General features: G+C 39.5%; 2 protein-coding genes and 2 long non-coding RNA genes across 8 annotated transcripts; 1 reads left to right on the top strand and 3 right to left on the bottom strand.

The window, feature by feature from the left end:
• Positions 1-20,894: 20,894 nt before the first annotated feature.
• LOC110678852 lies at positions 20,895-21,706 on the bottom strand. The gene is made up of 2 exons (XR_002501985.1): positions 21,135-21,706; positions 20,895-21,077 (listed from the first exon to the last, which is right to left on the bottom strand). It is a non-coding gene; the product is annotated as an uncharacterized LOC110678852 (long non-coding RNA).
• Positions 21,707-23,398: 1,692 nt separating this feature from the next.
• On the bottom strand, positions 23,399-82,594 carry LOC5568690 (ADP-ribosylation factor 1). 4 transcript variants are annotated; one of them, XM_021851931.1, is made up of 6 exons: positions 71,060-71,237; positions 70,849-70,991; positions 40,950-41,364; positions 40,777-40,886; positions 40,593-40,718; positions 23,399-25,174 (listed from the first exon to the last, which is right to left on the bottom strand). In XM_021851931.1, exons 3-6 carry the CDS (start codon positions 41,095-41,097, stop codon positions 25,010-25,012), a joined length of 549 nt encoding a protein of 182 aa, XP_021707623.1. In that variant the 5' UTR covers positions 41,098-41,364; positions 70,849-70,991; positions 71,060-71,237; the 3' UTR covers positions 23,399-25,009. The 4 variants fall into 4 exon arrangements, with proteins under 4 accessions (XP_021707623.1, XP_021707624.1, XP_021707625.1 ...); XM_021851932.1 differs by lacking the exons at positions 70,849-70,991; positions 71,060-71,237 and adding an exon at positions 82,117-82,594; XM_021851933.1 differs by lacking the exons at positions 70,849-70,991; positions 71,060-71,237 and adding an exon at positions 71,819-71,846.
• Positions 34,432-35,093, top strand: LOC110678713. The gene is made up of 2 exons (XR_002501873.1): positions 34,432-34,861; positions 34,917-35,093. It is a non-coding gene; the product is annotated as an uncharacterized LOC110678713 (long non-coding RNA).
• A 10,791-nt stretch (positions 82,595-93,385) lies between the features above and the next one.
• LOC5567298 (mucin-5B) lies at positions 93,386-119,609 on the bottom strand. 2 transcript variants are annotated; one of them, XM_021848539.1, is made up of 8 exons: positions 119,274-119,609; positions 108,556-108,557; positions 106,122-106,509; positions 105,963-106,038; positions 105,707-105,902; positions 101,247-103,197; positions 101,036-101,180; positions 93,386-93,931 (listed from the first exon to the last, which is right to left on the bottom strand). In XM_021848539.1, exons 3-8 carry the CDS (start codon positions 106,491-106,493, stop codon positions 93,834-93,836), a joined length of 2,838 nt encoding a protein of 945 aa, XP_021704231.1. In that variant the 5' UTR covers positions 106,494-106,509; positions 108,556-108,557; positions 119,274-119,609; the 3' UTR covers positions 93,386-93,833. The 2 variants fall into 2 exon arrangements, with proteins under 2 accessions (XP_021704231.1, XP_021704230.1); XM_021848538.1 differs by lacking the exon at positions 108,556-108,557.
• Positions 119,610-119,900: the final 291 nt, after the last annotated feature.

Genomic DNA, 119,900 nt, shown 5'->3' with positions numbered 1-119,900 from the left:
TATAAAAACGCAGTCCGCATAGTTCATATTGATCTTAAACTGTAGAATAAATAAGGTGGGGCAAAAGTCATCAAAGTTTCCAAACAAACAATAGCAGTTGAAACAAAATAAATACCATACAGTGAACCTACAACATAGCGTCTATAATTTGGCCGAACAAACTTGTGTAAAAATATTTACCCACTTTTAGTTATAACAGTTTCAAAACTGATTGTCCTAAATGAACTTTTGCTCCACCGATGGGGCAAGAGTTCAAATCTAGTGTGGGGCAAAAATTTGCTGGCAAAAACACAAAATATTGATACTTTCATGACAGACATACTTTATACCAGCCATAAACTTATGTTTGCCCAAAAATTCATACTAAATTTTCATCAAAAAAATTGCCCAAAACAGGGTTAATTGTAGTATAGTAGTTATTCGCACAACTAAGTAAAAATGTAAAATTTTGGTGACATATTTCGCACAATCAGGAAAATTTCACCTAATTTGAAGATAATATGTGGATTTTAGGCAATTCGCAAATTTTTCCGTGAGTTCATACATGGATCGAACTTTTGTCCTACTATGAGCCAAAAATTGTTTCCAAGCTTTTATGCAAAAACTAATACACCTGAAAGCATCTTAATGATAGGCCTAGTAACGCCCTTAAATAAAATATTAAAAAATATTTTATCTTTATTTGGTTCCATGCAACGAAAGTTTGACCATTATTTCGTCACCATATTTACGTCAAAAAACAATATATACCCATAACTTTTTCAAATGTCAATCGATTTCAATAATATTTTGAATGAAAGTCTCTTAGTGGAATAGCATTCGAACCACCATAACATTTATAAGTTCTGAATTGTATTAGAAATCATGAAAATAAACTCTTGTCCCATTCGAACTTTTGCCCTACTTTACTCTATCACTATATGCGATGACATGCAAAAGGTAGATGATTCAGTGCAATGCCAACTGATTTTCATTGGTTCATGACATGATTTAGCAACAATCGTCAACAACACATACAAATTTTAATGACGGCCAACTCACCTGGGAAACAGTGTATTTGATTCAGATGAAACTGAAGCAGCTTCAGATATTTTGTTAATGTGAATCAGAGGCGTACCTAAACAATCACTCAGAGGGGATAACAGTTGTAAGAAATTCACCATCTCATTTGTATTAAAAAACTAAGATTTTATTTTGTAACATCATTCTGTATTTCTACTTTTCGCTCACATACACATTTATATGATAAGGATAGCGCTACAATCATAGCGCGTCAAATGACTTTTGAGTACACACTAAATTCATGATAATCAAATATTAATAATTCTGTACACTGATATAAATTCATTTGTCTATTTCGAATGTGTCCAATTAAGACACAAAACTCAACATTTCCGTTCTATGGCTTTTATTATTATGGCTGATATTATAATTATGGCTGATCAAAATTACAAAATAAAAACATTCACACATTTCATAACGCAAATTCTAGAGTCGAGTCTAGTACACGACACTGAAGACGGCCTTACAGTTTAGGTCGAAATACGCGTATCTGTCAAAGAATACAAACTCCAGTGGAATTAAATGGTATAGTACTAAATTCTGTTTTTCATTTATTTACAGGTATTCCAGTAAATAGCTAGAAGATTGATTATCATAGAAATCGTAAACAAAATATTTTTAACATGTTTTCGACTTACTTATTGTGATATATTCTGTAGAACAGAATCTACTTATTTGGAAAATATGAGACTTGAAATGTTCATATAAACAATAAAATATTTTAGAAGAATAAAAAATCTTAGCAGTGTTTCCACGAATAAGAAAAAGATCTGACATTTTAACTATGCTTTTGAAACAATTCATGATAAATTGGCTTAATTGATAATTCGTTATATGGTTTAAACATGTGCATCAAACCTGATCGATTGTATAGGCACGGCACTTTGACTCTATATTGTCATTTTTTGTTGATATATGCGCAAAATAAAAAAAACGAGGTTTCGTTATGGTCTTAAGCAAATAGTACACGCTCAAAAAAGAGTTCTGGAAAACGTGAACTGTCAAAAATACACCATGAACTACCACCAACGGTCACATAAACATGATCTAGTTCACGGTGTATTTTTGCTTGTTGACGAGTTCACTTCTGCTGTTCACGGATACGAGAACGGATTTTTTTCTGTGTAATCATTCCAGAAATAGTTATTTAAATTTCTAATGCAATTCTACTCATTCTGGAGTTCCCAAGCTTTATCTTTTTAGAATAATCAAACTTTTTAATTCAAAACTGTCAACATTGTTCATTAGAACGATAACTAATCATAAAAAGAGATTCATTTGATCAAATAATTAGAACTTTGTGAAGATATTCTAGCAAAAAAAGTTTTCATGTTCCATTTTTTTTTTTCAAATTGATCTAATAGATGGAAAATTTATCAAATTTTAAAGAATTTAAATCATTGTTTCGAAAACTTGCAGGCATAGTTTTAAGTTCTGATTGATAAGTATTTGAAACAATTGTTGTATCCAAATCAACATAACAACAGTATTTTCTTCAGTTAAAACTTGTCTCGTGCTTGAAAAGCAGTCTACTTTTAACAGGCCAATTTCTAAGCTGAATGATAAAAAGTTTGCTATAATCATAATCTAAAAATGTCAGTCTGAGTATACCTTCAACTTAAAAAAATGAATCCACAGATTCAACAGATTGCCTCGAACTTAACAATTTTTATTTTTTATTAATGATGATATTCAGAATCTTCTAAAATTCATTTATCCACGATCATATTTTAGATATCCGCCAAAAATTTGTCTACAATCATTCTATTTTCTGACGTTACGTCCCAACTGCGACAAAGCATGTGCTTATGAGCAGTGATGGAAATTGCGAACATGTCTGCAGAACCGGAACAAAACAAAAATGCTCGCGAGCATTAGAGTGCTGATTTACTAGCATGTGTCGTGCTCAGGAGTAAACGAAGCTAAAGTGATTCGTGAACGTGTTCGGTGCTGTTCAGAGCCAGTTGCGTTTTTTGGGAAATATACCGCTCAGAGATTTATGGTTTCCAAGGTTTTTTTTATAGTTTAAACCAGGGAATCAAATTGTCATCAAAATAGACGAAAAACAAACAACAAAGCAAGCTCGCTCATAATCGTTTGTTGCAACTGTTGCGGATAAGGATACAATCCAAAGCAAAATTGTCATGACAATCACAGGGCGCAACATTTTTGCAACCTTTCCTACTCGCGATTAATCAGTTATTTTAAACACAAAACCGAATTTCTTTTATGGATGTTGTTCGATAGTGAGTCAATGTTTACAAACATGAAGAAAGTTCTTGAAAATTGCAATGCGAAGCCCAGAAAATCGCTGCGCACGTGGTGATCGATCTTTGTCATATTCTGTTCAAGTGATGATAAACTGATGTTGCGGAATAAAATTGGTGCAACAAGAATAGGAGATGACAATGTCTTTGTTGCTGCGTGTTGGGTGACAATTGATTCACTGGTTTAAACTGGTAGTTTACTGTCAATTTGATGGTTATCCGGGTTCGTTTTTAATTTGAACTTCTAGTTACCCTATGAACAACAGAAAATCGTACTTCTGGTTACCTTTTTGATCGTTTTGCTTTGATTCTGCGTTTCGTTTTACAATGTTCTATTTCACTTCACTCTGTTCCAAAAGCTGAACGACGTTTGAAGAATTTTTAATTTGAACGATGTGCAAATTAGCGGGGTACAAAGTGTTCAGATTAAATGCGGTCAAACCAACCGGGGTACCCGGTACAATTAGTTTGTCTGTCAAAACCATAATACATCACACCTTGTTCGGTTACTTGTGGGCGTCGTGTCCGTGCGGTAGCCTAGCATTTTTTTTTATTTATTTCTTCAAGCATAAGTAGACTACATACAATAATTACAAAAAAAAACTTACATGCTACTATCCTTGAAGCTAAGTATGCTCTTTCGCTCAAGAAAAGTAAAGAAATTCCTTGACTGAATGGGTCAAGAAATTTCCTACAGAGAACCTCCTTTTAAATGACATTTCTTTTCAACTGCGTACTGCGATCAGAAATATGTGATTTTCTGGATCATTTCTGGGAAGAAATTTTCCACGCATCGAGATAGGCGATTCCTTTTTTGTCAGTAGCAAACCAGCCTTAAGTCGTATTTTAAGCTGCTCTTCAGACATAATAATTCCAATGAACTCGTAATGAATACTGACGCATCATACGGTTAATTGATCCGTTTTAAGCATAATTCGTTCTGCATGATTTTTCTGAAATTTTTTTTTGTTCTTAAATGCTGAGAGGGTGTGTAGAAATTTAATTGAGAGAGAAGTGCAGCTGAGTCTACACGGTTCGAAATAATGTTGTTGATGAAGAGAAACATTGTGTATTCCCTGCGTTGCTTAAGTGTTTCCAAGTCGATGAGCATGCAGCGTGCTTCATATGACGGAAGTGGCAGTACAGTCCACTTCAAATTCCGAAGGGCATATAAAAGGAATTGCTTCTGTACTGATTCTATGAGCTCTTCGTGTACAACATGGTACGGGTTCGATACTAGGTGACAGTAAACTATAATTGGTCTTACAAATGCAATATACAATAATTTAATAGTATAAGGATCGTAAAAATTGTTGACGAATCTCTTAATGAAGCCAAGCATACTGTTTGCTTTGTTTATTATGGAATTGTAATGTTCTACAAAAGTAAGTTTTGAGTCTAGGATTACTCCCAAATCCCTTACAATTTAACACATCTGCACTAATTGTCCTAAAAATACTTCAATTTGAGGTGTGACCAGATAATGATCAGCATTGGCGTAGGAACAGGGGGGCCAGGGGGGCCTGGCCCCCTCCAGGATCATCCAGGCCCCCCCAGAATTTTTGATAATAATAAAAATTGAAATTAAAAAAATAACAATATAAGACGAACCAAAAACTTTTAAATCAATGTACATGGCTCTTGTTATTGACAAAAAACTCTTCAGTAAGTAGTTACGTTATTTTAGAGAAAACCTCGCTTGTCTTACACAACATCAGCGTGGCGGTTCTGACTTCGGTGAATCGCGCGACAACCAAAAGCTTAATCGTCCGGCTGTCGATCGATTAGTTACTGTTGGAAGTAGCTTCTTATTGTATGCGATTAGCGCAAAATACCGTGGTACAAAAAAGCGTCAATATCCTGGAAATTTGATTTCTAAAATTATTTTTTTTTCTGAATAATCCAAATAATGCTGTTTAAGCTTTAAGGGGGCAGGATCCGTCATTGATTTCGGAATTTTCAAAAGCAGTTTTTTCGTTCAAAATCAAGAAAATTTACAGGAAAATGTGTTCACTGTATTCTGTTCTCCAACCGACACACAATGAACACATTTTCATCGAAAATTTTTTAGTTTTGAACAGAAAAACTGCTTTTGTAGTTTCGATGATGACGATGATTACGATGACGGAGCGTTGGTTGTTAAGTAGCATATTCACTACATTGTGTTTTCTCATGTGTTCGGTGATGATGATTTCCCCTATGAGAATTCACTGAAGAATCTATAATACTAAGATTACAAATACAAGAACATTAACTTCAACTCGTAAAATGTCCGAAAAAATAGACTAAACTACTGAAACTACTTTTTTAGACAATACTACTTTTTTAGACAATACTGAACTACTTTTTTAGACAATACATAGCGGGAATTTTTGTCGAAAAATGAGGCTTAACCTTCAAGGAATTTCGACATGGCCAAGTTTTCTTCAGATAAATGGCAGTAATTTAACCTGGTGCGAAAAAATGTAACAAAATCGACCATAAATGGTGGTCCGTAGCCTTGAGGTTACGCTTTCGCTTCATAAGCGAAAGGTCATGAGTTAAATTCCCAGCCCCTCCACAAAAAAAAACCAGTCCAGCCACCAGAAGACGCCGCACGGAGGACCGTGCTTTGGGGAGCACATCCATCCTCCGTCAGTATCAGATGGTGACTGAGACAAACTGACCCTCTTTGTAGGCAGGTAGCCTCAAAACGACTTAGGAACACGGCAAAACCACCGCAAGAGCAAAGGACTATGGCTTATGGAAATCGATTGGACTGAACAGCAGAGCTCTCTCCTACCTGCTCGGTGTGAGAGTAAAAGAGTAGAAGAGAGTGAAAGCAGATGTAAATATAGATTAGTTAAAAATAGATCTGTATCGGTATAGTAGATTCAGATGAACTGATTCCGGCACAGTAGTGGCCACAAGCACGGAGTGCCTTAAAAAAAAGAGAAAAAAAAACAAAATCGACCATAGTGTTTTATTCTAACGATAAATTCTTTTCGATTCAATGTTTGAAGTATTTTCGCAAGAATAAATTTATTGCTCAACTCAATTAAAAAAAAAACTTATTTTTTCATTGATTATTTGAATGATTTTCAGCAGATTTGTAGCAAAATTTTGTCATAAAACTTTTCGATACTCTCAATAGAATTTAAGTATATTCAAAATCCTCAAGGAATATTGAAAAGTGGCTTCAGAAGTTTTGCAAATCTCTTGGAACTTAGTCAAATAATATTGTGGGACATGTTCATACTTTCAAAGCTCCAATTCCTCCTGGTGGACATCCATTCCAACTATGTCTATTTTTTTTTGCTTTTTTCAGGTTTATTCAAAAATTTTAAAGAAAAATGTTTTTGAAATGTATCTTGCCTTCGAATCGTCAGAGGAAATTTGTTGAAAACCCCCAGGAAAACTTTTGCTTCCGAAATTAGCATAGCGGTAAAGGAATCTGTAGAGAAACGTGTACCGAAATAACTGGGAAGAGGGAAACGATTTATTAAGATATTCATAAAGAAATTTATATTGATCTTCCTTAAAACACTTCTCTAGAAATAATGTTACCAATGATTGTCAGAATCCAAATTCTTGGTTTGAATTTTTGTGCGATACGAGGGCAGAATTTCTAGAGGCTTTCTGGCAGGATTATTGAAAACCAGCGGTCAAGGTAGGATAGATTTCAAGGATAAATTCTCAAAAAAGATTCTGATGGAACTTCTTGAGGAAATTATTTTATTTGTAAATTACATTACAGAGGTTTAACAGTCATGTAATTTACCTCTAGAGAAAATATTATAAATTATTTTTCATTGTTATCCTATGTGGGGTCATGCACAAATTACGTCACGCTCCAAGGGCGGGGAGGGGGTCGAGCCAAGCGTGACAAACCTTACAAAATTTACGGAGGACTCATACAAAAAGTGTGACAAAGGGGGGGAGGGGGTCAAAAAAGTTGAAATTTAGCGTGACATAATTTGTGTACCATCCCTGTTCTCCCAGCTTCAACATTTCGTTGCTTCTCCTTCCTTCGCATGACGCTTTGAGGAACCTTGTACAAAAAGCTTTCCATATTTCAAAAAGCATCATTTTAAAGAATTTAAAAATAAGCTAAATTATAACAGTTTTGAAAAATTACCGAATTCTAATAGTATGGTTCCCGTTTTTTGAAAGTCCATCAGGAATTCCTCAACAATTTTGCAAAGTAATGCAAAAGTTTCTCCTAAGATTTAAATTCATTAACATCTTACACTACAAATATAATCTCAACACATCTTTGGTAATGTTCTTAAAAAACCGGCAATATTTTCGCGTTGAACTTCTACAGTACTACAAAATAATCGATAATAGACACTTTGAAAAAGTTTGTTTGAAAATTCTAAAGGTATGGTGCTTTCTACATCAATATGTTCATGAAACTTCAACATATTTACCAACAAAATTCTTTTGATTTTTTTTACATGTGTTTCCCTGGAAATATGGTATGCAGTGATTCGTAGAGGAATTTGTAAAGCAATCCCTAAAAATATTGATAATTTCCTGGAATAGTTTTTGAACCAAAAAATAAAGAGTGTATACATTTTTAAAAAATATTTATGGAAGAATCCTGAGATTACCATTGGGCTTATATACAGAACCTGATAGAATTCCCGACGAAAGTTCTGGAAATTTTTTTTAAATAGTTCAAGAATGAATTGCGAAATCTTAGTGAATTTGATGGAAAATTTCTTCAAAAATTCCCAAAAGAATCGTTAGTGTGATTTAAAATTCACTGGAATATACTTAGATAAATCTCTGGTAAATTTTTAGGGAGAATATTAGGAAACAATAGTGTAGTTTTCTAAGAAATCCCTGAACAAATTACTCCGGAAATCTTCGAGTATTTTCACAGAGGAGTTTTCGAAAGAACTGTTGAACGTTTTCAGCTAGAAATTTTATAGGAAAGTTAGAATTCTATAAATATTTCTTAGTCAGGGTTTTCGAGAGGGTTTTGAAAGAATGCGGGATGTTGCTCATTGATGTTAGAGATATCTAAAAAAATAAATATCTGTGAAAAAACGCTGATAGATCTGCGGACTTCTTTGAGAAACATGTTCCCAATCGAATTCCTTTTAATTACTCATGAAATACTTGTGGAATTTTACAAGGAATCCTTGGATTAACACCTAGAAGAATCTTTTTTTTTTGCAGGAAGTCTGGATTTTTCTGCGATTTTTTCAAACACTCCTGTAGAGGAACTTTAGCATGAAAAAAAAAATCTATCTTTATTAACGAGATTTTTAGCCCTAGGCTAGTTCATCTCGGGCTTAGCATGAAGTTCAAAACCAAAGTTGGAAAAACTTTTGGCAAACTCTTTGAAGAATTCGTGGAATGAATCCTTGCTTGGTGATATTGATGACATTTTTGGTGAGACTTCTAGAATTTAGTATACTATTTTGTTTGGAGAAATCCTCAGTAATTCCTGAAAATCATTAACAAATTAATAAGGAGGATACTTTGAAGTAACAATTGATAAAAAGTAGATTGTGACAAGTACGTAGAGGACCTTCCAGTCGAAAATATTAAAAGAATTTCTAACGAATTTCTGGTGGAATTTTTCAACAGATTTTTAGCAATTCGATAGAGATTCTTCGACAAATTTTATCCCAGGCGAACTCAGTGAAAACTGGTAAAAGAGTCATGGAGAAAGCACTGAAAAGTACGAAAATAATTCATGAAGAAATTCCCGCAGGAATTAACAGAGGAATCTTATCAAAGCACATGGTTGAATACCTGAAAAAATCGTGGAAGCATCACAAAGGACATTCCTTGAGAGTTTTTTTGTTAAAATTCCTAAAGGATTACAGCAATAATGAATGTTTTCCGTAGCGAAAATTGAAATTTACAAATATAAATGATAAACGATACAAATCTGTTAAAATTACGAAATTTGTGAAAATCTTGATGATTGCGACCGACATTACTTCTGTAAAACAAGTATTTGCTAGGCCCCCCCTGGGCCCCCTCCAGAAAAAAATCCTAGCTACGCCAATGATGATCAGAGTCGACCAACACGATAGATTCTGACGTCGATAATACCGGAAAAATGCCGTTTATTGATCAGAGCGTGTTCGATTCTGAATTCTGTATGCTGTGGTATTCTCCAAATGACGAATGGTAGTCGGAGAACTGTCAAAACGTATGGAAAATGATGAAAATCGTGAATTGCTTGCAATTAGGAAACTGAGTCAAAAAAGTAGTGATTAGAAATCAAGTGTAAAATGAATACATAACTTTTTGTGTTTAGTTCATCTTACGTGGTGCCTTCTTTGCTTCAGGATTTCGTTTTTACTACCATTGAAAAAGAGCCATCTATTGCCTTTTCAGTTTTGAATATCGCCCTGTTACAGAAACGTTCATAAACTGTCTTTGACCTAGCTGTAGCTTATAAATATATTTAACAATATCAGCTACGTAACACAGTAACACTACTACGGAAGAACTATAACCGATTGAATGAATTACTTGCATTTCCCATAGTAACTCCCATACAAACTTAGAAAAGCTTGAGTAGTCTCAGTTTTCTCCAAATGTGTTAACATTTTGGAAGGGCACTTAGGACTTGATCTGGAATCGAATGAACAGTGTGGAGCAAGAACGACATTTTGAACCACCATAATGTGGCATACTATCACTATACAGTGAAACCTCCATGAGTCGATGTTCCAAAACTCGATATCGACTCATGGAGCTATGTATACTGAAAACAAAATTCCATGGTTACTATGATGGTCCCCTCAAACAGCATTCTAAGGCATTTGTTTCCACGACTAGATATTTCCATGAGTCGATGGTCCCTTCAGATATCGACTCATAGAGGTTTGTATTTATATTTGTTTGTATTCAACAAATATTGTCGGTTAAATAATTTCAATTTTTCTAATTTAAAATTATAGCCATGGATTTGTTCAAGTAACTCCTCTGTACGATAACACAGCGTCGATTTTTGGGGCGTCGCGTCGGATCCGATTCTTATCATTCGTCGTTTTGTTTTGATGAATCGCTACCACACGACGCCGGCCGTTCGGAGAACAAGTGCAGAGTTCGTCGTTGCGTCGTTCTGCACTCTGTCCAGTCCAGGACAATCATGCTTTGCTATTCGAACGCGCTCGCGCAATCGAAATCGATAGGCGTGAAGCGAGTCGACCGTTGCGCGACGGACGCTTGCTTGGTACTTACTTGGAGAGAGATGAGGTTGAGGTTGACTGCTTCTAGGTTGTGGGCTCGTTGTTATTATCACAAATACCTAATCACTTTCAGTGAGAATCTATTGAATGCGAATGAACTTCGTTCCGTCCAATAGATTTATTGACAGTTCAAATGCGTTTTATTAGCGCTGCAATGTATTGTGGTCAAAATAGAAAGGATCTTGCGCGGCTCTTGGCAACATGGCATGGTTGGATGGAATGAAGTCTTGATTTTAAATTTAGTGCCATTCAAGTCCAACTTGTATTATTTGGCAAAACTATATTGAAAAAATATTCTAGTTTCCTTAAACGATTTCCTTCAAAAATACTAAGGCTGTGAACAATTTCACCAATTCGTTTAACTATTAGTTAAAATTTGACATTGCGATAGTTATTTTACTCTCAAATGGTTAAATTGAACTTCGCGGTCGAACCATTTGAGCTTTAACAGTCGAGTAGTTCTTTCAGAACAAAGTTGACAGATGGTAAGTTATTCTCAAATTTACGGGAGCAGAAAATAACTTTCGAACTGTCAAGTTTAACCATGCTCCAGAGCAGGGTTATTTTCAGCCGGAGGGGAAACAACTATCGAGCTGTCAAATTTTAACTAAAAGTTAAACGAATCGGTGAAACGGTTCACACCCTAAAGAGCAATTTTCTTTATGTCTAATAATTTTGAAGATATAAAACAAAGAATGTTGACAATATCACGAGTTTTTGTCAACTTTAAAATTACGGGGGTTGGTCCCATGAGTCGAGGGGTGGTTCGACAGGTATAAAATATACATAGTAAATGAATTTTTGACCAAATTGTTATTGAAATCGGTGATGGTCGATTAAATGTTTTTTTGTGGACACTAGGTATGGAATTACCCATATGTATTAAACGGGACCTTGCGATAGTGTGGAATTTTCAAGCTACGCTACTTATCGGTTCTGCATCAAATATATTCAAATTAACATGAATAATTCAATTAGCTTTGGGCAATTTGATTTAGAGCGAATTAGAGCGCAAAATGAGAAGAAAAACACTGCAGGCTGCACTCACATGTATACAAAGGCAATGGCACGTGTTTGTAAAATAGATAGGAAAATCCTAATTTGAAATGTTTGAAAACTGTCGGTTCATGATACTGTTACAGCAAGTGGCCAAAATCCGGAATGTGATTTGTTTCGCTTTGTTTTTATTGTTGATCATGTCAATGGTTTTTCTAAAATTTAAATGTATCAAAGTTTTACTGATGCTCTTAAAAGCGATCCTCTTACTGAAAAGGAAAAAAAACAGATAATGTTACATTGAAATTGTATTTTGAACCCACAGTAATTTTCAGTATAATAGTATAATAAAAATGGTTTAATATGTTCAAGTCAGTACCAAACCGTGTACAAACGATGCGATGGAAAATACCCTGCAACAATGCAAATTAGTCTTCAATCCGATTGAAAACGGAAAGTTACCAAACTAGCAAGGGCACACTAAAATGGATAGCCGGGTAGAAGCACTGCACGAGAAAACAAAGTGAGATGAACAATGCGTTGAAGGGTGGCAGTTGAAATCCCTTAGAGAGGTAAGTATGTTACGGAATGGAAAGTTTTTCTGTTGCTTGCAGAATTGGAACCGAAGAGTTCCAACTAGTGCTGATGCATACGTACAGGTATCAACGAAAAAGGATTGACAAACGGTGAAAAATTTCCATCCTCTATTTATGCCCTCCACCAGGGTCATGCGGAAAGTACACTATCTTTGCATAGAAGAAGTGCAAATCAAAATCAAAAGATATCAAACTGAAGGTTGATAAATTGCCAGAAGGGCAATCTCTCCCTCTAATACAGTGTCTTCCCGATTTGACAACACCCGCTTTCGTTCATAATCGGTTTTAGCAACATCAAATCAGTAAAAAAAAACCTCTAGCAAGAAAAATCTCTTTCTTACATCAATTCCGTTTCAGGGTAAGTTTAGAGATTACAATTTAAAATAGCATTCTATCAAAGGCTGATTCTTAGCTCATTTTTCATTTAGCATTTACATAGCTAGAATAAGGCTAAGCCAAAGTTCGACCTTAGTTTAATAATCAATATTTCCAGAGAAGCTATAACAATTAAAATAACAAATAACTCACAGTGGAACTTTCACGTATGGGCTATAATTTTGCTGAACTATTTATGACAAAATATTTATTCCTTTTTATTCATAACAGTTTTAAAATTTATTGTCTTAAATGAACTGTTGCCCTACCGTCAACGCCATTTGGCCGAACGGGTCATTTGGCCGAACAACGAACAAAAATATCTATTTTTTTCAACACTGATGTGCAGCATTCATAAATGCCCAAACGCAATGATAGCGGAACGCCAACGGAGAGCGGAACCGGTTCGCCAGCATGAACTATTACTTGCTTGTGGATTGAGTGTTGGCTCACTTTCATTCCTTGACAGCTGAGTCGAGGTAGTGTGTTTCATGCTGGTGGACCGATTCCGCTTTCCGTTGCTGTTCCGCTATCATTGCGTTTGGGCCTTAAGTGTGGCCCATTAACTGATCAACTAATTAATTTGTTGATCTTTACGATGAGGCGGGATGTCATTTTTGGTGATATGTAAGTGCTCCAAGAGCATAATTAATACGATCCGTTCATTCAGGACGAAGTTGTGAGCTCGCGTCAAGGCTCTAAGCTCTAGATTACCAACGATGTGCTAGGGTTTAATTTTTTTTTAATATTTTCATCAGTATTTTTTCCTTCTTTCTTTCGATTTGTACTGGTTTCATTATTATTGGCAAAAATTTAGCTTATATTTTCAAAGGGAATTTTACCTTCTTTAAATCATTGGCAGTTCTTTGTAGTTATACTGATATAACAATTATTTGCGTTAAACTTGCTTAAAATTTATAAGAGATTTTTCCTTCTTTTGGCCATATGCTGTTCTTTCATATTTGAATATATTTTCATAGTAATTGGAATTCAGTCTTATAACGTTCTTAAAGAGTTATTACATATTAAAAACATATAATTTTTAACACAAGGGATGATACTCCACCAAGATTTATATTACAAAGTGTTAACTGAACTCTGCGCCATTGATTGCGTATATCGATAAACCGGGCGAGTCGGAAAATACTTATGTCAAATAAGCTCACTGTTTCACAGTTGTGGAGAAGAAACCAAACTTGTGGTTGCTAAAAATTAATTAATTTATTAGGGTAAGTGTTCCTATAGTTGCGGTAGTGCCGTTTTCACTGATTTTATTACATTAACCACTGAACCGACACTGTCAATCGACGTATTGGCTTGTTGATACGCGGAATAGTTGAAAAGAGCTTTCAAATTGCTTTAAGAGTGATGAAAAAAATAGTTGAGGTAAAGTGTTCCTATAGTGGATACCGCAACTATAGGAACATAAATTGAAAATATACCGCAACTAAAGGAACAGTGTACCAATAGTGGAGGTATTGTTAATCACTGACATTCCTTGGATTACTGCGATGAAATGATTTTTCTCATTAGGTTAATGGTCGTTACCTGGGAGGGAGGCACCGATACTACACACGAAATATGACACAAAGTTATTCCGAACTGCAAGAAAACTCCAGCTTGCCAACGACAATCAAGGCAGACTTGATGAAAATCGCTAGTTTTCTTTTATTGTGTTCCTTCGATCGTTCTGTGGACAAACGTGGAAAAGGGCTTAAGTTTTCTATGCATTTCATTTTCGTTTTTATTGGAAAAAGTAAAATGATGCGTATTTGAATTCTTTATATTCAATCAGAATAAAAGGTGCTATTGTGACATTACTTTCGGAATAAGCATGAGTAGCTTTCCAATGGATTTTTTGTCACATTTGATAAAATGCAAAAATATGTTTTAATCGATTACGCGCTTTTATCATGTTTGTCCATTGTTTAAGATTTGGGCTCACAGTGACAGTTCGTGACAGCAGAATCTCGGCTCACCTTGACGTACATAAATTTCGTATCGGTTTCTCCCTCCCAGGTAGTTACTTCTCGTTACAACATTAACATGTTCATTAATTGCGCAACTTGAATTTGGGTATTTAAATGAAGTTCAATCGTGCTTAGTACCTCCACTATTGGTACTACAGAAGGACGAATAAGTCGTAAACCGTTTTAGTAGCTGTCAAAAGCTAACTGACTACAAATGCAATGCGAAAACCTATGCTGGCAGCTATTTCCGCTAGCAAAGAAGTGAATAGTTGCTTACATCTAGGATGTTCCCCTAAACTGTTCTTTGAAATTCAGCTTTGAAATTAATTACAAAATTCATGGTAATTGTGGTTCACTATTTGTTTTTTCAAATTCGGCCAAACGGCATTCGGCCAGATGGCATTCGGTCAAATAACCCTTTCGGCCAAATGGCGTTCGGCCAAACGGCATTCGGCCAAACGGCGTTCGGCAAAATGACCCGAAACCATCGGCTGATACAGATGTGGTCAATTTGATTTTCGGTAAAGCCGTCACGGGAGACCCACGTGACCTTGTGAACCGGACGATGGGGGAAGATCGATCCCCCGATCACCATGTCGTTATTGCCACAAAACTCTGCCAACAGTTCTCCGTTTTCGCTCATTTCTCCGAGATGTAGATCTTGATATCACCCTTCGGAATCTTATCCACGACAGCATTGAGTTGACTGTAAAAGTTCTCTTTGTCCTGCAATTCGGCAGCATCGGTTGGCGCATAACATTGGACTATGGTAAGGTTTCGGACCCGTGTTCTAAATCTGGCGACGATTATTCTCTCATTTATAGGCTCCCACTTCATAAGCGCGGCGTAAGCTTGGGCGCTGAGCAAAAAGCCAACTCCACGGTGCCGAGGAGCGTGTTCACCTCGCAGGCCGGAATATAGCAGAATCTGTCCCGATGGTATTCTGTGATCTCCAAAGTTTGGCCAACGGACTTCGCTCAGTCCTAGGATCTCCAGCTTCATGCGACACGCCTCGTTGGCGAGTTGTGCCAGTTTACCCTGCTGGGCTAGGGTTAGTACGTTCCATGTTCCAATTCGTGTCCTTTGTTTCGCGCTAAAAGTCGTTGCCGTTAAATCAGTTCGTAATCTTTCTCTATCGGTTTCTTGCACATTTTTTGATGTTTCGGGGACAGTAGGTTGTTAGCCTAAGGTTCCCTATCCGCCGTGATGGGGCTTCCATCTTAGGTGTAGCTTCCGGGGAAGAGCATTTCTTATTCAGCCGCTGGATGCCAGACAGACGCTGTTTGAGCCGCACCTCCTTGGTGAACAGACGCTCGGTGGACGTACCTCCTCAATCTCGCTGAAGTCAGAAGGACTACAGGACCCAGGCTGCACTACCAGCTAAGCACGCAACTCTTAGCTGGCGGTCATTTGTCATCCGTCGACCCGTGGAAGCATGAGGTAGGAACTTGTGAGGACTCCGTCGACTCACCATTTTGCAGCCCAACATTTCTGAGAACGGCATCAAATTCAGCGACCCAAAATCTAATAGAGACACATAATTTGATCCTTGAGACACGCAAAAATGTCATTTTTGTTACGCTGTGTAATCATCTCAGAATGATTTAGACTTTGTTATCACTAATAAAAAAATATCCTTACATCCCATCAAAATGTGGTCTTCGGCAAAGTTGTAGCTGGAAAGATTTCACATGAGTAGAGTTTGTTCACTTTTCCATGAATTATTAGTACGAGCAGTTAAAAGGACTGAACACAAAAGCTTTGTCTTTTCCATAGTAATTTCATTATAAACTTCAAATGGCCTGTGCACAACCAAATCTTTTCCAAATCACTTCAAATTTTGGGAGAATGATTCTCATCATAATTGACACCGTTTAAGCATAGGAGAGCAATTTCAAAATTTGCCTCAGTCTAATGGTCATCGTTTAACATCAAGGTTGTACAGATGGCGATTGAAATTAATACATGATGTCTCAAATCAACTCTTGAATTAAAGCGGTTGATTTGAGCATGGCTAACGAACAGGTTCTACACTACATATGTGTAGTAGTGCCCATGCATGTTCTGAAACTTATGGAGAGTTCAATGATAAACATATTATCTATTTTAAATACTCGAATCATCCCAGATTTGGCTACTGTACATTTAAGATTTTTGTATAATGGTGGTATCTCATGCTTTCGTTGATCATCAAAATTCACTCAACTGTTTTAACCTTGATAGCGTCGCTCTTTTCAATGTCATATGATCTGAATTTCCTCCTATCATAAGACTTCCCACAACAACTGAACAATATTGAATCAAAATCAATTCAAATGCAATTCAAAACAGGCGATCAGCCACCGCCGTTTCTTTCATCGAAGACTCCGTGTTTCCAATGAATCACAAAAATCATCCGATAACATTGACCAACTCAATTTATCGCCTTTTCGCGAATCAGCTTCTTCGGTCAATAAACATATTTTTGCGCACATCAACGACGACGATGATGGCGAGACCACGCATATTGTTGCTGGCCGATGTTGCCAATTTCATCTACCTACAGACAAACCTTCATGAGTCGATATAGATATTCTTTGGAAAGCTGTTTGAGGTGACCACCAGAGTGACTTTTCGTTTTTACGTATGGTTCCATTAGTCGGCATCAACTCATGGAAGTTTGACTGTACGAGCAGTGGATGCCACCGGCCTGCATATAATATGACCCAGAAGATTGTTGTCAAGGGTGAATTTACGGTTGAGCTCATCATCATCATATCGCTCCGTGAGCCAGAGATCACTCACCGAAGGTGTGAAACAAACATCATGTTATGGATGGATCAATATTTAGAGGCGATAATTGGGAACATACATAACACAAACCAGATTGTTAATTGTAACATTTGCGTATCACCGGCAGTTGAATCGAATCGTCAATTCAAATTCCTTCGTCTGCCCAATATAGGCTTATCAACCGCTGCTGAGAGCGATAAATCAGTGACAAACAGCTCCCACGTCTATTTGCTATCTATTCGTTCGCGTTTGAGGATTTATAACTCCGTATGTACACGGTTATCTACTGCTGCAATTGTCCATCAATTAACGGTCATCTTATCTGTGAAGATTGACTGTGGGAATTTCAAAATAAGCGCGAATCGAAAACACCCGAATTGTTACCATCAGCCGATAGGAGGCAGTTATTTATCGGAGTTGTCGTCGATTTTTTGCTTGTCTGGTCGTTTCTTCCACGCAGTAGGCGTGCAATCGAGGAAGCGAGCGCGCGCGTTGGCGGCAATGGCGTGCCCTGTTGAAAATCACGACATTCGACGCTGATTGGTTCGTTTAGAGGACACACCTTCTTCGTGAAGAACTTTGTTGGCGCTATCGCGCTATTTTCTGACTGATGGCGATGGACTTTCACCTATCCTATCAACGACTACCACCGAATGCTCGTTCGGTTTTCAATCAATTCGAGTCCAAGATAGACGCATATTGTTTATGGCTGAGAGGCGATGCGCTCAAATGGCAATCAGGTCGTGACTCGTGAGGTCTCTCAAACATCAATTACAAATATGGTCTGACCAATGTGACATTCAATGGACAGGCTAATCAATTCATATTTGGCTCTTGAGATGAGAGCTTTATAGAATGTTGTCTTATCTTTTCAGGTCCCGAATTGATGGTGGTAGAATCTGAGAATAAACAAAACGTGATGTTTTCGCATAACTGCTGATTGCTTTTTTTGTACGATACCTACGGTTGGTAGACTGTAACGAACGACTAATGGGGTTGGTAATCTAATGGTTACCGCTTCTGCTTCATAACCAGAAGGTCATGAGTTCAATCCCAGGCCCGTTCGCTCGTACTTTGTAGTTTTATCTTTCACTAGCTTCTATCTTCCACTCTTAATATATCACAAATGATCTATTCGATCATAGCATTTGCTAGAACCAGAGACGGACAAAAAAACGTTCTGCTAACCAAACAGCAGCAAATCTCCCTGCCATAAAGTACCTTCCCGCATGAACTGGCGTAGATGCAGGGGATATATCCTGCCTACTGTGGGCCAGTTTCAAATTAGGCTGTGTACTTTGCTATAATTCTGCATCGAAATTCAAATTTGCTAATTGAATTTTTGTTAGGTATCTGGAAATTCCTTTGGAAATTGCCTACATTTAGGCGTTTTCAGCGGTATTTTTGAAATTTGAATTCAGGGAGTCTAAATTAAGTATGTAGAGTTTGTATCCTTTGACAGATACGCGTATTTCGACCTCAACTGTAAGGCACATATGCGGCTACTTGAAGCATAGCATAGCATAGCATAGACTGACTGTACATGTCAATGGTTGCTACTCCGTGATTGATCGGAACTGGTAAGAATTGCACTACGATCCAAATGAATAAGGGATGGGAGTTTCTGCTTATTCTCGAAGTGCAATTTTAGCAGATCTTATATTATTGATCAATAACGGCGCCGGCCAAATCCTAACAGTCAGTTGGGATGGGGAAGGAATGTTAGGGTGTTATGATTGTTCCTCCTAGAGACCGAGAATACCTCTGCATCTCCACAATCACCACGGGAAGGGTTTCTATTAGTGAGAGAGGAAAAGATCTGGGAGTCACCTTTGGTCGGTGATGCGATCCATGGACATGGAAAAATACGACTTATACTTAGAGCTAGTTTTGTATTTTTGTCTCGAGAAGCTTTTGGTAGATAATTTTGGTAGAAGGTAGAAGTTTTAAAAAAAAACACGTCAACATTCATAATGTCGAACAATTCAAAAGATATTTGTAGTAATGTCAAAATAAGAAAAAATATATGTAATTTGATGCCGACACTTGTAATGACGAACCATACAAAGTTAGTTTAAATATTACATAAAAGTAATGCTTTCTTGGAAAAAATGTGTTACCATAAGCATGAAACGTGCTATCGAGTTTGTAATCCGTCCTCGATTGAACACGAATATATTTTCGCACTCACACAACGCGAACTGCAAAACTTCCCGGCGACCTAAAAACGAACACGCTTGCTTGGGTTTCCAAACACTGCTCGAGAGAAAAAAAAATCATTCCGGCGACGCACAAACTGAACTCGCTTGCTTGGGCTTTCAGAACACACTCTTTCATGATTCACTTTGGCATGATGGGTTTTTCTCGGCCGAATGGATCATTGAAGGTAGTTTTTGTCAGTGCTCAACGCATCAAAACAAAGGCGCCACTGTATATGGGATTTAACATTGTGACAGCATTGCTGTTCTGTCAAACACACAAGGCTACGGTGGCGCTATCTATGCTTTCCATAGCGGCCGTTTTGGCTATTTTAATGATCCATTGTCTGAAACTTTGCACAAAAAAGCACTTTAGTACGACGCATAGTGTGACCAAATATGAACTCTGTAGCTTTCAGAAAAAAAAATCCACTACAGAAGGGAATCAAAAGTGCCAAGAATAGGATCCGGCTCCCTACGATGAAACATTGCAAAAAAACCGACGGCCTATAATAATTACTATTATCCGCAGCTACAAAGCAAAGCCATACTGGAGGTGTCTGGGGTCGATTCCCGGTCGGTCCAAGATCTTTCCGTAATGGAAATTTCCTTGACTTCTCTGCACTCAAAACAATTCAGACGTCAAGGCTACGTGATAACATACGTAGATTTTTTCCATCGTACTTTTCGCGTAGCACTTACGTGAACCGAAGGTGAAGATGAATGAACGTATGAATTGGGTCCTAAAATTTTTAATGAAATCTTGTTTTTATTTAATAACACGAAAAAGCATGTTATTGTAACTACTTTAGCATTTTTTCCCGCTCAAATAATGGCTATAACATGTTTAAACTTTAATTTAAAAATTTGGTTCATAAATGAACCTTGACACTTTTGATCATGTTTGACGTTTGCTTAGTCGACAAAAACACCACAGGGGTTTTAGTTCGACCACTGGGGTTGTTCCTATCTGACATTTCGTAAGGGACACGGAAACAAAATACACCCAAAATCTGAGTTTAAGCCAAAGGATGTGACCAAATCTAAAAAATGTTTTTGGGCTTGAACCAACGGAAAACATTAGAAAATTGAGTAAACATGTGTTTTTGGCCTAAACTTAAGCGTTTGGCACTAAAATTGGGACAGGGCTTTAGGACCCTATTGATGAACTTCATTCATTCCATCGACGTGGCCGGTAGTTGCTACCTACACGCTTAAAAATATGTATACTAGATTGCTTAAATACCATTCTAAAACCATATTCGGTCTATTCACTCATTCATATGCATTTTAACGATTTAAGCATTGCTTAGTATAAACGAATTTTATATCAGTAAATGATTTTTCGAGAATTATGCATATAATGCTTAAAGTTTTAAAATCATTTACAATGAATAAAATAAGCCATTTTTCTTCAATTTCTGTAAACAAACGCAATGAAAATGTAAGAAAGTTGATTTTTTAAAGCAACGCATTTATTTCCATTTCATTAATATGTGGTGTATGTGTCTGCTACTCATGGTTAAGGTTTCTTCCAATCTGTCCAGCGTTGATCACAATAATCTTCCTACATACTTGAAGCAGTTGTTTACGAATCGCTCACGATGACCGGATTGATAATCTCCCACAAAATAATCTGGAAAAGTTTGAATGATGATGAAATACCGATATGATTATGATGAAATGAACTAACCTTATCGTAATTATTGAATCCAATTTCACCAAATCCGTAACTTCTAATCTCCTCCTGCGGTAAGCTCTCTGAGACAAATGTCCCTTGATGATGGCGTCCTCTGATGAGGGCTGAGCACGCCACAACTGCTAAAAACTATTTTTATGGATTCGGACATTTTCTTCTCCATATATTAGTTATTCTTTTTAGGCATCACTTCAAGACACAGAAAACTGTATTTAAATAAAAATTGGATTGCAAAATATATTGCTATAACGCGTACTATTCGAAAAAAAAGCTTCATAACACAATGTGATTTCGATACCGAACCGAACAAAATGAAATTATATTTTTAAAAGTCCCAAGATAAGCGTATTTCACTATATAAGCACGACGAAAAATAAATCACGGATAAGCTTGGCAAGGTATAAAATAATAAGCTTCTCAAAGATTAAAAACGGATAATATTGAGAAAATAATATAACGTACACTAACTAGTATATTCGTTTTTCTCCGTGTACGTGTGTTTTGATATATTTGATAGAATGCATTTGTAGAACGTATATGAAAATCCAGTGCGTTGTACGAAGTTTTATATCCTGTAAATAAAGAATAAAATAATATATTAATTAGTCCACAGTCCGGGAAGTCTCCTCTCTGCGCCAACTGCAGCCAGTAGGGTAGATGTACCAGTTATGGTCATAGCGGTTCCCTATTTCGCCATAAGTGTTAACTTGAATTTCTTCACATTTTGAAAAGTTTTGTGTGTTTTAGCAGTAAGATAAAGAATGTATCTAGATGTTGAAACATTCAAAAATATAAATAAAAGGTGAAAGTTATCAAAATTTTGCATATGGCCAAATAGGGAACCACTATGGCCATAACTGGTACACTTTCCCTACTTATAGATCAGAAATATCGTAGGTACAAACGCATAAAAGGTACCAAGTCAAAAGGTAGAATAATTAATATCACTTGAGATAGGTAGACATGACACCAAGTAATGAGATATGTATTACGTTGTTTCGAGTTGATTTCCATCATATGTGAACACTTATTTATGTTCAAATAATTCAAATTAATCATTGCTGAACCTTTTTTATTGCATATATAGTTGATTCTTTTAATTGTTGCTTACGAGTTGTTTTGAGGATCGCAAGTTGGTTTTGTTTGGCCATGAACGTTTCTGTAGTCCAGACCGGCACATTTGCCATTATAATTTATGATTCCAGATACCTGCGGATCCATATCGGAGACAAAATATGTATTAATTGCATTATTACAATATAAATATTTACTTACATCGCGCCTTCGAGTAAAAAAAATGGTGTTTTGGCTCCGTTTATTCCATTGATAAGCGGATTTGACTCGTTTCATGGATCATAAACTTTCCTATTCAAAAGATAAAACACAATTATACAGTAGTTCAGTTCACTTTCGTTCCTTTTTATCTCAAAATATTACCAAAATGAGTCCCAATATTGAAATTGTCTAGCGGTTGTTAAAAGTTTTTTTTTCTATAGGCACCATCTTGTTTCACAGGTATGATAGAGAATGAACACAACATACAGCTGTCAAAATGAACATGCCTTGGTATATGAATTTCACGTAAGCTTGATAGGACACGACAGTAAATACAATAGACAGTTTATGTCATTTCTATCGATGTTCCGGTGATTGTTACATATGTCAGGCAACTTCTAGAAAAATTCATTTCTAAGGGGTCTACGTAGCCTTGACGTGTGGATTTTTTTGAGTGTGGGCATAGAGTATCATCGTACCTGCCACACGATATAAGAATGCAAAAATGGTAACTTTGGCAAAGAAATCTCTCAGTTAATGACCGCTATTCTTGTATACGGCGGATACAACAGTCGATCGAATCCTATTCGTTCGAAATCACGGCTCACTTGATTTTGCTGACGTAAAAGGGAATGCAAAAGGCGGCATCCACAAATTACGTAACGCTCGAAGGGGGGGGGGGGGGTAGGCTCAAGCGTTACGATTCATATAAAATTTTAAAAATTTCCATACAAAAAGCGTTACGGATGGGGGAGGTGTCGAAAATTTCCAATTTTAGCGTTACGTAATAAATGGATGCCGCCAAACGGTTTTCGATCGAAAGAGCATTCGAACGTAAACCAGAATAGGGGTGAATAATCGTGGAAGTGCTAATTGAACACTAAGCTGAGAAGCAGGCTCTGTAGTGAGGACGTAATGCCAAGAAGAAAATTTCAAAACCGAGGATTATCATTTCTTTCATAAAAGATTTTATCACTCCAATCTTCGTCTATATATAGTGTTTTTATTCATCTTAATTAAACGTAACTGTTACACTTGTAGCTGTTCTTTTTTGTTTTTGTTTCTTCTTAAACTGATCTGAATGAATGTTTTCGGATGTCACTTCCGGATATCTTTTATTTCCTTCCCATTCCTCTTCTATTCAGCCGTTACGGTTAATCCATTATTAAACTTCTTTGCGTTTCTCAATCTGGTAGCGTCTTTTATTGGTTTCAGTTTTTTTTTCTTCCTTCGTATTTAGCAGTTTATTTCTGTGTCAACTCAGCAGCTGTGTTATTGCAGTCTAAATTCCTCGTTCGCTCCGTTTTTCCCTGTTTAGGGAAAAGAAACGTGTCACTATCTGCCTTCACAAACACACACAATCTGATGACAGTGATATTTTGTTTTATTGATGAGCCTTACTCTCCTGGTCAATGTTGTTCTCTGGTTGGTTGCACTTGCGTGTGTGGTGTGTGAATTGTTATGTTAGTGTGAATTTTTAATCGTTACCCCAAAAAGCCATCCAGACGCATCCACAGCATGGGTTTCGCCCACAATCCAATTTGGAAACTCAAATTCATATCTTTTACTAAGAACCTTATTCATATGCGAATGTTTAATTTCCTCTTAATAACTGTATCCTAGCCATATCGAGTACTAAAATAAGAAGGAGCGATAATAAATAAAAAAAAAACTAGCATACTTCATTTTCTCGTTATAATCCTGAATCAATAAGTGAAACAAAAAAACATATCCTTTGCACAATGAAATAAATTTCTCGCTAAACAATAGTTAATTAAGGCAGCCCCTAAACATTATCTCTGAAAGGTAGCAGCAGCAGTAGTAGTATCAGCAGCAGCAAAAGCAGAAGCGACCGAGGAGACAGGAGATGCAATAAAAAACGGAATAATTTGGGAGGAATACTGGCGATCGGTCGGTACGACCAAGCTATGGGAAAACCCAAGTAATGTTTCTAACTTCACTTCGCCATGCTTAGGTTGTGGTTTTTTTCCGGTAGCACACTCAATAATAAGCACATGTTTTTGTTTGTTTTCAGTTTTCAGATAACGCCCACTTTATTTCAGCTCTCACTTGTATTCCATAATTCTTGCACAGCTTAGCGTATTGTTTTATCCTTTCATGCTAAATTATTTAATACGTTTCTCAGCTTCTGTTTGTTTTCAGTGTGTTTTACTTTATTTTTTATCATTATATTACTTTATATTATTTTCTTCAGTTTTCCAATATAATCATCCACACACACGTTACCTGGCTGGTTTCTGCTTATTACTGTGTTTTGTTTGTTTCTTTGTTTTAAAGAGGGAGTTGGTTTTCGGTTTTCCTTATTTTTGCTACTTTTATTTGTTGGTTTCTTTTTCCTATCTCAATTATCAACGGAGCTCTTCTGTTCTTTATTTTTTTTATCGCTTTCGCTCTCTATTTTCTTGTCTCGATCTCGCTCGCTCGCAATTGCTCGTCCATCTATTATTTCCTTTCCCCCACCATCACCATCTCATCATCAACATCATGCTGCTTCTTCGGCGTGCTGAGGCTGCTTTTTCCTTCTCTATCATCTTCCTCTGTGACCCCCGCCTGCCTGCGCACACATACACAACTTAACGGTTAGCGTTCTTCAGCTGGTTGGATAGCCAGTCGAGACCCTCGTACAAACCGTCGCCACTTGTTGCACAGGTCGCCTGAATGTACCAGTTGCGGTTTCTCAGCGAATGCAGACCCAGCTTGTCGGTGATTTCTGCGGCGTTCATCGCGTTTGGTAGATCCTAAATACGGGATACAGGGAAGATAAAACAAAAAAAAACTTTAAAAGATTTGTTCCAAAATACAATCTAAAAACAATTCTGAAATAAGTTTAATCCTTTTATCTGGTTTGGGTCAACGTCGAATTTTATATCTTTCGATTATTACCGAAAAATAAAAATCGAAAGATGTAAAGCTAATAGAATTATAAAAACACATCTCAGACGAAATAGAGCAGTAGTTCCAAACCTTTTCTGATTTCAGGGTGGCCAGTGAAAAGTCAATTTCAAATTCCCGGTTTTCTCTCGGTTTTTCCTGGTATTTCAAATATATTCCCGGTTTGATGATATGCTAAGAAACATTATTGCGATTTTTTTACCATTTAAAAATACTTTTAAGTACGAGTTTTTTGGTCATGATTCTGATTAATTCCAGTTTGATATAATAGATCCGGCAGAAATATGGACAAACCTTTTTTTAATTATTATTTTGTCAATCTTCAAGCGTCGCGACTAATATTTCAATAGCGCGCTGTGTTCATAAACATCGTAAGAATGCAGCGCCAAATTTAAAAACTGATTTTGAAAAACGGCGACTTGAGGTGCGTCGCGAGTCTCACTGGCGCGATCCGGATGGGTGGTGACGCGACAATATATGAAACGATATTTTACGACGATCACTTTAAGTAATCGTGGAATTTGTAATTGTAATTGCTCAATCCACACCCTGGCAGACAATTATCCGCCCATCTAGACACGGGCTGGGTGAGGACCTACCAAGCCTCCCCCGTTAACATGTCCTATACCGTTTAGCACACCGGGATCTTCCACAAGCAGGCGCCGGAATTAAAGCGGTCCCACAAGCTTCAGATACATTAAATAGATATAGTCCCTCTGGCACTAAACCGAATGGCGCCCTCCGCTTCATCACTAGTACTGCTTCCCCACACGCCAAGCACAATATCGAAAGTAGCGCGTTGTATAGCAAATACAGTACACCACCTCCGACACTATGCCAAATGTACAGGAAAAACAGCACCAGTAAGAAAGCGGAAGGCGCACCACTCGGTTCAGTGCCAGAAGGACTATAAGTATAACGAAGAAGAAATGAAAAGATAGTAGAGTTGGTTCGGTTATTTGATTGCTGAAACGAAAAAAACAGAAAAAACAGAAACAAAGTGTTAACATTAAAACGGGGTTTTATAATTGATAAATGTATCGATAGTTTCTCATCTGTTACGTTTCCTTATCGTAGCGCTGTCGATTTTTTCCATCTCCAGGGTGTTCGTCTCCGCTCGAGCAATGAGGACCATGATGAAATGAGAATATAAAAATGTGAGCATTAGTGTTGATCTAGTAATAGATTAATTTAAACTGCTTTTCATGTGCTAAGTAACTTGTAAACTCCCACTCAATTATGTTTTGTTGGCCTACACGTTTTATTTAGACACAATTTTTATTTAGAAAACTATTTGGATCCGAGATTTTAGGTGCAGATTGAGCATGTTTGATAAAACAAGCATCCTGTTTTCAGTTAAAGAATGTTTATTTATACTGGCTACATACAAGAATTCACTATTGATGTAATATATGGATATTGAAAGTTCCAACGCGCGATTATAATACTTCAGTTTTCGTGCTGTTGTATTGGTGTAAGTAGTGGGAAACCAATCAGTTTGGTGATTCTAACGGTAACAAATAGCAAGACGAAAGGAAAGTTGATAATCTATCATCATTATGATTTCAGTCCTAATTTCATGATCCGTTTAATAAATTCCGCGTATGATTCGGCAATTTTAACAATTTATACATGTGTATTCGAAGAAAACAGACTACGAGCATTTATTACCTGTTGCAAGGTTCCTAAGTGATCAGATATTTATCATTTTCTACAGCCTAATTTAATAATACCTACATTGGGTTGTAACAAAAATTTGATCTTGGGATGTTGATTTGCCTCCTAATCATAGTTTCGACAATAGTCACATGCTTACTATCCCTTATGGCAGTGTTGTTGATTCTATTGTCTATCGCTCATCAGTTTCGCGCCACCCGGCAGGGACTTGGTCCTATGTACCCAATACTCTGCTGTGTCTTAACTTCACGCAATACATTCTGTAGATGTGTGATACAGTTTGCGGAATATTATGATTTATCACTTCGTTCAGATGGAAAATTCTGTTATGGTACCATATTCACATATCAGATAACTCCCACCTGGAACGATGTAATACATCGGAGACATGTAGATTCAGATGTATGTATACGATCTATGCCTAGTTCGGCTCTGATCGACAGGCAATCAGTGTATTCAGTTTTTCAACTAGCTTGAAGCAATGAACGTTTCAAGACAAGCTCTCCACTATATCTGCTAGCAATCACCGGTCGTCGATAGACATTTCGGTTCTTTTCTGCTAAAGATAGATCCGATTGTATGCCAAAGACTATGGCTCATGCTTTTCAATACAGCTGGAAAAACAAGAACTACACCCAGCACCAAATAGTACGTAACTATGAGGCGGACCGGAAGGTTTGATGAGCAATCCCCACCACTTTAAGTAATCGTGGAATTTGTTATAAAAAAGGTCAGTGTTAAAAAAGTTTGACCCTTTTTTATATGATGGGATCGAGTCAATCTTTGAATGAATTATAGTTTAAATTTCAAACGGTCACAGATTTGGTAGACATAAAAATGAATTTATCAATTGTTCAACATTTCGTTCCATGGTCATCAGCATAGAATTTATTGTTATGTTTGATCCCCACAAATCTGGAACATTTTCTCAGGGCAATTATTTCTGATAAAGATTAGATAAAAATCTGAAATGAATTAGAATTTTACCAAGTTGAGCAAGCCATTTTAAAGTCAGTAAGCATCGAAGCGTCCTGTATTTTGCCTAGCTTCGCTACTCTACCCTTTTCCAGTAGAGAAGCTAGGCAAAATACAGGACGCTTTGATGCTTAGTGACTTTAAAATGGCTTGCTCAACTTTCACCACCTAATTAAATTTAAATCTTGTCGCTCCCTTGCGACGCCTATCCACCTATTCATTTCCATCATTTGCTCCTATAGACTCCCTTTAGCTTTGAGTCGCATGACCGCTACAGCCATGAAACAAAATAATATATAAAGAATATGTTCCTGACTTTATTGATTTATTCGATTTATTTATGATTTATTCAGAAGCTTTTGTAAATACAGGGCTGTTACAAAAATCTTAAAATCGTATCCGCGAAAATCGCGACTGGAGAAATTCGATCCGCGCCTAGAAACACCAATCCGCGCCGAAAAATAATCTATTACATTGACATCTTTACTATTCATTATAAAAAAAAATGCGAAAACGTGCATGATCAAAAACTAGTTTTTAATGGTACTTAAAGTGAATATTTTCGCCTTATCTTAAAGTATCTACCATTGAGCAAAACAAGTTGTAGAAAAATCCAATAATTCGAGTTTTACATCAGAAAAATCGTATTCAACAATATCACTCGAAATGTATTTATCATCAACATTTCAATATATTTTTTTGTGAAAATTGTGCAATTCAATAAATGGTAGCGTCACTACAAGCAGAGAGGAGGCCTAGTTTGCAACTATATTTAACACAATTCGATATGATCTTTGCATACAATAGGAGATGCAAAATGAAGTTATTAATGATAACTTAAGAAGAAAAACGTACACATTTAATTTTACAATTTTCTCTCATCTAAGTTCACACTATGTTTTAAGTGGTTATGTTATCGAGAGCCAAACGATTGCCATTAATAAAATTAGATCGTCAATAGTGTATTTTTTTCATGCAATATATGGATAGGCAAACACCATCATATTGTTTAAGAAAATAATGTTGCAAAAATATTGTTTTATTTATGAGATGTGGACTGTTCTTATTTTTATAAAACTTCAAGTCTTAATATTCAATCAGCTTGAGGTAAAAATACTTAAGATTGTTGTGATAATTTAAAAATTTTAACAATTTTTTTTAATGAAAATTGTCATTTCTGTGTGCGTTTGAAATGCAAATATTAAATGCGGAAACATCAAACGCGGTAAGATTATTCATAAGAAATGCGATGTCAAAGATAGATTTTTCTTGCTAGCACTGATGCCACATACACAGATTTATCTGTAACTACACATATTATTACTTGTTCTTGCCTACAAATCTCTGTGATCAAAGATCACAGGTTTTTTAGATACAGATTTTAGGATATTACACAAGTTTGGGACATGGATGTGGAAGATATTGAGAAAAAAATGCCATTACTCTGATTATTTTTTTCTTGAATTCTTTAGAATTTTAAATTTTTAGGAACAATTACGCATTTCCTTCTAAGTTTTAGTAGAATAACTTCAAATCAAAAATTGTTGACATGCCAAGAACAGCCATAATTAGTTTGTAAAGGTTCTTTTTGAAATAAAAAGTTAAATTTCAATTTTTTGCGCAACACAGATTTTTACCAAGATTTTTGGAGGTTGATTTAAGATAAAAAAGATTTTTTCAACCTAAAACACGGATGAAATTCGAAAATAATGTGTCAACACTGCTTGCTAGGGCGGCGGTGATTTATGTAATCGTTGCTAAGTGTCCTTTGATTACTTTGTGTTACCGCATTTAGAGGACGTTTACTTAACATTTGCATCTCAAATGCAAACAACAATACATTTTTTTTCAGTAATATTCATTAGTCATTGGTAGTACATTGGACTATACATACCCGTTCACCTTAAAATGCACTTTGAAGCACAAAACCATATCACGCACAATGTATGGAACCTTAAATGTCCCTCACAGCTTCAGAAAATCTTTCTGCTTTTAAATTTGTTTTCAATCCGCCATGAAACAATTTTCCTTTCGCATTCACTTTTCAGCTCTTCTGAGTTCAATTTTTTGAACTGATCAATGTTCAAGCCCACTTGATCTCTCCTTCAAAAAAATGAACTGGAACGCAAACTGAACACGTTCAAATGCAACACTGTTGCTTTCTATTAACTTCAAGTAATTTTTATCTTCTAGATTTACAATGCTCTTCACTGACAAAACTCCTAATTTGACTGCGGAGCTATATATTGTTTTAAACTTTCCTATTGATGATAAGATTTCATAGGGTAACCAACTATGACTGCAGCCCCAGACAACCAGAAGTCGCATGAAAGTTCACGTAATAACTCGTTTATTCATACAAATTACATCAAACCCGCAACACACGGTGGGTAAAATCGTCTGATTGATGAGTTTCCTCGCATAAAACGCTGTTTTTCTGAGTTCATTTGTACATTTTGTTTCGTCTCGTACACTCGTACAAAGTAAGACGAATCAATCCGTAGCAGCTGTCAAATCAACATTTGTTATCATAAGTTAAGTCGCTTAAGATCACAGGTTAGTTCGGAAGAAAATTTATACACTCGCATTGTATGTTATTGTTCATCACATAATATATGCACGTATATCGCCTCCACTTTTGTACGTAGAAGGCCTTTTCGCCACATCTCATAAGTGAAATTTTGCACATACAAAGCCTCCAGGTGATTTCATTATACGTACATTTTGGTTGTCTGGGGCGCCAAAACTCAGCCAGAGTGTCCGCATATTATCCCCACAAATTCCTACATGGTTTAATGTCTTGACATATTATATTCATTCATGTCTGATTTCAGATATTTGAAAAACCAAGCCAAATGAGCGCCATTTTCTAAGATTTTTTACGAGAAAGAAATGAAATTTTCTATTTCCAGTTTAACCTATTTAACCAAAAACCTACCGATCGCCGTAAACACAAATAAAAAATTTAGATTAGTGTCATTAAGAATTTAGGGAAGAACGATCTCTTGATTGCCTAGCGACCCTCGAGAAATATGACTTCAAATAAAATGAGAATGGTTTACAAATAAAATGTTACTGTTTTTTATATTTCCCTGAACAACATTTTCGATATCAGTGACTATACTAACTAAACTTTAGTGCTCTCAAAAAATTCATGTCTCAATTTTTTGTTTTAAATAGAATTTTTCTAATTATGAAATCACGACTGTATGTATATAACTGCAATTTTTGTTGCATGATTTGGGAAATCCGCGATTTTCGCGACAGAATTTTATCCACCCGCGATTTTCGCGCTTGGCTGGCCAAATCCGCTACAAATCCGCGAAAATCGCGAAATCCGCGAGAATCGCGAAATTCGCGCCTGTTGTAACAGCCCTGTAAATATCCACTAAAGTTTAGATCGTGCTGGTTAAAACATTACTTGGTATGCACAATTTTCCCGGTGCTAATTGAAATTCCCGTATATTTCCCGGTTTTCTCCCGGTGATTCGAAATTCCCGGCTTTTTCCCGGTTTTCCCGATTTCCCGGTGCGCTGGTCACCCTGTGATTTGCAACCCCCTTTGAGATTCCATAAATGTTTTGCTGCCCTAAAATAGGTAGTCCTAAAAAATCAAAAGGATTTTCCATATTGACAAGAGTCTGCCAAGGGATTTTACAGAAAGAATCTTAACAGAAGTCTAGTAAGAAACCCTACCATAATGATAATGAGAGTATTTAACTAGAAAATCATGCAGAAATTTGATGAAATGTACATAGCATTTTAGTTAAGGTTTCCTACAAAATATCTAAATCATTCTTTGTCTCTCACAATAAATCACGGGAAACTGGAATCCGAATTGAAAATAGCCGGGAGACGCCGAATATCTAGTGAGAAATACGCCTCAAAAATTCGGATTGCCATAGGTATCCACCAAAAATTTTACCGAGACATCTCCAACGACGCTAGGAACCAACAAAGTCTAAGATGGGGTCAATTATCTACCAGAGAATTTACAAATCTTCTAATAGTCAAGTTGTAGATGGCTGACTAAAATCGAAGTAGCGACTTCGACAAGGGCGAAAAGCCACGTCAATCAGTACTTCAAAGTTACAGCAAATAATATTTCTCCAGTTCGAATGAAATCTCGTATCTTCTTGATGGAGCCCATCAGCGCCTGCACAGTGGAAACGGACACGGAATCAGCGCATTCTTTTATTTCATACGCTTCAGCGAAGTCGCTGCTATGGAATTGTACAATATTGTTCGATTGGTCGAAACACCGGCCAATCGGAGGATTCATTAGCTAGAGATAAAAATCTATTTTGTTGGTAGAATACCAACAGTCACTTTATTCACAGTCTGGAGAATAGAAAATCCCAAGAACTGGCAACGTGATAATCTCACTAATGTCATTTTTTTCTTCATTTGCACCGCCTGCACCTTTTTCCAACCGGTGTAGCAAAATTTGCACGCAAGCCGTTTTTTTTTATTCCACAGGTTGCGAGCTGGGAGTTGCCCAGGATGTGATGGAGTTCACAGAGGGCTCTGATGAACCTTCATAAAAAAAACACTAAACATCGAATGCAACTCTGTCAAAACGACCGGTGCCGCTTAAAGTACCAAAGCACCCTAGACAAAACTAACAGGAGTGCCAACTGACATATCAGGATTGATGCCAGTAAGATCCTGATTATGTCATACTGGTCGCGATACAAACGGACAAGGCATGGAACCAGGGCTGTTAAGAATCATGAAGCCGGTCATTTGACATTGACGAAACCAGTCTTCTCACTGTCACCAGGCGAAGCTATATTTCATGGGCTCCGTCAGGTCGCAATTACGGGGCTCTCAAGAGAGCAATTGTAATGTTGTTTTGCTTTAAAAAATTTCTAACTTATTTCGGAGAATTTCAGAAAGCGAATGTGTTTTACAGGTAAAGTGGGTATGCTTTCATGATTTGAGCTATATAAATAACAATCATACCAGATAACGAGCTAAAAATTGTTTAGTTTAGAATTCCGTCACAAGCCATAGCGACGGAAATATGGAAGAGAATTGAGTTTGTTTGAGTTTGATTGGCCGCCCGTGGATGCTACTCCAGTATCGCCAGATCAGCTGCACTTACACAAGGAACCGACCGAATGACTGCTTGGGACTAACAGGCATCCTCAGTGTATAAGTGCTGGTGATCTTCTATTTTTAGGCAACAATGGTGCCTGCCACGTCAGAATGCACACCAATGTTGGGAAGTGGAAGGAAATGATGTTGCGCTTAGGGATCATCCAAAAATGACGTCCATCATTAGGGGGAGGGGGGCGGGGGTCTACAAAGTGTGACAGTACATGTAGAAGGTATTGGAAAAAGCGTGACAGAGGGGAGAAATTTTCTCGATTCCCCGGGCATAGAGTATCTTCGTACCTGCCACACGATATACACATGCAAATATGGTCAATCGGCAAAGAAAGCTCTCAGTTAATAACTGTAGAAGTGCTCATAAGAACACTAATCTGAGATGCAGGCTTTGTTCCAGTTGGGACGTAACGCCAGAAAGAAGAAGAATAGAAAGCAAGTGAGAGATATACAACTACAAAGTACGAGAAAAGGGACGAGCCTGGGATTGAACCCATGACCTTCTGCTTATGAAGCAGAAGCGGTAGTCATCAGACCACCAACCCCGTCAACGGAAATATTAAAGAGAATTTGAAGAAAACTTCTGTCATTCAATGTCTCGCCGTCCGATGACAGAGAGAGAAGCTTCTATGTAAAAGTCGCGTGACACCTTCTATTTACATAGAGCTTAGTGTCATTTGAACGCACGAAGACTAGCATACGTTCGTCATACCCAGTTTGTTTTTGTTTTCCTCAAAGAAACTTGCACACGCTTTCCTGACTCATCAAAATGCATATGGAAATATTACCCAATTTGAAAAATTTACTTCCGGATTCTGGGTGTTTTTCGAGACAGAGTGCATATTGTTTTCCTTCAAGATTCACAACCACATCTACACTAGGGCACCCATACCATTGGGCGTGATAACCAATATTGACGCATTCGTGCACTGCATGGAACTACGAGTAGGAGTGCTTTGAGCACATTAGGACCAACACAACTAAGGGTAAGTAACGGTAATGCACTGGATAATATGCGTTGAGGCTGGCCGGCAACATTCTGCTCTCTTAGTAGGGTCGGGTGACACTGACCCGAAACGACGAGTGGGCTAATGGCGAAGGCTGCCCCCGTTTCGTAAAACCATGGCAGGCCTTAGACTGCCCATACTCGCAATACAGTCCCATTAGGAAAATCATCATGTCAAGAAAAACGCATCTGAACCTTATTGCAAAATTTTTCGTAACGCCGCTGGTGGCAACATAAAATTCTGGTGGAATTACTCAACACATTATCATTACAGTATAAGAAAATACTCAACAAATAAAATATTGTTAATGCAGTTGATTTTACTGTACAAATCCAAGATAATAGCAGGTGGGACTCGTTATCCAAGCATTTTTCTCATCAAATGCAAATATACCCGCATACACACTTAGTTTTTCTTTCGTTGTTCGGTAAATTTTGTTACCGAAAGCGTACTGTAAATAAATATTCAACTGATGTTTCGGTATTTCAAACGAGCTTTACCGAAAAAACGTTCACAATTAGGCGAATTCAAAGAATATTTGTTTGTTTTCACCGAAGTCGTCATTTTATTTACCGAAAAACATGTAAACCATTTAGATTCACCGTAGCCAGTAAAAGTTTACCGTACTTCGGTACCTAGTGCTACGGTGCTTTACCGAACAATTGGTAACTTGTGTTTTTAACCGCCATGTTTATTTTTGTAAGCAAAAATATAGGTACCGTGAGAAAAAAGAACAGTGTCAGGCATCGTAGAATAGATCAAGGTAAATAAATCAAATTAGATTTACTACAGAATACTAAAAATAGTTATTTTTGTAGATGGAAGTTGACCCATCGAAGACAGAATCGGCGGCACCAGTTTTGTTCGCTAAAAGGAGCGAATAGCTGCAAACGTCCCGCAGGACTGTTGCATATAGTGGGTAATCAATGGATTATTCAATTGCAGCAGAATTTGCAACTTACTTTTGATGGTAGAATCGCTAACAGTGAAATATTTATAAAAAAATAAACATGTCGAAACGATCTTGAAATGACTTCGATCATTTCTTCATACATCACAATACATCGCCATTATTTTTTTTTTTTGTTTTTTCATTTTTGATTATCCTATCCAATTCTGACTGCCTGCAAATATGAACAATGCGTTCGGTAATTGAATGAACGTTACAAATCGTTCGTGAATAGTTACCGAACGAATTGTAATGTTTTGACAGCTGTGTTTTGATTTGAATTACGGATTGTTCGGTTATTATTAAGTTTACCGGAAGCATTACCGAACGCTCAGCGGTTTATATTTCGGTAAAAAAATTACCGGAGTTGGTGATATTTTCTAAGTGTGTACCAGTCCCATTAGTTGGGACTCGCTTACTTTGTTATCACGCACCTTGACACATTTGTTGGCAAGTTTACTACATCTTCCAAAGCACTTTTCCTTTTGCTAAAATTAGTGCTATTATCTTTTAATTGCAATAGTTTCATTAAAATAATCAACTATACGGTGGTGATAGTGACAGTGTTCAAGACATTCCTGGGCAAGATGATAGTGTTGCGGCCAACCAATATGAATAGTTCCCATCAATTCATCAGCAGTACGTCTATGCTCGGTTGGAAACATAGGTAATAGCTATCAAGGCATATAATCGGGCAAGCTTTGGTAAGCCTGATTTCTACAATACTGTTAAAAATTTCTAAGATATGCCTTCTTATTTCTCAGCATTAGTTATCGCTAAAAAACAGTTTGACCAGTCGACGATACCAGTGGTGATGTGCGTATGCCCATGTTGACCCAAAAAGCTTTCCCCTCCATGTCGTTGGAAAATGAACCTACCGGAAGCGGAGACTTTGTTACTAATTGGCCACAAGACGAGAGATGTGACAAGTATAGCTTTGACTTGGAGGAAAGCTATTTATATTATTTTTTGTTTAGACTTTCGCAATATGTTTCAACCATTAATATCACCAGAAGCATTCTGGAAACAATGAAGTCATGTCCAGCAAAAACTACATTCTTCTGGAATAAAAGTGACTTAAAATACTTAAATTAGTAGTATTTCTTTTTCTTTTGAAATGAAAACTAAGATGCAAGATTACAGGAATCATAACAGGAAAGGGTTTGCTTGAATTTCATCGTAGTCTACTAGTGGGACTGTTATGCGGGTACATTCAATATGGGACGCGCATAGTTTGATATTTTTTTCTCATTTTGTCCATACAAAGATACCATTTTAGGTATGCTACCAAGAAGTATTCTAATAATAAGTACGATTCATGAAGAAAACTAAAAAATGATGAAAATTCAAATGGGACTGTTATGCGAGTATGGGCAAGAGTATGTTCCAAATCCGTCGCCTTGTTGGGGTTTATTCATAAATTTCATAACGCCAAAAATGGCTATTTTCGACACCCACCCGACCCCTCGTAACGCTTTTTTATGAATATTTTACAAATTTTGTTTGTATTCCATCATAAGGGTGGAAGAAGGCTCAGATGCCATTACCGGACTTGCGCCGATCCGGCTCAGAACATAGGGGAACGCGGGGCAGTATGGTCATACGGGGTAAAATGGGCCACCTTTCATTTGAGCTTAAAACACAGATTTTGATCTCGATAACCTTAGGACCTTATAAAGTATGCTTCAATTAGTCACCACCGTGAAAACTACGCAAAAATATGATTTTGAATTTCATATATCGATAAAAATCTGAAACCTTGATGCTACTATGAAAATCATAAGATTTTGGATGTAAAAGTAAGCTTTGCATAAAGTTTTGTTTATGGACTTCAATTTTTTTCACCGCAGTTCGTTCTTCCATTATTCATAGGCATTATGTGCACGAAATTGTATTGATTCTAGAATAAATTTTCAATAAAACATAATTTATATGAAACATCTAGGAACAGGGCAATATGGTCATAGCCGGTCAAGGCTATATTATCACAAAAATAACATGTCATTTTAGCAGTTTCATTGTAATATTGTTATCGCACGTGATTTCAACTAAAACCAAAATTTTTAACTGGTTAAACTTATTTGAACGACTATGTTTGAAAACTGAAGCTCTTAGAACCAAGATTTATTGAACTGTCAGCAAAACATACCTTTTCATGATTCAAATAAGACTTCAACCCAGTTTTTGTACTAAACTCTATCATACATTATTGTCTTCTTCTAAATTAAGCCTTGCAAACGGTTTTCCAATTAAAATAATAAGATTTAGTATGGTGGCTCATATTACCATTTCGCCCCGTATAGTGTAGAGTCACACACAAAATAGTGTTTTTCAAAAATGTTCCCAAAAAAAAAATCTAAGTAATCTTTTTACCAAAATACAACTGTGTTATAAAAGGAGATACTTCAAACTACAAATTAAGCTTATGGATCGATTAAATTGTATTGTGTTTCTATGCTTTTCAAGAACTTTTGCTTAGGTGGACCATACTGCCCCTATTGACCCTAGTACCCAATAAAGGATTATGACTATGTCAACCCTAGCATGACCTCCCTGCTTGCATAGATAACCATGGGATCAAAAAGGCAACCATTCCAGCGGAGATAGATAGCGGCTCTTAGGGGGACCCATAAGAGATGATCAACCAAGACAAACAACTAGCGGAATGTGAAGGAGAGGCTTCTGAACCCATCTGTAACCGGCTAAGGTTCCCGTCAATAAAGGAGGCGACCAATATCAACTTAAATGAGAACAGTGTGAGTGAAAACCTAGATACCGTGACGATTACAGGCACTGGCCGCTTCAGTGCAACATGTGAGATGAGCGATGGCCCAGGACTATTTGAGGCCATGGATCTAAAATGCAGGTATCTGCTGAGCAACTCGATGTCATCATCGAGTTTGTTAAGAACAAAAGCTATATCAACAAAGACTTGAAAACAAGTCTGCTGAAATTGCGACAATCAGTCCTAGCTGCAAAGCAGGACTATGAGAAAGCCAAGGCACAACTTGACAAGATAGAAGGCAAAAAGGACACTTAGTCGTGCCAGACTGAAAAGTTTTCTTTACAGGCAACGCGAATATATCAGATGATATTATTCGATAGAGAGGATCCGAGGATGAATATGTGGCGAAAACACGCATGGTTGCTAAGGGAAAAATGACCTACGCACCCGTCCTCCAGAGCGAAAAAGCTGTCACGAGTCGAGCTCCGCGATCAAGAGGACATGACAACAGTGGAGAGGGCAACACCAAGCCTAAGGCGCCAAGAAAAAGGTGCCACAAGATCGCCTGAACCAGGCAGGGCTTCCGAGGGCTAGACGAAAAATGCAACGCGCACGCACAGAAGCACAAAGAGAAGAACGCGGTGAAACAATGGCTAAGACCCCCAGCGCCGTATGCGGCAGATTTAGGTGGCGAGAATGACGAACGAAGAACTGGGAGAAGTCGTTAGAACATTCGTGTCAAACAAGGCACCGGAACCCGAGGGTATACCGAATGTTGGTTTGAAAGCGGCAGAGAATTCGGATCCGGACATGTTCAGAACCACGATGCAACGCTGCATAGATCTAAAAATCTTCCAAGCGACAGAAATTGGAGCTACTACCAAAGGCGACTGAGACCGCTCGAGGAGTCCTTCGGTGAATTGCAAGCTGGTTTCCGTGAGGACCGTTCGACAACGGACCAGATGTTTAGCTTGCGAATGATCCTAGATAAATTCCGGGAGTATAACTTGCAGACTCACGATCTGTTTATTGATTTCAAGGCGGCGTATGACTCAGTGAAAAAAAAAATGAACTGTGGCAGATAATATTTGAACATGGTTTTCCGGCTAACAAATTAGGCTGATACGTGCTACGCTGGTTGGTTCGAAATCAAGTGTTCGAATCGCAGACGAAGTGTCACCCTCGTTCGTGATAATTCGAATAATTGCAAAAATAATATTCAGCAGGGAACCAGGTAGAGGTAGGCGACTTTTTTTTTCGTGGAAGATGACGAATACGCTGGCTGTACGCAGTAGAAGAGGACCTGGCGTCCCTAAACGTTCGGGGCAACCCGAGAAGTATCGCCCAAGATCGATGAAGATGGAGCACTACAATACACCCGGCAATGACGTGACGCTACGCTGTAGCCATCAAGGTACAAAATAGGTAAATTGATGGCGAGATTGTTGCAGGATTTCTTGGACTAAATTGAAAAATAGATGGTTAGAGACTCTCGGTAGATTCTCAAAGGATTCCTGTTGGTAGATTCCTGATAAGATACTTGACATTTTTTTAAGCGACATGGCAAAGACAATTCCTACTGCGATTGTTGGCAGACTTCAAACAATAATTTCGAGAAAATATTTGTCATATACCAGAAAAATCAAAACAACCTAGTCTTCGTAAAAGTAGATTGTTGTCTTAGCATAAGGTCAGTTATATTTAACAATTTATAATTGTGCTCATACCCGCCAATTATAAGTTTCTTGAGATCGTACATTACGAGTCCTCAACATTAAAAAAAATCTTTGTACTTAATCGTTCTTATTCGGAATGACTCATGTTCAGAATTTGAGACAAGATGGAATTTTCACACGAAACCTGTGAAAATTGCAAAATGTCTTAATTTTGAATATCCAGTAGAACGTCATCCTACGCAATGATGTGACGCTACGCTGTAGCCAGCAAAGGGATCACCACGTTTTTGCGCTCTGCATTTTCCTCTCTCGGCTACACAAAGATCGTACAAGAGACGAAGAAAACTAACAAGTAGCACATGTTTGTCTCATTTCGTCTCAGGGTGTCATGAATATTCAGAGGAATGAATTTATAGATGCGCTACAGAATATATTGCAAAAGAGGCGTAATTTCCACAAAACATGTGCATAGATTCGTCTGTAATGATCGAGGATGTAAAAAGTTCAACACATTGCGTAACTGGAAAAGTTATCCTGAACAAAGCAACGACAGTTTAAGACAAAAACACTAAACATTTCACACATGGACTTGAATTATCGTTTAAGTAAAACAATTTCAGCATGTGCCAATGATAGTCCCATAGTTCATTACTCATCGTTCGTTGTTATCGCGAGCAACACAGACACGTGAACTATTTTGTCTATCTTTTGCAGTCGCGTAAAGCTCCGCAAAATATAGGTACTAGGGTAGGAGCTCTACGCGACTACATATAACTTAAATTGATAACATTTTGCCTTACACATTGCGCAACCTCAAAACGCCCAATTGAAGATGATAAGAAAGCACGCAGCAATATGGTAAAAGTTTCATGTGTGTTGTTTTGTGTACCTAATAGCTAGCAGGCACGTCATCAATGGGCGCATGTATAGAAATCAATCATTTCCCTGGCGTATCGCCGCTTGATTGTGATTTCTCCCATCTCTTATCGCCCGCACGGAACGTGTTCATCCTCTACATTTTATTGCGCTCACAGAACGGCTGCCTCCCATGACTAACAAAGACCGTCCGCCGGACAGTGCTGATAGCTACTGTGCGCAAATTGTGCCTAGATATTGATTCCCTGACCCCCGTTGAGCCACTTACCTGTTTGTTGGCGAATATAAGTAGAACGGCATCTCTGAGTTCATCTTCTGCCAGCATTCGCATCAGTTCTTCGCGGGCTTCGCCGATACGTTCCCGATCGTTACTGTCCACGACGAAGATAAGTCCCTACAAAGCACAATCAGTGAGGATGTGATTCAAGAGGAACAACGCTCGTTCAACTTACTTGTGTGTTCTGGAAGTAATGCCTCCACAGTGGTCGGATCTTGTCCTGACCGCCTACGTCCCATACGGTAAAACTAATGTTTTTGTATTCTACAGTCTCCACGTTGAAACCTGGAAGATTGCGCATGGGAGTTGAGTATTTCATGCTTACCACAAACAATTATGAATTCTCACCAATGGTAGGAATCGTTGTAACAATTTCTCCTAATTTTAGTTTATACAGGATTGTGGTTTTACCGGCGGCGTCCAATCCGACCATCAGTATTCTCATCTCCTTCTTGCCGAACAGTCCTTTGAACAAGTTTGCGAACACGTTCCCCATGCTGCTTGTTTTGTTTTATCTTTCGCTAAGTTTTTCGGGGGGTTTGGAACGTGTGTCTCCTCAACAACTTATCCACAAGCTAATAAAAAATCCTAACCTAAGGAGAACGGAATTTGGGGGTTGTTCCTGCCTTTCTTTTTGTATTGTGGGTTACGTTGGACTCTCCTCCGTTGTAGAAGGGTACTTTCGCCTACTTAAGTTTTGGGGGCGCTACGTTTGTGATGCTCCTCCAGTAGTTGGTTTTACCTTAGAGTTAGAATGTTAAACCTGCAACGAAAAACAAAAACAAATGATTAGGAATGTGTATTTTATGACGGTAGGTGTACTCAATGAGAGAATTTGAAAAACAATGTATATGGAGTATATAAACTAAGCATATCTAAATAAAAATTCCAAACCAGTTTACAATTAAACCGTAATCATCGCCATTTGGATTTTATATCTATTTACAATCCACAATGGAAACTAAATTGTCAGACCTAGAGAAGATCATATCTTGACTGCAGTGTAAAACTCTAATACACTAGTCTTCTTATTCATGTGTTCGCTATAATACTGCTTCCACATTTCAAATTTTAAACGTGTTTTTGGATGCTACCTGGATTGAAATTTTAGATTGTATTAAGGTGGAACATCTTGGAATTTCCGTAATAGCTACTACAGTATTGCCAAATAGGTACAGCGTACACAAGAAAACAACTAAATGGCTGCTTGAGAGTAACACTCATTCTCAGTGTATTTTCTATTTTAAAACAACAATGGCGCTCGTCAGAAAGAAAAGAGAAGAATTACCACTGACCTACACTCCATCTACGCGAGGCTTTGGGTGTAATGCGGTATATGACAGAAGATTGCCAATATATCTGGCGAAAGAACACGGGATAAATGACGAAAAATGAAAAGTGAAGGAAACTGTTTATTGACCATTATGGTCCCAACGATAGCTATGATCGTATTATACACATTGATAAGGGATGATTCAAGTATTAGGTAACGCAAAATTTGTCAATTTTGGACCCCCTCCCTCCCCCACGTAGAAGCTTTCGCATGTATTTTTTTTTTTGTATGGACGGCAACACTACGGAAGACCCTTCTCTCCACATTTTGCATCACGTAATATTTAAACGATCCCTTCCCAAGTCCCATTCATATCTGTACATATTTCTGTTATTCTAGTCAATAACGGAGTAGCAACTACGAATTGTACGGTACTTATTTCATAATCATATCCAAACAATTCGTAGAATGATGATGAAAACGCAGTCCTTAATTTAATATACTATTGCTTTGTTCTTCGGTTACGAAATTGAAGGGAGCATTAGAGTCTGGAGTATTCCATTAATGACCGAAAGTTTGTTTCTTGATTCGTTGTGAGCATGTCAATGGCACTGATGCGTGCCACACCGATGTTCTTTAACGGATGCTTAAAATGTGAAAGAGTTGTCACCGACACGAAACCATCCCTTATTGTACCATCGAATAACGTTCGATTTAGTTTTCGATGAAGTTTATTACCAAGGAGTGCATTCAAAATTAGTTTTCCAATTCCCAGATTTTTCCCGGATGCCCAAGAAATTAACAAACAGATAAATTCTGCGGGTTGATATTTTTGTTTTTTTTACCCTCTAATACCCAAACCCGCTTTTAAACAGAATACCTTTTAGAATATTGTGTATTTTGTCTTAGCGCAAAAACCGAAATGATTTTATATTTGGCTTAAACCTTGTGCCATAACACGCATATCAGGTAAGTTGTATACTTTCGAAACCTTTTTTTATTGTATTTCGGGGGTCTAATTCAACGTGTAGAACAAAAACAAATAACGTTTCATATTTTTCGAAAATCAACCTATCACAAAAGAAGAGCCTGGTGAAAAAACACCTTCAAACCGTTGTTTTCGCTAGTAACACCGAAAATAAAATATGTTCCAGAAAATATAAGATGCTGCAAATCCTCAATTTTTTATTATTGACAAAAATCGAGAAGAAGAGACTAAAAAAAAAAATAACAAAAAAGGATAGAGCAGGGTGTCGGCTCAATTTTGTAAATAAAATCCCCTGTATTTTCCTGACCTTTTGATTGGTTTGAACCGAAATAAGTACGATGAGATATAACTGTCAGATAACATTCTTGAGCTTTTATTCAAGTTGATAATCCGTATGAACAAAGATGCCTTCGGCAGATATAATTTCACAAATAAATGTCGATTTTGGACACCTTCCTGACTATACCTGACTCTAACTTTTAACTTGACGGTAATCCATCACGCTTTTTTTAGTGAAAGAAAGTGATCCTAAAATTTGGCTAATTATTTTTCCATGAAAAAAATTAGCCATTGCTAAGGAATTTGTTTGGAGAATTGCTTAAAGGATTTCCACATAGATTTCTCAGAAATTCATTCGCAACATATTTTCCCAGATATTCCTTAGATACTTCTCAATAAACTTTTCTAAGATTTCCTTAAGAAGCTACTCATCTCCAGGATTCTCTAAAAATCTCTATTCCTCTAAGAATAGCATTTGGAGTTCCTAAGAGTATCCAATCGATCTTGTTTCAATTTGATTATTTGATTCATTAGATTTGTACTATTCGAATTTTGCGATGCGACTTCTATTCATCTATTCATCTTCACTTAAATACGAAAATCTTCATTGGTGTTTCTGTATATATAGTTTCACCAGTCTTACTTGGATATTCTAGGCAAACTTGTAAATATTCACATGATTTAATGAAGTGAACTCTATATTTGTCAAGATTTTAAGCAAAATACGCGAAACTAGACATTGAGTTGATCTAGAAACCCTTAGAACGAATAAAAGTATTTCGCAGTAAAAGCAATACAAGCCAACTTCGAAGAAGTTGTTCGCAGAGCACTGTTGATGCTGATGTTGATATCAGAAAATTTGAATTATGAGGATAATTATAAGCAATAGAGTACAGTTTACTCTATTATGCATAAAAGCATTTTATTAATGGTGAACTGCCATTGTGAAAGATTGAGTTACTATTTTTTTCTATATTTCGTATTGAATATAAACATCATAATTATCAACTATAGACATCGATCAGGCGATAACTTTGCCGACAATCAATTCGTATAATATTATAGTATTGATATTTTTCCCTGACCTCAAGTGAAATTCTTTGAGTTTCGCTGACTTTCCAGATCATTAAATCCAATTGAATTCCCTGACATTCCCGGACTTTCCAGGTCCTCACGGTCATCGGGGAAGTGAAGGAATGTTAGTGTGACATCCATTGCTCGCATAACTTCTGATCTCGCCCTAAAAGCCATTGGTAACCATGTGTGTAGCTCGTTGTTTCTGAGCATTTGAATGGATTTTATTGCTATTTAATAACGCTATGGGGAAGAAAGGATCATTATCTACCTGCCCGTGATGTTGGTTTGGATGCTTATTCCTTCTTTTGCTCAGAAACAACGAGCTACACAGGTGGCTACCAATGGCTTTTAGGGCGTTATCTCAGAGTATGCGAGATTGTTACTAGAGACCGAGATCACCTCTGCATCTCCATGGTTGTCACGGGAAAGAATTTTGTTAGTGCGGAGAGATCATAGCTGCATGATCAGGATTCACCATGGAAAGTGGTGCGATTCATCAGTTCAAAAAATCACTTATCAGTACTCTGAAGACAACATGAACATATGGTAAGTTGACACTTTTGGAGCAAATCTAGAGAACCAGACAGCGGCTCAAGCTGAAAACTTAATCGATTAATCACCACCAGCGATTGACCGATCGATCAAGCCCTCAGCCTGATCCGTGCTCCCGCAAATCTTTAACGAAGCACTGCCCAGCAGAACATGTGCAGAATAAACCGACTTATTTCCGCTATACACTTTTTTCAAAAGCTGCACTAGCCGAATATAATAATTTGCGACAACGATAAAAAGTGACAGATCAATTTTAAACACATCCGTTTGCGCGCGCTGCTTACTGCGATCTCTCAAAATGTACTTAGATCAAAAAAGAAAAAAAAAGTTTTAGTTAACCCTTTTAATAGGCCTTTTCATGTGACAGGTCCGTCTATGCATTTGTTTACATCGGTGGAGGACCGGTGCATACACGAGGCTGTCATTTTCATAGAAGAACTGTCAAAGAGCTTCCCGATCAGCTGTTTTGGAACGTCATTTGAATAGGCCTATACAATAAGCCATTTTATGAGACGTTTCGTATCATATGTTTTCCTTTTGTTTACAAGCTTTGAAACGTTTGAAACTTGCTGGCGGGCCCATTTATTTACGTTTATTCTAGCGTAACATTTGGAAGGGGCATACAACAATGGCGCTTTAACATACTTTTCAATCTTCCCTTATATTTAGGAAGGGAGCAATTGATTTCAACTAGTGGTAACACGAAACATGGAAACCGAATAGAATAATGCTTGAGAGACGGGAACGTCATCACCAACAAAAATGTGACCATTCACATGTTATGCTAGATTTTTGAACAATAACAATGAGCGACCCGCCGGAAAACGTCATTGGAACGACTCGTAAAATGGCTTATATGAAATTTGAAGGAATTGATCTAGCTTATTTATGAACTATTTTTATTTAAATATATAAAATACTGCAAACTAAAAACGGTTTAATTTTTAGTCTTCGGCAAAAATTTATATATGAAATATTTAAAAAAAACCCTTCCACCCCCTAGAATTCAAAGAAAGTTCAGAGATATGTTGGAATTATATAAACAAAATTCTTATCTGCTGCTAAACCTCCACATAAGGTCAAAGTTCAATAGCCAACCCATTACCTTTTAGGAATGCCTTAGAAATTATGCTAATTCATGGTGAAATTCTGGATCTGGTGAAACTCATGTTGGATTCAAGGAAAAATGTTTTTAACACAAACAAATTCTCTAAATACCTGCATGTTGTTGTTCTCCTATGATGCTGGCTAAAACTTTTGACATAAATCCGAGACTTTTCTTCTAAGTAATCTTTGAACGATTTGGTCAAGAATCTTTAAAGATGATACGGACACCGGACACCGTCTTCAGCCATTTAGCTGCACAGACTGTAACTTAACACTAGACAACGGACAAGCATGCTCCAGTGGCACAGCCGAGAAACATGCCTGACGAAAAATTTCAAAGGCTGAACTGGAACAAAAACAAAACCAAATGCTCCCGAGCGCCAAAGCGCTGGTTTACTCGCAAATGTCGTGCTCCCGAGTAAACGAAGAAAAATGTGATTCGTGAACGTGTTCGGAGCTGTTCAGAGTCAATTGTTCTTTTGGGAAAAAAGCTGCTTCCTCTCCGAGATTTATGGTTTCCAAGGGTTTTTGACTACAAACTGGTAGTTTACTAACGAGAGTTGTGTTTGATCCTTCGACCTTGACGCTTGCTCCTGCGGGAGCCGGCGATGAGGGCAGGATCAAACATGTCGCGCGTCGGTCGAGTGAAAGTGAAAAAGTGGCGTGATCGTTTAGTTATGTTTGATCCTTCGACCTTGACGCTTGCTCCTACGGGGGCCGGCGATGAGGGCAGGATCAAACATGTCGCGCGTCGGTCGAGTGAAAGTGAAAAAGTGGCGTGATCGTTTAGTTGTGTTTGATCCTTCGACCTTGACGCTTGCTCCTGCGGGAGCCGGCGATGAGGGCAGGATCAAACATGTCGCGCGATCGGTCGGGTAAAGTGAAAAAGTGGCGCGTTCGATTAGTTCTTTTTGATCTTTCGAAGTTGACACTTGCTCCTGGGCAGTGCAGCAAGAACGCCCGAGCAGTCGTCAGTTGTTTTCCCTCTCGGGTCGTGCGCCTATTTTCTCTGAGTGCTTTTATATAGCCGATCAAATGAGTGAAGCTGAAAGTGGATTGTTGCTGCTCAAGGATGACGGATCAATTCGTGAGCTCGTTTCATGCTACTATTTCTAATCTATAAAATATGTATGACTGCACCTTTAATCGTTACAACGGTGAGACGTAAATATGATTTTTCAACAAACTATGAAAGGTTCGTCACTGTGAGTGTCGACATAAACTCTGATTCATAAATTACTAATGTCTAATTTTTTTTTTCAAAACACCTTTTTCCTTTTACCTTTATTTTTGTAATAAAAAAAAAACTTTGAATGGTTCGACACTACGAGTGTAGACTTGCGAAAGGTTCACTTTATTCAACAATTTTTGAAAGGTTCGTCACGTCAAGTGTCGGCATAATTTTTCTCTACATAGATATTGTTCATATCAAATGAAAAAATAATATTTACATATAAGCATGTTTATATCTCACCAATAATTATTTATCATGGTCTAATCGCTTATCAAAGTGAATCCTGTGACCCAACGATCCTCCCCATTAACAATCATCCCTCCCAGTAACCTTTGTGGAGATGCAGAGGCAAACACGGTCTCCAAATAGCAAAGGTTACACACTAACATTCCTTCCCCCAATCCCACCTGACTGCAAGGACGTGGCCGGCGCCGTTATTGACCATGTATAAATAGAGGCACTGAATTATGCACACTGAAGAAGATTATGGCCAATCCCAGCCGATCTTCTAGTTGATTCTTTGTGCATTTTCACTGACTCCGGTCAATCACGGAATAGCAACCATTGATATGTGTAGTCAGTCTAAGCTAAGCTAACAAACTGGTAGTTTACTAACGATTTAATGGTTATACAATAAATTTGTCGGTTAAAACCATAATAAATCACACTTTGCTTGGTTACTCGCGAGTAAACGTTCGCGAGCTTGTTGCTACAGTGAAACCTCCATGAGTCGATATTGAAGGGACCATCGACTCATGGAAATATCGAGTCATGGAACAGCAATCCTTTGGAAAGCTATTTCTAGGGACCATCAAAGTAACCATTAAATTTTGTTTCTAGTATGGTTTCATGAGTCGATATCGAGTCATGGAACATCGACTCATGGAGGTATCACTGTACTTCTTTTGGCATGTTTCCTGAGTAGACGGGAGCGGGCTTACTCACACCTAGCCAGTTCGCGAGTCTGTCATGTTTGTTATGCGTTGGTATACACTCGTGAGCTTTTTCGTGATGCGAACTTTTCCACCACTGGTCATTATACGAAATAGGTATGAGTTGGAAGACAGTCCTGCACCTCCTGGAAAAAAAATCTAGTTTTACCCATACATATTGCATGAAATTGAATCAAACCGGTAGGAACTCCTATGTTTGAAATACATATGTTATCGGTATGTGTTCCAAATTCCCGGGTATTTCTCGTATATTTCTCGGTAATTTTCAATTCTCGGGTTTTTTTCGCTTTTTCAGCATGGATGGACACCCTGCTAGCTGTTGTTTGTAGGGTAGAAGCACCGGTTTTGGTAAGTCTAAGAGCAAATATTTTCTAAAAATAAATAAACTTTACATGTACAAAATTTACGTCAAATGAAAGCCTTTAATCAATATGATGTATATCGAAACTTTCGTGCCTGTTATTCAATATTGCGCTTGAAGGTGTCATGCGGAGAGCCGGACTTAACAGTCGAGGCACGATTTTCACGAGATCCGGACAATTTGTTTGCTTCGCGGACGACATGGATATTATTGGGAGAAAATTTGAAACGGTGGCAGATTTGTTCACCCGCCTAAAACGCGAAGCAACAAGAGTCTTGCTAATGGTGAATGCGTCGAAAACATGCTGGTTGGCGGAACTGAGCACGACAGGGCCCGCCTAGGAAGCAGTGTTACGATAGACGGGGATACCTTCGAGGTGGTGGACGAGTTCGTCTACCTCGGATCCTTGTTGACGGCTGACAACAATGTTAGTTGTGAAATACGAAGGCGCATCATCAGCGGAAGTCGTGCCTACTATGGCCTCCACAAGAAACTGCGGTCAAGAAAGGTTCAACCCCACACCAAATGCACGATGTACAAAACGCTCATAAGACCGGTAGTCCTCTATGGGCATGAGACGTGGACTATGCTCGAGGAGGACTTGCAAGTTCTTGGGGTTTTCGAACGCCGAGTGCTAAGGACGATCTTCGGCGGCGTACAGGAGAACGGCGTGTGGCAGCGAAGGATGAACCACGAGCTCGCTCAACTCTACGGCGAACCCAGTATCGTGAAGGTAGCTAAAGCTGGAAGGATACGCTGGACAGGGCATGTTGCAAGAATGTCGGACAACAACCCTGTAAAGATGGTGTTCGCTACGAATCCGGTCGGAATAAGAAGGCGTGGGGCGCAGCGAGCTAGGTGGATTGACCAGGTGCACCAGGACCTGGAGAGCGTGGGTCACAATCGAGGATGGAGAGAAGCGGCCATGAACCGAGTGAATTGGCGAAATATTGTTGGCGAGGCTTTATCAACATAATTGATGTAAAATAAATAAATAACTTTTAGACCGACTTTTAGACAACTTCACCGAGGAGACCCTCCGATGTCATGTCGATGCGAATCATATCTTACTAGCACATTTTGTTTGTTTGTTGAACTGTTTTAAGATTTTTTATATAAGTTTTCCTTGCACTCCAGGAATGATACACGGTAGGCCCAATTCATAATGGAGTAATCCAGATGATCACAGAAGAATTCATTATCTGTGAAGGAAAAATAGCAAAATTTTTCGCTGTGCTTGTCCAGTATGTCTATTAGATCATGCTGAGATCTTCGACAAGATCTTATCAACATCAATTTTTAGAGGTCCGCAAAATGTTTGTAGATCCTTAAAGGGGCCGCAGCTTCAAAAAGGTGGTTCCAGAGATTCTCTGAAATAGGAGAAATGGTCAATATTCTCAACCAGCATAAACTCCTCGAGCATAAACGATTTTCAACACAACGAGAAACTCACTGTTGTGGAACATCAAACGCAAAGCTTGGAAAATAGTATAACCGTTGACGGACTTGGTTATTCTGCAAAACGGTCAGCAGCTTTGTTTCCATGTACACCACAATACTAAAGGATCTACGCGAAGGCTGTGTCCGATGGGAAAATTGTAGAAAAGCTTTGTAGCCATGGGTGAACGAACGACTTGAACTGAAGAGCGAATACTACACTGGCTGAGCCGGCAAGTATAAGGAAAGGTTGCTCAGCAGGGCATTCGTCACTCAGCTGGCTGAAAATACACTGAAAAACTCTGTAGGTCGCAAATGAAGCAAGCCTATCTAAGAAAATATTCCTTTTTACTTGTGAAGTGAGTGATAAAGTGAAATTTTTATAATTAATTCACTTAGAGTTTTCATAAACGTGCTAATAATACATCTAAAAGTGAATGTATAATTCATTAAGATTCTACAATTTTATCACGTAAAATGGTACTCTAAAAAGTTTTCGATATCCCAATTCGCTCCCAATACGACAATTCGTCCGGTGGGTTGTGCTGCTGTCGTCATGATGATAGTTGACGAGAGCAATGTCAAACTCATTCATGGTTTCAAAACATTCGGAACAAAATATTTATTTCCACCGCTTACTTCACTTATGTATGAAATTGAATAAGATTCAATGGTAGAGAATTCATTTATCTACCCAATGGTATTTTTAGGGACAACGGAGAATGTCCCGAAGCGTGTTTTATTCAAGAGCAAAAATCGCTCAGGCGAAAGTTCCAATTAAACTAACCTCACATATCCTGGATTTCCAACCTCAAACTAGTGCTCCTACCAGCCGGATCTCAATTTTTATGAAAGTAGTGCAATAATACAAAAAACAAACGTATGTAGCACATAGAGAATGGATATTCCTACCTTTTCCGCCTAACTGTTTCACTGTGAACCGGAATTTAAGGTTGGAATTGACCCTATTTTTCGTGATCGTGCAATGTGTTCTTCAACATGGCCAACTGGAATTAACTTTCGAGAATTTCGCGAACAATGCAATACATGGCAACCTTTGGTTCGTTAATGCTTAGAATCGTTTAATCTCTGTTAATTGTTTTTAATTGATGTATGTTGTGTAGTGTAAATGTTTGAATGTACTATATCTAAAAATGCGTTTATGTTTGTACCATAGGTTAAGATTCAATTAGATCCAAGATGATCCGTTGAATTATTCAATAATAAAGAAAACCGTCTTATATCAGGAAAATAAAACATTTTTCCCCACAGCGGCTTGTGATGGATGCGTGAAAAATCAAATCTATCATCATCTGACTAGCTGCACTTCCAAAGTATAGATGGCTAACAGTATGTTGCGTTTTGCGATTGGAAGCGTATATAAATTTAATAAAAAAAGGATTCATACATTCTTCAAAAGTATGTAAAATTACAAAAATTTCGCCGTATTCTTTGCACTAAACTTCCATAACCAATAAGAAAAAATACCGTTCTTAACAATTGCTCAGCGGGGACTCCAATTGGGCACCTCTGCTCTAGATCAGTTCTCTAGCGACTAAATACAAGTAAAGCATATAAATGTTATGGCTTTCCTCAATTTTATCGTGCTCTTGAACCTAGAATATGTACATCATGTAGGTACATGTGTTTCTATAATTTACGACCAATAAAAATTAAACTGCATATCTAGGTCCAACTGTGTTATCGTGTTTATAAAATAAGAATGCAATTTTGTTCCCGTTCATGATAAGATAATGATCGCCGTGGAAACAGGTGAGTAATGTTTGTCACATGGCACCTGTTTCGCTAGTTACATTGCTGTTTTACCTAGACCATGCTATAGATATCCAGACAGACAATCGACATACACCACTCTGTATAGAACAAGTCAATGCAGTCACGAGAGGTAGCAGTTTAGAAGGTTTTATCAATATAACAAAATCTTTACGCGTGTCAGGAACTCCTCGACACCCACCCCTCCCAGCTGACCAGATGTCAGTTCAGCTCCAGTTCCTGGGGAGTCCTTTCAATTCATTCATTCAATACTAAACCGACCGCTCGAAAGTGCTATACGTCAGCGGAAAAGTGAAAGAGAAAACTGGGGAAACAATTATTAATTATGCGGCATGTACACACACACAACACGGAAGTTAACTTAATTAAGCCGAATCATGTAGTGAGCAACGGTTTAAGAAGAAAACACGCCTTTTGCATTCGTCGGACGCACTAGGCGTCGGCGTCCATGTATTACGTGATGTTTTGAACGTTGACGGATTCAGTCTTTCTCCTATAATTCTCTCTATAATACTTATCATATGGTTCATAACGTTCGAGCCAATTCCCATAATTCCCCTACAAGAAGGTGGCGTACTTTGTGGATGGAGCCTATTGTGGTTTCCGAGCATGAAATGAAGCGGCAAAAACTTCTACGAGTTTAGCAAGAGAGTTGTTCTTGTTTGAAATGATGGAAACTGGGAGTCATACCCAACTGATTAGTGCTGTGGCTTTCTTCAGCTCGAGAAGTACTTTTATGCACAACGATACTGAAGATTACGACTGTGTTCAAGTTCTGATCTGGACGAATGTCTTTCTATATTTCTCAAAACAAAATCGACATTGACAGTGAGTGGTAGCTCTGCAAGGATCATTCCATACGGTCAACGCCATTTCTGTACTCATTTTCATTGACGCACTGGAAGTTTATGTTCTGCAACTTGGTTATTGCCAGTTTGACTTGGTTCATTGAAGGCAGTTAATTGATTGCAGATTTACTCTTCCTGTTTCAATTATAGACCACGAATCAGTTGTTCGATACGGGTCCCATGGAATAAACAGGATACCTATAAAAACGCCATGAAAACGAAACAGATTTAACGGGAATCGTTATGGAAAGCTTTGCAGACTCAGTTTTTGGACATTTCAGTTAGTCGTCGACTTTTGTAAGCTTGCTCTGTACTGCGACTTCATTATTGCCAGCTCGATCTCACGTGAAGGCAGTCAATTAACTTGTCGTAGTTTTTATTGCTTTTCCTGTTCTAATAATAGACTACGGATCACTGGTCTAATCTGAGTCCCATGGAAAACAGGGTAACTGTAAAGGTAGTTCTCTCTCCTTAAGATGAAACAGCTTGAAATGCACAAAATTAAGTTCATTATTATACCAATTCAAATGCACAAAATTAAGTTCATAAGTTCATTAATATACCAATTCAGTGTTTTTGAAATCGTGAGTAGGGGCTCAAGTCGGTGACAGCCATCTTTATATTGCAGATTGTTTCACCTTAAACGGAGCAAGGAATAGAACATGTTTCTTACAATAGTGTTTATTGAATAGTTGCAGTGCACTCTAATTCATAAGTATTTTCTGTTATGATAATTGTTTTTATTATTTTGACATATTTGTACAATTGTTACATTTACGTGAAATTGTGAAATAAGCTAACTAAGAAAAGGGAAAGCCATGATGTAATGCCAAAGAATAAGACGGTGCACTGCTTAAGTCGTACTGTACTGCAACTTGGTTAATGCTGACTTGAGGGATTTCAAAGAAAGCATTTAATTGATTGCAGTTTTTACTCTTCCTGTTCTAATAATAGACCGCCAATAGGTTACTACATCGGGGTCCCATGGAAAACAGGGGATACATTTTTCATTCTTCTAGGCATTACATCTTCACTTGGACATCAGTTATCGACTAGTACCATTTTTTGCAATTGTATACCGTTTAGTCAGCACGAAGAGGAGAACTTGATAAAAAAGAGATAAGAGATTAGAAATAAAAAAGCGGCTAAAATGAATCCCAGGTACTAAAGGCTTTATTAGTACCACTAAAATTCTACTCCATGCCCTGGAAATATCTTTGAACTAGCCGGAACTTCAATCCTCATGAAAACTTGAGACAAAATCATCTGCACTGTACTGTACTGCAACTTGGTTAATGCTGACTTGAAGGATTTCAAAGAAAGTATTTAATTGATTGCAGCTTTTACTCTTCCTGTTCTAATAATAGACCGCCGATAAATTACTACATCGGGATCCCATGGAAAACAGGGGGAATACATTCGGCAGTGGTCGGTTAGTGTGAGAAATTTAAGGCACTGACTGCCAAGTGTCTTGGTAATTGAATTCTAGGGCTTGGAAAAAATGAGGTGTAACTGCAGTGATTAATTTCATCTTCTGTAAAAATCAACATCGAGAGCATTTTGCGAAATAGGAAACGAAATCTAGTAATTTTAAGTAGTACGATTGACAAAGAAAGCATATGAACTGAAAACTGAATATATCAAGTATGTACTACAATAAGGATGCAATTACTCGCAATTTATTCTCTCTTCTGGGTTTAAGGATGTCAAAAATGCCGACAAACTTGCATCTTGCCATCTTTGTTCACAGAAGTAAGGATCGATGAGGAGAAAATCGATTATTTTACTAACTGTCGTATTCTAGAATAACACTATTTATATACATAATATTCAATGGAGAAGCAGACTCTGTTCTAGTTAAGATGTCGATGAAAAGGTCATGATGTGATCTCACATACAGTATTGGTAAGCTAGATCTCAGTTATTTATGGACCGATTCGAATGAAACTTTCACAGAACATCAGATACAGCTTGAATTTTAACATATATTTTTGAATAAATTTTCCAATCACGAGTTTATAAGTAATAACGGTTTGACTAAAGTGTAATTTTCGACGAAAAATTCAAAACTTTTTATCTCAAAATCTGAATGCTCTACACAAAAACTGTCTTCAGCAAACTTATTCATTTCGTCAAAATCTACAACTTTGCTGAAGATACCATGAAGCTATTCCTTCAATATGTTTAGTTATGTCAATTATAAAAAATCGTCAAAAAATTCACTTTAGTCAACCCGTTACTGCGTTTCAACTTGTGATTGGAAAAATCACTTAAAAATATATGTTAAAATTCACGTTATGTCTGATATTCTGTGAAAAATTCATTCAAATCGGTCCATAAATAACCGAGATATAGTTTATCAAAGTTGGTCATTTTGTTTGGAAAATCAAAAAAGTTGCAAATGTTTTGTCCAATACTGTAGGAATTAGAATATGAGAATTATCTAGTTGAACCGTTGTACTGTACTGCAACTTGGTTAATGCTCACTTGAAGGATTTCGAAGGAAGCATTTAATTGATTGCAGATTTTATCTTCCTGTTCTAATAATAGACCGCCGATAAATTACTACATCGGGGTCCCATGGAAAACAGGGGATATATTCGGCAGTGTGAGAAGGGTAAGGCACTGACCGCAAAGTGCCATGAAGAATGAATTCTAGGGCTTAGAAAAAATGAGGTGTAACTGCAGTGCAGTTTCATCATCTGTGAAAATCAAAATCAAGAACATTTATAGAAAACGAAATCGATCAATTCTCGTGTTTAGTATCATAAGGGCGTATCTGCAGTAATCGATGTCTCTTCGTCGATTTACTCTATTGCTAATTACTTGGCCCAGTGACTGTTTTTGACTGCTGTTTTTGATTCAGTAGGGAGTAATCATCGTCCTTCTAGAAAAGAAAATCGATTGAACTTCATGTACTGATCCAAAGAGAAAATCGACTAAGATAAATCGATCACTGCAGATACGTCTGTATGATACTCAACGCAAAAATTTGCAACTGCATTCAGATCAACCTTTAAACAACGCTTTACAACAACTTCTTAGATTGGATTTTAAGCTTGGTCTGGTCGAGGTCTTTTTTCTCTGGGCGCAAAGTCATTGCTTTAGTCTTATTATATACAATCGAGAAAATAGTACAATTGGTAAGGGAAGCTCATAAAATAATATTTCAAACGTTTATTATAATAAGGGCATAAAAAGCATAATCGATTACGCGTAATCTATTCTCTCTTTTGTATGCCACCTTTATTCACGGAAGAAAGGAACGATGAGGAGAAATCAAATGAGGATGAACAAGAATATTGAACAAAGAAGCAGGCTCTGTTTCAGTTAAGGTGAAACATCTCGGAATCCAAAGATAGCCGACTTGTGCCCCTACTCACGTTTTTAAAGGCACAAAACTGGAGAAATAGTTGGCAAACGTTTCTGATCTTCTTATTTCAAGCTTTCTGCTAGTACACAAAGCCAAAATAAAAAGTTCACTGTTGTTGGATGCTTTCTTCGCGTGATTTGTGCCTTTGAAGTTTCAGTGCAATCTTAGAAGTTGATTCCAAACTGTTTCACCTTAAGATGTCAATAGAAAGATCTTGATGTAATCTTACAGAAGTTTGAATACTGACACTGTTCAATTGGACCGTTTTGTACTGTACTGCAACTTGGTTAATGCTCACTTGAAGGATTTCAAAGAAAGCATTTAATTGATTGCAGATTTTACTCTACCTGTTCTAATAATAGACCACCGATAAGTTACTACATCGGGGTCCCATGGAAAACAAGGACACATTGGTTGAAAAAAGCTAAGACATCTATTTGCAGTCCATGAAAATTACCTTCCTTATCATTGTTGACATCCTGACCAGAGTGGAATGTACTTTTCAGGTCACTGTTGCGAGAGTATTGCTACAGTTATCAATCAAAAGCTTTCTTTGGTAAAGTTACTTCTTTTTTGCATGCTTTGGCAAACAAGTATCTAGAGAAATCAAGGGAATTCCAGAACGCAAGTATTGAATAGAAAACAAAACAAACATTGTTTTATAATACATACTTTTAATTTTGAACACCATTATTTAATACAAATGATAACTGTAATTCTGTATACGATCACCATAACTTGTATAATAATGTCACGTATTTATATGAATTTGAAGAGATCCTATAGAAGCACCGAGACTCGATTGAAAACTCCCAAGGACAACATTTCAAAAAATCTATTTCCCCATCAAAAAGAGCAATCAATTAGCGCACCACTTTCGATACACACAGCCACAAGCCATAACCCGTCACAACTTTTGCACAACATCGCACCCCCCTGGCAGCACTGGGGGACGACCCCTTTCGGCCATCGTTGTCCACACTGCACTGACACTCACTCATTGACGGATTCGACCAAACGACGATGACGAGGCTTTTGCACCCTCCCGTCCACTGTGCCGGGCTTCGAATTCTTCTTTCTTTCATCACCGGTTCTGCTCTGTCTGTGCTACCGATGACGAACCCAGGAAAAAGGTATGATTCAGCCAACGGCGGTGACGGTGGCTCTGACGGCAATGACGAACTAATAAATTTTGCTAAACGTTTTTCTTCATGGGCATCGCAAGAACGAAAGTAAGTTTGAATGATGGATTAAGTCTGAAAATGACATTCTTAAACCTTATGATACAATTAAGGCGCACGAATCCATCATTCAATCATCAGCAATCATAAACAAATTAACAAATAAGTTTTTTCGTTCAAATTTAGAGAATTCTGCATGAAAATCTACTATTGCATTACATATAGCAAGTGTATGATGGTTTTATTCCTCTTAAAGCTTAGGGATAGTCGGAGCGGTTGGGTAGCTTAGGGGTAGTCGGAGCGGTTGGCCAATGGGGTGGAATGAGCATCCCTTGAAAACTGCATAAATTCCTAAAATTTCATCTAAAATAACATGCAATCCCAAAGCTGACAGGAAATGGAACAATAGGCATGTTATAAGTCAGTGTTCAAAACTCATAGAAAACGAAATAATGTTCGAAAAAAAAAATTGCCCATACTGCCCCGAATGGCTCTTACAAATTTCATCTTTTTAGAATAATGATGTTTGACTATTAGAATGTGGGTGATAAATATTCAGTTGAACAGTTTTCAAACAACCTTTGCCGTTATGTTCAATATTACAACTAAAATCATGAATTTTCAGTTAAATATGATAGTTTTCACATCAAAATTATACTGTATATCCTCCAATATCCTCCGAAGAAACAATATAAGGTACAGTGGGGGAAGTGTGTCAGTGGGGTAAGTGAATCATTTGTCCATAATAAGCATAAATACATGAATATGTTGAATGTTTTCGCACCATAGCTTCGTTTTAGGTTATATTCTTATGTCCACACTTATACTATTGCAAAACTGGTAATACACGTACACTAACAAAAACAGACTTGATAGCTGTAAAAAATCAATTAATTTCAAAATTGTTTTCTATCAATCAAAATTCCATTGTAACTCTGTCTAAAATCGAATACTATTAGTTTTTTCAACACGTGGTGAGCATTTCAGTTCTTATTGAGTGAATCACAATCAAGTGAATCAAAAATTTCCAATTTTAGCGTTACGTAATAAATGGACGCCGCCTAATGTAAATTATTTTATAAATATATATATATATATATATATATATATATATATATATATATATATATATATATATATATATATATATATATATATATATATATATATATATATATATATATATATATATATATATATATATATATATATATATATATATATATATATATATATATATATATTATATATATATTTTTTTTTTAATTAAATTAAGATACTTTTCAATTTTAAAAGTATCAAAATGTAACATAACTAGCACTAATAACAAGAACGAGACTAATATCATTCTTACTATACATAATTACACACCATTTGCTTTGAGAATACCGTGAGGGCCCCTAACTCTGCGCACTTTTACCAAAATCCACCAAAATCTGGTAAAATTCTTAAATTTTTGTTTAACTTCTTTTTTCAAATATTGCTACAACAGTAATAAAATAGAACGCGAAGAATTTTCTTGACAAATTTACGTTTATTACTTTAATAAAAAATAAAAAAGGGGTTTGAAAATATTAAAAAATACCAAATTGACTGCCCGCTAGCAAAAATGCTAAGGGAGTACCTCATCACTTAAGTCATTTGAAACAAATTAAAGAGAATATATTTCAGATTTTTAGTACGTAGGCACTAGTTTATTTATCGAGCAATCATCACTGGTAAAGTGCAACTTATTTTCTCTTCATTTTCTTATTCTTCTTAAGTGCGCATAGTAAGGAACCATTTTTCAACTATGTTCCTTACTATGCACAGCTGTTATAAAACGTTATTTTCAACACACAATCAACCCTCCAGAGGTCGATATTGAAGGGAACCATCGACTTGTCGACACCATCGAGATATGGAATAGAAATGGTTTGGAAAATTGTTTGAGGGGACCATCATAGTGAGGGAAGATTAAAAAATGACGTCCATCATATTTTAACGATTTCTACACTCCGTCCCCTCAATCCCCTGTCGCGATTTTTACAGTACCTAATGCATGCATTGTCACATTTTCGTGGACTCCTCTTCCCCTGAACGATGGATGTAATTTTTGAATGCTCCCTAACCATGCAATAAAATAATTTTAATTTTTTGTATAGTTCCATGATTCAATATCGAGTAATGGAACATCGAGGTTGAATCGTATTTGCTATATAGAAACGCCGATAAAGTACTTTTATTGATCTGCTATAGGAATCGTTCATTAATTACGTCACGCTTATACAGAGCGGCCACGGCATAAACATTAACAAGGCAGGCTCTTCACTGATGTAAATATCAAGTTTGATTGTAAACATGTGACGTCACTCCTATCGTACCATATACCTTCCGGACCACTAGATCATTTTTTTTGCAAATTTGTTCGAGGTGGATAGGAATGACGTTGTCATGTAGCTGTCAGTTTTCGGAATATATCACCTTCTTAAATATAGTACACCGTGCAGAGCGGCGATACTTCTCGATTGATTGATGAACAATACATTAAGAATTCGAGACAATTTTTAATACCAAACCCGGACCCGAACCGAACCGAATGTTTTTTTTATATTTTATAGTGAAAATTCATAAACAGTCAAAGCTAATTTTCCTTTACACGCCAAAGGTTAGCGCAAAAAAGATGTAGTTTGTACCATTTTTGTATGTTGGTTTAGATTTTTGAAAACTAAGTTAATTACATGTTTTGGAAATCATATGATGATTTCGATTATTTTGATAGTTGCAATCAATGGAATTCAGAACCATTAATTATCATGGATTGAATGATAGATAAAATTCACTTCACTTAGTAAACTTCTATGTTAGAGACATTCCATGCTCCACTGGGGACGTAAAGCCGTATAAAGCAAGAAAATGAAGATTTATAGTTTAGATTTATAGATAGAGTTTAAATGCTAGTAACGCTTTTAGTAAAAAACTTCAACTGTTGTAAAGAATTTATCGGGTGCGCAGAGTTAGGAACCTAAATGCGCAGAATAAGGAGCATTGCAAAAATGAGTGCGCAAAGTTAGGAACACGGACACCCTTGAGAAAAATTAAAAATTTGCAATAAAAAACATTACTTAGTGAATCTTTTATATTTTTTCCTTGTACATAAGATAAATCAGTATTTGCTTTCAAAATTTCAGAGTATTGTGTTTTGTTTTCAATTAATTACAGCTGTTTGAAATTTGAAAAGCCTTAAGTGCGCAGAGTATGGGGCCTTCACGGTATTTTTTTTTATTGGTGATCCACTTACCCCACCATGGTGGGGCAAGTGGATCATTTGGCGCAAATTTTCAAGTCCCTCATACTCAATACATAACAATCGGAACAATCAAAATAAATGACGATTTGAAGTATATTAGTCCCTCATTTGTCATCCACAGAAAATTCAGAAAAAAGTTTGAATTACATTATTAAATTTAGCTGTACATAACAATGAAGTTGAATATTGATTTTTCTGTATCCACTTACCTCACGGTACTTTACCATTTGAACCTATAAGTTAAGCCTTTCAGATCCTGTTTTCCCCCTTTTGTGAGATACTGATGTTGGAAAAATATGATTTTTTTTAATAAAAATGTTCATATCTCATAATCGAATGGGTAGAATCACTAAATTCTTTCACCAAAATACGCGTTTCAACTAGTTCTAAAACTTTGTAGAAGACTTATTTTTTATAGATTTTGAAATAGAAAAAATCTGGGCACCCTACCCTGCATAATTAAAAACGCTTTAGCAAGGGCTACGGTAGACTTACAAGGTTGGAGTCTTCGGCAAACTTAATGTCAAAATGTAGTCATAGTAACAATTTTGCCCAAGACACTTTTGTTCTAAAAAATCATCTTCAAAGTCAAAATATTTTTTCCTCCTAATTTTGCGGTCTGGCCCAATGTGCATTGGGATTCCTCAGACAAAAATACTAGGACTTTTCCATATATCTTTCTAGAATTCTGCTGAAAATCTCTCTGTAAGAATCCTGGGATAATTTGCGAAATAATCACAGAGATTTCTGAATGAATTTTGAAGGGATTTCTGGGAGAATTACTAAAGGATTTCCGTAAAATCTGTAAGAGTCCCATGACGATTTATGGAAGAATTACAAATGAATTTTGAGAAGTATTTCATAGTGATATCCAAAAGAATCCGGAAGAATCCCTGTAAGATTTTAAGGAAATTCCGCACGGGAAAGTTCACCAAGACATCCGGAAGAATTCCTGAAAATTTTCCGGAATAACTTCACAGCGATGTCCGGAAGAACTCCAGAAACATTTACGGAAGAATTTCAAATGGAATTACCGGAACTATTTCAGATTAGCTTTTATAAGAGTATTACGAAATCGAATCTCTAGAATCTCAGTGGTATTTTTAGGAGTCCCAGAGGGCTGTCCTTCCTTAGCCTGGGGATTTCCTTAGCCGAGTGCCACACACTATACGTATGCGAAAATGGCGCAAATCAGGCAAAGAAAGCTCTCAGTTAATAACTGTGGAAGTAGCAGGCTCTGTCCCAGTGGGGACGTTAATGCCAAGAAGAAGAAGAAGCAGGCTGTCCGGAAGTTTTCTTAAGTGATTTCCATTTAAATTCAAGAGTGATTTTCAGAAAATTAACAAATAAAATGTAAATTTTAAATAAATAAAAAAATCGAAAATATTTCCCGAAGAATCACAGGGAGATTGTATCAAAATATCAGGATTCCAAACGGATATTCGAAATTTTCCCAGAAAGATTTCTGGAAAAAAACTTAAACAGCGTTTCCGTTAGAATTTAGAAGGATTTCTAGAAAAGGACCAGGAAATTCTCTACAAATATCTCCATTTATTTTTTTTATTTCCATTGTCAAATAAATCCCCAAGAGATGTCTGGAAGAATTTCAACATGATTTTCTGAAGTATTCCATAGGGGTTTCCCAAGAATTTGAACGGAATAATCTGACAGTGATAGATATTTTAATATAATTTCAGACGGATTTCAGGGAGAATCCCAGAAGAATCGGAACAATCCTGAGAGTCTACGAGGGATAACTTAAAAAGTCCAAGGAACATTCACGAAATAATTCGACTCAATTTAGAAAATAAAATTCCCTGACTTTTCCTGACCTTCCAGTCGTTTTTAGGGAAAATTCCAGATTACTGAATTAATTGATTTGAACCGAAACAAGTACGATGTTTCAAGATACATATTCAACTATTTGCATGAATCAATGTTATAGGCCGTATTAATAAACTGAGCAAAAACTTTTACTTTACTCATGTTGTCATACAAACTTTCTTGAGCATAATAAATCCCCGAGTTGTTTAGTGTAATACCTATAAGTAAATGAAAAACCGAATTTAGTACTAAATTCGTTTTTTTTATTTACTTTTTTGAGTGTTTTTCAAGGTGAAACTTCAGACATTGCTGAAGAACTATCTCAGAGAACTGATTCAAAAAAAAAAAAAAATTCTAGTAATTACTTTGTAATTCTCAAACGTATTTTTATTTATTTTTATTCTTGGTCTTTTTCTAATAAGTTCTTCAGGAACTTTTCTAAAATGTCCTCCAAAATCTTCTTTTCTCCTCATGTTTTTTTATATCACAAGGAATTATTTCATTAACTCTTTTAAGAACTTTTACATTGTTCCTCCATAAACAAATCCAAAGATTCCTTTTAGAATTCCTCTAATCTAAGGAAATCTCTAAATCTCTGAAAATTGTTAAGAAAAACAATGTTGAGAAAATCAACTCAAGTTTTTCAGTTTTGAAATTTTTCATTCTATATAATTTGTATGCGGGCAAAATACATGCCAATCTTCTGCGAATTATTTTATTTTTTTTTTTCTGTTGGACTAAAAAATCGAAAATACCGTTGGAAGTTTAAGTATATCTTACTCAAAACCGACCAAAACGTCCCTTTGCAATTGAACCCCTTAATTTTTTTCAGCCTTGAATTTCTCTAAGAATAGCATTTGGAGTTCCTGAGAATATTGAAAGTGTGACAGTGCATGTATTAGGTATTGCAAAAAGCGTGACAGAGGGCGAGGGGGTCTAGAAATGCTGAATTACGATGGACGTCATATTTGAATCTTTCCCTAGAACTAAAAATCTCATTAACAAAGGAAAGATTCTTGCATTTGCCGTGCTTCCAGTAATGCTCTAAGGAACTCTTTCAACATTTTCGGCAGAATTCCAAGGAAAATTTACGTGTTTACATCAGGCAGCATTCACGGCAAACAGGTCAACAGACGATCATATATTTGTGGCTAGGAGAGTGATGGAGGAATACTGGAACTCCGGTCAGGATCTCTTTATTCTAGCGTTAGATATTAGTAAAGCATTTGATAATGTGAAGCTACAATCGATAGGAAAAGTGTTGATTGATTTAGGAGTTCCTTCGAGATTAGTAGATAGAGTTCTGAGCTGTGTTAAAGATGAGGTTACTAGAATTATGTGGGAGAATCAATATTCAGCTGAGGTTAAGAGGGGGAAAGGAATTAAACAAGGATGTCCGTTATCACCATTACTCTTTAATTATTTAATGCAAGATGTTCTCAAAACAGTAGTTGCAGAAATCCCAGAATTGAAACTAATGGGTATTAATCAATTGATTCTTCCACTAATTCTAGTGTTTGCAGATGACATTCTAATCATAGCTAGAACGAAGGCGGAGTTAGAGAAAATATTGCATGAATTAGAATTGCAACTCGCAAAAGTAGGCCTTGAAATTAATCGCGACAAAAGTCAAGTTTTAATTAGATATCCAAATGATAAAGCTCAACACCCAAAGGAGATTCTTTTAAATAATAAGATATTCAAAGTGAGCGACAGTTTAGCTTACCTAGGAATATGTTTGACTGCAACGTTAAATCGTAAACTTACATGTAAGCAAAGGTGTTTGAGTGCAGTGAAATCATCGAGAATAATAGTAGAATTTTGCAAAACTTTCAAACCAAGCTGGGAATTGGGAAAGTTAATGTATAAGACCGTGATAGCACCGTCCTTGTTATACGGAACTAAAGTGTCTGTTATGACTAAGAAAAGCAGGTTAAAAATAGGTAATTATGAGAAACTTATACTCAGGAATATTTATCAATATTGTAAAAAACAAAAGACTTGAAATTCAATGCTAGAAAATTATTAGACGGAAAAACCATTAACAGAAGAATTAGAGTAGGAAGAATAAGTTATTTTGGTCATGTAAGACGAAGAGAAAAAAACCATCCACTGAAGTTAGCATACAAATTGAAATTTGATAAAAAGAAGGAAGGCAGACCATCCTTAACATGGCTGAAATCATTAGATCAGGACTTTGAAAGGTATCAGAATATGAATAGAAGTAGTTGGGAGGAGTTATCAAAAGACAGGGAAAGGATTAAAAAGAAACTAGATGAAATTTATAAAAATGAGGAGAGCGAAATTTCGGATGGGGAGTCTTTAGATGAGGATCAAAACTCGAGATACAAACATTGGAAATGGAAAAGGAGGAATGAGAAATGATGCGATTCAGAACGACTGAAGTTGAAGAAGAGAGGAGAGAAGATCACCATATTGTGCATTGCCAGAATAAAGGTATTGTAAGTACAAATCAATGTTTTAAATATGTAATACGGAATTCAAGCAAGTATACGTTATTCTGGGAAGGTTTAATTTAATGGTAAGTGAAATAATTACAAAACTTAATCAATAGCACCAATCGTATTTTTCATATATTATATATCAAACAGGACACCCAATTGAAGCAATATGGATGAGGAGAGTGGAATTGCCAACTCCTTATCGCTAACATACTGTTGATAGAGGGATGGTCCTTAAACCCCATTCATTGAGACATCCTTTTGTATGATGAAATGACCGGTAGATCGATGACCAGTATCTAGGTTATAATTTTTGAAATGCCTTAGGTAAACCTTAAATAATAGCAAAGAGCTGAAACAATCAACTGGATAACATCATATAAAATGGACAGTCTACTGTCTAACGGCTGTGCCATGCAACAATGAGTGGTTACCCTTACATACATACATACATACATATATTGTATCTTCAGATAAGAAAGAAAACGACTTGTTCGTTTAACGTGTGAACAGAAAGTGAAAAATTTATTTAAACCAAAGTCATGGCTTACTTATATCTAACACTCCTCCTTAAGCTAGGACTCCTATGGCTTCACGATTCTTTTCAAGCTTCATGCGTGGTAATGGTTTCGTGAGGCCATCGGCGAGTTGATTGTCCGATTCAATGTATTTGATATTTATTATTCTTCGTTCCAGCGCATCCCGTATGTAATGGTGACGGATGTCGATGTGCTTGGTCCGAGGGTTGTAGCCACCGTTCTTAGCAATCGCAATGGTGCTCTGGTTGTCGCAGTTGATGGATATTGGACCCGTCGCTCCGAATTGTGCAGTGAGTCCTTGCCACCACGATGCTTCTTGAACAGTAGCAGACAGTGCCATATACTCTGCTTCGCAGGTCGATAAGGCAATCGTCGGTTGGCGCTTGCAGCACCACGAGATAGCTGCCCCTTGCAGCGTGAAAACATAGCCGGTGGTGGATTTTCTGTCGTCCACGTCGGCCGCCCAGTCTGCATCACTGTAACCATTGATGTTGTTGTCGCCATCCTTGCGGTACACCAACTTCATCGATGCTGTTCCGCGCAAGTAGCGAAACAGGGTTTTCACAGCACCCCAGTGCTGCATTCCGGGATTGGAATTGTACCGACTCAACTGATTCACGGCATACAGAATATCTGGCCGAGTACATTGAGCGAGGTACATCAGGCTTCCAACTGCTTCCTGGTACGGAATGTTGGTCATCTGCTTCGCTTCTTGATCCGTCTTGGGAGACATGTCCTTCGTGAGCTTGTCGGTCATCGGCACCTTCGCTGGTTTACAGTTCGCCATGTTGAACTTTGCCAGCATCGCTTCTACGTACGCTTCCTGATCAATCGCTATGGTTCTATCCGTCCGTGTGATTCGGATTCCAAGACAGTTCTTTGCCGCACCAAGATCCTTCATCCGGAAATGACCACTCAGGAACGCCTTCGTTTGCTCAATCCATCCGCTGTCATTGGAGAATATCATAACGTCATCCACGTAGACTGCCACGAATATCATGCTGCTACCCTCGATGCGGTAGTATACGCAGGGATCGTACTTCGCTTGATTCAGCCCGAACTGCTTCAGCATGTGGTCCAGCTTCTGGTTCCAGACTCGATTGGACTGCTTCAGCCCGTATAGCGCCTTGTTGAGGCGACACACCAGGGATGGATTCCGCCGATCGACGAACAGCGGAGGCTGCTCCATGAAGATTTCTTCCGTCAGTTCACCTTGGAGAAAAGCGGTGACAGCATCCATCTGTTGAACCTCCAAATTATGTTTCGCCGCCATGGCGAACAGATATCGCAGCGAACTGTGACGGACTACCGGGGAGTAAGTTTCGTCATAATCTACCCCCTTTCGTTGCGAAAACCCTTTGATCACAAGTCGCGCCTTGTGTCGATCAAGGTTTCCATTGGCATCCAGCTTCGTTTTGTAGACCCATTTGCAACGGATCGCCTTCCTATCCTCAGGAAGTTCCGTCAAGGTCCACGTTTCGTTCGCCATATGAGCGTCAAACTCCTCCTGCATGGCAACCTTCCATTTGTCCGAATCATCTCGACTCATTGCTTGTTGATGCGTGGTCGGGTCGTCAGAAATCGTGGCTTGTTCGTCACTCTGCTGCTGAGAGGCCACACCAGTGAATTGGCTCGAGCGCTCAGGACCCAGGGATGAACCACTTGCTTCACCGCTCGCCACATCGGAATTCAATGGGATATTGTCATCGATTGCAGGAATCTGGGAAAAACGAGAACAGGGCAAGCCTTTGCTCGAAATAGCAAAATCTCTATACTTGCCTGGAAGTTTGTGCTCCCGACCACTGCGCCTCAACACCTGTGACGGAGGTGGATTTGAAGTTTGTCGTGGGGGGAGCACGGTGATGTCAGTCACGGTATCTGTGGAAGAACTACTGATGTTGCTTGCTGCTTCTTCGAATTCTTCTTCGTCCCAATTGCTTTCATCGACTTCAACTGAACCAGTTGCACCATCCGCGGGAGTCGGATGCCCGCCGGTAGCTTCTTCTGGGTTGGGAAACGATACCGCCTCTTCTACGTCTAGCTTGATAATCAGTGGTTTGCTGCTTTTGATTGTCGCCGCCGGTGTACCGGCGTCGCTCTCATTGATGAACGTTACATCTCGACTTCTTGATATAGTCTTCGTTGCCGGGTCGTATACACGATAGCCTTTCGTGTCTTCATCGAATCCAACCAGACGACATTCATGGGCCTTCGCATCCCACTTACGCCGCTTCGGTTTCGGGACATGAACCATCACCTTTGCTCCATAGATCCGAATGTTGGACAAATCCGGCTTCTTTCCGCTCCAGCATTCTTCGGGTGTCATCCCATGACCGCGAGTCGGTGATCGATTGATGAGGTACACCGCCGTCGAAACCGCTTCTGCCCAAAACGATTTTTGCAAGTTTGCTTCAAATAGCATGCACCTAGCACGCTCGACGATTGTCCGGTTTGCCCTCTCAGCCATACCGTTCTGCTGCGGGGTGTAGTCATTTGTTCGCTGAAGCCGGATACCAAACTTTTCCAAATAGCTCTGGAATTTCCTGTTGGTATACTCCAGCCCGTTGTCGGTTCGGATGGTTTTGATTTTCGAACCGGTCTGCCGCTCAGCCATCACGTGGAAAGCTTGAAACACCCTCAAAACTTCACCTTCGCATTTCGTTCGTAGGAAGTATACGAACATGCGGCGTGATTTGTCGTCCACAAACAGGATGTAGTATCTGCTACCCCCTAGCGACGGTACCTCCATCGGACCGCAAATATCCGAGTGAACGACCTCCAACAATTCCTTTGCTCGGGAACCCTTTTTGCCAAATGGTAATCGGGACTGTTTCCCTTTGGCGCACACGCTGCAATCACTGATGCTACTTGAATTGAAATTCATGCCACTCACCATACCGCTCGCTAGCTTTTTCAGATTCGCCTCGCTGAGGTGGCCCATTCGCCGATGCCAAACGTCCATGGAATCATCCGTCGGACAAGCCAACGACTTGCCGGCACCGCTGCACTCGTGCTGTTCCAGCTTGAATAGTCCATTTTCGTGGCATCCAGTAGCCACCAGGTCGCCGGTCGAATTCATCACCTTGCAGCCAGCGTTGTCGAACATCATCGAGTACCCTTTACTTACGATTTTGTTGACGGAGAGGAGATTCACGGACAGCTGTGGAATGTAGTGGACATCGCTCACGGATATTTCACTTCCTTGGTCCTTGCAGACGGGCTTGAGAGCAGCGGTTCCTGTTCCCTCGATCTTCATAGCGGCCTTGTTCGCGGCCACCACAGTGCCACTGGACGGCTTCACGTTCTGCAACAGAGCCTTGCTTCGTGTCATGTGAGTCGTGGCTCCAGAATCGAAGTACCAGTCAGCATCACTGGCGGCTTCGAACGTAGACAGGACGGTGCAGAAAGCGTCTCCTTTTTTCGTGCTTCTGCAGTCCTTCGCAATGTGCCCGTAGTTGTGACACTTCCTACATTTCGGTCCCTTCGATGATGTGGATTGCTTCGATTGATTTCCACGGTTGTGGTTGCTATCGTTGCCGTGGCTGGGGTTACCATGGTTACGTTTACCCTTCGACAACAACGCCGCATCAGCCGATGGAATTTGCACCTCTTGAAGCAGCTTCGTCTTTATCGCGTCGCCAGTGATTCTGATTCCAGAATTTTCCAGGGCCATGATCATTGGCCTGTATTCCTCCGGCAGACCGCAAAGCAGCAGGGCACCAATCCACTCCTCCGAAATGTTGAATCCGATTCCGTTGAGTTGATGGGCCGTGGAAATTATCCGATTCACGTATTCGGACATGGACGAACAGCTCATCAGATCGGTTTTCACCAGCTTGTGAAGGAGACCGATCCGCCTGGTTAGACCGGAATCTTCGAACGCCCGCTCCAGGTTTCCCCACACTTCCTGTGCCGTTTTCGCCTCCTTTACGTGAACATAATTCACCGGTTCGAGGAGAAGAATTACCTTGGCTCTTGCTTTCCGGTCCTTCGCAGGTTCCACGGCTTCGTACGTTCCGTCCTCTCTCAGCGCAGGCTTGACGGCTTCCCAGAGATCTTCCAGCTCGAGGTACGTTTGAACGGCAAACTTCCACGTAGCCCAGTTCTCTCGTCCGGATAACCGCTCGATTCCTGGCAGACTTGAAATCCCTTGCACGGAACTGCCGCTTGATCCTGCTTGACTTCCGGAATTCATCTTGAATTTTCAGAGCTTCGGCTTGAAAACGATAGGCCCATAACCTATTGTATCTTCAGATAAGAAAGAAAACGACTTGTTCGTTTAACGTGTGAACAGAAAGTGAAAAATTTATTTAAACCAAAGTCATGGCTTACTTATATCTAACAACATACATACATACATACAATTCCAAGGAAAATTTACGGAAAAAAAAACGGAAGATTTTCCATAAAAATCCAAGAGAAATTTCCGAGATAATCTAGAAGAGATCTTTTTGAAAGGATCGCAAAGCGATCAAAGAGACAACTTTAATAGTTTCAGATGGATTTTCGAAAAAAAAAAACAACTAAGAGGATTTCTTAAGAGATTTTCGGAAGAATCCCAGAAGGGGTTTTCGGAAAATATGACAGGGATTCTTAAAAGATTTTCTGTAGTATCATAAAGAAATTGCAAGAAGAATTCCAGGAGCATTTCCGGAATAATTCAAAAATGATTTTTGGACAAAACTAAAAACTTTTTTTTAACCCTTCAGTCGTCGCGCGGTTCGTCACCGTCCGAACCACTACGCTGAAGCTGTGTATGATAAGCGAATTTTTTCACCATTGTTGTACCAAATACAACAGCGCGACGACTGAGGTGTTAAATCAACTACAGTCAACTCGATATGGGAAGGGATTATCGAATTACAAAATACAAACCCAAATGCGTTACAAGGGACCATATCGAGGTAGCCATGAAGACCAACGTTTACTATGGTTCTCTAACTCGATATCGAGATACCGAATATCAAGAAAGGGAGAGTTGACTGTAATAATTAATTATATCCACTAATTATTTTTCTCCGTGCAAGAAAATCAAAGAGGATTCCATTACGAAAAGATCCTGAGCTGACCGGGAATCGAACCCAGACACCTTCAGCATGGCCATGCTATGTGATCGCTGACTGTACCACTAGGCTAAGAAAGGCCCCTAATATTCGTCATATTGCTCTGATTTTGATAAGAATGTTGACCAAGTTTACAAACCTATGTTCGAACGGAAAATGCCTCCTACGAACTTTGAGGATACTCTATGCTTAGGGACCATCATCCCTCTAGAACTGTCTTTTTATACCACTAATCCCTCGCCACCCATCTTGGTAAACGAAAAACACCAATTTTCAACGTCACTGTTCTTCGACCCGGATTCAATGAATCATGCATGTCAGCTTACCACGAACATTGCTAAAAATCAATCCATTTCAATACGCTAATCCCCTTTATTCTGGATACTTCCTAAAAAAGCCAGTTCTTTCACATTTTTACGATTAGAAAATTGGACATCCTCCTCCGCCACCAGTCAGAGTAACACGCACTTCTAGCTCCTAGGTACAAAATTTGCTCTCCCTTTCTCTCTCATTCGGTACCTGTCATCACGAAAAAGAACAGAAAAAAAAAACCTTCCGAGTGGTTCCTCCAGGAAGGAGATTCCCGTCACGGTCAACAATCTGCGACACTTACACAGCTTTTCTTTTTCCGGCGGAGAAAACGTACTTTTCTGCAGGCCGTCGACGTCTGATTCATTCACCAGGGAACCAGATAATGAGGAGAGCAAGCCGAACAGAAAACCGGGACCCGGACAGTAATGCTGGTGTGCCGCAATCCTGGGGGAGAAAAACCTCTGGGTTCAATCCACTCTACTGCAGCTGGAACACAGACCCAGAACACAAACCGCGACGGAACCGGAACCGAACCCAAAACGGCCGACCGACAAAAGATCCGGAGTTTTTTTTTTCTGCAGTCAAGAAACGCACGGAACGAGACGACGACGACGACACCGAACTTCACACGTCAAGATGGCGGCGAAATTTTCTTCCGAGCTTTTTTCCTTTTGCCTTCCCTTGTCCGCACTGCTTTCCTCCTCGGCTGGCTTAGGGAGCTACACGTAGGCGAAAAGAAAGAAACACAAAGCGAAAAGAGAGCCATGCAACTGTCAAAAGTGGTGCTTTGTGTTGGGAGCTGAGTCACAAATACTTGCGCAACATCTAGGTGGAAAATAGAAAACAATCGAAGCGATTCAGAACGTAATTTAGGATTTTCAACAGCATTCCCCTTCAAAAAATACTAAAATTCAAAGAAATTGAACAACTTGATAGTACATAATTTTAGCCAGTAGACCCAATGAGAATATAAACTAAGGTGTGGAAGAAGAAGCAATGGCTATGTATTAGTAAAGAGAAAAAACGTAAACAAAAATAACTACGTCACTAATTTACACGGCTTCTTATGGGAGCTCGCTTGCGTGTAGTTGTGAAACATTTTGCACCGTACACGGATATCACGTACACTAAATGTCGTCTTCCTCACCTCGGTATATATTCTCATTGCAGTAGACCCATGTTGATAATGATCGTTTTTAACGAGAATCAATTTAAAATTTTGACGACTCTTTTGTGACGATTGATTTGCGTGTTTTGATGGTTTCACTCACGCATTCTCTTCTCGCTGTGCCACGTCCTCCTGCGAAATTTGGTCGGATTTCGCCGGTCCGCTTCGGAGTGTACTAAAAACACGAAAAATGACATTTCCATGTTGTCAGTTGCAGGGTTGTATTTTAAAATAAATTGCCGAAAATGGTTGCGTGCCGCAATAGGCTGGTTCAGTTGTACGTTGGTCGGTACGGCTTTTTTTTTTTTTTTTGAAGATTTAAATATGACGCCCATTGTTTTTCGGGATTTTTAGACCCCGCCAAAACTTTATTTGCATGAAACGTCGTGAAATATGGTGTTATTTTTTGCACGGTATTTGAAATTTTGAACTGAAAACTTTTTTTGCACGATACGCATCCCTCGTGTAAAAACAGAATCGGGTGTACTTGCAAATGGTGGATGTCATATTTGAATGATCCCTTACATTGTCATAATTAGATATGGGGTGGTCCACATTATTCTTCTATGGTTTATTATTTCTATTGGTTTTTTGTATAAAAATAGAAAATTAATTGTCTGGCGCGTAAGGTATACCAAACACCCCCCTCCCCCCATAAACTCTTACATAATTAATGGGTGGCCCCCTATATGTCCGCAACTTGAAACTGGACATCCTATAAGAAGGCAATCTATGAGACAGCTGCGATCAGCTGGTTTTTTTTATTCCATGTGCTTTTGACGTTTCGCGATCGGAGTGACTTTCGATTACAAAGGAAAATGTAAAGCTCCGATAACACTCGCATGATTTGTTCACTCTTTCATTTCGGTTGCATTCACACTTTTAGTTGTCAGTCCATCACGAAATATCCTCATGGACATCATGTTATAAGTGCGGAATCGTGAATAAAAGTGCGGGATTACGTCGGATCGGTTCGGTGTCTTCGTCGCACTCATTCGTCATCTCAAGCTGAATAAGTGCCGTGACACCAGATCGATCCGACGTAATCCCGCACTTTTATTCTCAATTTCGCGCTTCTAACCGCACTTATGATTGGCTTGTTAAGGAGTATCCAGATTTCTACATATTCTAATTCTACTTTAAAAATTAAGCCAGAATCCAAAATTTCATAATTGTACGTGCCCTGGAGCTATTTTTAAGACACGTTTGAGGTTATTGTGGAAATCACTTTTGATTCACCCCTCGACGAATTTGACTACAGGACGAGCTGTCATTATGTAAATTGAAATGTGTTGAAAATTGGGCGGTATGAACAAAATGTAGCAATGTTGAGTTTACTACATTCTCGGTAAACGCTACATGTGGAACACGAGTAGTTAGTTTCAAAGGTTGCTTTGAGATTGCGGAATTGAATGGAATAATTTACTTTTGAGTAAAAATCATAGGAAAACGATATAAGTTTTGATATTTTGGAAAGTATTTTGAGTTTTGCTTAGGAATTTTGAGGTTACAAAAACATTCGCCCCACCAATTTAAAATATCGGTGTAAATTCTTGAATTACGAAGATTATGTTATTTTCTATCAATTTTGGGATGTTGGTGGGAATTTAGATATTTATAAAGTAATTCTGAATTTGACGTGGAAATTCTGACATCTCAGATTTCCTTTGGAATTCCGGAATTCCTGTAGGAACTTTGAGATTCCGACGGGGATGTTGGATTTTTAATGATAATTCCATTGATATTGCGGAAATATTAGCAGTCTGGTAAAAACTCTAGAATTCGGGTGGGAAAGGGATTCCGGTTATTAATCTTTTGTAATTCTGTGGGTATCTTTGAGACGGTATTTCTGTAAGAATACTTAAAATTTCGGTGGGATTCCTGCGAATTATTGTGTGAATGTTTGAAATTAAATCTTTGGAATTATTGTAAAAACCTTTGAGATTTCGTTAATCTCCAGTTAAGTTGGAATTTCAAAGCATAGCTTTAATATAAACCTTTTGAATGTCGGTAAATATTTTCTAGATTTCAATGGGATTTTTTGTGAAATCGATAAGAATTTTAATAATTTAAAGGGAACACTGGTGATTTAGTGGAGATCCTCATTGAATTCTAACGACTACCATCGGAGTCACTACAATTCCCATAAAAATCTCTACATTCTACATTCTAGAAATTCCAAGTATACTATCTGGAACCCCATCGAAATTATGAGAATATCACAGAAATATTTAGAATTTCCGGAATTCAACATGCTGTTAAGAAAACACACGGGGAGCCTCAAAATTCTACCGCAATTTCATCAGAATCTCGCTAGTGTTGGTAGGAAATATGTGATTCTTAGTTTGATAAGCTAAAATCTCTTTATAAATTTTAAGTTAAAATTTAAAAAAAAATGTCAAACCATGGCGTTGGCGAGACCGAAAACCACCCAGAAAATTATTTGATGCACCATCATCATAAAATCATACATATAAAGAGAATACCAGACTAATCGCAAAATAAGACTACAAATCTTGTTAAATTACAGCACCTTCATGAGTTTGTGCAAATTGTCGCCTAATCGATTATGGTTAGTATGCAGTAAAAGCTCATGTTCGTACGTACTGCATGTTCAAAAGGCTTTTTATTCATACCAACAGTGTAGTAAACTTTGTAGATTTTGTAATAACATGTAATAACATTTTTCATCGATGGCTGGAAACTATTCAGTAAGTTCATTTACATCGTAGGAGACAAGATTATAGAGCAAATTAGTAATCGGAAGGCCTGTGCGATAACCGGAGTAGAAATTCTTGAGATCCTTTTGATTCTTGATGAAGACGTTAACGGAAGAATAGCTGTGCAATGCTGCACTTTGTTTAGTAACGTGATTCTGGTAAGTTATTTATATGTGGATTTACTCTTTAAACCATGACAGGGTGAAGAGTTACTTTGGCAATTTTTGTTTCATGGGGATTTTTCTCACAGTACGAAGCATATATTCTTTCGGACAAGAGATTAGTCACTCATCACTCTCTAACGTGCGACAACTATTTTCTAGAGATCCAACCTGTTATTAATGATGCACAAAAACTCCTCATTGTGTAACAATATGCCACAGTCAGGGATGGGAAATGTACTGTAGCAAACATTTACCACCTCGACATTCACATTTTTATACACCACCATCAAAATCCAAAGCAAACCATGACCGTTCAAAACAAAAAAATGTCATGGCTCTTCAAAACTGTAATCTTCTTCTTCGCAACGTTTTTTCAAACCCGAATGCGAAATGACTCGAGCACAGTGGTGACACGATTTTTCCGGTTTTCGGGGTTTTGCATTTTTGCTCGATAAAGGCAGCATGAAATTGAACTTGTTTATATGTATCACAACGGAATGATTGTGCTCTTGCTGTTAGCGCTAATAGATTTCAATTAGTTGAAAACACAAGCGAAATATTAGCGATTGAATGATTTAACATTTTTTTCAATCATTCACCTCGAGATGGCTGCCCGAAAACGGTCATAGTGGAGAGACAAAAACAGTCAAGCAGTGTGTGAACCGTTGGCAGCGCAACGCCTGATGGTATTGATGCTGCTGCTGCTTTGTGTTTTGGTTGACTGGCAGAATCGATGAACTGTGGCAAATTGTGATCACAGTTCTCAAGCCTGGCCACAGTTAGGTGAACGATTTCATTGAGCACCAAAATTCAACAGATAATTTGGCCTATCTTCGATGTGCCATTATAGTGAAACCGTGCGTTGTTCTAAACGTTTCACCCCATGGTTTCAGATCTGTAAAAACATTGCGTGATTTAGTAGATTTTTTATTACATATCTGAAACATGTGAATAAAATTAATAAAAAAAACATCTGAAACTGAATAGCATTTGAGAGAAAAATTGTTCAATGCTGTCCTTTTGTTTGCAGCTATGAATATCATGCTTCGAATATTCCTAATTGTAAGCTAGAAACATCAATATATGCAAATTTAGCTTTTGAATTATTATATTATTATTTATTTATTTAGTTGGTGTTACATCAATGATTTGATAAAACCTCGTTAACGATGTTACGCCAATTTACTCGGTCCATGGCTGTGTCTCTCCAACTTCGATTTTGGCCCACGTTCTCCAGATCTTGTTGCACCTGATCAAGCCACCTCGCTCGCTGTGCTCCCCGCCTTCTTGTGCCAACCGGATTCGACGCGAACACCATCTTTGCAGGATTGTTGTCCGGTAGTCTTGCAACATGTCCTGCCCAGCGCACCCTTCCGGCTTTCGCAACCTTCTGGATACTTGGTTCGCCGTAGAGCCTAGCGAGCTCGTGGTTCATTCTCCGCCGCCACACACCGTTCTCCTGCACTCCGCCAAAGATCGTCCTAAGCACCCTTCGTTCGAACACTCCAAGTGCTTGCAAGTCCTCTTCCAGCATGGTCCATGCTTCATGTCCATAGAGGACCACCGGTCTTATAAGCGTTTTGTACATGGTACATTTAGTGCGGGGGTGAATCTTTCTCGACCGCAGCTTCTTCTGGAGCCCATAGTAGGCGCGACTTCCACTGATGATGCGTCTCCGTATTTCACGACTAACGTTGTTGTCAGCCGTTAACAAGGATCCGAGATAGACGAACTCATCAACCACCTCAAAAATATCCCCGTCTATCGTAACACTGCTTCCTAGGCGGGCTCTGTCGCGCTCGGTTCCGCCTATCAGCATGTACTTTGTTTTTGACGCATTCACCACCAGGCCGACTTTTGTCGCTTCACGTTTCAGGCGGGTGTACAGGTCTGCCACCGTTCCAAATGTTCTGCCGACAATATCCATATCATCCGCGAAGCAAACAAATTGGCTGGATCTTGTGAAAATCGTACCTCGGTTATTGAACCCGGCTCTCCGCATGACACCTTCTAGCGCGATGTTGAACAGCAGGCACGAAAGTCCATCACCCTGTCGAAGTCCCCGGCGGGATTCGAACGAACTGGAATGTTCGCCCGAAATCTTCACGCTATTCTGCACACCGTCCATTGTTGCTCTTATTAGTCTTGTGAGCTTCCCGGGAAAGCTGTACTCGTCCATGATTTTACATAGCTCTTCGCGGTCGATGCTATCATAAGCCGCTTTGAAATCGATGAACAGGTGATGCGTTGGGACTTGGTATTCACGGCATTTCTGGAGGATTTGCCGTACAGTGAAGATTTGGTCCGTTGTCGAGCGGCCGTTGATGAAACCAGCTTGATAACTTCCCACAAACTCATTTGTTATTGGTGATAGACGACGGAAGATAATCTGGGATAGCACTTTGTAGGCGGCATTCAGGATAGTGATCGCACGATAGTTTTCACATTCCAGTTTGTCGCCCTTCTTGTAGATGGGGCATATAACCCCTTGCTTCCACTCCTCCGGCAGCTGTTCCGTTTCCCAGATTCTGACAATCAGTCGGTGCAGACAGGTGGCTAACCTCTCCGGGCCCATTTTGATGAGTTCAGCTCCAATACCATCCTTACCAGCGGCCTTGTTATTCTTGAGCTGGTTGATGGCATCCTTAACTTCCCTCAATGTGGGGGCAGGTTGGTTTCCTTCATCCGCCGTGCTGACGTAGTTACTTCCTCCGCTGTCGTGACCCTCGGCGCCTGTGTTCTCCGTGCCATTCAGGTGTTCATCGTAGTGCTGCTTCCACCTTTTAATCACCTCACTTCCGTCCGTCAAGATGCTTCCGTCCTTATCCCTACACATTTCGGCTCGCGGCACGAAGCCTTTTCGGGATGCGTTAAGCTTCTCGTAGAACTTTCGCGTTTCTTGTGAACGATGCAGCTGTTCCATTTCTTCACATTCCGCTTCTTCCAGGCGGCGCTTTTTGTCCCGGAATAGGCGGGTTTGCTGCTTTCGTTTTCTTTTATATCGCTCCACGTTTTGTCGCGTTCCTTGCTGCAGCATTGCAGCCCGCGCTGCATCCTTCTCCTCCAAAACCTGCCTGCATTCTTCGTCGAACCAATCGTTACATGTCCTCCTTTCCACGTACCCGACGATGCTCTCGGCTGCGTTGTTGATGGCTGCTTTTATGTTGCTCCAGCAGTCTTCAAGAGGGGCTTCGTCAAGCTCGCCCTCTTCCGGCAACGCTTCCTCGAGATGCTGCGCGTATGCGGCAGCGACGTTCGGTTGAGTCAGTCGCGCTAAGTTATACCGAGGCGGGCGTCGATACCGTACATTGTTGGTAACGGATAGTTTTGGGCGCAGTTTCACCATCACTAGATAGTGATCAAAGTCAATGTTAGCGCAACGATAGGTTCTGACGTCGGTAATATCGGAGAAGTGCCGTCCATCGATCAAAACGTGGTCGATTTGTGATTCCGTCTGCAGTGGTGATCTCCAGGTGAATCGATACGGGAGGCTGTGCTGGAAGTAGGTGCTGCGAATGGCCATGTTCTTGGAGGCGGCAAAATCTATCAGTCGTAGGCCGTTCTCGTTCGTCAGCCGGTGGGCGCTGAACTTTCCAATCGTCGGTCTGAACTCCTCCTCCTGGCCAACCTGAGCGTTCAAATCTCCTATGATGATCTTAACGTCGTGGCTTGGGCAGCGGTCGTACTCGCGTTCGAGCTGCGCGTAAAATGCGTCCTTGTCATCATCAGTGCTTCCGGAGTGTGGGCTATGCACGTTGATTATGCTGAAGTTAAAGAATCGGCCTTTGATTCTTAACTTGCACATTCGTTCATTGATCGGCCACCACCCGATCACGCGCCTTTGCATATCACCCATCACTATAAAAGCTGTTCCCAGCTCACGTGTGTTGCCGCAGCTCTGGTAGATGGTATGATTACCTCTAAACGTTCGCACCATCGAACCTGTCCAGCACACCTCCTGCAGCGCTACGATGTCGAAACCGCGGATCTTCAGTACATCGGAGAGTATGCGTGTGCTTCCGATGAAGTTGAGAGATTTGCAGTTCCACGTACCGAGTTTCCAATCGCTAGTCCATTTTCGTCGCTGTGGTCTTTGCCGATTGTTCCGGTCCGTATTCTCTCGTTGACGTTCCTGTGCTGATGTGTTTTTACGGTTGGCTTGCAGGGCCTGACACCAACCCCCTAGATTTCCGGAGGACCATTCCCCCTAAATGTTCGGAGGGCCATAGTGCGCAGTTTAGCTTAGAGTCCTTCTCTGGCACTCGGACGATGATCAGCCGCCCCTGACATGGGGAACAGACGCTGTTGTGAGCCGCTCCTAATATGGAGTACAGACGCTCCAGGTTTGCAGAAGCAAAAGCAAAAGCAAACCCCCCTTCCCTGTCAGCATACGACCAAAGTTCCCACCGGGGGTTGGTTACCCGATCTTCCCTGAGGTTACTCGTACCCCGGCCAGTACCGCGAGGAGGTAGGGATAGGAGTTGCTGGGCAAGAGGCTAAGGACCGCACAGAGGGGTCTATTTTATTCCTTCAGGTACGCGAGGTACCAATGGTACGCCATGCCCAGCCATTTACCAACCATTATTACCATGAATTATTATATAGAAGGTTTGATTTACGAAAGTACTTTGGACGTATTGGGGCTTTCGAAAATCAAACCTTCTACATAACAGTTCAAAAGCTAACTTCTTAGAATTGAACATTGGACGTTTTTATAATTTTCATTTTAGTACAATCAATGGATTCTAATGTGGATGAGTGTTTTATATATCACTCATTGCTGAAAATGTTATCATTTGCACGCATCTCATTTTTTCTAGTTTGTTGCTTAGACCTTTTTTTAAATTACGCGAGATTTGTTTAAATTATGTAGGGGTTTATTCACAAATTCCATAACGCCAAAAATGGTAATTTTTCGCTACGTTCAGACTATAGCTGATATACCGTAATATAGGCTCTCTTAATATCGGCAACCTTGCATCTAGCTTTCACTGGAAATAAGAAGTATGACGTTTGACATCAATATAGCCTATTGGGCTATGCATTGTTTTGATGTTGTATGCTATTTTGACGTTTACTGGCCTTGTTGGTTACTAAATTCACGGCAGCGCGAAAGTGAGAGAATGATTGTTTTGCAGAGCCCCACATTATCTGATATCGGCTATAGTCTGAACCTACGTTCATTTGACACCAACCCACCCCTTCGTAACGCATTTTGTATTAGTATTTTTTAAATATTGTATTTAATATCTTAAGGACACCCACCCATCTCCATGAGCGTTATGAAATTTGTGAATCGGTCCTGGTTGTTTGAATGGTTTATTAAATTGTTCATGTTTTCCACAACTTCAGTTATGACACCATCGAAAGCAATTGAAAACCGTATAGGGTGCCGGTTTCATTAGTGGACTACCTAAGCTATAAAATATCATAACAAAATAATTAGGAGCTTTAACAGAGATCTTTTGGCGTCAACAGAAAGATTTTAAGTAAGTAATATGAGAAAAATATAAAAAGAGTGATAAAACTATTTTTTTTAACATAAAATCGCTTGAGCCACTTTTGGTACACGTGTTCCAGTAGTTGCGCTAGTGATCCAGTAGTAGACGTTCGGTAATAATACAAGAAATTTTAAACAAAATGGTAAATTTTTAAAAAGGTTTAACATTTTTCCCTCGGAATAGCAACTAATATCTTTCGAATGAAGCATAAAGATCGTCTCTAAGACTTTTCTTCATTTTTATACATCCATTTTAAAAACTGCTTCCATTCGTTGATCCACTACTGGAACACGACGGCAACTATTGGTGCAAGGGAGCAATTTTTTTGTGTAAACTTATTCATTTATATGACTTTTTGATAAAATAAAAAGCAGAAATTTGGCAAATCGACTAAACTAGAGGCGATCTATCCACCAAAAATAGCACATGTCGTTTTTATCTAGAAATGTACGTTTTATTCCATAGTCCAATCTACTGGTACATTACAACCATTGGTACCGGCACCCTAGAAGGTTTAGAAAACCGCCATACAGAGCGCAACAAAAACGGGAGCATTCGTAGGCGGTAACTGTTCAGGCGGATCCAGGAAAGGGTCTAGAAATTTACTGTCACGTTATGCAGGACCAATCGACTCAATAGAAGGGCAGTTGACGTGCTGGTACTACAATAACGGTAAAGGAGATGCCAGATAAGCACATTCCATAATATGTTATATATTCCATATATTGTATATGATCTCGCCCTAAAAGCCATTGGTAACCAAGGGGGTAGCTAGGTATACTGAGCAAACGAATAGATTTACATGTTAATAAACAACGCTACGATGAAGAGAAAATCCTCTTCTATCTACCAATGGTGATAGTTTTTATCTTGGGACATTCATTGGCTTGAAAACAATGTGCTACTAATGGCTTTTGGTGCGATCATGAGTTATGCGACAGTTTTATCGGATGATATGAAACAGAAAATGTGACGTGGATTAAGTTGCGTAATAATATAAAAATAGCAATAATTAACCCTCTAATACCTAACCCCACCTTTAGACGGGGTACACTTTTAAATTTTGTGTATTTTTTCGTAGCTCGGAAATCAAAATGGTTTTATTTTTGGCTTAAACACACATATAAGAAAAGTTTTTTATGACTTTTGAAACTTTTTCGTATTTTTGAAAATTGTTTGAAAAATTGTATTCTTATATAACCTACATTTCATTCAACGTGTAATATGAAATCGTACCTTTTATATTTTTCTACTATCAACTTATCAGAGAAGAAGAGCTTGGTGGTATTAAAATAATTTCAAACATGTTTTTCCGTTAGTTAAACGGAAAATAAAAATATTTCCAGAAAAATAATGAAAATTTAATATTTTTAAAAGTACCGTAAAAACTTGAATTGTTATTATTGCCAAAAATCAGTAACTATAAGAGGCTTTAAGACAAAAAGTAAAAGGGATGTTCAAGAATAGAAAAATTAAATATTAAAAAACAAAACTCATAGATTTGCGAATAAAAATAATTCATTGTTAAAAACGTGTTTAGAATGATTTTAGATAACTAAAAATCGAACATAAAAAATTGGGTACTAGAGGGTTAAAAATACGAAACAAGTAGTGTGGTTTTCTGAATGTGCTTCAAACAATACAGTTTATTCCCAAATATCATTATACTAGCTGAAAAACGGCCAATACCGTTACTGTTTTGGTTTTCTATTGGATTTCGACATTTACTGCGGCCTTGTTGTTTACAAAAGGAGGGAAAGAGTACAAGATTTTTGTGCAATCCCTATTGATTTGAAGTTTAAATGATATTTGAAAAAAAAACAATGCAGTGTAGATAAAAGTTTTGGATTCATTAGTGTATTACAAAAGCATTATCATTAATAATTACTCAATTATTACAGTACAGTAACTTTAGGTCCACTGTTAGCCAGTACACCCTAACTTTAAGGCGTATCGGATTGTACCATATTGTACTTTGACCTAAACAATGATAGAAAAATAAATATTCTCACTTACCGATACAATCTTGGAGTCAATAGCCAATCAGCGAATCGTCGATCGGTCCTTCGCAATTCCGTCAACTCACAGAGAAATAAAACACAACCGTGGGAGGTTATCCGTAATTCCTCGACTTCTTGGCGTAGAAAAATAACCTGTCCCAGAGGTCCACCCTTTTCCACTGAGTCGACACACACACAAACGCACTTGCTCTTCGCTGGATCAAATCCAATGACGTGAACGCCTTTTCTTTTCTTCGCGGCGACGACAGGACCGTGGATGCAAAACGGCCAAATTCCCAATCGAGCACTGAACTTCCGTCCCAAATCGAACGCGCTTTTGTACCCAAACTGCCGTCCAGTCACTTTGAATCACAATCAATTACGAAGCGGAATGCTTGAATCTAGGAATTTACCGAAAATCACCTTACGACAAACAGCGCGATGGTGATGATGCGAGTGAAAAACTGACAAGTGGACGAACGGAGAGACATCAAAGTCCGGTGCGGTTCGGTTGGTGCATTTTTCGCGTTCGATGATGATGATGATGGACAACAGTTTGACGTTTTTGTTTTATGGCTGCGTACTTTCCATGGCGAGAAAGGGGTGTGATGTACTAAAAATTATATCGAAACTATCACAACATTAACGCTAAAATTACACTCGTCAAATTGTCAAAATACCCTCAATCCAAATCGTCAAAATATTTAAGGGCTCATTCATTTATTTCATAACGCTGAAAATGACCATTTTAGACACCCACCCCTTCGTAACGCTTTTTATATGATTATTTTACAAATTTTGTATGAGGCGTAACATCGTGTGGACACCCGGATAAAAACGAATAAACCATTAATGTACAATATAACGTATTGGATACAATACAGCGTATTGTAATTGAATGTCGAAGCAACATTATTCTTGTTTGAATATACAATTCAAAAACAAGATAATATATTGTAACAGATCACTGCATTGTTTTTTATTGGTTTTATACCTTACAGTTTTGGTCAAATTCCTATTTTCACGTAAAACAACTGTTGCATTTTTCTGAAAGAAGTAAACAAAACAAGTTCAGAAAGCAAGAAATGTTGGGTGCAAATATTCAAAAAGTGAAAATAAGTAGTTTTGTAGGGGTCACTTGACATTAGCTGTGACGACGAATGCAAGCATGATGAATATCTTCATACTATACGAGTTAAAATTCTTTTGCTCATGTTGACACGAATATCCGGAGACAATCCTTACAAAATACAAATTCAATACTTTTCACTAACAATTGAAATACTGTTCCTTGAATTGTATTTGTATAGTACAACAATACACAGATTGCTGTTCGAGACAATACATGAACAATATATCGTATTGTATTTTCAAAATGTATGTATGAGAAAATATCTATTTATTGTTACAATACTTAACAACCTATACATTATACTGGAAAAATCTTATATACCATACAGTGAACTGTTCTAAACAAAATATTGTACTGTAATTGTATTGTCATTTTACAATATACTGTATTGTATTTCAAATGTTTTGAATGGTACGTTATTTCTTATATAATTTTTGTATTGTATTTTTATCCGGGTGGGCGTCTTTTTGGTTTTACCGGTTAAGCTGGTAATTGTAATTGTTATTTTATTGTTAACATCACGTAAACTTACTGGTAACAACCATTATTCAAGTCAAGGAAGTGGAGATACAAATAAGAAAAATTAACAGCGGACAGCTAATCAAAGAATCACATCTTAATTTCTAACAAGTAACTTGGTCACTGTCGAGTATGCTCAGCGTCCAGAGCAGCTTTAAAGGATGTTATCGTAGGGGATCTTCTGGTTGCTACTGCCAATCGATTCCAGCATTGTGCCCCGTATATCAGTATACTTTTCCCGGAAGCTGTTGTATGGGCTGGCACAACGAAGGAAAGTGTCCTGTCCATTCGTCCTCTTCGCAGATGTTGTAGGAGGTAACTGGTAGAGATGGTCGGGTCTCGGGTTTTCAAACCCGAAACCCGACCCGAACCCGACGGGTTCGGGTCGGGTACGGGTTTGAAAATTTGAAATTTTTCGGGTTCGGGTTCGGGTCAGGTTTGAAGGCTACAAAATTATCGGGTACGGGTCGGGTTCGGGCTTAAAAAAAGTCGGGTTTGAGACGGGTTTAGGTCGGGTTTGGTGAGAATTGTGAACAGTGTAACAACCTGAAAGCTTCCAAATGCATCAGAAACGATGAATTTATATTTTTTTCGAACCCGGGTTCTACTCGGGTTTTTCTTAGAAAACTTTTTCGGGTTTCGGGTCGGGTTCGGGTTTGAACAGCGAAAAATTTCCGGGTTCGCGTCGGGTCCGGGTTTGTTTTTCAATTTTTGTCTCGGGTTCGGATCGGGTCCGGGTTTGAAGGAATAAAATAAGTCGGGTACGGGTCGGGTTCGGGTTTGGAAAATGTAAAACCCGACCTTCTCTAGTAACTGGGTAGTTCACTATGGTACCCTTTTCTCAAGAGACAACAGGTCCGGTGGTGATAATATATTTAGAATGTTCTTCCAAAATACGTTACAAGGGGGTAGGTTGGTGTCAAAAATGGCCATTTTGCAAATGAACCCTAACTAGTGGGCTTCGTAGCCGTGCGGTTAGTGTCACCGAGGCATTTAGCCCCATCGTGCTAAGGAGTGTGGGTTCGATTCCCGCCTCAGGCCGAAAAACTTTTTGAGAGGGATGTTTTTCGACTGTGCCATTGGGCGTTGCATGCTAGTCCGTTGTCTAGTGTGGTGCTTCCTTCATAGGGCAAATAGCCCACTGGAAGCATTAACGTGTAGTGTCTCTAAAAAAAAACTATAGTTATAGTTGGATGCATCCACCCCGTTCAGCGTTCTGAAATTTGTGAATGGGTCTGTTGAGAACAAGAGCGATGGGCACCTATCTTACAGCGGGACTAATACGTTAGAATACGTTTTATTGTATTTCAAACATTTTCCTCATTTAATCATTGCAGAATTTTAAAAATAATCTCCGTATTATTATATTTTGTCATGCATTTTTTGTTTATATATTTTACCATGCTTATGTAGTGAGTCTTTGGAGTTATTTTACTTGTGCATTTGAGATACCTAATATCAAATTTTGCCACATGAACTATTTGAAATACTAAATGCTGCTTCGCGACTAAAAATGTATGAACCAACCCCGATCAACCAGTCTTTCGATTTCTTTAAAGATCTTTATCCAGCGTTGGCGATCGCCATCGATTCAAAACGAATCGATATTGATCGCTATCGAAAATCACTGACTAGTTGACCGGGACGTGCGAAGTTCGATTTTTGACCAACTTCGCCGCGTCGCGAGTTATTCCGCTTCAGTGTGCATTATGCGCACTATTAATCTCAATTGGGTCCTAAAATTTTTAATTAAATCTTGTTTTTATTCAATAACACGAAAAAGCATCTTACTGTATCTACTTTAGCAACTTTCCCGCTCAAATAATGGCTATATCTCGAAAACTTATTCAAACAGACTCAAGTCAAAAAAGTATATAAACTTGCTTTATCGATTCTACGTGTTTCGCAGACGAAATTCTACACATTTTGCTCTAAACCAACTCGATTTTTCACTTTTAGAACGTTTACTTTCCGGATTTACAAAACGACGAAAGTAAGATTTTCAACTTTTGCTACCTAACCACTACTTTCGCCGCTCCGCTGTATGGAGAGACAAAGTGACTTAACCACGAATCGAAACAAAACATTACTTGAGTCGATTTTACACTGGTAGAAAAACGTCGAAAGTAATTGAATAAATCGGCTTATCATTTTGTAATAAAATGTTTGTGGGAAATAACAGGATCTCCCTAGTTTTTGAATGCGAGCTTATTGTATGCAAAATTTAAGCAATGTACACGGCGAAAAAATGTCAAAAAGGTGATTCATTTTAAAACAGTTTTAGAAGACAGGTTGTGATTCTTCTGAATCAATTTTCTCAAAACCGTATGGAAGTTACTTACGTCGATTTGAAAAAGTAATCGAGATATCATGTTTAAACTTTAATTTAAAAATTGGGTCCATAAATGAACCTTGACAGTTAAGATCATGTTTGACGTTCGCTTAGGCGACAAAAACACCAAAGGGGTTTTAGTTTTAATACTAGGGTTGTTCCTATCTGACATTTCGGAAGAGACACGGAAAACAAAATACACCCAAAATTTAAGTTTAAGCCAAGGGGTGTGACAAAATCTAAAAAAAATGTTTTTTGGGCTCAAACCAACGGAAAACATTAGAAAATTGAGTAAACATGTGTTATTGGCCTAATCTTAAGCGTTTGGCACTAAAATTGGCACAGGACTTTAGGACCCTATTGAGAATCTGATAGAGAGTAAAAGCATCTGAACAGGTATACAGTCTAGCAACGAATGATTTATTTGCTCAATTATAATGCAACGCTTACTACGCTAACATCCCCCCTTAAGCGGGTATTTGTACAACACCCAATAACTTCCGGTCTTCTTGTAGCTTTGGTCCAGATAACGCCTTTGTGAGGATGTCTGCCGCTTGAAGATTGGAAGCCACATGTTCCAGCTTGATCGCTTTCGCCTCTACTTGCTCACGAACGAAATGATGCCTCACATCGATGTGTTTCGTCCTTGCTGAATAGCCCATTTCCTTTTCAGCCAGACAGATTGAACTTTTATTGTCGCATTTGATGACCAGAGACTCGTTGATGTCGTATAGCTCACGGATGAATCCTCTCCACCAGACAGCCTCTTGAGTGACCATCGAAAGTGCCATGTATTCTGCTTCTGTGGTCGATAGAGCGACAGTGGCTTGCCTTCTGGAACTCCAAGAAACCGCTCCACCACACTGTAGAAATACATACCCACTGACTGATCGTCTGGTCTCTGGATCGTTCGCCCAATCAGCGTCACTGTATCCAGAAAATGCCGGATCCGCATTCCTCCTGTACGTAAGCTTGCACTGCTTGGCCCCTTTGAGGTAACGCAAAATTCGTTTAGCCGCTGTCCAGTGTGGAATCCCAGGATCACTGCAAAACGAGCTGACTACGCTTACTGCATGGCTGATGTCTGGTCTTGTGCACTGTGCGATGAACTGAAGTCCTCCAATCAGCTCACGGAATGGAATAGCCTTCATCTTTTCTCTTTCCCCCTCATTTCGTGGGCTCATCGTTTTCAATAGTCGCTGATTTGCGTCCAGCGGTGTTGATACAGGATTGCAGTCGCTCAGATTGTATTTTTCTAACAACTCATCTATGTACCGTTCCTGATCGATAGAGATGGCGCCGTCGGTCCTGGTGACTAGCAGTCCCAGAATTTGCTTGGCTAGACCTAGATCCTTCATATGAAACTCTTCGCTTAACTGTCGCTTCACATCGTCGACCAACCCTTGGTCGTTGGATAACAGTAGAAAATCGTCGACATAGACCGCCACGATAATGAGCTTACCATCGGTCACCTTGTAGTACACGCACGTGTCGTACTTTGAACGCTTCAGTCCTATTTGCTTGAGTTTGTGGTCCAGCTTGATGTTCCAAACCCTGCTTGCCTGCTTGAGTCCGTACAGAGCTTTTTTTAGTCTGCAGACCTTCCTTGGAGCAGCTTCGTCTCGGAATCCCTCAGGCTGTTCCATATATATTTCCTCGTCGTCCAAATCGCCTTGGAGAAATGCTGTCACAGCGTCCATTTGGTAGACGAGAAGATCCAGTTGCGCGGCCAGCGCAAGGAGATGTCGAACTGTAGCGTAGCGGACAACAGGAGAATATGTTTCACTGTAATCCACTCCTTTCACTTGCGAGAATCCTTTGATTACAAGTCTTGCCTTGTAACGCTCGATAGAACCATCCGTACCGTGTTTGATCTTGAAGACCCACTTGTTCTTCAACGCTTTCCGTCCCTTTGGAAGATCCACAAGACACCATGTCTCGTTAGATCGCAATGCTTCGTACTCTGACTGCATTGCCGCAATCCATTGGTCATGGTCCTCGCGATTCAGTGCTTCCTGCACCGTACCAGGATCCTGGATTACCTGTGAAATACATTCCGGCGAAAGATGGTTGCCGCTATCGATGATACTAGACAACTTGCCTTGGACTGGGCGCTCCCAGTCACTATGCCCAGTTTCGTGTTGCAATTCAACAGTTACTTCCTTCGAGTGTGACGGGAGCGCAGTGCTGGTCAATCTCTCGAACTGCGGATCACGTCCTACTTGGCTGTGTTGATTCTGTGGATTTGCAAATTTCTGAGGCAGGACACTGTATGTTACCTTAAAATCAGCATACTTGCCTGGAAATCTGCGCTCCCTCTCACTGCGCCTCATCGTAGAATTCTGAGTAAATTGCGAGGGGAGCGCAAGCGATTGCTGCGAATCCAGTGGCTCTTCTAGCGCACTATCCGCCGTCGAATTTTTGCTATCCCTTTCTGCACTGTCGGAATCCTCGCTGGAGTTGACGACCACGTGTTGATCGTCGATCACATTCACCCGGCGCTCGCCATCTACGATCTCTTGCTGATGAACTTCCGTAAAAACCATAGGTTCGATAGTCAAATCCGCATTGTCCGTCTCCGGTAACTCCTGTACCGGTCGCTCGTCCAGTATCACAACGTCTCGACTTTCAAAAACTTGATTTTTCTTCGTGTCGTACATACGATAGGCCTTGGAACACTCCGAGTAGCCGATCAAAATGCACGGTACCGACTTGGGGTCCCACTTCGCACGCTTGACTTTTGGAACGTACGCCATTGCTCTTGCTCCGAAGACTCGCAGTTTCGATAAATCCGGTTTCCTTCCCGTAAACTTCTCGAATGGGGTGACTAAGATGCCCTTTGTTGGCGATCGGTTGATTAGATATACCGCTGTCGATGCCGCTTCTGCCCAAAATCGCTTGTCCAACTTACTGTCGAACAACAAACATCTTGCTCGCTCCTGAATCGTCCGGTTCATGCGTTCAGCCAACCCATTTTGCTCCGGATTGTGAGGCACTGTTGTCTCGTGACGAATTCCGTGTGTCTTGAGAAACTCCTCGAAATGCTTACCGACATATTCTCCACCATTGTCAGTGCGCATGCACTTCAACTTCTTTCCGGTCTGGGTTTCGGAATAAGCCTTGAACTCCAAAAACGCTTTAAACACATCTTTCTTCGATTTCAGGAAATAGATGAACGTCATCCTGCTCGCATCATCGATGAAAGTGACAAAATACTTGTTGCCGCCGATTGACGGTTTCTCCATCGCACCACACACATCCGAATGGACCACTTCGAGAATGTCACTCGCTCTTTTGCTACCGGATTTGAACGGTAACCTCTGATGCTTCGCTTTGATACATGGGACACAAGGCAACATCGCCCCGTTTGAAACTTCCATACCACTCACCATGGAAGGTAGTCGTTTAACGCTGTCCATGTTTAAATGACCCAATCGCCGATGCCAGATTTCCAAATTGGAGGCTGGACGTGCCACGCACGCGCTCGTTTGACCAACCTGGCTCAGCCGGTAAAGGCCGTCCTTTTCACGACCCATGGCGATGATTTCTCCCGTTGACTCTTGCTTGACCACGCATGATTCCTTGGTAAAACTGACGCAATAACCTTTCTTGCAAATGCGACTCACAGAAAGGAGATTTACTGCGAGATCTGGAACACATAAGACTTTAGAGACATCTAGGCTACAGCACTCACCATCGACATCAGCGTGAATCTCGACGTTTCCAGTGGCGACAACCGGTATCTCGGATGCATCTGCAACAAAGATGGTTTGCGATACGACCTTCGCGCCAACTAGCATGCTTTCATCCTTGCACATATGGTCTCCAGCTCCAGAATCCAGTACCCACTCTTCCAGTGATCCGTTCTGCTTCTTACACGCCAGTAGTGCCTTCTTACGAGAACTCTTCTCGTTCTTATTCGTCGTTTTCTGTGGACATTCCGAAGCGTAGTGTCCAAGTTTCTCGCACTTGAAACACCTCGTGGCCGATTTATCCTTCTTGCTTGCTTGTCTCGGACGTGTTGCTAGCGCACCGCTTGAACCGCCAGCCCTGGTGCTGGACTCGATCGTCACGTCCTGGAGAATTTTTGATTTCACCCAATCTGCCGTCCACTTGATACCTGAGGCGTCCATTCCCATGACCATCGGTTCGTATCTTTTCGGCAGCCCCATCATGAGGATCAACGACATCCACTCGTCGTTAAGCGGAAATCCTATCTCCTGCAGTTTCTGGCTTGTGGTCAAAATTTCGTCTACGTATTCTTCAACGGATGAACAGTCTTCGAGTTCCAGTCTCATTAGCTTCCGCAGCAGACTAATCTTGCGATACTTTCCGCTGTCCTGGAAGGCCGTTCGGAGACTGTGCCAAGCTTCTTTGGCCGTTCTTGCGCTCTGGACTAGGCTGTAATTGTACCTCTCGATACTGAGACAAATCGTCGCTAAAGCACGGTCCGACAAGTCCTCACTGATCTGCACATCGTCCGCTGAATTTACGGCACGCCAAGTTCCCTCCTTGATCATCACCATCCGCATTCCGAATGCCCACGCTGCGTAGTCCTCTCAACCTTTCAGCTTCTCCAGGGACTGATGGGAAGCGCTACTGAACGGAATCCGCAAATCACACGCTCTTGCTTCTTGGTTTCCCCCGGGGGCTTCTTCCCTTTGGCCGCCGGAACCGATGACTTGAGCTGGATCGCTTGTTCGTTCTCCATTCCCAACCGGAACACCGTCTTGAATGGGTGGTAATCTGTCTCCCGTTCTTCTCACGGACATATTTCAGAACTGCTTGAAGACTTCTTGCGAAAAAATTTTCACTTTTCGGCTGGTTGTTTAGCCGGTTGCTAGGCTACCAGTTGCAAACAGCTATACTGGGCCGATAACCTGATAGAGAGTAAAAGCATCTGAACAGGTATACAGTCTAGCAACGAATGATTTATTTGCTCAATTATAATGCAACGCTTACTACGCTAACAGAATCGAGTTGCGACGCGGCAAAGTTGATCAAAAATTAAACTTCACACGTTGGTAACCCATTTTCTAAAGCGAAGCAGTACCGGGTACCCCCGTTGGTTAGACCATATTTAATCTGAACGCTTTTTAATTTGTACCCCGCTATTTGCACATCGTTCAGATTAAAAATGGTTCAAACGTCATTTAGATCATGGAACGGAGTAAAGTGAAATGGAACGCTGTGGAACGGAACGCAGAATCAAAACAAACCAGTGAAAAAGGTGACCAAAAACACGTTTCTAGGGTGACTAGATGTTCAAATTAAAAATGAACCCCGATGGTTTGCATGAGGTATCGTTCAAATTAAAGGGGATGTACGTATATATTTGTTTGAAACAAAAGTTAAAATAACAAGAAAAATTTACTAAGAACTATACACAAAAACGAAAAAATATTTAATTACGCCATTAATGTAATTGTAATATCATTACATTTTGAGCAATCGTGGAGCTAACCTTTTTGGTCACTTTCATCCATGCTTTCTTCAATTCCAGCTTGTTTTTAAACACCTTGGGCGATTTTCGAACTTTGACCTTCATTTAGCCCAAAATCTTTCCACCGGACGCCGGAATTTCTGGTGAATTTGGGGGGTTGGCGGTTTTTGATACAAAAACAACGTTATTATGTCTGTACCAATTCAACGTCGATCGCCTGTGATGGCATGATGCCAGATCCGGCCAAAAAATAATGGCTTGCCTCCGTGAGACAGCAGGAAGGCTACAGACGCTTATGGAGGCACTCGGTGCGGTAAATTGGGTCCTAAAATGTTTAATGAAATCTTTATTTTATTTAATGACACGAAAGAGCATGTTACTGAAACTACTTTAGCGATTTTTCTCGCTCAAATAATGGTTACCTCATATTTAAACTTTAATTTAAAAGTTGGGTCCATAAATGAACCTTGACACTTTTGATCATGTTTGACGTTCGCTTAGTCGACAAAAACACCACAGGGCTTTTAGTTTTAACACACATCATGGGGTTGTTCCTATCTGACATTTCGGAAGGGACACGGAAAACAAAATAGTCCCAAAATTTGAGTTTAAACCAAGGAGTGTGACAAAATCTAAAAAAAAAAAAATTTTTTAGGCTTCAACAAACGCAAAACATTAAAAAATAAGTAAACATGTGTTTTGTTCCTAAACTTAAGCGTTTGACATTGAAATTGGGACAGGCCTTTAGGACCCTATTTCGCTGTTGATGCTACCCGTTGTAATGTACTGTTTACTCAGTTTGCCGCATTGGCATAGTGCTTGCCAGAGCAAGTATTGTTTGACGAATTTGTCCATTGTTTTCTTCCTCATTGAGCTCTCGCCGAGCGGTGTCACGAACACATGCGCACATTTGCTGGTTGAAAATACTGCCATTTGATTTTGCTGGAAACAGCTGATCTTTGTTTATATTTTCAACCAGCAATCTTTAAGTAGTGTTGGTGCCATGTAACGTGTATGTACACGAGCGCAGAAACCACTATGTCTTCCGAAATATCAAACCGTGATTTGGCAACGTAGAACTCCAGCCCCGGTATCTGCTTTGCGTCTGCCTTGATGTAGGTTCCGTCATCCATAACCACACATTTCGGTTTCGTTAACCACTCTCGATACTGCTTACTTGCGAGGGATTTGGCCGCCGTATTTTGTTGATCATGCCGGTTCGGTGCCTCCCGGACCATGAATACACGAAGCCCAGCTCGTTTCATGGTTTGCTGAACGAACCAGGCGGAACACTTGACCTTCAGAGCCGCGTCGCGAATCGAAAGGTTCTGATTACACTAGTGGTTAGAACACACGCCTCTCACGCCGAGGCCCTGGGATCGAATCCTATCCCCTAGATAGTCACTTAAAAAAAAGTTATAGTGACGACTTCCTTCGGAAGGGAAGTAAAGCCGTTGGTCCCGAGATGAACTAGCCCAGGGCTAAAAATCTCGTTAAGGTAGAAAAAAAATCCCATATGAAGTTAAGCAAACAAACTCACAAATAGCTTCAATTTTCATATAGGCCTACATTGTCTTTGGGCCACCTTCAAATCACTACCTAGAAAGCGGAAAATTTCACAGAACACTATTTTTTATGATAAGGATGGTAAGTTAGATATGGGAGATTGGATTTCAAAATATTGAACCGCCCTAGTCCCCATTTGAGAAGTTATGTATCTTGTAAATTTTCAATTCGTTTCTTGCCTTTCTGGATGAAACTTTGCATGTTTGAAAGTGTCGCGATAATTATCAGCTTCGTAAAGGGCGAAAAGGTCTGTGTTTCCAGGAAAATTTCGGACAATGAAATAGCTTGTATACTAAATTTTCTTTTAGGCTATAATTTAACTTGATGATACACTGTTCTTTTTTGACATTGTCTCGTAAATCAAACAATCTAATATTTTTAAATCGTCTAAAGCTTATTAGTATTTGCTCGTATTCGAACATTCCCGGTCAGCAGTTTTATATTAAACGTCTTAATAAGTTCGGTTTCTTTTACATACATAATCTACGGCTAAACGAACATATGCATAATAAATCGAGAAGGAACTTCTCGATTGAAAGCAAATGGTATGCCATTCGAAGCATCTGTACACTAGTCAGTATGGAACTTTATATTGCTAAATAAAAATTAACACACTTGATCTTCACTTACCTACAGTCAGACTAAATCTAACGCGTATATCTAAGCCGAAATACACGATCTAAGATAAGTTTTGCTTGAAATATCTAGTTAACATTCTGAAGAGACACAACGCATTCGCTTCTAATTTACCAAATTTAACGATTGGTACTGTTCCTCGTTTACCTCGGTCATCATGAAACTGCCATCGGGTAGCAGCAGAACCACTCGCCGGGTGCCACCTGTTTGAATGGGAAGATAACGATGGATTAGTGTTTTGAAGAACATTAGTTGTCATTAACGAACACATGCTCGCTGAAACCAGGCCGCCATCGGCGCACATCTTTCTCGCTAAATTATTCTGAAACTAGATGAGAAGCGTTTTGGTTTACTAGTTGACCCCTCGTTAGCCAGAAAACTAAAGTGACTTTTTTTTTTATTAATCTACGGTTTTTCTTCAGGAGTTATATTTTGTTTTTCCCTTGAAACACATAGGAAACTCAGTGGAACCGTACAGACGAAGCATGTAGGGGGACATGGGGCAAGAAGGACACCCGGGGCAAGAGTGCCACCTCTAATTTCACGTAGTTCAAACCAATTTTTTGATGTTTAACGCAGGATAAGTATAAATTGAGTACTAATTGAGGGTTGTGTAAATATTACAGTAGAAAATGTTTAGTAAAAAAAAATAGAAAAATGTCTTTAACTCACCAACGCAAAATATGCGAAATATAATAAGAATGTAAGACTGGAAAACAAGGTTTGACTCCCAATAAATACAAAACGTATTGATTTTTCCGCACAGTATTGATGATTTAATTGTTTAATATGACTGTGAAGAATTTTTTTCGAAAAAGTCCTTTTGACATTAAATTTTACATATATAATAACAGTATGTCTTATGGGGCAAGAGGGACACCAAAATTTTCTCATATAAAATAAAATGAATTTTTATTTTTCTTGTTTAATATTGCATTCAATCAATGTTTCCTACTAAATAAAATCAAAATAAACCATCTAGGACATTCAAAATGGTTTCTGAAAATGTTAACTATTATTGTTACAGTCAAATAAGATGAAAACTAAATTAATTTCGTAAAATTACTTTTTAACTATAAGTTAACTTTTATCCCCCATTTTTTTTCTTTACTTACTCTACAATTTATCCTTTAGGCGGGGAAATAATAATATACAAAATTTGTGGCATTTTGCTCTGGTGGTCTTCTTGCCCCATACGAGTGGCACTCTTGCCCCGTGCCTCGTTTAAAAACCTCATAAGAAGGGACATTTTCAAAAATCTCAAATCATCATGTGTTTCTTATATTTTTGAAATCTATCGATAACATCATTTAGAACAAGAGCTGAGCTTGCCCCTACACTGGAATAATATTCAAAAATTGTGCTTATCAACCATGATTTGAACCTATATATCTTAAGGTGTCCTTCTTGCCCCCAGCCCCCCTAGCTTTTATTTGAAGTGTAAAAACAACTTTGAACATATTGAATGTTATTAGCAATCCTATGTTTTTAGGAGAAAAAACTGAGTAAAAGCAGTTAGTTACATAAACATGGTGAGCATTGTTGGGTACTCAATGGAATGTACGGTTTTCTAAAACATTTTTACGATTTAGACGTATATGATGAGACACGGTAAATGGCTGGGCATGGCGAACCATTGGTACCTCGCGTACTACCCCACTAAACATTTGACAGTTCAACAGCGGACTAAATTGATTCAGCAATCGGTCGATTGTTTCACCGACGCTTATGGAAGTTTAAAACAGGGATCAACCGAATATCATCCAATTAAATAGGGTGTACCGACGTAATCCTACTAAATAGGTGAATAAGTTGATTGTTTCTGTAAAATACAACAAAGTTGACCTACTTAACATCAGATTTCATAGGTCACCCGATTCAATCTGGCGACTAATCAGTTGATCGCTGTGTTAATCTTCCATAAGCGTCGGTGCAACAATCGACCGATTTTTCATCCTATTTGAACTGTCAAATGTTTAATGGGGTACAGGAATAAAATAGACCCCATTGTATGGTCCTTAGCCTCTTGCCCAGCTACTCCTATCCCTACCTCCTCGTGGTACTGGCCGGGGTACGAGTAACCTTAGGGAAGATCGGGTAACCAACCCCGGTGGTTGCTTTGGTCGTATGCTGACAGGGAAGGGGGGGGGTTTGCTTTTGCTTCTGCAAACCTGGAGCGTCTGTACTCCATGTTAGGAGCGGCTCACAACAGCGTCTGTTCCCCATGACAGGGGCGGCTGATCATCGCCCGAGTGCCAGAGAAGGACTCTAAGCTAAACTGCGCAATATGGCCCTCCGAATATTTGGGTGAAAGGTCCTCCGGAAATTGGGGTTGGTGTCAGGCAGGCTTGATAGAAACTCCTCTGCGATGCAAAGAGGAGGAGATTTTGCCGTTTTTCTGAGCAGAAAAAACTGAACTCAGAATTTTCAACACAGATCCTTAAGCGATTCGATTGAGAGTGCAAAAAAAATGCGAGGATTTTTTCAGGTACTCTCTCTTGTTGCGAGGCTTACCTTTACTCACACTTTGAAAGAACTCTTGAGTCTGTCGCCCGAACAAGACAGTCCTCGGGGAGTTGCGAGAGCACCCCTTTTTTAAGGAATTTTACTCTGCATCTTCCTCGCTCATTTTTCGTTGCCTCTCTGCTTAGCATTTTTTCGCTCCCTCGCAAAGAGGCAAAGGCAGCACGCTGCTCTAAAGTATTTCACCGAACTCCAATGATGTTGAGGAGTATTATAAAACCTGGTGTCAGACCCTGCAAGCAACCCGTAAAAATACACCAGCGCAGGAACGTCAACGAGAGAATACGGACCAGAACAATCGACAAAGACCACAGCGACGAAAATGGACTAGCGATTGGAAACTCGGTACGTGGAACTGCAAATCTCTCAACTTCATCGGAAGCATACGCATACTCTCCGATGTACTGAAGATCCGCGGTTTCGACATCGCAGCGCTGCAGGAGGTGTGCTGGACAGGTTCGATGGTGCGAACGTCTAGAGGTAATCATACCATCTACTAGAGCTGCGGCAACACACATGCGCTGGGAACAGCTTTTATAGTGATGGGTTATATGCGAAGGCGCGTGATCGGGTGGTGGCCGATCAACGAAAGAATGTGCAAGTTGAGCCCTCACTCCGGAAGCATTCATGATGACAAGGACGCATTTTACGCGCAGCTCGAACGCAAGTACGACCGCTACCCAAGCCACGACGTCAAGATCATCATAGGAGATTTGAACGCTCAGGTTGGTCAGGAGGAGGAGTTCAGATCGACGATTGGAAAGTTCAGCGCTTATCGGCTGACGAACGAGAACGGCCTACGACTAATAGGTTTTGCCGCCTCCAAGAACATGGCCATTCGCAGCACCTACTTCCACCACAGCCTCCCGTATCAATACACCTGGAGATCACCACAGCAGACGGAATCACAAATCGACCACGTTTTGATCGATGGACGGCACTTCTCCGATATAACCGACGTCAGAACCTATCGTTGCGCTAACATTGACTTTGATCACTATCTAGTGATGGTGAAACTGCGCCCAAAACTATCCGTCATTAACAATGTACGGTATCGACGCCCGCCTCGGTATAACCTAGCGCAGCTAGGCCAACCGAACGTCGCCGCCGCATACGCGCAGCATCTCGAGGTAGCGTTGCCGGAAGAGGGCGAGCTTGACGAAGACCCTCTTGAGGACTGCTGGAGCAACATAAAAGCAGCGATCAACAACGCAAACGAGAGCATCGTCGGGTACGTGGAAAGGAGGACATGTAACGATTGGTTCGACGAAGAGTGCAGGCAGGTTTTGGAGGAGAAGGATGCAGCGCGGGCTGCAATGCTGCAGCAATGAACGCGACAAAACGTGGAGCGATATAAAAGGAAACGAAAGCAGCAAACCCGCACATTCCGGGACAAAAGGCGCCGCCTGGAAGAAGCGGAATATGAAGAAATGGAACAGCTGTATCGTTCACAAGAAACGCGAAAATTCTACGAAAGCTTAACACATCCCGAAAAGGCTTCGATCCCCGAGCCGAAATGTGTAGGGATGAGGACGGAAGCATCTTGACGGACGGACGTGAGGTGATTGAAAGGTGGAAGCAGCACTATGATGAACACCTGAATGACACGAAGAACACAGGCGCATAGGGTCACGACAGCGGAGGAAGTGACTACGTCAGCACGGCGGATGAAGGAAACCAACCAGCCCCCACATTAAGGGAAGATAAGGATGCCATCAACCAGCTCAAGAACAACAAGGCCGCTGGCAAGGATGGAATCGGAGCCGAACTCATCAAGATGGGCCCGGACAGGTTGGCCGCTTGTCTGCATCGACTGATAGTATCTGGGAAACGGAACAGCTACCGGAGGAGTGGAAGCAAGGCGTTATATGTCCTATCTACAAAAAGGGCGACAAACTGGAGTGTGAAAATTATCGTGCAATCACTAGCCTAAACGTCACCTACAAAGTGCTGTCCCAGATTCTCTTCCGTCGTATATCACCTATAGCAAACGAGTTCGTGGAAAGTTATCAAGCAGGTTTCATCGACGGTCGCTCGACGACAGACCAGTCTTTTCCGTGCGGCAAATCCTCCAGAAATGCCGTGAGTACCAGGTTCCTACGCACCATTTGTTCATCGATTTCAAGGCGGCATACGATAGTATCGACCGCGTAGAACTATGGAAAATCATGGACGAGAACAGCTTTCTTGGGAAGCTCACAAGATTGATCAGAGCAACGATGGACGGTGTGCAAAACTGCATGAAGATCTACGAAAGGCGATGAACTTTCGTGCCTGTTGCTCAATATTGCGCTTGAAGGTGTCATGCGGAGAGCCGAACTTAACAGTCGAGGCATGATTTTCACGAGATCCGGACAATTTGTTTGCTTCGCGGACGACATGAATATTATTGGGAGAAAATTTGAAACGGTGGCAGATTTGTTCACCCGCCTAGAACGCGAAACAACAAGAGTCGGGTTAATGGTGAATGCGTAGAAAGCAAAGTACATAATGGTAGGCGGAACTGAGCACGACAGGGCCCGCCTAGGAAGCAGTGTCACGATAGACGGGGATACCTTCGAGGTGGTGGACGAGTTCGTCTACCTCGGATCCTTGTTGACGGCTGACAACAATGTTAGTCGGGAAATATGAAGGCGCATCATCAGCGGAAGTCGTGCCTACTGGGCTCCAGAAGAAACTGCGGTCAAGAAAGATTCACCCCTGCACCAAATACACGATGTACAAAACGCTCATAAGACCGGTAGTCCTCTATGGGCATGAGGCGTGGACTATGCTCGAGGAGGACTTGCAAGATTTTGGGGTTTTCGAACGCCGAGTGCTAAGGACGATCTTCTGCGGCGTGCAGGAGAACGGCGTGTGGCGGCGAAGGATGAACCACGAGCTCGCTCAACTCTACGGCGAACCCAGTATCGTGAAGGTGGCTAAAGCTGGAAGGATACGCTGGGCAGGGCATGTTGCAAGAATGCCGGACAACAGCTCTGTAAAGATGATGCCCAGGTGCACCAGGACCTGGAGAGCGTGGGTCGCAGTCGAGGATGGAGAGAAGCGGCCATGAACCGAGTGAATTGGCGAAATATTGTTGGCGAGGTTTTATCAAGATAATTGATGTAAAACCAAATAAATAAATAAACCCCGTATTTTTCCCAGCCATTTGTAATTTTCGTTTTTTTTCCCCGTTTTTCCCGGATAAATGGACATCCTGCATTAGCATGGAGCAATTCACACCACTTCCGTAAGTCGAAGCACAGTCAATTGGCCATGTTCCGGGAATGTGTAGGAATGACTAATTGATACCCTACTTAAAAACTCAGGCGCCGGTATGCAGATACTGCAAGAATTCTATTACAATCTTTTGAAGAAACATGGTCAATGATAACCAATCCCAAAATTGTTTTCAAAGCTTTTAGCAGCCCCCTAAAATTTTCCAGAGATAGGTTATCCTCCATGCATCATCTCTGCAAGCTGGTTAGAATATTAAAAAAAATGATATTAGCCTCCATGTGAGCCAACTAGTGGCCGTAGGATAAATTTGTTAAAAAATCGTCACGAACTCTTCAAAAACCTTGTCAGATACCGTTTCCGGACACTCTAATTTGTATGGGAAAGATTTCACTCTAAATATTTAAATTTTTACCATTCAAAAACACTCACTTTCGCGACTCGTTTCATTGAGCATTTTCCATAAATATCTATGAACATTTATAATGCCCAACTGCCTTAGACGTCTCTTTAGTGGTTTGATAACTTTTTTGATGATTTGACTTTCCTATTTAAGATTTGCTTAAGCTGTATGGAATTCTAATCAAAATATCCGGAGTATAAGGCAAAAGTAATGAAGTGTCCGGAATAAGAATCATGAAAAATCCACACACATCTATTTATTTAAATTTATTCACGTTGAGGAATCATAATCTTCACTCACCATTCTAAAGTTAAGAGTTTTGAAGGCTCGATAACGCAGAGGAATCATACAGAAGGATTTATTTTATTTGCTTTTTGATGAGTTGTACTCACTGAGGCCTTGAGTGTCCGTAATATGAATCATAATGGTATCCATCAAGAATCTTCACAAAGGTCTTTCAAGGATCATTACGTAGATTTTTATCGAAAATCTCATCAAAATCCTGTTGATTGACTCGAAAAGTTTTCGCCAATGGTTTGAGTAAAAACAGTGAAGAAAATCGGTTTTTGTAAATAGTTCGCCTAGAAACATCCAAGAAAATTTTCGAGAATGTTATCAGAAAGCTGACGGAATCTCTCAACGATGATGCAGGAAGTATACCAGTAGTTCTGATAAATACATAATAAGATATTCGGAATAATGAATTTTTGAATCCACCTAATGCAAATAATGATCTGTTGGAAAACAAGTAAGGATGAAGATTGCTCACACTCATCAATCAACCCTCTGAGAGTTTGTTATGGCCCCTTAGGGGTACCAACTGTTGGCAAGCCTTGTTTCATGCCAACATTTTTAGTGTCGAACCACTCATATTATATTGAATAAATATTTACATAAAGGCAACATTCCTACGTTTGTCGCAAAAATAACACATTATACACCATGTAAGAAGAAAGCATGAAACGAGCTCACCAAATGGATTGTCCAACATCGATCAGCCACAAGTATTTTTTTTTTTAAGATGTGCACCCATTAGGTTCCTGGTTTCAGCGAGAATTAATATTCCCTCTAATATATTAAAAAGTGTAGAACTAGCCCTCGTGCGTAAAAAAACACTCTAATAAAGATTTAAAAAAAAAAAAAAATAATATATTAAACTTACCTGGCGACGGTTGATCCGCTTGCACCACCTCGGCCGTAATCTGTCCATCTTGAGAATCTTCCGTCTGGATCGTCAACTGCTGGTTGGGGTCGACGCCTTCCTGCATTTTGTACTGGGCAGCTTGCTCCTCGGTCATCTGCTGTCCCTGTTGGTTGAGGTGAGATATTCAATTTGAAGTTTTGGAATAGGGTCAATGAAAGCTTGGACTTACCTCCTGCGGACCGCCGATCTGTGCCACGGCCTCGGAAACGGCCGCATCCAGTGTCAGTACCCCGCCGGCACCTTCTTCGCCTTCACCCTCTTGGGATGCCACCAGGACGCACTGCTGCTCGCCATCCGCCCCCTGTGCGATCAGAATCGTTTGACCTTCTGCGTTCTTGCCGGCCACCTGGTACAGAGTGCCATCCTCTCCCGCCACAATGATCGGCGAACCGTCCTCATTAGTGAGAATCTGCTGAACCTGAGTGTCCTGCTCCTGCTGCTGCTGAGCGTCATGCTGCTCTTGCTGGTGGTGGTGCTGCTGCTGCTGTTGATGCATTGGGAGCTTTTTGAGTTTCGCTTTGTCGTCGTGACTTTCCGGAGTTGGTGCTGGTTCACCTTCGGCTTGGCCGAGTACTTTTCCGGTGACAGGGCAAAGGGTCATGGCTCTTGGAGGCGATGGAGGAGCCGGATTGGTGAAATTGGATGGGAATGGATCGGGAATGCCATCGTCTTCTTCTTCTTCGTGGCCACCCACCGCGGGTTTGTGTTCTACCTGTGTCGCTGGGGACACGACTCGCTTGACAACGTTCAGGCCTTGCTTCCGGAGAGCATTGATTTTCTGTTCTGGGGTTGTGGTCTTGGAAGTGGGAGCACTGCGAATGTTTCGATTGATTGGAGGCTTGTTGGTTAGTCCAGGTGAAAGAGAGCTGCGTTGAACAATGTTGGTGGTCAGCTTGGGAATGGGTGCCCCGACAGGACTGCTGTTGTTCACCATCTTCTGCAAAGGTTGCCTCTGCTGGTGGCCAGCTTGAGCTTGTTGTTGTTGAGCTTGCTGGATCGGAACGGTTGTTCTGACGACTTGTTTCACAAGTTGCTGAGTTCCTCCGATGTTCTTCCGGACGATTCGTGTAGTTGTGGTTGTGGTCATTCCAGGAGGAGTTGGTCTTTGTGCCGGAATTGGCGATGGCTGCGGAGAAGGCGTATTGGCATTAACCTTGAAGACGCCCTGCTTCGGTACTTCCCCTCGGTTCACAATCTGAACCTGAGCTTCTCCTGCAACGTTCTTGGCGCCAGTGAACCCAGGTTTCTTCACCACTCCACTAGCGGTTCCATCCTTCACCGTTTTGACAATAACTTCCGCGGCATTACCTTCCTCTTTTTTGACCACTCCACCGACTCCATTCACCACCTTCACCGGAGACTTCGCTCCGACAGGAACGATCTTCACATTTCCACTCTGTTGAGCTTTGACCAACGCCTGGTTCACTGCTCCGCTGTCGGTCCTGACCCTCTTGATAGTTATTTCGTCCTCTTCTTCGGGTTCGTAGTCGCTGTCGAGCTTACGTTTGCCGTACGTTTCTTCGTTGCCAGAACTCCCTCCGGCTTGGGTCAATGGGCTACTCCCAACCCACTGTTTGACCTTGTCCATGGCGTTGATCTTGGAGTTACGCGAAGGTCTTCCTCCAAGCGGTGAGGTCAGTGCTACGGGAATGGTTGTGGGTTGTGGGGTTGACAGGGCTTGAGTCGTCACTACAGCCGCTGGTCCCGGGGAGGCCGTTTTAGTCACGGTGACCGTCAGGTTTGGAGCTGGTGAGATAGTAACGGTTATTGGACCCGAAGTAGGAGTGGTAGTGGTAGCAGATGCCGCGGAAGAAACCGCTACAGCTGCAGAAGCGGCCTTGGCCTTCTCCGCTTGTTGCTGTTGTAGTGTTCTGGCGGCTGCCGCTGCCCGTTGTTCCTTCTGTTTGGCCAGCTGCACCTCGAAGTATTCCAGGACGCTCTGGCAGGTCTGCAGGTGGATCAACGGTTCCCAGGTGTTCTGATCGTGGGCAAATTTGGTCCACTTGACCAGGTATTCATGTTCCATGCGACGGGGGTTGAACCGCTTGGCCAAAATCTTTTCGACTTCCTCCTCGACGATCTCGCCGGTACCAGTAGTACGCTTGGCGACGGAACGTTTTCTGTGGATGGCGATAAAGAAAAATATTTTCACTGAAACGCTTGTTCCTTAATTATTTGGGTAGGGTTACCATCCGTCCTGATTTAGCAGGACATGTCCTGATTTTGAGGTTTTATTGAGGTGTCCTGGTTTATTTTTCATATTTCAACTTTTGCTCTGCTTTTTTCTGCTTGCCAAACACCATGGAATGTTAAGGTGAAGATGAATCGAAGCCAAAGTTCAAATTTTCAAAAGCACGGATCTAGAGAACCAAACACCCGCTTAAGCTGAAAACTTAATCGACTGGTCACTAGCTGGTGGTGACCAATCGATTAGGTTTTCAGCTCAAACGGATGTTTGGTTCTCCAGATCCGTGCTCTTGAAAATTTGATATTTGGCTTCGATTCATCTTCACCTTAACGTTCATGGATCCGTTATTATCGTAATCATCGAAACTTCAACAGCAGTTTTTCTGTTCAAAACTGAAATTCATTCGACGAATGTATTTCGGTTAGAGAATTTAGTGATCACATTTTCATGTAAACTTTAATGATTTTGAACGAAAAAAACTGCTTTTGAAATTTCTCAAATTGTTGACGGATCCTGCCCCTTACAGGTAATTCTAGTTTGAAAGCGATATCATTCTATTGCTATCCGAATGAAAGAGATCTTCCAAACTCTGATTATTAGTTTTGGGCAAATAGTAGCAATCATGGGAACATAAATCTCCTATCGTCGGGTAATATTTGGATGCATCGCAGGGAGGCATTCCCTCATTTGAATGCCATCTTTTTGAAACTCAAAAAAGTATCGAATGAGAGATCTTATACGATTGCTGTCGCCATTGAAGATGCTGTAAAAAAGCACATTTCAGTGGAGATAATGGGCGGTATGAATAAAAAGCGTTAAACTTTACTACATGTAGCATCTACTCAAAAACAAAATCCACAAAGTTTACTACACTTTTGGCAAGAATAAAAAAACTTTCGAACATGTATTACCTTCTACTTTCGAACATGAGCTCTCAGAAACACGGCTAGTCACAGAATGATTAAATTTCAGTAATTTATGACTATTTTCCTGAGAGAGAGGAGACAGCTCACTGACAATTGGCTTGTTTGCTCCTGAGAGAGAGGAGACAGCTGGCTTAGATTGCAAGCTCCCAAAAGTCACGGGAACCTGTCATCAACTGTCACTGGAAAACCGCACATTCGAAGAGCAGAGCGTGAAAAACCGTCAAAATTTGGCCAAACCAAAACTGGAAATGATTGAAAATTCAGGTTATTTTCCTGTGCTCTCGCATCTAAAATCTTTGAACATTAAAATATTGTCGATTAGATTCAAATTGCTATTGATTTTTTTTTTAATTTATGATTTTTTTGATAACAAATGGAATGTGAAAATGATTTTGACCCAGTTTGTGCTCTATGAACCATTGAGCACATCCCAAACATGAGAAGAAGAAATCAAAGGAGCCGAGAAAACAAGCCAATTGTCAGTGAGCTGTCTCCTCTCTCTCTCAGGTTTTCTCGGCTCCTTTATTTATTATCAGGAAAAAGATGATCGACTCTTTATTTTGTCATATAGTTTGTCAACGACACGTTATTCAAGTAGCACTACTGCCATCTGTTGAGTCAGAAGCGTGTAAACATTATATTCAGCTAAATTAAAATCACGCTTAAAAATTGTTACACAGAAGTGAGTTTGACTCACATAACATCAGGCTTTCTGGAACAACACAAAATTTGCGTAATTGTTATACATGCAAAAAAATGTTTATAGGCTGTTTTTTCTTCTTTTCCTCACATTTTATGCCATTTAGAGATGATTGGCAATGTCGTACATCCCCGTTTGAGCTGAGTACCTTTTTTCAAGCGTGAATGTCATAAACGAGCACCTCAACATCTGGTGGTCACTAGGAGAACGTTGTATATTAGTTGGCTTTTGACTCACCAGAGCGGCACTATTCATGTCGCCTAGAAAACACGAGAGTCGGTTATCTTTTTCCTACTAACCATCTTTGGTTTTGTCCTTAATTCCAAACATTCACCTTTAAACAGTGATTCTTCAAGAAAATTGTTTAAATTTCTTCACAAGATGATCAATTCCTTTACACTACAAGCCTTCAACAATAAACAAAAATATTAATCCCTACTGTTTGGAATATGAATTAGGGCGCAGAGCTACTTGGGCACTCCCATGATTCACTTTGGCATGGGGGGTTTTCTCGGCCGAATTGTCTGAAACTTTGACGCATATTGTGGTCAAATATGAACTCTGTAGCTTTAAAAAAAAAAACCACTGCCGAAGTGAATCAAAAGTGCCAAGAATAGGATCCGGCTCCCTGTGCTCAGAGTTTGGGACGAAAAAAAAAAAATGTCCTGATTTTGAATCTCTACGATATGGTCACCCTATCGGGAATTGAACTCAGACACCTTCAGCATGGCTTTTCTTTGTAGCCGCGGACTCTAACCACTCGGCTAAGGAAGGCCTATATGAATTACCAAGCGTTATAAATTTGCTCCACTTACCCTGCTGCTTTGTTCACCAAAGCCGGTTCTGGTTTCTTGACCTGAGTGGAAATTGGCGGTTTCTTCACCTCCGGTTCGGGTGCTCTGGCTGGTGTTGAAGTCGCCACCGGTGACAACCCTGTCTTAATATCAGGCTTCCGGTTCGGCGTAAACTGATTCGGTTTCGTCGGTTGAGAGGCAATGGCATTGATCGGTTCTGCAATACACTCAGTTTTAAAACTCTATGAACTTTACCTAGCCCACAATGAACACCTACTCTTTTCATCCGGTCCACTTTCGATGATAGTTTTAGTGATCTTTACAGGCATTTCCTGTAGGTTTCCTTGTCCCATCTGCGGATAGAGAAAGAACAACCCACCAAAGATTTTTTTATTAAAACTTGAACAGTTTATTTCTCATTCTTAAGTTGCATTACCCTGGCGAACGATTGGATCGTACGACCGGCCACGATCCAGGTCTCCCGTACCGACTCCTCCAGCTTAACCCAGGTCTGGTACAGCTTCCATGAGTTGACGTTGCCCGCGCTGGAATCCACTCCATCGTTGTTCAGCTGGGCGGCCTTCCAGAGCAAAAACGCCCAAACCTTGGCCTTGGTTTCGCGGCAGTCCTTCAGGGTGGACTCTTTGCGACACTCCTGCTCCTTGTGCTCCTTGAACAGCTCGATGAAGTGGAACACGCTGTGGCATCGGCCGCAGACCAGCACATCGCTCTGGGTCATTTCCGCTTGTGCCTTGCGGATCAGATCCGGGTGTTTGCCAATGTCGGCCGGGTCGATCTCCTTGCCCATGGTAGAAGGGGTTTACCTGTAAGGACAACGAAATTACGGATCTTTTGAGTTAGAAGGACGAACAACACAAATCTTGAAATTCGGGAGGCAAAATTGAAGGAAAAGCCAAATTTGGTTGGAAAGAGCTTCTCAATATCAATAGGGGGAAGTCCTCTATGCCCGGACACTTTTTGTTTTCTCGTAATATTTCAAAATCTACATTAGTTTTACCGTTAATTTTTGTACAGTATTAAAATTTCACATTATATGTCGCCGTCTATGTTGCATTAACGGTTGCTTGTATACGGATGAAAATGCCTTTGGGAATTCAACGCGTTTATAGTTCTTCACAATTTCTTTGTCAGTTGGAAGGTTGAAGTGTGCTCAGGTACAGTCAACTCTCCCTTACTCGATCTCCGTATCTCAATATCTAGTTAGAGAACCATAGTAAAATACGGTGTTCATGGCTACCTCGATGGTCCCTTTAATCGCATATTTGCAGTATTCTGTATTACGATATCTCCCTAACTTGATGGACCCTTCTTAAGCTAAGTATGCTATTCCGCTCAAGAAAAGTAAAAATTTCTGTGGCCAAGAAATTTTCTACAGTGAGCTCCATTGGAAATGACTTTTCAACTGCGTTCTGCGATCAAAGAAAAATGCTTTTCTTGACCATTTCTTGCAAGAAATTCTACACGCATCGAGATAGGCGATTACTTTTCTGTTGAAGTGCATACTTCGCTTTATAGAGTTATGGAGAGATGACTATACATCATATCGTCGCGCGCCCACCAAATCGGAACGCGCGTGTGGGACACGCGACGTGTGACTCATTCCCGACATAACTGTCATAATGACATGTGTGGCGCTGTATTCTTACGATGTTTATGAACACAGCGCACTATTCAAATATTAGTCGCAACGCTTGGAGATTGAGAAAAAATATATTAAAAAAAAAAATGTTTGTTCTTATTTTTGTTGGAACCATAATATCTTGTGGCTGCTTCTCATGCGCTCATTTGCTTTAAAAGCATCATGTTTACAAGACTTTAAGAGGCCTCTAAGGACCGAAAATTTTGTTAATGCTTTATTTTTGTTGCTGTTTGTGTTTCGTACCCTACATTTATGAAACCCCAGTTATTAGGTTAATATTTTCACTTTCACTGTCCGGTTATTTTTGCAATGGTTTACAAAAAAAGGTTGCCTTTCTTTAAAATTCTATATTTTCTAATAAATTTTGCATTGTGATTGATGCAAAACTTACTGCAGTCAACGTACGGAGACAATTCAACTTAAATTATACATAACATTTGTGGCTACACTTGTATGAAATTTTATCGTTTCACATTTTTTTGGTACATTGTATCAGAGTGAAACTTATAACAGCTACTGTTTGTTTACATTTGCACATGAAAACGTTATAGTTCGTATACACTGTAAAAATGTGTTTTGGTATAATCCTGGAATACTACAATCTCAATATCATTATTCGTTTTTGGAAAATTCAAACTGTCCGGGCATGGAAGCTGTCCGGCCATAGAGAACTTCCTCCTAGTATGTTTCACCACAGATTTTTTTCCCGTGTAAGTTTCTCCCTTTTAACCCGTATAGGCCTTAGTGAAAGCAAAAATACTAAAACCCTTACCGCTCAGCGAATACTTAACGGATTCAAATGATTTTTTGTCTGTATATTTGCCCACATGTCTAGTTTTTAGAAGTGGCCGAAGGAACTCGGGAATACTCATGTAGCCGGAGTTATTGCGCTGGGTCACTGGGTCAAGTCGGGTAGAGCAAGGCAATTTTTGGGACCTGCCAAGTTATCTTCTTCTTCTTTCTGGCGTTACGTCCCCACTGGGACAGAGCCTGCTTCTCAGCTTAGTGTTCTTATGAGCACTTCCACAGTTATTAACTGAGAGCTTACTTTGCCAATGACCATTTTTTGCATGTGTATATCGTGTGGCAGGTACGAAGATACTCTATGCCCTGGGAAGTCGAGAAAATTTCCAACCCGAAAAGATCCTCGACCGGTGGGATTCGAACCCACGACCCTCAGCTTGGTCTTGCTGAATAGCTGCGCGTTTACCGCTACGGCTATCTGGGCCCCACTACCAAGTTATCCCCACCTGCCAAGTTATCTTTAATTTTTTTTTTCAATCAAAAACAACTTTTGCATAAATCATTAAGATCTGATATTGAACATTATAAATGAATAGTTTTGCAACGTTTAAAGTGTACCAGATGGCCACTCTGACTTAATGCCCTGAAGAACCGGCTATAGATTTGTTTGATACTGAACCGTTTCAATTCTCTAAAAGTATAGATCTAACATAATAGTTCACTAAAATGCGTTCCCATAAGCTTGACACATACGGGGGGAACAGCTTTTATAGTGATGGGTGATATGCAGAGGCGCGTGATCGGGTGGTGGCCGATCAATGAGAGAATGTGTAAGTTGAGGATCAAAGGCCGGTTCTTTAACTTCAGCATAATAAACGTGCACAGCCCTCACTCCGGAAGCACTGATGATGATAAAGACGCTTTTTACGCGCAGCTTGAACGCGAGTACGACAGTTGCCCAAGCCACGACGTCAAAATCATCATAGGAGATCTAAACGCTCAGGTTGGCCAGGAGGAGGAATTCAGACTGACGATTGGAAAGTTCAGCGCCCACCGGCTGACGAACGAAAACGGCCTACGACTAATTGATTTTGCCGCCTCCAAGAATATGGCCATTCGTAGCACCTACTTCCAGCACAGCCTTCCGTACCGATACACCTGGAGATCACCACAGCAGACAGAATCGCAAATCGACCACGTTCTGATTGATGGTCGGCACTTCTCCGACATTATCGACGTCAGGACCTATCGTGGCGCTAACATCGACTCTGACCACTATCTGGTGATGGTCAAACTGCGCCCAAAACTCTCCGTCGTTAACAACGTACGGTACCGACGGCCGCCCCGGTATGACCTAGAGCGGCTCAAGCAACCGGATGTCGCAGCGGCATACGCGCAGCAACTCGAGGCTGCATTACCGGAAGAGGGTGAGCTGGACGAAGCCCCTCTTGAGGACTGCTGGAGAACAGTAAAAGCAGCCATCAACGATGCAGCTGAGAGCAACGTCGGGTACGTGGGACGGAGTCGACGAAACGATTGGTTCGACGAGGAGTGCCAGGAGGTTTTGGAGGAGAAGAATGCAGCGCGGGCGGTCATGCTGCAGCAAGGGACCCGGCAGAACGTGGAACGCTATAAACGGAAACGGCAACAGCAGACCCGCCTCTTTCGGGAGAAAAAACGCCGCCTGGAGGAGACGGAGTGCGAGGAGATGGAACAGCTGTGCCGGTCTCAGGAAACGCGTAGGTTCTATCAGAAGCTCAACGCATCCCGCAACGGCTTCGTGCCGCGAGCCGAGATGTGCAGGGATAAGGATGGGAGCATTCTGACGGACGAGCGTGAGGTGATCGAAAGGTGGAAGCAGCACTTCGACGAGCACCTGAATGGTGCTGAGAGCACAGGCAATGAAGGACGGGACAACGGAGGAAATGCAGGGCTGGTAGCAAAAAGTGGTACCGAAAAAAGTTGTTTTAGTGACCAGATTTGAGAAATAAGTGACTAAAAAGTGACTTTCGATTCTCGAAAAAGTGACTAAAAGTGACTTGAAAATCAAACCATAATCAGTTTTATTTCAATTCTATTATACTGTTTTACGATCAATATTCAATATGATAGGGAATATTCAATATGATCTACTGCAGGTAGTATAGGTCTAGTGGAGCATCATATTTGGACATTTTTATTATACTTCCAAAATTTCAAGATATTGCCTAATTTTTTTGCAAACAGGAAAATTAACATTTAGGTACGTAAACAATTCTTTTTTAGAAGATTTTCATTCTTTTCAAAATTGTATGTCTTTTATATCACCCAAGTATTTTATTTAGCAAATTTCAATAAGAATTTGGAAAATTTGTGAAAACAAATTTTTTATCATTTGGAAATGTACATCCAAAATCGCATAAAAAATAAATCTTAAAAACAGCTAAAATTGAATTCAATTTTAACTGTGTAGATCCCAAAACTTTTCTATGACTTCAAGTCGATAAGAATTTAAGATTCAGTTTAGAAACATTATAAGCGTATAGATGAAGTTCCGTCAAATGTAATATTCAAAGAAGAATGCTTTCTATTTAGCTTATTATATTCTTCTTTAACGCTTCTACCAAGTAAGGTCAATAGCGTCGGTCATTCAAAGTTGATTTTCTATAATGATAAAAATCAGGTAAAAGTTTAGGGGAGGGATTATTAGAGTATGTTTAAAACTACTAATTGAACTTTAACACTTCACTTTTTGCAAAAAATAAAAATACTAATTACTAGTGATTTTAGTATTTTATTTTATTTTTTTAGCAGAAAATGAAGTGATAAAGTTCAATTAGTAGTTTTAATGTTAATGTACAAGAGTTTATGTGGACACTTTCAGTGACGAACTGTTCATATTTCGATAAACCAATTCATTTAAGTAACCTGTCCACCGTTGTCATGAAAAAATATATATCAGAATGAATATATTGTATATTTAAAATAAAAGCATGGAACGAGCTCACCAAATTGATCATCCATCCCTGATTGAGCAGGTGTTTATTCAGCATGCTCATTTCACAAAAGTAAAATATCACTCCGGCGACGCGAAAACCTGAACTCGTTTGCACTCAGAGCGCGTGCAAACAAAAACGAGAAAAAAAAATTCGGCGACGCGACGACACAAAAAACAGTTTTTTTTTCTGGTGAAGATGAAACGAAGCCATAACACAAGCCCTCAAGAGCACAAAACTAGAGAACCAGACAGCGGTTCAAGCTGAAAACCTGATCGATAGATCATTACTCATCAAGCTCTCAGCCCGATCCGCTGCCCGCCTCTCCTGGCCCGTGCTCCTGAAAATTTGAGGTTTGGTATCGATGCATCATCACCTTCTGCTTGGGCTTTGATGAAGCACTGCCCAGCAGAACGCGTATTGAATTGACTTGAAAACGAAGTGTTAGATAATGGAAGATAAACGTCTAACTATCCACCACAAGGTGCAAAAATACTATTAAAAGGAAATACACGAGCTACTAAAAAAACTAAACACTAATAATAACTTAGATACTATTACAAATTACGTGGAACTCTATGAAAGATTAACTTTATTCCAAGCTTTTTTCACAGGAGAACCATGACCAAAATTCTGATACTGACATGAAATTTATCTGATGATGACCTTACTTAAACATAGCCTAAATTAAAAAAGCCGATTCATAATTTTCTCATGAAAATGTAGCTCAAAATAGTTGAAAAAAGTGACTTTTTGACGAAAAAAGTGACTTTAGTTGAAACGGCTTAAAAAAAGAGACTTTAAAGTGACTGGCTTAAAAAAAGTGACCAAGTCACTAAAAAGTGACTCGCTACCAGCCTTGGAAATGCCTTCGTCAGTACTGCGGAAGATGGAAACCAACCAGCCCCCACTTTGAGGGAGGTTAAGGATGCCATTCACCAGCTCAAGCACAATAAAGCTGCTGGTAAGGATGGTATCGGAGCTGAACTCATAAAGATGGGTCCGGAAAGGCTGGCCATTTGTCTGCACCGGCTGATAGGCACAATCTGGGAAACAGAACAGCTACCGGAGGAGGGGAAGGAAGGGGTAATCTGCCCCATCTACAAGAAAGGCGACAAGTTAGATTGTGAGAACTTTCGAGCGATCACCATTCTAAATGCGGCCTACAAAGTATTATCCCAGATCATCTTTCGTCGTCTGTCACCCGTAGTAAACGAGTTCGTGGGAAGTTATCAAGCCGGCTTCGTTGACGGCCGATCGACAACGGACCAGATCTTTACTGTACGGCAAATCCTCCAAAAATGTCGTGAATACCAGGTCCCAACGCATCACCTTTTCATCGATTTCAAGGCGGCATACGACAGTATCGACCGCGTAGAGCTATGGAAAATCATGGACGAGAACAGCTTTCCCGGGAAGCTCACAAGACTGATAAGAGCGACGATGGAAGGTGTGCAAAATTGTGTGAAGGTTTCAGGCGAACACTCCAGTTCGTTTGGATCCCACCGGGGACTACGACAAGGTGATGGACTTTCGTGCCTGTTGTTCAATATTGCGCTAGAAGGTGTTATGCGGAGAGCCGGGCTTAACAGACGGGGTACGATTTTTACGAGATCCAGTCAATTTGTTTGCTTCGCGGATGATATGGACATCGTCGGCCGAACATTTGAAAAGGTGGCAGACCTGTACACCCGCCTGAAACGCGAGGCAGCAAAAGTTGGACTGGTGGTGAATGCGGCCAAGACAAAGTACATGCTAGCTGGTGGGGCCGAGCGCGACAGGGCTCGCCTAGGTAGCAGTGTTACGATAGACGGGGATACGTTCGAGGTGGTCGACGAGTTCGTCTACCTTGGATCCTTGCTGACGGCTGACAATAACGTTAGCCGTGAAATACGGAGGCGCATCATCAGTGGAAGTCGGGCCTACTATGGCCTCCAGAAGAAGCTGCGGTCAAAAAAGATTCACGCCCGCACCAAATGTACCATGTACAAAACGCTCATAAGGCCGGTAGTCCTCTACGGGCATGAAACGTGGACGATGCTCGAGGAGGACCTGCAAGCACTTGGAGTCTTCGAACGTCGGGTGCTAAGGACGATCTTCGGCGGTGTGCAGGAGAACGGTGTGTGGCGGCGAAGGATGAACCACGAGCTCGCCCAACTCTACGGCGAACCCAGTATCCAGAAGGTGGCCAAAGCTGGAAGGATACGATGGGCAGGGCATGTTGCAAGAATGCCGGACAGCAACCCTGCAAAGATGGTATTCGCTTCAGATCCGGTTGGTACAAGAAGACGTGGAGCGCAGCGAGCTAGGTGGGCGGATCAAGTGCGTATCGATTTGGCGAGCGTGGGGCAGAACCGAGGATGGAGAGATGCGGCCACGAACCGAGTATTGTGGCGTGAAATTGTTGATTCAGTGTTATCTGTGTAGATGTTAACTAAATAAATGAAATGATGTTCATACATCCTTAAAGAAAAAAGTCCCTTTCATTGTCTGTTCAACAATTTCACGAAATTAGCAAGTGTACCCTAATGATCGATCTCAGCGTCTTACTTTCCATAGTCATTATTATAGTGAATATTTAAGACTAAAGTTACCTTAGGCTTCTATTACAGTCTCCTACAAGATTCACTTTTCACTACATGATAACGATGTGTCTAGCTAGCTAATAGTAAGATTGGCTACGGATCATTTTGATTAGCAAAAGGCAAACTAATCGTCGCGAATAGTATTAATGTCCACTTCGAATAGATTAATTATTTGAAATGGGCATCAATGCTATCAACGACGCAGAACGTCCGTTGGATCATGGGGCTAATGGATTGTGCCCTCACATCGCGGCAAGGTCGCATAATCAAGGGGTGGGAATTATTTCGATCTTTCTAAAATTGTTTTTTCTATGTGAAATAGAGCTTGAAGTGAAAAGCTTTCGAATGACGTATTTAGATATGAAAAATGAGCTTCCGTTATTTTTTGACGATTTTTTATCCCTTAACCCTCTCTTTCCCATGGTAGCACAGGTGATCCACCGATTTTCGACGAACGCTAACTAAACCGAATTGCTACGATTAGGTTAATAATCATTGGAATAAACTTATACGCTCATTTGTCTCATCAAACAACGAAATAAGTGACCTAAGTGTCAAACTATTGAAAAACAATCAACTAGCTATTGAAAAACAATCAAAAATTTTAATGATCATTTTGAATAATATAGCTCATTTGCAACAACTTTTGTTCAAGCACTTTTTTTAGAAACCCCATTTTGACAGTTGAATTGTCGAACAAAGCTGCGGGAAAGAAAGGGTTAACCCATTGCTACTACCTCTATCACTGGCACAGACGCTCTATAGTGTAGGGGGACATGGTGCAAGAAGGACACCCGGGGCAAAAGTGCCACCTCTAACTTCACGTAGTTCAAATCAATTTTGTGATGTTTAACGCAGGATAAGTATAAATTGAGTACTAATTGAGGGTTGTGTAAATATTACAGTTAAAAATGTTTAGTACAAAAAAATAGAAAAATGTCTTTAACTCACCAACGCAAAATATGCGAAATATTATAAGAATGTAAGACTGGAAAACAAGGTTTGACTCCCAATAAATACAAAACATATTGATTTTTCCGCACAGTATTGATGATTTTCAATTGTTTAATATAGCTGTGAGGAATTTTTTTTCGAAAAAGTCCTTTTGACATTAAATTTTACATATATGATAACAGTATGTCTTATGGGGCAAGAGGGACACCGCAATTTTCTCATATAAAATCAAATTAACTTTTATTTTTCTTGTTTAATATTGCATTCAATCAATGTTTCCTACTAAATAAAATCAAAATAAACCTTCTTGGACATTCAAAATGGTTTCTGAAAATTTTTACTATTATTGTTACAGTCAAACAAGATGAAAACTAAATTAATTTCGTAAAATTACTTTTTAACCAGAGGCGTCGCGTCCGCATGTGCAACATGTGCACTGCACAGGTGGCAACTCGCTCATCCAAACCACCTACTATATGACTGCTTTTGGAGTTCAATATAATAATTCTTCCAACAAAATTTATCCCATTTCATGTTTTTTCTATTCCTGATAGGTTGCAACATAATTTTCACCTATCAATTATTAAATTTTTGCTAATCAAATGAAATGCAATAGCTGGTTCATGCGATCTGAGACCTAATTTTCCTAACGCGCTTCGCGCGATGTATGCTCCGCAACATTTTGTTCCATGCTACACTTTGCTGCTGTGACTATGGAAACCAACGCGTGCACTCTCATCGGGAAACGCGCTGCCTTGTATCGTACACGCAATCCTGCATATGTGGTAGAAAGCTTTTTGAACTACAAATGCCAGTGTGTTAGTAGCCAAAGCGTCCACTCTGGCCGGTGCACAGTTTTGCTACATTAACAAATTTGATCAGTTCGAGCGTGCGGATGGCGAGACAAGAGGAGAGAAATCAGTCCACGAGAGAGATCCATTTTGCTTGCTCTCACGCTTGTGGTGTGAAGTGCAAGCGTGATTTTTCTGGCGGTTGGCGGTAGGAAGTTTTTGCTAGTTGGCTTGGCACTCAGTACTCACGCTGTTGGTTTTTGTTGTTCACTGGTTAAAACACGCGCTGATAACATGCAGCATTAGCACGGTGGTACTTACGGTGGCCAACCAGAAAACTAACTCAAGAGCGGTCGCGTCCTTCGTAAACCCCAGCATCTTCACCTTTGTAGTATGTTTTAAAAGTCAGCATATTTCATGACGCGTGCACTAAGCAGGATAAGTAAAATCACACACACAATATTGTTTTTCAAAAAAAAAAATCCTAACGAAATTCTAAGTAATCTTTTTTACAAAACACAACTATGGTATGAAAAAAGATACTTGAAACTACAAATTAAGCGTATGGAACGATTAAATTATATTGTGTTTCTATGCTTTTCAAGAACCTTTACCTAGGTGGACCATACTGCCACTATGGACCCTACACGATGAAACCGATATTGTTTTTTTTAAAGATTTCCTAAAACGGGGTAAACAGAAGAAGTAGGGCAAATAGAAACAAAGCGACCTATAGTTAGGAATGCTACTATTATGTAATCACAATCTTCAATAAAAAAACACCCTGAAATATTTTTGTTTCATTAGTTTGATAGAAAAAAAAGTATGGTCAATTTTCAAAATACAAATTTTACTATATTTTTCATACAAAGCAAGAAGAAAATAATAAAATCTGAAGTATGTTTGATAGCTCAAACATTTATTTTCAATTTCTAAGATGATCAAAAATGTAAATAATGTTTGAGTATCTTATTTATTTATTTATTTTTCACAACTGAAATGTGAAAACACATTTTGACTTTTCTTCAAGATGTACTTAGAAAGTGTTAATTTTTGAATTGAAATAAAAAAAAAAATACTGATCGTTACTGAACAGTTATTCTATTCGTCAGTGCTGCTGAAATCGTTACTTATGACCCGCATAATTAGAATTATTTTTATGTTCAAATTTAAAATTTAAAAATTGGTAAAATAGAAAAACTATTGGTTTAATTGATAAATCAAACTCAACAACCCGAATAGCATATGTTATCTTAAACGTTTTCAAACAACTGAAAAATTAGAAGAAAATTATATTTGAACACACATTTTTATTAAAAATATTTAGAATCCGCGGTATACCTAATAATGACAAAAATAAAATGATACTAATTTAGAAGTGCACAGGCTGACAATGAGGCCACGCGACGCCTCTGTTTTTAACTATAAGTCAACTTTTATCCCTCAGTTTTTATCTTTACTTACTCTACAATTTATCCTTTAGGCAGGGAAATAATAATATACAAAATTTGTGGCATTTTGCTCTGGTGGTCTTCTTGCCCCATACGAGTGGCACTCTTGCCCCGTGTCTCGTATAAAAACCTCATAAGAAGGGACATTTTCAAAAATCTCAAATCATCATGTGTTTCTTATAGGCAAATATAATGCGCCACCGTCATAGAGGTCGCTGGGGAAGAACGAGTGAAATGTCACTGAAAATGCTTGTTTACGTCCAAAATTCAATTCTTCAACCCAAAAATTAGTTCATAATCAATCGATTATTAAACTATTTTCCATTGGCATACTCATTTTGTACCATTATTCTTGCCATACGTGTGATTTCACAACAAATTTAACCACTAACAAAGAATCCGGAAGTTTATAACCTATGTTGCCAAACACCAATTTTCCAATTTTATCCCACTAATCGTACATGAGCACTGACCGCATCTGTACATTTTCAAAGGAAAAAAAGTTTATTCTGTTTCTCAATGATCTCTGATCGTCTACAAAATAACTATTCCGAGAAAAAGTGTAAATTGTGTGGTCCTTCCTATGCTGCACACGGTAAGTTCTCAACCCAACCTCTTTTTTGCCAGTTCTCCTACTAGCCACCAGATGTCATAGTGATCGTTTAGCTTTGAAAATATTTGCCTATATTTTTGAATTCTATCGATAACATCATTTAGAACAAGAGCTGAGCTTGCCCCTACACTGGAATAATCTTCAAAAATTGTGCTAATCAACCATGATTTGAACCTATATATCTTAAGGTGTCCTTCTTGCCCCCAGCCCCCCTATACAGTTGTGTTAGTTCAGAATAAGAGTAGTGAAAGCCGATTTTCATACAAAATGCTTAACTTTTGCATGCTGTAACTTTGTTTCCCTATAAGCAATCGCCTTGAAATTTTGACAGAGAACTACAAATATCCTTAATTTTATTATCACAATACTTGATATTTTTTACAGTACCGGTTAATAAATTAAGCACCAAGTGAAATCGCTCAAAATAAAAGTAAATTGAATAATTCAAATATGCTGCTGTATTTTGAGTTTCCAAATTATTCTTTACTCATTGTTTTTACAATTTCCTCCCAAGCTATATATGTATGAACAAGCCATTTTTTTTTTAATAAAATTGTTGTTGAACAAAAATTTACAAAACGAAAAACTACTACTATTTTTAACGATTTTACCTGGTGCTTAAATTTTAACCGGTAATGTAAAAAACAAATTTTGTGATAATGAAATTCATTTTAATTGTAGGTCTCTGCCAAACTTTCATGCCGATTGCTTATAGGGAAACAAAGTTACAGCATGCAAAAGTTAAGCGTTTTGTATGAAAATCGGCTTTCACTACTATTATTCTGAACACAACTGTATGTGTCCTACAGTGAACCCTCCATGAGTCGATGTTCCATAACTCGATATCGACTCATGGAACCATACTAAATTCAAAAAATCATGGTAACTGTGATCGTCCCCTCAAACAGCTTTTCATAGAATATCTGTTCCATGACTCGATATTTCCATGAGTCGATGGTCCCTTCAATATCGACTCAAGGAGGTTCCACTGTATATATAAAGTCAACTCTCCATAACTCAATATTAAAGGGACTCGAGTTACAGAACACAAAACTGGTGCAACTGCGATCCAAGGGACCATCGAGATAACCATGAAAATTAACTTTTACTATGGTTCTCTTACTCGATATCGTGATACAGAATATCGAGTAAGGGAGAGTTGACTGTATTATATTTTGACCAGTTGCATTCGCTCTTGTAGATGGTTCATTCACAAATTTCATTTTCCATTTTCGCATTCGTATATCGTGTGGCAGGTACGATAATACTCTATGCCCATTCATCTCACTTATCTCGCTTTCAATGGAATCATAGTTTAACTGTCTCATAAGTCGTGATTTATGGAAAACCTAAGTCTTTTGCCTCAATGTAATAGAATAAAACCGATAAATATGTACGGATTATTGTTATGATTACCTAGAAGAGTTTCTTATGAAATTACATTTATTTACGTTGCGGTTACGATCATTACAAGTATTATTTAGCAAATTTGTTGTAAAATAAATTTATGGTAATTGCCGAATTGAGAAAACAAAATAATATTTTCGTTATTCCATAAGAAAATCGTGAGTTCCTCATACGTTCTATTCCCGCAGTGTAGAAAACTAGTAAATCGTAATTAAGAGAGACCGAGAAATTGTCATTGACCAGTAAACGGAGCTTTACCCTATTACGACACTAAAAAAGTTTGTGATGTAAACGCAATCATTTCGCGCCAGTTTTCAAAACCGTACATTAGGGAAAGTTTTGAACTAAATTCAATCAAAATCATCACCCCATATATATGCAATCCCCAACAACCCCCCTTTTACTTACCAAAAGGTTACACTCGCCGCCTCTGGCTTCTGGTAGAATCAGCAAGTCGCGTTCTGTTGATCGCTTTTGGGTGAATTTCACTGTGTAGTGCTGTGCGCCCAAACTGTCCCAAAACAAGCGCAGCTTTCACGCACGAATACTTCACAACGACACTGAATTTTGCTAAAATTACACCACTCACCACTGCTAGGCACCTTATCCGACACTTATAACCCGCTTGGATGGGATTTTTCACTGCTTTTCACGATAAAATACGGCTTGAAAATGGAAGGAGATTTGCCTCTTGCTTTGGATTTTGGCTCGTCGCTTGGTGGTTCGTTCGCTAATTTTGTACCGCGTACAAATGGTGCCCGAATCGACGCCCCGGTGGTGAAATTGATTGCAGTTGAACTGGGTGGTTCCAGGTGGTGAATTTCGCACTTTAAATTGACGGTTTGAAATACACGGAAACGCAAAAGTACACTGCAAAAGTAATTTACGTAACATTCACCTAAAAGGATATTGAGTAGACCTGTTCATATTTAAGAAAATGTCTGGAAATCTACCGGTCAAGCAATATTCGGAATAATCATGCTAAGAACAATGTCTGGTCAAATTTTCAGCTCATTTGATAAAGATTTCAGTATG

This window comes from Aedes aegypti, chromosome 3 (genome assembly GCF_002204515.2).
Source record: "Aedes aegypti strain LVP_AGWG chromosome 3, AaegL5.0 Primary Assembly, whole genome shotgun sequence".
NCBI classification, from domain to species: domain Eukaryota; kingdom Metazoa; phylum Arthropoda; class Insecta; order Diptera; family Culicidae; genus Aedes; species Aedes aegypti.
This window is presented reverse-complemented; position numbering and strand designations above follow the sequence as displayed.

Excerpts from the sequence above, each read along its gene's own strand:
- LOC5568690 (XM_021851932.1), bottom strand. The coding sequence starts at position 41,097 with ATGGGGAACGTGTTCGCAAACTTGTTCAAAGGACTGTTCGGCAAGAAG. Across the intron at positions 40,719-40,776 it reads ATTACTTCCAGAACACACAA|GGACTTATCTTCGTCGTGGA; the intron begins GTAAGTTGAACG and ends TGTGCTTTGTAG. Across the intron at positions 25,175-40,592 it reads TTATATTCGCCAACAAACAG|GATCTACCAAACGCGATGAA; the intron begins GTAAGTGGCTCA and ends TCCCGTATTTAG.
- LOC5567298 (XM_021848539.1), bottom strand. The coding sequence starts at position 106,493 with ATGGGCAAGGAGATCGACCCGGCCGACATTGGCAAACACCCGGATCTG. Across the intron at positions 103,198-105,706 it reads TTGGTGAACAAAGCAGCAGG|AAAACGTTCCGTCGCCAAGC; the intron begins GTAAGTGGAGCA and ends CGCCATCCACAG. Across the intron at positions 101,181-101,246 it reads AGATCGGCGGTCCGCAGGAG|GGACAGCAGATGACCGAGGA; the intron begins GTAAGTCCAAGC and ends CTCAACCAACAG.